The following is a 144179-nucleotide window of genomic DNA, read 5'->3' on the forward strand; positions in this document are numbered from 1 at the left end:
TGCGAGGGTTAACACGTTTAAATGTCTTACTCACGTCGGCCACGGAGAAGGAGAGCCCGCAGTCCTTGGTAGCGGGCCGCGTCAGTGGCACTGTATTTTCCTCAAAGCGGGCAAAGATGGTGTTTAAATTGTTTGGAAGCATGACGTCGGTGTCCTTGACGTGGCTGGTTTTCCGTTTGTATTCCGTGATTGTCTGTAGACCCTGCCACATACGTCTTGTGCTGAGCCGAGAGTTTCTCATAAGCAGCAGACCACATAACCTACTGAGAGAGTTTTGATATATATTATTTGAATGAGCTGTGTTCTGCCATAAGCAAACAACAAAAATGCTCACACAGAGGCAGCGCTCCTAGTAGCTGGGGACTTTAATAAAGGGACACTTAAATCAGTTTTACCACATTTCTATCAGCATGTTAAATGTGCAACCAGAGGGAAAAGAACTCTGGACCACCAATACTCCACACATAGTGTCACGACTTCCGCAGAAGTCGGTCCCTCTCCTTGTTCGAGCGACGTTCGGCGTTCGACATCACCGGTCTTCTAGCCATTGCCAATCCACCTTTCATTTTCTTTTTGTTTTGTCTTGTCTTCCCACACACCTGGTTTCAATTCCATCATTACATGTTGTGTATTTAACCCTCTGTTTCCCCCCATGTCCTTGTCTGAAATTGTTTATTGTAGTGCTTGTGCACGTTATGCTAGTGATTACGGGTTTTGTTTTACCCATTGATTTATTTGTTCTGTTTACAGTGTTTGTGTTGATTAAACTGCGCCGTTGTAAATCAGTTTTTGCTCTCCTGCGACTGACTTCTCTGCCGCCAGTACGCACCCCCTACACATAGAGATGCATACAAAGCTCTCCCTAGCCCTCCATTTGGCAAATCTGACTATAATTCCATCCTCCTGATTCTTTCTTACAAGCAAAAATTAAAGCAGAAAGCACCAGTGACTAGATCAATAAAAAAGTTGTCAGATGAAGCAGATGCTAAGTTACAGGACTGTTTTGCAAGCACAGACTGGAATATGTTCTGGGATTCCTCCAATGGCATTGAGGAGTACACCACATCTGTCATTGGCTTCATCAATAAGTGCATTGATGACGTCATCCCCACAGTGACAGTACGTACATACCCCAACCAGAAGCCAGAATTACAGGCAGCATCCGCACTGAGCTAAAGGCTAGAGCTGATGCTTTCAAGGAGCAAAACTCTAACCCGGAAGCTTATAAGAAATCCCGCTATGCCCTCCGACAAACCATCAAACAGGCAAAGCATCAATACAGGACTAAGATCGAGTCGTACTACACCGGCTCTGACGCTCGCCGGATGTGGCAGGGCCTGCAAACCATTACAGACTACAAGGGATGCACAGCCGAGAGCTGCCCAGTGACACGAGCCTACTGGACGAGCTAAACTACTTCTACGCTCACTTCGAGGCAAATAACAGTGAAACATGCATGAGAGCACCAGCTGTACCGGAAGACTGTGTGATCATGCACTCCGCAGCCGAAAAACTCTAACCCGGAAGCTTATAAGAAATCCCGCTATGCCCTCCGACAAACCATCAAACAGGCAAAGCATCAATACAGGACTAAGATCGAGTCGTACTACACCGGCTCTGACGCTCGCCGGATGTGGCAGGGCCTGCAAACCATTACAGACTACAAGGGATGCACAGCCGAGAGCTGCCCAGTGACACGAGCCTACTGGACGAGCTAAACTACTTCTACGCTCACTTCGAGGCAAATAACAGTGAAACATGCATGAGAGCACCAGCTGTACCGGAAGACTGTGTGATCATGCACTCCGCAGCCGATGTAAGTCCTTTCGACAGGTCAATATTCACAAGGCCGCAGGGCGGATTACCAGGACGTGTACTGCGAGCATAAGCTGACCAACTATCAAATGTCTTCACTGACATTTTCAATCTCTCCTTGACCGAGTCTGTAATACCAACATGTTTCAAGCAGACCACCATTGTGCCTGTGCCCAAGAACACTAAGGTAACCTGCATAAATGACTACCGACCCGTAGCACTCACGTCTGTAGCCAGGGACCCCTCAGGGGTGCATGTTCAGCCCCCTCCTGTATTCCCTGCTCACTCAAGACTGCACGGCCAGGCACCATTCCAACACCATCATTACATTTGCTGATGACACAACAATGGTAGGCCTGATCACCGACAACAACGAGACAGCCTATAAGGAGGATATCAGATACCTGGCCGTGTGGTGCCAGGACAACAACCTCTCCCTCAACGTGATCAAGACAAAGGAGATGGTGGACTACAGGAAAAAGAGGACCGAGCACGCCCCCATTCTCATCGACGGGGCTACAGTTCACCAACAAACTAACATTGTCCAAGCACACCATGACAGTTGTGAAGCGGGCACGACAAAGCCTATTCCCCCTCAGGAGACTGAAAAGATTTGGCATGGGTACTCAGATCCTCAAAAGGTTCTACAGCTGCTACATCGAGAGCATCCTGACTGGTTGCATCTCTGCCTGGTATGGCAACTGCTCAGCCTCTGACCACAAGGCACTACATAGGGCAGTGTGAATAGCCCAGTACATCACTGGGGCCAAACTTCCTGCCATCCAGGACCTCTATACCAGGCAGTGTCAGAGGACAGCTCAAATTATTGTAATAGACTCCAGCCACCCTAGTCATAGACTGTTCTCTCTGCTACCACACGGCAAGCGGTACCGGAGCGCCAAGTATAGGTCCAAGAAGATTCTAAACAGCTTCTACCCCCAAGCCATAAGACTCCTGCACATTTAGTCAAATGGCTACCCAGACTTGCATTGCATTGCCCCCCCCCCCCCTCTCCACACCACTGCCACTCTCTGTTGTCATCTATGCATAGTCACTTTAATAACTCTACCTACATGTACATACTACCTCAACTAACCAGTGCCCCCGCACATTGACTCTATACCGGCACCCCCTGTATATATTGTAATTTTATTTTTCCTGCTGCTCTTTAATTACTTGTTACTTTTATCTCTTATTCTTATCCGTATTTTTTTTAAACTGCACTGTTGTTTAGGGGCTCGTAAGTAAGCATTTCACTGTAAGGTCTACACCTGTTGTATTCGGTGCATGTGACTAATACAATTTGATTCGATTTGATTTGAGCTGTTGAATTGTTACTCCACTTTGTTTCTATACCGACATTTCGCTTGTTTGATTGCCTTGCGGAGGGAATAAATACACTGTTTGTATTCGGCCATATTCCCAATCACCTTTCCATGGTTAAATGCGGTGGTTCGCACTTTCATTTTTGCACGAATGCTGCCGTCTATCCAGAGTTTCTGATTAGGGTAGGTTTTAATAGTCACAGTAGGTACAACATCTCCAATACACTTCCTTATCAACTCACACACCAAATCAGCGTATACGTCAATATTCTTCTCTGAGGCTACCCGGAACATGTCCCACTCTGCGTGATCAAAACAATCTTGAAGCGTGGATTCCGATTGGTCAGACCAGCGTTGAATAGTCTTTAGCATGGGTACATCCTGTTTGAGTTTCTGCCTATAGGAAGGGAGGAGCAAAATGGTGTTGTGGTCAGATTTGCAGAAAGGAGGGCAGGGGAGGACCTTGTATGCATCGCGGAAGTTAGAGTAGCAATGATCCAGTGTTTTACCAGGGAGTGCTACAGTCAATATGCTGATAGAATTTAGGTAGCCTTGTTCTCAAATGTGCTTTGTTAAAATCCCCAGCTACAATAAATGCAGCCTCGGGATTTATGGTTTCCAGTTTGCATAAAGTCCAGTGGAGTTCTTTGAGGGTCGTGGTATCAGCTTGAGGGGGGATATACAGATGATTCATATATCATCGGTAGGTAGAGAACTGTGGTTTTAGATTGTTGTTCTGATTCTAGGTAAACACACTCAGATTGTCTTGAGTTCCATTAATATACCTGTTGAGAGAACAGTGTTGACCTTCAGACTAGAATGAAAAGGGCATCACCGTCACTCGTTGACAACAGCGGTTTGTGATTTCATTTTTATTTGAGATTGAAGCTTTGGACCATAGAGATGCAATATCATAGTTCTATTCAATTCTGTGCTTTCTAGTTAAACCATTGCAATGGCCTTGAGTTCCATTCATCTATATCAGACAAAAGAGTATAAATAATTGATGAATACAGTATCCAATCATATACACAGTACATTTTGCAGTTTTAAATCAGCACTTCAAGAGTTAATTTTAACACTACCCCAGAAAACAAATGGTCCCACTCCACAGTGTAAAAAGTATTCTGATTATAGTGTTACATTTCTGTTAATGTAACACTCTGTAGTGTAAGAAATTAACACTGCATTAAATTTGCTAATGTCACTCAAATGTAACACTTGGGCTGAATTAACACAGTGTCATTTCTTTTCAACACTAGGGTTAATCTAGAGTTAACACTAATAAAAAGTTTACATCTACATTTCTGGTTACTCTGTCCAGTGTAAAAACAATGCTTTCTGGAGTTATATAAGTACAAAGCATTTTTTTTTACCTTTATTTAACAAGGCAAGTCAGTTATGAACAAATTCTTATTTTCAATAACGGCCTTGGAACTGCCTTGTTCAGGGACAGAACAACAGATTTGTACCTTGTCAGCTCAGGGATTTGAACTTGCAACCTTTTGGTTACTAGTCCAACACTCTAACCACGAGGCTACCCTGCCACCCCAATCCAAACAGAACAATTTCATCATGTCCCAAACATATTTATTTAGTGCTTCAAATATCAAATTAGGATTGTATTACAATCTTAGCACATACTTTAAAAACAAAGGCATTCTGTAATGTCAAGATACATGGATTCTGGAATGTCCCACTTGAAAGTAAGTGCCCAGTGAAAATCTTACTTTTAAAAAGTTCATATTCTATTAATTAATACCCAAACAAGGATGTTGACGTGTTCGATACTGGTATCTGGCCAAAGCATGAACTGGATCATTTTGTTCTAAAATCATAAAAGATGGTTTGCTATGATGGATGGACTACCCTTGAGGATGCGTTTGAGTCAATCAGCAGTCCACTTCCATTCATATTTGGAATGAACGGTATATAGCCAATCAAAATTTCAACAAAGAAAAGCTGTTTTTAACATCCTTAATTAATTAACATTTTTTGGAGGGAAACTATTTCACTCATACTCATAGAAATCCCTAAATACTGGGCAGTTACTTTATAAACTAAACATGTTTTAATTTCTTTTTTTTTAACTAGCACTGGACATGGTTTAATATCAACAATACGCAAGGTAAGACACTGATGAATGTAAAAAAATCTAAGTTGCATACAAGTTTGACACCATGTTTACATCGATAAAGCAACCTACTCAAAGAACCACCTACCAAAAATAATTTAATCCATAAGCCATTTGTAAATCAAATGGTTTGTATTACATAATGTAATTGACATCAAATACCTTAGACAGCCCACCTCGCTTCAATAAGACTTTAAACACATGGGAATGGTCATCGAAACAACAACTTAAGGGGTGAGCCAACCAATAGAACGTGCTCATCTTTCACAACAATTTCCTTGATTTTGTAAAACAATGGCACGTCGTTGATTACTTCAACAGATACAATCAAGCCAAGGCGATAGTTAGCACCATGGTGCTTTAAACATTTCACTAGGATAACATGTGTGTGTACTGAGACATTCGATCTATTAGCAATCTCAGGACCTTCTTTCATGTCATTGAGCTGTACCATCGTCCCTGGACCTATGGCTAATTTGTCGTGGCTGAAGATTCCCATTTATATGAAATGTGATGTTGGTGATTTTAGGCTAGTGTAATGGTGATATTTTTTCATCTCTAGCTGTGTTTGAAAGAAGTTGTGTTTCCCTTTATAACGAATAGACCATGTGTAAAGAATCGGCCCACTATTCTTTATACACCGAGGATAATGTATTATGATGTGATACCTATGATGCTCAGCAATTAAGTGTTTCAGATAGTCATACCCTCGGTTAATAATACTGGAGAAAACACAATATTCACGGTCTTTAGTAGTAACGGTAGCGTTTGCCAGTATTTATCATCATTCTGAACCAGATCACCAAATAAGGGTATTTCGTGGTGAAGAAACAAATATTGGATAGTATTTAGGCCCAAAGCATTGCTTTCATCATCCAATTTGAATTGCAGGTGGACAAATCCATCTCTCCGTGTAGCCATAGTTAAATTACTATTCTTTTTTTGTATTTTATTTATAGGATTTTCAGATATAAGAACAGAAAAACAGTACAACCCCTCATTCCCCCATCCATCCCTCCCGTCATACAAGGATCATAGAAAAGTAAATACATTTAAATAGGACAGAAACGTATACAGTAATAGAAACAAACACAATGGAAAAAGTAAAATAAAAATTAAATCGATATCATAATTATAGTTGAATCTTATCAGCACAGTATATGGCCACGAGAACAGACATGTCTGCTTACCAAAATATGTAAGTTTCACTAAGTAAAAGATAGGCTCTCCACGTATTGTATTAAATTGGACCAGGTTAAGTGAAACATTTGTTGGGATCCATGCACATTATACCTAACCTTCTCCAGAGGCAGAGATGACATCACCTCCTTAACCCACTGCATCAAGCAATTGTTGCTGTCCAGTTGTTTGAACATCAACTTTGGCAGCAAAATAGGAATCATTTAGAATAAGTACAAAGACCTAGGTAGTAGAGTCATCTTAAAATAATTAATGTGACCTGCTAATGAAATGGGAAGAAACGATCACGTTATGAAATCCTGCTTAGTGTGTTCCAGGAGTGTTTTGAAGTTATGTTTAAACAGAGCCTTAAATTAGAGTGTGACCTTTATCCCCAAATAAGTAAAGACATGAAGCTCCACCTTAAATGGGAAATTGGCATACCCAATACCTTCTGCTAACTGATTAATTGGGAGGAGCACACTTTGTTTGGATTAACACATGACAAGAGAATGTCCCAAAACCTTGTAGCATGTCCAAGAGTTATGGTAAAGACTTCACAGGGTTAGAGATGTATAAAAGAAAAGTGTCTGCATATAAGGAGACCTTCGAGTTATGGCACCCTTTAGTATTCCCTTAGTCCTCTCCTCCACCTGCAGGGCAATAGCAAGAGGCTCAATAGCCATAAAAAATAGGAAAGGGGATAAATAGCAACCCTGCCTGGCCCCCCTGTGGAGAGGGAAGTAGCTGGAGGTAACTGTTGGTGCGAACAGAAGCCAATGGGGACGAGTACAAAATCTTAATCCAGGAAAGGAAAGACGGGACAAACCCAAATATCTTTAGTACTGTAAATAGATATTCCCACTCAACCCTGTCGAAAGCTTTCTCAGCATCAAGAGAGATGACGATCTCTGGCTGTTGAGTTGAGTTGAGTGGGCAGGGTGAAGAACATTAAATAGTCGGCACATGTTATAGAAAGATTGCCTGCCTGAGATAAATCCAGGTTGGTCAGAGTTAGGCATCACTGTCTCTAAACGCCGCAAGAGGACCTTAGTGAAAATGTGATAATCGCAGCACAAAAGGCTTATTGTCACATCTGCTCCCACTCTTCCCCCCCTGGTGCTTGAGGGCGCCAGGCTGCCCTGCATCACGTACTCCTATCATCCATTACGCACACCTGCCTTCCCTCGATACGCGCATCAGCGATATTGGACTCACTCATCACCTGTTATTACCTCCCCTATATTTGTCAGTTTCCCAGTTCTGTTCCTCGCTTCTGCATTGATTGTTTTTTGTCTTTGTTTTCTTAAATGCTGACGCTGTTCCTGTCTCGTTCCATGTCCGTTCCTTAATAAATGTTTGACTCCACCGTACCTGCTTCGTCTCTCCAGCTCGAACTCATGTGGCAGAATGCAGAAGCCGTTATACGAAGCATCGTGGAGTAATGGCATTGCGGTTGGTATGGTGGCATCGGCTCTGGGTCGCCACCGATGGAACCGGGGGTGCCTAGCCAGCTCGTAGGGCCTCCACGCCCTAGTTGACTCGAGAAGTTTCCTTGCCTCGGTCGGCTCGGCGGCTAACCATCCCTGCCAGTTCACTGGGCTTCCACGTCCCAATCAGCTTGCCCAGTGCCCATGTCTCGGCCGGTTTGCCCAGGTGGGACGTCGGGTGATGCCCCTAGAGTAGGGGGGGTACTGTCACGTCTGCTCCCGCTCTTCCCGCCCCTGGCGCTCTAGGGCACCAGGCTGCCCTGCATCACGCACTCCTATCATCCATCACGCACACCTGCCTTCCCTCGTCACGCGCATCAGCGATATTGGACTCACCTGGACTCACTCATCACCTGTTATTACCTCCCATATATTTGTCAGTTCCCTTGCTCTGTTGCTGCATTGATTGTTTTTTGTCTTTGTTTTCTTGTATGCTGACGCTGTTCCTGTCTCATTCCATGTCTGTTAATTATTAAATATTTGACTCCTGCTTTGTCTCTCCAGCGTCAACTCAAGTGACACTTATAGGGCAGCATGAGAAATGGTCTAAGGGATTCTTGTCCTTTAAAAAAAAAATGTTATGCCTTTCTTCTCCCCAATTTCATGGTATCCAATTGGTAGTAGTTACAGTCTTGTCTCATTGCTACAACTCCCGTAAGGTTGAGAGCCATGCGTTCTCCGAAAAACAACCCAACCAAGCCACGCTGCTTTTTGACACAATGCACATCCAACCCGGAATCCAGCCGCACCAATTTGTCAGAGGAAACACCATACACCCGGCGACCTGGTCAGCATGCACTGCGCCCAGCCCACCACAGGAGTCGCTAGTACGCAGTGAGACAAGGATATCCTTGCCGGCCAAACCCTCCCTAATCCGGACGATGCTGGGCCAATTGTGCCCCTCCTCCCTATAGGCTGTCTCGTCGTTGTTGGTGATCAGGCCTACCACTGTTGTGTCATCTGTAAACTTAATGATGGTGTTGGAGTCGTGACTTGCCTTGCAGTCGTGGGTGAACAGGAAGTACAGGAAGGGACTGAGCACGCACCCCTGAGGGGCTCCAGTGTTGAGGATCACCGTGGCAGACGTGTTGCTACCTACCCTCACCACCTGGGGGTGGCCCGTCAGGAAGTCCAGGATCCAGTTGCAGAGGGAGGTGTTTAGTCTCAGGATCCTTAGCTTAGTGATGAGCTTTGAGGGTACTATGGTGTTGAACGCTGAGCTGTAGTCAATGAATAGCACTCTCACGTAGGTGTTCCTTTTGTCCAGGTGGAAAGGGCAGTGTGGAGTGCAATAGAGATTGCATCATCTGTGGATATGTTAGGACGGTATGCAAATTAGAGTGGGTCTTGGGTTTCTGGGATAATGGTGTTGATGTGAGCCATTACCAGCCTTTCAAAGCACTTCATGGCTACGGACGTGAGTGCTACAGGTCCGTAGTCATGTAGTCAGGTTGCCTTAGTGTTCTTGGGCACAGGGACTATAGTGACCTGCTTGAAACATGTTGGTATTACAGACTCAATCAGGGACATGTTGAAAATGTCAGTGATGGCACCTGCCAGTTGGTCAGCACATGCCCGGAGCACACGTCCTGGTAATCCGTCTGTCCCCGCGGTCTTGTGATTGTTGACCTGTTTAAAGGTTTTATTCACGTCAGCTATGGAGAGCGTGATCACACAGTCGTCCGGAACAGCTGATGCTCTCATGCATGCCTAAGTGTTGCTTGCCTTGATGCAAGCATAGAAGTGATTTAGCTCGTCTGGTAGGCTCTTGTCTCTGGGCAGTTCGAGTAGCTTCATCAGCTTCGAGTAGCTTCATCATCACTTATTGAGGCGTCCATGTGCGTTTGTTCATCTCAATTGAGACGGGGGATGCCAGCTTTCTCTCAGTGCTCATAAAATGGCTACCTCGACTTAAACAGAAGCTGCTCCGTTTGTTTACTGGAAAGATTGCCAAATTCCGTTTGGTGTAGCAGTCTCCCTTTCTCGAGTTCAGAAGTCGGAGAAGAGGCATATCTGTTGTCTACATCTAGAATGAGTTGAGATAGCGCCAATAAGCGTTTAGTGTGCTGTTTGTTGTCATACGCTGTGTATGAAATAATTTGGCCCCTTGAATATGGTTTTAATGACTCCCACGCAGTAGAATGAGACACGTCAGGGGTGCAGTTGATCTGTAAAAAGATATCAATGTGAGTTGATATGTATTTTTTAAAGGCACTACATGATAGTAGTAGTGGGTCAAGTCACCACGCGCATTGTGACGCAGTTCTTTCCGGAAAGCGGATATCTAGCTGGACAGGGCTATGGTCTGAGATAATGATGCTGTGATATTGGCTATTAGTTACAAAAGGAAGAATTATATTGTCCAGCAGGAAAAAGTCAATCCCTATCATATGAGTGGTGGACCGGAGATAAAAATTAGCACTGTTTAGCAGTGGGATTGCTCCTCCTCCATGGATCAGACAAATTATAGGATTTTAGAAGTGAGTTGATTACTGCGCCTGATTTTGAAATTACATTGTTGGGCTTTGGTCTGGATCTGTCTAGACTTGGATGTAATACACAATTGAAATCTCTTCCCAGTTGATACTGATGATACTGTTGATAATGATGATAGTTCAGCTCAGAAAGTGTTCCAATGAGGTCAGAGAAAAATCATGTCAATTAGGACCATAGAGGTTAGCCAGAACAACCTGTGTGCTAAACAATTTCCCCATCACTAATATATATCTGCCATTAGTATCTGAAGTTACTTTGGAGGAGACAAACATGGTGCCTTTTCTGATCAGGATGGCTGCTCCTCTGGCCTTTGCACCAACTTTGGAGTGAAATATTTGGTCGACCCATCCTTTCTTTAGTTTGTCAAGATCACATGATGGGTCTCTGGGAGAAAAACAATGTCCGGACTTAAAGGCTTAAGATGAGCATACACTTGGCTACGCTTAGCCACATGGTTAATTCCTTTTAAGTTCCAGCTGATAAAGCAAGTGGAGCCTAGAGTATGTCAATTAGGCATAGTCATAGTAATTAGAAATGAATGTTAGTACAATCACAAGCCAGTGTGCTGAAAGTTCAGAGTAATAAAACATAAAGTCGAGTCACAAAACATTGTGACTCGACTTGAACATATGTCCACTAACTATTTGCATATTTAGGTTGCATCTTTCAAACATGGATTAATGGCACAGTGGAAATAATATATAAGTGAAAAATAAGGCCACCCAAAATTCAAATGGGTGAAGTTGACCTTTAACATCAACATTAGGATGGCTGTGATTCACATAATGATATGAAACTATATGGACAAAAACATTTGCGGAAATCCCCTTTAAGTGAAAAAATAATATTTTGCAACTACAGTGGTACAACAATTCAATTTTAATGGCCAATTTAAAAGATTACCTTCATTCAAGAAGTCACTCATCTTCAGGGTCAGTGAGTTTGACATATTTTTGTTCACCCTTCAACTTCACTGTGATCAGCTTGTTGGATCTGGGGAGAGAGAAAGAAACATTCAGTTCCGTTGATAAGATTTTGAAGATATGGTACCATTACCATATAATCCATAACCATAACTGTACAGAACTCCACAACAATATTCAAATACTGATTTGTGATTCACAAATTGGCCTCCCACCAACTTTACTGAAACAAACAAATAAGTTCAGTATTGTAAACTAATACAATTTACAATAAAATAACTCCAGTAGTCTAAACAACCCATTTCAAATTAAGCAGCAATGAGGGTGCATATACAGTGCCTTCAGGAGGTATTCAGACCCATTGAATTTTGTTGTTACACAACATGTTGTTAGGTGACAGCCTTATTGTTTTCCCTCATCAATCTACACACAATACCCCATAATAACAAAGCAAAAACAGTTTTTGAGAAAGAAAAACTGAAATATCATATTTACATAAGTAGTCAGATCCTTATTTCAGTACGTTGTTGAAGCACCTTTGGCAGAACTTACAGCCTCAAGTATTCTTGGGTATGACTCTACAAGCTTGGCACACCTATATTTGGATAGTTTCTCCCATTCTTCTCTGCAGATCCTCTCAAGCTCTGTCAGGTTGGATGGGGAGCGTTGCTGCACAGCTATTTTCAGGTCTCTCCAGAGATGTTTGATTGGGTTCAAATCCACACTCTGGTTGGGCTACTCAAGGACATTCAGAGACTTGTCCTGAAGCCACTCCTACATTGTCTTGGCTGTGTGCTTAGGGTCATTGTCCTGTTGGAACATGAACCTTCGCCCCAGTCTGAGGTCCTGAGCGCTCTGGAGCAGGTTTTCATCAAGGATCTCTGTACTTTTCTCTGTTAAGCTTTCCGTCAATCCCGACTAGTCTCCCAGTCCCTGCCACTGAAAAACATTCCCACAGCATGATGCTGCCACCACCATGCTTCACCATAGGGATGGTGCTATGTTTTCTCCAGATGTGATGCTTGGCATTCAGGTCAAATAGTTCAATCTTGGTTTCATCAGACCAGAGAATCTTGTTTCTCATGGTCTTAGAGTCTTTAAGTGCCTTTTGGCAAACTCCAAGTGGGCTGTCATATGCCTTTTACTGAGGAGTGGTTTCCATCTGGCCACTACTATAAAGGTCTGATTGATGGAGTGCTGCAGAGATAGTTGTCCTTCTAGCACAGGGGTGGGCAACTCCAGTCCTCTAGGGCTTCATTGGTGTCACACTTTTCTCCATCCCTAGCAAACACAGCTGATTAATCAAATTGCATTCTAAACTGAAGATTGATTAGGTGATTATTGGAGTCAGGTGTGTTAGCTGGGACTGGGGCAAAACTGTGACACCAATCAGGCCCCCGAGGACTGAAATTGCCCACCCCTGTTCTAGCAGTTCTCCTAGCTCCACAGAGGAACTCTAGAGCTCTGTCAGAGTGACCATCGGGTTCTTGGTCACCTTCCTGAGGCCCTTCTCCCCCGATTGCTCAGTTTGGCCGGGCGGCCAGCTCTAGGAAGAGTCTTTGTGGTTCCAAACTTCTTCCAATTAAGAATAATGAAGGCCACTGTGTTCTTGGAGACCTTCAATGCTGCAGAAATGCTTTGGTACCCTTCCCCAGATCTGTGCCTCGGCACAAACCTTTAACAAAATGTGGATAAAGTCAAGGATTTTGAATACTTTCCAAAGGCACTGTTTGTGACCTTGTTTCAAAACTCCATCCCTGGCAGAATCCATCAACCCTCCTAGGAGTTAGCCTAGGTCTACCATTCATGTCAGGCTATTACCACATCATTAGCACCCTGCTGTAGACCTATGGCTATAGAAAGTGGACGGATTAAGAATGGATGAATTAACATAACTAGATAAATCTTTAAGTCTAACACAACTTTCTATGAAGGAAGGCAGAACAGCTCTACCAAAGTCTGTTTCCATCCACGCAGCAACACGCACTGAACTACCGCAACAACGCATATGGCCTTGCATTTCCCCTCACCCATCGGTGTTGTCAACGAAAGCAGTGGAGAGCTGCCAACCCGGAGCAATACAGTAATTCGACTATGAGGGGCTGGTCAGGCAAAGAGGAGACGAGCATAGTCTTTTTCCTCTGCACAGGCCTCAAATTAGCATGTTAGAAAGAAAACTCCAATCTATTGGGACATAGCTGTGTTTCCATCCAATTGATTTCCTATCGTTTCTTCTTGGCGCTAGCTAACGTTGCAGATAACTTATAGCTTTGATTCTCTTCAAACAGTTCCAACACCCCGTGCAATCAAAACCCACGAGTTCACCACCAAAGTGTTTTCTTACTGTTGTTGAATGAACGATGAAACGCAAGCAATCTAAAATGGGAAAAACATGCATATACCCTTTGTCACTGCCCCCAACTGAATTATTAGTTGTCATTGGAAATGAACAGCCAAGTAAAATGAACCAATAGGATTTAGCAGACAAATTACCTTTAAGAAAGACTGGCAGAGAAACTGAAATTAAAGAAAATTGCCACATGGGAAAACTCACTCTGATTGCATTAGCTAGCTAGGCTAGAAAGACAGTCACAGACTTGAAATTATTGCAGAAATAATTAACCCTCCTGTTGTGTTCGTTTCATGTTAATTAATTCTGTGTTCCAGGTCCAAAATGACCGGCCCACTACAGCTGATTATAAATCCATAATAATCCATAACTTATCACCTAATGTTGTGTTAGATCTTTTTATCAACTTAAGTTCTTGTGAACATTACAAGTTTTGAACTTCTTTTTGCTATTTATGGCCTGTAGGCCTCATTGACCTGAGCTCATTCAACTAGTTTTTGAGTAAAAAAGCATAATGCGTTGATTATTTTGACTATATCAAATACTCAGATGAAACATATTGTGCTCTTTATCACAGATGTATATACCAGAGCTGCGAGAAAAGTTCTATATATTATTGAAACAATGTTACGATTGTTTGTGAGAATGCCAATAGGTGTGGTTCCCATGGGGGAAAGATTATATTTGGGAAAGGTTTTTGTGGGGATTGTCATGGAAGCCAAGAAGGGGAGTGAGCTGTGTGTGTGCTCAAACACACATGCATGTGGGGGTCTGAGAAAGGAAGTGTGCCTATCTGATGAATGGGCATGTGCCTGAACTAAATTTTATACACAAATTGTTGTCTCACCCATTCATTTCTAATGACTGGTCATTTTTGAACGGGAACACCACAGATGTACAAAAGTTAAATAAAACACCCAAAATGTAATGAACATCATTAAAATGTATTTTGTGTGTTCAGATGCCCTGTGTGGACAAAGTCATGGAACCTTATGACAATCAGATTAAATGAACTATATTTTTCAGAGATAAATCTTGTGAATCGGTTCAATTAGACCGGAACACAAGAGGAGGGTAAAATTAACTAGCCAATGCTATTATGCAAGTTGTCTATAATGACACACCTTGTTCAGATTAGTCCGCCGCATTAAAAGAGCTGGAATTTAAAGAAAAAACAATGGCATTAGAATGAGGTATTGTTGGCTAGTTAGCTAACTTGGCCAACAAAGCATAGAAACCCGTGGGTAGTCGTCAGCAGTAAGCTGCGCTAGATAAAGTGCGCTGCACGTGGTGGCAATGGCTAAAGCAAGGCGGTAGCTGGCAAAATTCACCAACACAACTCAAAATAAATTACAAATTAAATTTAAGAAGCTTTAGCTCGCTAGCTTGACTAGCTAATAATTCCCCTAACAGACATCACTGGTCTCGAAAGCTCCCCCTAAAATATTGCAAGCTAGCTAGCGATTTTCAAATACAATAAAAATTCCAAAAATGTACTCCAATGCATCTGACAATCAAATAGGAAGTGCATTTTACTAGTAAGAGCACTAAATTAAGAGACACATTTGTTTGAAACTCACCTTGCTGCAAAGTGCTAGTGCTGCCTTCTGTAATGGCGTTGATGAGAAAGGAAATATTGAAGGCATCAAATAAAATTGGTGGGCGGTGTTATGATGTTTCTTACACTAATTAGATTACAGAATTACACCTAGCGTTTAGCTACAGTTATCAACACCAACACCACAGTCCAAACATTGCATGTTGTTCGACACTGCCAATTTAACTCCATGCCTGCAGTATGATATGGGATAAAACACAATGAGACTGTGACTGTGTCATTCATGTGTAACCTACTCTCTGTCTATCTCTTGCTGGCAAAATAACAACACCAAAGAATGTCCCTGCCTTTCAAAATCCCTTTACTTTTAACGATGCAACAAAATCTTTCAAATAATTGAACAGATCACAAAACTCAAAAGCATAACTTGGTATGTCTGACAGTAACTGTCTCCCTCATGCAGAGCAGAAGAGCAGAATACACCATAGCACTATCTATACAGTAAGCATCAGTGCATACCTGACTATAGCTAATCATCTGCAAGACTGGGTTCATAGTTTCCTTAGTGTGAATCATGTTCAAGGCTAACATGTCTTTGTCTCCATTTGGCAAACGTAAAGCTAAGATTCCCTCTGATTTACGTATCTTCTGACACAATATTTTTTCAAATAATAATTAAACATTTTATTGCAGTTATATAATATTTTAACAACAGGAAATCCAATTTCTCCTAAATGAGGTAAACAGCTTTTTTGTTGTTATAATTTTAAAAGCTCTGGTGAGTAAGATATCCATTCTATTTATTACAAATAAACCTGTTTCTCTGAAGCAGTGTTCTGGCACAAATGTAAAAGTTCTCATATGCAGCATTCAATCAAAACCAGTTTTCATGGTTTCGTAAAATATACTTCCCCTCAATCAGCTAGTAACATTACCTTATTCAGTATCTATGATTAAATCTGGTCATCATTTTCCTTGGCATAATTATATTGTGTTGCCTGAACCTGTATTCAATCATGGTGTGGATTTATATTGATGATTGTAACGGACAGCATCTCTCCCTACTAAACTCCAATTGACTTGGTCTGTGACAGCAGTTTACACATTATTATTCTATACATATTCCTGTAATGAATGAACCCATTTTAACTCAAGGCAAACTATTTCCCCAGACCTTTGACACTTGTATTGATTTCATGATAGATTTTTTAATGGGGAAGATTAAAATTCAGCACCACTAATGCTCTTAATGACGGCGGCCATGTTTGTGTGTTTACCTACCGATTGATTCTCTTCTCTAAACAGGATATTTGTAAAGATCCTTTCCCCGTAATGGAGGTGATTTGATTACATCTAAATCTTGTATAACATTAATCACTTGCATGCGTAGTGTAAGGATGTGAGGTTGAAGTAGTAGCCGCTATATAATCCATCCACAGCCTTATTCACCTTTAAACTATTACTTTCACTGAAAGGAGGCTCACCTCTACTTTAAGGCTTTAAGCATTTACAGTGTTATTCATGAGTTTAAGGACCAGACATGAAATGGGTTCAGAATATTTATTGAGGATATAGAATGGACGTGAGCGGGAGGATTCCGGGGAGAAATGAGAATGGATCGGATGAAGCCAAGGGCTGCAGATGTAGAACACAGAGGGGTTGAGTCTGTAGGGTTTGGCTTGGAGTGTCAGTTAGGCTTCACCTTCAGGCTGTGGTAGTTAGGGTGCTGAAGGAAATTCCTCCCTCTGCCCAGAAGAAACCTAAGTAAAAGCAGAAAGAAAGGGAGGAGGAAGGATGTGGCACAAAACAGAAAGGAAGAATGACTTTTTGGTCAGGATTAACTAGGGTGGTAGAGGTGATAAAGGGGAGTGAGAACAGGAGTGGTGGCTGATTTGGGGTGGCAGGTAGCCTAGTGGTTAGAGTGTTGGACTAGTAACCGAGAGGTTGCAAGATTGAATCCATGAGCTGACAAGGTAAAAGGTAAAAATCTGTCGATCTGCCCCTGTCCCTAGGCCGTCATTGTAAATGAGAATTTGTTCTTAACTGACTTGCCGAGTTAAATAAAGGTAAAAATACAAAAATCCCAAAATTAGCAGTTAGTAGCAGCTGGAGCTTGCAAATAGTTAAGCGTTGCAAACAGTCATTGAGGCTGATTGGCAATGGTTAGCAGCTGGTGCTTATTGAGTTGCTAGGGAGCTGTGTTCAAGGCAACTAGTTAAGTGTTACAGCCAAGTCTGGTCCTTTCTTCTGAATTTTTGTTATTCCTTATTAACACCATTAGCCAGCGGTGGTAGAGTAGTTGTAATTACGTGAAGATACGTGTATGTGTGTGTGTGTGTGTGTGTGTCCCTGTGCAAAGTTGTACTTTTGTGATGGAGCAGAGCAAGGTCATCTTTCCTTCACCAGTGCTCTTCAAAGATATCTCTTAACAACTACAGAATTGTCCGAATCCGAATGAATCCTAACTTGAAATACACCCCCAGAGAGAACTCTATCATGTAAATGTGATTCAACGTTATTACTATGTCTGATGTAAGTGGGAGATCTCAAGGTTGGCTGGAATTCTTTTTTATCTTGACAGTAGAAAGAATTCAGACTATTCACAGGCAACGTTAAAACGTTGTAATTACTAGGGAGAAACACAAGCTTCGTGCTCGACTCTCTTTACGACTGTGGCTGTTGGGGTTGCTGTGTGTATTTGTGATGTGTGTGTGTGTATTGCACTACTGCAGCGTCATTAATTAAACAATGACACAACACGGTCTGTGCCCATCAATAACGTGAGGCGGGCTTGGATTGCCAGCTACCAGATGTTGCCGCTGTCAGCTAAAGAGAGACTGAACGGAGAAAGTGGTAGCGGAAAATAAGAAAAAATATGATTAATACTAATTAGTTGTTTCTATTTAAGGGCACTCTTCAAGTCATCATTAAGGGGAAGAAGGCTGTGTTTACATTCATTAATAACGCTTGTGTGTGCATGCGTGCATTTCTGCATGTGTTTACTCTCATAAATAACTCTGGCTGATGCCTAATTAATAGGGCGGTTAAGAGCTTTGGGCCAGTAACCGAAAGGTTGCTGGTTCGAATCCCCAAGCCGACTAGGTCTAAAATCTTTCACTGTGCCCTCGAGCAAGTTACTTAACCCTAATTGGTCCTGTAAGTTGCTCTGGATAAGAATGTAAAAAATGATTCCCATTTAATGGTGGAGGCTGCTCAGTTTCTCTCCCAAAGTCCATATCAGTCACTGCCAATGGGTTTTCATGATAAGGACTCAGTAGAATGTCAATGCATGACTTGTTGGATGATGGAATAGGAGATTCATTAATCACCCGTTGATGGTGTCTGCTTGCGCTTTCTCACCAAACATGGAGATGGGTGAGAATTGCATTTCATCGGATTAGGCCTGTTGGCTTGTGTTGACATTATATACTGTATAGGCTTATTCAAGGTTACGGACAGGTCTCTGTTGGAAAAAGTAACAAAAAAAGGTGAATGAGGAATGCACAGTGCAATTTGCCAAGGTATTGGCAGCAGCTTCAACTACAGTCCATGTCGTCTCTCATTTCTAGACTTTGCCTAATCAACTTATAAGCAAACAAGTGTGGTCTGATTCTGGTACATCAATGTATGGTTTGTGTACATACTGTATGTATAATGGACAATAGCATAATGTTCAATGGAATCCAAAGTTCTTCTCAGCATATTCCCCAACAAAATTCTATAGATACAACTTTTCTCTTCCCTCGCCAAAGTGCAAGTGCCACTGTTTTTGTTGTGTAGGGTTGTCCTTTGAAAACAGAGGAGTGAGATGGCAGGAACAGAGGGAACGAATAAGGAGTCAGGGGAGATATAGATGGAGAGTTAATGGGCCATTAAACACAGAAAAATCCTTGAGCGAGGGAAGGAGGGAGGTCGGAGAGAAGAGAGGAGAAGAGCAGATGAAAACAATACTAGAAAAGCAATCATCTCCTTGACATCTTCCAGTGTAGGATTAGTGTACATGTATTACAAAGAGTGCTGCATGAATCACTTGAAACACTGATTTGATTTTCTGAAATTTTCATCTGCCACCTGGTTTGATCTGTAGGATGAGCTTTCACTGCTAAGTCATACAGCATGTTTATTGACTTCAGTTGTACTTGAAATATGGTATTTGTTTTCATATGCCCACTGAGAAAAATGCACACTCTTAAAGATCAGACTGTAGCCTATTCATAATATGCCTCTTAGTTGCTTTCATTCAAAGATACTATACATGTGTAAAAGTATGTGATTACTGTGGCAGGCTAATGGAACCCACAACCTTGCACCATACTCTTACCAACAGAGCTACACAAGAGTTGTAAAAAGTGCATATCTATATGATATATCTACAGTATATACAGTTAGCGTGATGAGGGTATACAGGGTCGTATCACGTTGCTATAATGAGTGGTGCAACATGTTTACTTTAGGACTAAATAAATCAGTATGACAACACAACATATTTCTGATTGGCATTCTCTGCACCACCAAGTCAGTTTCTGAAACATTCTCTGCTCATCCACAGTTTTTTAAATCTTATTCCCTTTGATTTTAGAAATGAGGCAGGGAATTATACGTCACCAGTGAATTATAGATGTTGGACAGACTGCAAGGATTAATACCTGTTTGTGTTTTAAAGCCACACTCTGCAATTTGTGCATACTTTTAAAGACTGGGGCGAGCCCTGACAACGATGTCAACAATAGAGCAAATGCATCACTTGACCTTTTCACATAAATACTTGATTTCTATGTAACATCTGCTTCTCAAGGAAAGTATAGCGTTGGTTCAACGGGATGAATGAGTGCTATAGAAAGGGGTGTAAGTGAGGGTGTAGGCCTTGGTGCTCAACAATGTAATACAGAGTGGTAGTGTGGACCTCTGTCTTCCATAGATCAATGTGGTATTATTACAGCTGGTATCTAAAGACAGTGGAGCTGATCTTCAGTGCGGAGGAGGAAAACACAGGAAGGAGAGGACAAAATGAAAGGAGTAATGTGAAGAAGAAATTCTGAGAAAAGGAAAAATATTGAGAGAGGCGAGAGAGAGAGAGAGAGAGAGAGATGATATAGCGGGCAAGCGATAATGACAAATGAGAGTGTGTGTGTGTGCGAACATCGCTTTGCTGCTGTCATTTCAATGAGACAGCTGCTATAGAGGCATTTCCATCTACAAGGCCAACAATTTCTCAATTCATGTTCAATCCCCCAGGTCTGAGGTTTTCCCTGTAGGAGGAAGGAGAACAGGTCCTTGAAGATATCTTGGGTGGTACAAGAGAGGACAGAACCTCCGATCTGCCCGTCAAACCAGGGCTCTTTGACTAATATGATGACCAGTGACATAAGTGTGAACATCTCTCAACACATGTATTTTTAGCATTTTATTGGGATCTCATTAGCTGTTGCAAAAGCAGCAGCTACTCTTCCTGGGGTCCACTCAAAACATGAAACATGACATAATACAAAACATTAATAGACAACAGCTCAAGGACAGAACTACATAAATGTATATGTATCCTACATATCAATACATACACACAAACTATCAAGGTCAAATAGGGGAGAGGTGTTGTGCCGTGAGGTGTTGCTTTATCTGTTTTTTTGAAACCAGGTTTGCTGTTCACTTGAGAAATATGAGATGGAACGGAGTTCCATGCAATAATGTCTCTCTATAATACTGTATGCTTTACGATTTGGGGACTGTGAAAAGACCCCTGTGGGTATGTCTGTGTGTGTCAGAACTGTGTGTAAGTTGACTATATAAAAAATTTGGATTTTTTTAACACAATGTTGCTTATAAAAATAAGAAGGGATGCAGTCAGTCTCTCCTCAACTCTTAGCCAAGAGAGACTGGCAGCATAGTAGTATGGGAGCTGGGGCCCAGTGACGTTCCGCTTGTCGTCGATACCTGGAGGTGGTCTTGAGAAGAGCCGACCGGGCTCTCTTCCAGGTACAGCGACAGCGGCAGACAAATATCTGGGCAGAGGGTATGCCAACCTCTTCCTCTTGCTCAGGGAAGAGCGGGGCATGATACTCCAGGGAACACTGGAAAGACGAGAGCCCAGTGGCAAGGCTTGGGAGGTTGTTGCGGGCGTATTCCATCCACACGAGTTACTGGCTCCAGGTGGTGAGTTTGGCGGAGACAAGGCAGCAAAGAGTCGTCTCCAGGTCTTTATTGGCTGTTGGACTGCGGGTGGCACCCGGAGGACAGGCTGGCCGATGACCCAATAAGAGTGCAGAGCGCCTTTCAGAAACGAGACGAGAACTGAGGGCCCCGGTCAAAGACCATGTCCACCAGGTGTCCAATGATCTGGAAGACGTGCTGCACCATGAGCTGGGCCGTCTCTTTGGCAAAGGGATGCTTGGGGAGAGGAATGAAGTGGGCGGTTTTGGCAAACCGGTCCACTAATGTCAGAATGGCAGTGTTGCCTTCAGATGGGGGAAGAATGGGGACAAAGTCCAGGGATATGTGAGACCAGGGACGGTGAGGGAAAGGCAGTGGTTAAATAAGACCAGATGGAGCTTGCCGGCGATGAAAGCGGATACATCTGGGACAATGGTAGGCGTTGCTGCACAAAGGCCAGGGTCCGACGGGAGCCCGGGTGGCAGGCAAGCCTGGAGGAGTGGGCCCACTCCAGGGCCGAGGAGTGGACAGCGTCAGGCACAAACATCCGCACATCTATAGCTGCATGACAGAGCACTCTGGACGTACGCTGGGGCCAATCCACTACCGCTCTCACCTTCCCAGGATCCATCTGTACATTCCCTGCAGTGATGATGCAACCAAGAAAGGGGATATGGAGTGGTGGAATTCACATTTCTCCACTTTCACAAAAAGCTGGTTCTACAGGAGGCGCTGGAGGACCTGTCGGATGTGGAGCACATGTTCTTTGGCTGAGTGGGAGAAAACAAGGATGTCATCAAGGTAGACGAAAAGGAACCGGTTCAACATGTCGCGGAGAACATCATTAACCAGGGCCTGGAACACAGCATGGGCGTTGGTAAGTCCAAATGGCATGACTAGGTGTTCGTAGTGGCCGCTGGCCGTAGTGGCCCTGGCCGTGTCTTCCACTCGTCCCCTTCCCGTATCCGCACAGATGGTAGGAGTTCTGCAGGTCCAACTTGGAGAAAACGGTGGCCTCCTGGAGCTGCTTGAAGGCCGAGTCGATGAGTGGTAGCGGGTAGCGGTTCTTCACCGTGATGTCATTGAGTCCCCGGTAGTCGATGCACGGCCGCAGGGTTTTGTCCTTCTTCTCCACAAAGAAGAACCCTGCACCGGCAGGGGGAGGCAGAAGGATTGATACACTAGGGAGTCCTGAATGTAGGTCTCCATAGCCTTGGTCTCCGGACCCGACAGAGAGTACAGTCATCCCCAGTTTTAGGGTCGGTGCAGAGGAAGTGAAGTGGCCTGGGCCTTACTGAAAACTTCCCAGAGGTCCTGGTACTCCGTGGGAATAGCGGAGAGGTCCGGGGCAACTTCCAAGCCCACAGGAAGACTGGAGCAGGCTGTGCTGACTTCAGAAAACGGGCTCCAGCCCATAATGGCACCAGCAGTCCAGTCTATGATGGGACTGTGTCGCTGGAGCCAAGAGAATCCGAACATCATGGGAACCTGAGGAGACTTAATGCAACCTCTGTGTCAGATTTCAAAAAAACTTTACGGAAAAAGCCCACCATGCTATAATCTGAGTACAGCGCTCAGAGCCCAAACAAGCCATGAAGATATTCGCCATGTTGTGGAGTCAACAGATGTCAGAATAGCATTCTAAATATTCACTTACCTTTGATGATCTTCATCAGAATGCACTCCCAGGAATCCCGGTTCCACAATAAATGTTTCATTTGTTCCATAAAGTCCATAATTTATGTCCAAATACCTCCTTTTTGTTCGCGCGTTCAGTACACAATTCAAACTCATGACGCGCGGGCAAGTCCATGCGAAAGTTCAGACAAAAAGTCATATTACAGCTTGTAGAAACATGTCAAACGAAGTATAGAATCAATCTTTAGGATGTTTTTAACATAAATCTTCAATAATGTTCCAACCGGAGACTTCCTTTGTCTTCAGAAATGCAATGTAACGCAAGCTAACTCTCTCACGTGAACAAGCCTGGTCAGCTCATGGCACTCTGCCAGACCCATGACTCAAAGAGCCCTCATTCCCCCCTTCTTCACAGTAGCAGCATCAAACAAGGTTCTAAAGACTGTTGACATCTAGTGGAAGCCTTAGGAAGTGCAATATGACCAATATCCCACTGTATCTTCGATAGGCAATGAGTTGAAAACATACAAACCTTAGATTTCCCACTTCCTGGTTGGATTTTTTCTCAGGTTTGTGCCTGCCATATGAGTTCTGTTATACTCACAGACTTCATTCAAACAGTTTTAGAAACATCAGGGTATTTTCTATCCAAATCTACTAAGTATATGCATATTCTAGCTTTTAGGACTGAGTAGCAGGCAGTTTACTCTGGGCACCTTATTCATCCAAGCTACTCAATACTGTCCCCAGCCATAAGAAGTTAATCGGCATAAATTCGTTTGCCTCGCTGTGGTTCCCTGACACTCGTAGGTTGATGGGAGTGGTATTGTGAGTGACCCGGCCCATCCAGCGCTCCAACGTCCATGGGAATGGAGAGGGGCTGAGGTGGGGATGCCCAGCTCGGATGCCAGGGTAGCGCCCAAAATTCGATGAGTACCCAGAGAGATTTTGTCTGGTTCCCCCACAGCAGGATGGCATGGAAAGGGGTGCTCGTAAGGGGAGAGGAAAGTTATCCATATGGTCCACCAGATTACATGCCCCTTCTTGATGAGCCTGGGTTTTTAACCTGTCTTGGAACGGGGTTCCGCTAGCCAATGAAATTGCAGGGCGCCAAATTCAATCAACAGAAATAATAATTAATAATAATAATTAATAATATGCATAATAATATTATATATGCATAATATGCATAATACAATTAATAATATGCATATATTAGCAACTGGGACTGAGTAGCAGGCAGTTTACTCTGGGCATGCTTTTCATCCAAACGTGAAAATGCTGCCCCCTATCCCAAACAGGTTAATGGGCAGGTAGCTACGAAATGTCCCGTAGCTCCACAATATAGACAGCTCTTGGTGTGGAGTTGGCGTAAACCATCAATCTAGCCCTGCTCAGGTGCATGGACTCCAAAGGAGGCGAGTCGACAAACACCTCATTCCAAAATCATGTGCATTAATATGGAGTTGGTCCGCCATTTGCTGCTATAATAGCTATCACTCTTCTGGGAAGGCTTTCCACTATATGTTGGAAACTTGATGCGGGGACTTTCTTCCATTCAGCCACACGAGCGTTAATGAGGTTGGGCACTGATGTTGGACGATTAGGCCTGGCTCGCAATTGGCATTCCAATTCATCCCAAAGGTGTTAGATGGGGTTGAGGTCAGGCCTCTGTGCAGGCCTGTCAAGTTCTTCCACACCGATCTCCACAAACCATTTCTGTATGGACCTCGCTTTGTGCATGTGGGCATTGTCATGCTGAAACAGGAAAGGGCCTTCCCCAAAATGTTGCCACAAAGTTAGAAGCACAGAATCGTCTAGAATGTCATTGTATGCTGTAGCGTTAAGATTTCCCTTTACTGGAACTAAGGCGCCTAGCCTGAACCATGAAAAACAGCCCCAGACCATTATTCCTCTTCACCAAATTTTACAGCTGGCACTATGCATTTGGGCTGGTAGTGTTCTCCTGGCATTCACCAAACCCAGTTTAATCCGTTGAACTGCCAGTGTGTGAAGCGTGATTCATTTCTCCAGAGAACGTGTTTCCAATGCTCAAGAGTCCAATGGCGGTGAGCTTTACACTACTCCAGCCGACGCGTGGCATTGAGCATAGGGATCTGTGGCTTGATCTGTGTGCTCGGCCATGGAAAACCATTTCATGAAGCTCCCGAAGAACAGTTGTTGTGCTGATGTTGCTTCCAGAGGCAGTTTTGAACTTGGTAGTGAGTGTTGCAACAGAGGACAGACAATATTTACGCGTCATACGCTTCAGCACTCAGCGATCCCATTCTGTGGGCTTGTGTGGCTTACCACTTCATGGCTGAGCCGTTGTTGCTCTTAGACATTTCCACTTCACAATAACAGCACTTACAGTTGACCGGGGCAGCTCTAGCAGGGCAACAATTTGACGAATTGACTTGTAGGAAAGGTGGCATCCTATGAGCTCTTCAGTACGGGCCATTCTACTGACAATGTTTGTCTATTGAGATTGCTTGGCTGTGTGCTCGATTTTAGACAACTGTCAGCAACAGGTGTGGCTGAAATAGCCAAATCCATTAATTTGAAGGGATGTCTGAATAATTTTGGATATATAGTGTAATTGACAGTAATTTATCATTGAAAGTTGGGAATCAATAGAATTCTAGATAGCTGATCTGTAACATTCCCTATTTTTAGTCTGAAACAGGTGGTAGAGTTGCTTGTGATAGAAACATACCCAGAACATGGTTGCCATATTCTCAGAATATCAAAAATGTGTATATTTACAGTAGCATCTCTGCATTTTCTCATATTTGCCATTTAAGCAATAATAATTCCAGTTATACCAAAGGAACAGACAACAGAGATTTAATGTGGAAAAACAGACAATAGTAAAAGAATAACACAGGACAAATCACAGAACTCACAATATTTTAAAGGTGCTATGTGTAGTTGTTACATCCATTTTGGAACTTTTAAATTAATTATATGTTTGGTATGTGGCGTGGATTTCAAGAAGACAATGGAGAGACGCTCAGTTATATTGAATTAATAAATACTGAAATCTCATGAGAGGTAGTAGAAATGTGGTCATAATTCGTGCTCAAGGGGTAATACTACAGATTTCCATCATCAATGAGAAACTAATTTTAATTAGATCAGATAAGTGTGTTGTAACTGTTTCCAAATAATGACATTAAAAAATATTGCTAAGAATGTGACGTAGGGTGCCTCCCCTAGCGGGTCTCGAACATACAGTTGAAGTCGGAAGTTCACATACACTTAGGTTGGAGTCATTAAAACTCGTTTTTCAACCACTCCACAAATTTCTTGTTAACAAACTATAGTTTTTGCATGACACAAGTAATGTTTGTGATCCCCAATCAGAGACAACGATAAACAGCTGTCTCTGATTGGGAACCATATCAGGACACCATAGAAATACAATACACCTAGATGACCCACCCTATTCACTATAACGCCCCAACCAACACAGAGAAAGACAGCTTACTATGGTCAGGGCGTGAAATTACCCCCCCCCCCCCCCCAAAGGTGTGGACTCCGACCGCAATACCTGACTCAATAGGGGAGGGTCGGGGTGGGCATCTATGATGGATGACGCAGGGGGGCAGCTCCGGTGCGGGGCACATCGCTGGAAGCTCCGGACCATGGGTCGTCACCGTAGGCCCCATACCGCGGATCGTCGCCGGAGGCGCCGGACCGCGGATCGTCGCCGGAGGCGCCGGACCGCGGACCGTCGCCGGAGGCTCCGGACCGCCGACCGTCGCCGAAGGCTCCGGACCGCCGACCGTCGCCGGAGGTTCCGGACCGCCGACCGTCGCCGGAGGTTCCGGACCGCAGGCCGTCGCCGGAGGTTCCGGACCGCAGGCCGTCGCAGGAGGTTCAGGACCGCAGACCGTCGCAGGAAGTTGCGGACCGTAGACCGTCTCAGGAGGTTCCGGACCGTAGACCGTCTCAGGAGGTTCCGGACCGTAGACCGTCTCAGGAGGTTCCGGACCGTAGACCGTCTCAGGAGGTTCCGGACCGTAGACCGTCTCAGGAGGTTCCGGACCGTAGACCGTCTCAGGAGGTTCCGGACCGTAGACCGTCTCAGGAGGTTCCGGACCGTAGACCGTCTCAGGAGGTTCCGGACCGTGGCCCGTCTCAGGAGGTTCCGGACCGTGGCCCGTCTCAGGAGGTTCCGGACCGTGGCCCGTCTCAGGAGGTTCCGGACCGTGGCCCGTCTCAGGATGTTCCGGACCGTGGCCCGTCTCAGGATGTTCCGGACCGTGGCCCGTCTCAGGATGTTCCGGACTGTGGCCCGTCTCAGGATGTTCCGGACTGTGGCCCGTCGTAGGAGGTTCCGGACTGTGAAACGTTACCGGAAGCTCTGGACTGGGAACTGTCGCCGGAAGCTCTGGACTGTGGAGGCGCACTGGAGGCCTGATGCGTGGGACCGATACCGGTGGCACCGGGCTGATGTCACGCACCTCAGGGCGAGTGCGGGGAAGAGGCAGAAGATGTACAGGACTGTGGAGGCGCACTGGTGACCTGATGCATGGGACCGGTACAGGTGGCACCGGGCTGATGACACACACCTCAGGGCGAGTGCGGAGAGGAGGCATAGGATGTACTGGACTGTGAAGGCACACTGGAGACACGATGCGTGGGACCGGTACAGGTGGCACCGGGCTGACGATACGCACCTCTGGGCGAGTGCGGAGAGGAGGCACAGGACGCACTGGACTGTGGTGGCGCCCTGGAGGTCTAGAGCGCAGAGCTGGCACAATCCTTCCTGACTGGATGCTCACTCCAGCCCGGCAAATGAGGAAAGCTAGCACAGGACGCACTGGGATGTGAAGGCGCACTGGAGATACCGTGCGTAGAGCTGGTGTAGGATATCCTGGGCCGAAAAGACGCACCCGACGCCAGTAGTGCTGAGCCGGAACAATCCGTCCTGGCTGAATGCCCAATCTAGCACGGCAACTGCGTGGAGCTGGAACAGAGCGCACCGGGCTATGAATGCGTACTGGAGACACCGTGCGCATCACTACAAAACACGGTGCCTGACCAGTCACACGCTCCCCACGGTAAGCACGGTGAATTGGCTCAGGTCTAAACCCTGACTCCGCCAATCTCCCCGCTGCCTCTCGTGCTTGCTCCGTTGAGCTGTCTGCTCGTATCGTCGCCGTTCCGCTTTCGCTGCCTCTATCACCTCCTTAGAACGGCGATACTTCCTGGCCTGCGTCCAGGGTCCTTTTCCATTCAGGATCTCCTCCCAAGTCCACTCCTCCTGTACACGCTGCTTGGTCCATTTTTGGTGGGATCTTCTGTCACGATCGTCATAATGAATAGACCAAGGCGCAGCGTGAGTAGAGTTCCACATATTTTTAATAAACCGAAACTCAGCAAAACAAAATCAATGAACGAAACGTGAAGCTATACAAATAGTGCCGACAGGCAACTAAACATAGACAAGATCCCACCACTAACAATGGGGAAAATGGCTACCTAAATATGATCCCCAATCAGAGACAACGATAAACAATACACCTAGATGACCCACCCTAGTCACTATCATGCCCCAACCAACACAGAGAAAAACAGCTTAAAAAATATTCCAAAACATGGCCAGGGCGTGACATCTGGTTCATCCTTGTGAGCAATTTCCAAACGCCTGAAGGTACCACTTTCATCTGTACAAACAATAGTAAGCAAGTATAAACACCATGGGACCGCACAGCCGTCTTACCGCTCAGGAAGGAAATGCGTTCTGTCTCCTGGTACTTAGGTGCGAAAAGTGCAAAACAATCCCAGAATAACAGCAAAGGACCTTGTGAAGATGCTGGAGGAAACAGGTACAAAAGTATCTCTATCCACAGTAAAACGACTCCAATATCGACATAACCTGAAAGGCCGCTCAGCAAGGAAGAAGATACTGCTCCGAAACCGCCATAAAAAAGTCAGACTACAGTTTGCAACTGCACATGGAGAAATGTCCTCTGGTCTGATGAAACAAAAATAGAACTGTTTGGACATATTGACCATCGTTATGTTTGGAGGAAAAGGGGGAGACTTGCAAGCCGAAGAACACCATCCCAACCGTGAAGCACGGGGGTGTCAGCATTATGTTGTGGGGGTGCTTTGTGCAGGAGGGACTGGTGCACTTCACAAAATAGATGGCATCATGAGGGAGGGAAATTATGTGGATATATTTAAGCAACATCTCAAGACATCAGTCAGGAAGTTACTTCCAAAGTATACTTCCAAAGTTGTGGCAAAATGGCTTAAAAACAACAAAGTCAAGGTATTGGAGTGGCCGTCACAAAGCCCTGACCTCAATCCCATAGAAAATTTGTGGGCTGAACTGAAAAAGTGTGTGCGAGCAAAGGGGGACCTAGAAACCTGACTCAGTTACACCAGCTGTCAGGAGGAATCGGCCAAAATTCACCCAACTTATTGTGGGTAGCTTGTGGAAAGCTACCCAAAATGGTTATCCCAAGTTAAACAATTTAAAGGCAATGCTACCAAATACTAATTGAGTGTATGTAAACTTCTAACACACTGGGAATGTGACGAAAGAAATAAAAGATTAAATAAATAATTCTCTCTACTATTTTTCTGACATTTCACATTCTTAAAATACAGTGGTGATCCTAACTGACCTAAGATAGGGCATTTTTACAAGGATTAAATGTCAGGAGTTTTGAAAAACTGAGTTTAAATGTATTTGGCTAAGGTGTATGTAAACTTCTGACTTCAACTGTCTGTAGAATGTTCCCCTAACTAACGAAAAACTGGACACTCAAACATTAGGGGAACATTACAGGTAACATTACATAAATGTTCTCTCTCCCTAGAATTGTTAGCTGGGGTGCTCCTGATGCTGTTACAATAGAGGTGGGCGGCCTCTTCTGATCCACAGGAACGGTTATCAATAACTACTGTATGATTGTGCAACATTCACAGAGTGACATTACAGTATGTGTCACACCCTGATCTGTTTAATCTGTCTTTGTGCTTGTTTCCACCCCCAACCAAGTGTCTCCCATCTCCCCTCTTTATCCCCTGTGTATTTATACCCGTGTTCTCTGTATGTCTGCTGCCAGTTTGTTTTGTACATCAAGCATACCAGCGATTTCCCCCTTGTTCCTGAATTTGCTATAGTACCTGTTTTCTAGTTTCCCTGTTTTAACAATTCTGCCTGCCCTGACCCTGAGACTGCCTGCCGTTCTGTACTTTTTGAACTCTGGATTACTGACCTCTGCCTTCCCTTGACCTGTCGTTTTGCCTGCCCCCTGTTCTAGTAATACACTTTTGTTACTTTGACACTGTCTGCATCTGTGTCTTCCCTAAAACATGATAGTGTGTCAGGGTATTGCATTTTTGGTTTTTGCATAAATCATTAAAAGTCAACGATGAACTGTTTCCCAGTGGGTCAAAACTATGTTTAGAAGTCTTTCTGTAAGCAGAAGATTAAGACTAGAAATGACTAGAAGGGATGGGCCCCATGGTGGAATAAGTCCTTTGACAAACTCAGTGGGGGAAACAGAGTACACAACTTTGTTTCTGCCATTTTGTAGTCCTGCTGTGATTTACTGATTAAACAAACACCAGTGTCTAGACAGAAAATGTGCAACAGCTTTCTAGGATTGTTTTTCAGAGAACATGGGATGTTGTTTTCAGAAAGTGTTTTGATGATAATGTCATGGGATGCAATTATATTATTATTATTATCATTATTGAAAAAAAGCACCACCATGTGGTGGTCTCCAAAAGAGTTTTCGATTATAGCTGAAATTGCCTATAGTAATTACAAGCTAAACACTGTTTAATAGCAGTGTACTATGTAGTAAAAACATTGTATACAACAGTGGCCGGAAAAGGCACATATGCTTTACATAGTCAGCTAATAGAGATACGCTAATACAGCACACATAGGTATATACAGAAGCTAAAGGAATGGCTATGCTAGTAGGCTAACATGCAACATAGCAGTAATCGCAGTTTACAGCAGAGTTTGTAATTAGCAGCTAGCATGCTATACAATATATACAATCGAAGCTAGCATACTAGGCTAGTAGGCCACTGTCTGTGCGTTGGCATACAGTAACCAGTCAATAACTGGAGGCTAGCACGCTAGGCTAACAATGCTACTAAGTGATCAGTAGCCATCTTGGTAGAGGCTAGTGCCTTATGAGGAAGTGACTGGGTGTTCTGACATCAACGGTTGGACATTTTAGGTGAGTAACAAGAATGACTAGCTGGTAGCCATCTAGGGTTATATAACACCAACGAAGGGACTACTTATCATAGCCTGGATCCTGTACTGCACCCAGAACTATGGCAAGCTGGTAGATAAAGCGATATGTTACATGGGATTGTAGACAGAGGTAATGCTGACATAACAACTAATAAAGCATGTACTTTACTTTTTACACATTTACACATTTACAACCACATGTTACAACCTGCATTTAACATTGATTACATTGACATTTTTACAAATTTATAAAAAATGAAAAGCTTTGTTATGGCAAGCATAAATATGTTCAGGAGTAAAAATTGGCATAAAAATCACATAAGTTACTCTGTGTGCAATAATAGTGTTTAACATTATTTTTAAATAACTACCTCATCTCTGTACCCCACAGACAAGCAGTGATTTTAAACACAGATTTAACCACAAAGGCCAGGGAGGTTTTTCAATGTCTCAAAGAAGGGTACCTGTTGGTAGATGGGTGAAAAAAATTAAATAAACAGAAATACTGAATATCCTTTGAGCATGGTGAAGTTATTAATGACACTTTGGATGTAGTATCAATACACCCAGTCACTACAAATATACAGGCGTCCTTCCTAACTCAGTTGCCGGAGAGGAAGGAGACTGCTTAGCAATTTCACCATGAGGCTAATGGTGACTTTAAAACAGTTACAGAGTTTAATGGCTGCTATAAGGAGAAAACTGAGAATGGACCAACAACATTGTAATTCCTCCACAATACTAACCTAATTGATAGAGTGAAAAGAAGAAAGCCTGAACAGATTTTTTTTTTTTTTTTTTTAAATGTCCAGAGTTCAAAAAGTACAGAACGGCAGGCAGTCTCAGGGTCAGGGCAGGCAGAATTGTTAAAACAGGGAAACTAGAAAACAGGTACTATAGCAAATTCAGGAACAAGGGGGAAATCGCTGGTAGGCTTGATGTACAAAACAAACTGGCAACAGACATACAGAGAACACGGGTATAAATACACAGGGGATAAAGAGGGGAGATGGGAGACACTTGGTTGGGGGTGGAAACAAGCACAAAGACAGATTAAACAGATCAGGGTGTGACACATACTGTAATGTCACTCTGTGAATGTTGCACAATCATACAGTAGTTATTGATAACCGTTCCTGTGGATCAGAAGAGGCCGCCCACCTCTATTGTAACAGCATCAGGAGCACCCCAGCTTGTAACAAGGCACTAAAGTAATACTGGTAAAAATATGGCAAAGCAATTCACTTTTTGCCCTAAATAAAATAAAAATATCTTTGGAGCAAATCCAATACAACACATTACTGAGTACCACTCTCTATATTTTCAAGCATAGTGGTGGTTGCACCATGTTATGGGTATGCTTGTAATCATTAAGGACTGGGGAGTTCAAGATAAAACAATAAATGTAAAAGAGCTAAGCACAGGCAAAATCCTAGAGGATAACCTGGTTCAGTCTGCTTTCTACCAGACACTTGGAGATTAACTCACATTTCAGCAGGACAATAACCTAAAACACAAGGTCAAATCTACACTGGAGTTACTTACCAAGAAGACAGTGAATGTTCCTGAATGGCCGAGTTACAGTTTTGACTTAAATCTGCTTGAAAATCTATGGTAAGAACTGAAAATGGTTGTCTAGCAATGATCAACAACCAAGAGCTTGAAGAATAAAGGGAGTCCTGGATGGCCTCTGTTCCCTGGCAACCTGGTCCCTAACACATGCAGTGGCAAGAGCAAGTATGTGAACACTTTGGAATTACCTGGATTTCTGCATAAATTGCTCATACAATTTGATCTTCATCTAAGTAAGTCACAACAATAGACAAACACAGTCTGCTTTTGAATCTAATAACACAAACAATGATACGTTTTTATGTCTTTATTGAACACACCATGTAAACATTCACAGTGCAGGGTGGAAAAGCATGTGAACCCTATGTAATAACTGGTTGACCCTCCTTTGGCAGCAATAACCTCAACCAAGTGTTTTCTGTAGTTGAGGATCAGACCTGCACAACGGTCAGGAGAAATTTTGGACCATTCCTCTTTACAAAACTGTTTCAGTTCAAAAATATTCTTGGGATGTTTGATGTGAACCGCTCTCGAGGTCATGCCACAGCATCTCAATCAGGTTGAGGTCAGGACTCTGACTGGCCCACTCCAGAAGGCGTATTTCCTTCTGTTGAAGCCTGCTGTTGATTTCCTTCTTTGTTTTGGGTCATTGTCCTGCTGCATCACCCAACCTTTATTGAGCTTCAATTGGCAGACAGCCTAATATTCTCCTGCAAAATGTCTTGATAAACTTGGGAATACATTTTTCTGTCGATGATGGCAAGTTGTCCAGGCCTGAGGCAGCAAAGCAGCCCAAACCATGATGCTCCCTCCACCATACTTTACAGTTGGGATGAGGTTTTGATGGTGTGCTGTGCCTTTTTTTCTCCACACATAGTGTTGTGTTTCTTCCAAACAACTGAACTTTAGTTTAATCTGTCCACAGAATATTTTGCCAGTAGTGCTTTGGAACATCCAGGTGATCTTTTGCGAACTTCAGATGTGCCACAATGTTTATTTTGGACAGCAGTGGTTTCTTCCGTGGCGTCTTCCCATGAACACCATTCTTGTTTAGTGTTTTACGTATGGTAGACTTGTCAACAGTGATGTTTGCATGTTCCAGAGATTTCTGTAAGTCTTTAGCTGACACTCTAGGATTCTTCTTAGGGCTAGGCATCCCGCTAGCGTGTTAACTTCCGGTGAAACTGGAGGACGTGCAATTCAAATAAATAATCATAAAAATTAGGGATATTAAACATTTAGATAAATATAAGTGTCTTATATCGGTTGAAAGCTTAAATTCTTGTTAATCTAACTGCGCTGTCCGATTTACAGTAGCCATTACAGCGAAAGCATGCCATGAGATTGTTTGAGGATGGCGCCCCACATCAAAATATTTTTCCACCGACACAGGTTTCATAAATTCACAAATAGCGATTAAATATTGACTTGTTTTTTGAAAATTTTCCTCTGATTTGTCACCCAAAAGGTCCCAGCTATAACATGTAGTGTCGTTTTGTCAGATAAAATCCTTCTTTATATTCCAAAAAGTCAGTTTAGTTGGTGCCATCGATTTGAGTAATCCATGCAGAGAAAGGAATCCAAAAATGTACCTCTAAACTTTGTTTCAACAAGTCAAAATACCCTAAAATGTAATCAAACTATAATATTTATTTCAGAAAGAAGTATGTTCAATAGGAATCCGATTTTAGCAGGTGCGTCCTTTCTTCATGGAGCGCGCAATCACGAATTTCCAAGACTGTGTCCCTGTACTAAAACAGATTTTTCTTCTTCGTTTTTGAAGTTACAAGCCTGAAACTTTGAACATAGACTGCTGACACCCTGAAACCATAGGAATTGGATCCAGGGAGCTAATTTACAGTATGCCCTTATACCTTCCATTGCAAGTTTTTTATATTGCAGGGCAGCTCTAACCAACATTTCCACTCTCGACTCATTGATTCGATTCCAGCTTACCTTACTCCTGACTCCAATTAGCTGTTGGAGAAGTCATTAGCCTAGGGGTTCACATACTTTTCCCACCCTACACTGTGAATGTTTAAATTATGTATTCAATATAGACAAGAAAAATACAATAATTTGTGTTATTAGTTTAAGCACACTGTGCTTGTCTATTGTTGTGACTTAAAGGATGATCAGATTAAATTTTTTGACCAATTTATGTAGAAATACCGGTAATTCCTGTCATGCCTGCTCCCTCTCTTCTCCCTTGGCGCTCGAGGGCGCCAGGCTGCCCTGCATTACGCTCACCTGCCTTTCCTCGTCACGCGCTTCGGCGATATTGGAGTCACCTGGACTCACTCAATCACCTGTTTATTACCTCCCATATATTTGTCAGTTCTCCAGCTCTGTTCCCCGCTGCTGCATTGTTTGTCATATGTCTGTGTTACCCGTGTGCTGACGCTGTTCCTGTCTTGTTCTATGTCTGTTCCCTAATAAATGTCTGACTCCCCGTACCTGCTTCTACTGTCCGGCGTGGGTCCTTACAATTCCAAAGGGTTCACATACTTTTTCTTGTAACTGTAGGTGTGAATTGGCCTCTGCCACTGGACAATAGGGTCAGGCTGAGGTATGGAATGGTAACCTCTGCTGCAGCTGAAAAGTCACAGTGGGTCAATCATATATTATGTCCTAGCCAGAGAGAGATTCAGTGATTTAATGATTAACGTTATAGGATTCTGTCCAATAATTTTTATTATTATTTTGCTGGTGTGGAATCTCAGTAGTGTGAGAAGAATGGATGGAATGTACTATGGAAGATGAGACTTAAATGTTGTGCTTGTGTGTGTGTTTTCGTTTGTGTGCTTGCATGGGTGCGTGGGTGCATGTGTGTCACGTTCCTGACCTGTTTTCTGTTGTTTTGTATGTGTTTAGTTGGTCAGGGCATGAGTTGGGGTGGGTAGTCTATGTTATGTTTTTTCTATGTTGGGTTAATGTGTTGCCTGGTATGGTTCTCAATTAGAGGCAGGTGTTTGACGTTTCCTCTGATTGAGAACCATTTAAGGTAGGTTGTTCTCACTGTTTGTTGGTGGGTGATTGTTCCTGTGTCTGTGTATTCCACATGGGACTGTTTCGTTTGTTTGTTCGTTTTAGGTAGTCTGTTCCTGTTCGTGTGTTCTTCATCTATATGTAAGTTCATTTGTTTCAGGTCTGTTGCCTTCGTTTATTGTTTTGTAGTTTGTTCTAGTGTTCATTAGTGTTTCGTCTTTCATTTAATAAATCAGTATGTATTCATCACCCGCTGCGCCTTGGTCCGTTCATTCACCACAAGACGAACGTTACAGAATCACCCACCAACAAAGGATCAAGCAGCGGTGTAACGGGAGAGAGCAACAGCGCACGAAGGAGGAATGGACATGGGAGGATGTTTTGGACGGCAAGGGTTGCTACACATGGGAGGAGATCCTGGCTGGAAAGGATCGCCTCCCATGGGAACAGCTGGAGGCAGCTCGGAGAGAAGAGGCAACCGGAGAGAGGAACCGGCGTTATGAAGGTACGCGACTAGCACGGACAGAAGCCTGTGAGTCAAGCCCAAAAATGTATTGTGGGGGGGGGGGGGGGGCTAAAGGGGAGTGTGGCGAAGTCAGGTAGGAGACCTGCGTCAACTTCCCGGGCTTACCGTGGAGAGCGAGAGTACGGGCAGACACCGTGTTACGCAGTAGAGCGCATGGTGTCTCCTGTACGTGTTCATAGCCCGGTGCGGGTTATTCCACCTCCCCGCACTAGCCGGGCTAGATTGAGCATTGAGCCAAGTGGCATGAAGCCGGCTCTGCATATCTGGCCTCCAGTACGTCTCCTCGGGCCGGTGTACATGGCACCAGCCTTACGCATGGTGTCCCCGGTTCGCCAACACAGCCCATGGGCTACGGGGAGCATTCAACCAGGTAAGATTGGGCAGGCTCAGTGCTCAAGGGAGCCAGTACACCTGCACGGTCCGGTATATCCGGCGCCACCTTCCCGCCCCAGCCCAGTACCACCAGTGCCTACACCACGCACCAGGCTTCTAGTGCGTCTCCAGAGCCCTGTTCCTCCTCCACGCACTCTCCCTATGGTGCATGTCTCCAGCCCGGTACCACCAGTTCCGGCACCACACATCAAGCCTCCTGTGCGTCTCCAGAGCCCTGTACGCACTGTTCCTTCTCCCCGCACTCGCCCTAAGGTGCGTGCCCTCAGCCCGGTACCACCAGTGCCGGTACCACGCACCAGGCCTATAGTGCGCATCGAGAGTCCAGTGTGCCCTGTTTCTGCTCCCCGCACGAGCCTTGAGGTGCGTGTCTCCAGTCCGATACCACCTGTTCCGGCACCACGCACCAGGCCTACTGTGCGCCTCAGCAGGTCAGAGTCGGCCGTCTGTCCAACGCCGCCTGCACTGCTCGTCTGCCCAGCATCGTCTGAGCCATCCGTCTGCCCAGCGCCGTCTGAGTCATCCGTCTGTCCAGCGCCGTCTGAGCCATCCGTCTGCCCAGCGCCGTCTGAGCCATCCGCCTGCCCAGCGCCGTCTGAGCCATCCGCCTGCCCAGCGCCGTCTGAGCCATCCGCCTGCCCAGCGCCTTCTGAGCCATCCGTCTGCCACGAGCCATTAGAGCCGCCCGTCTGTCCCGAGCCGCTAGAGCCGCCCGTCTGTCCCGAGCCGCTAGAGCCGTCCGTCAGTCAGGAGCCGCCAGAGCCGTCAGCCAGTCAGGAGCCGCCAGAGCCGCCAGCCAGTCAGGAGCCGCCAGAGCCGCCAGCCAGTCAGGAGCTGCCCTCCAGTCATGAGCTGCCCTCCAGTCATGAGCTGCCCTCCAGTCATGAGCTGCCCTCCAGTCATGAGCTGCCCTCCAGTCATGAGCTGCCCTCCAGTCATGAGCTGCCCTCCAGTCATGAGCTGCCCTCCAGTCATGAGCTGCCCTCCAGTCATGAGCTGCCCTCCAGTCATGAGCTGCCCTCCAGTCATGAGCTGCCCTCCAGTCATGAGCTGCCTTCCAGTCATGAGCTGCCCTCCAGTCATGAGCTGCCTTCCAGTCATGAGCTGCCTTCCAGTCCGGAGCTGCCCTACAGTCCGGAGCTGCCCTACAGTCCGGAGCTGCCCTACAGTCCGGAGCTGCCCTACAGTCCGGAGCTGCCCTACAGTCCGGAGCTGCCCTACAGTCCGGAGCTGCCCTACAGTCCGGAGCTGCCCTACAGTCCGGAGCTGCCCTACAGTCCGGAGCTGCCACTCAGTCCGGAGTTGCCCCTCTGTCCGGAGTTGCCCCTCTGTCCTGAGCTGCCCCTCTGTCCTGAGCTACCTCTCTGTCCTGAGCTACCTCTCTGTCCTGAGCTACCTCTCTGTCCTGAGCTACCTCTCTGTCCTGAGCTACCTCTCTGTCCTGAGCTACCTCTCTGTCCTGAGCTACCTCTCTGTCCTGAGCTACCTCTCTGTCCTGAGCTACCTCTCTGTCCTGAGCTACCTCTATGTCCTGAGTTATCTAGGGGGGACCGGTGTTAAGGTTCCTAGACCAGGGTCGGGGGGCGAGGATCGCCACTCGGAGGACGCTAAAGAGGGGGACAAAGACAATGGTGGAGTGGTGTCCTCGTCCTGCGCCGGAGCCGCCACCGCAGACAGATGCCCACCCAGACCCTCCCCTTGAGGTTTAGGGGTGCGCCCGGAGTTCGCACCTTGAGGGGGGGGGGGGGGGGGGGGGGGGTTCTGTCACGTTCCTGACCTGATTTCTGTTGTTTTGTATGTGTTTAGTTGGTCAGGGCGTGAGTTGGGGTGGGCATTCTATGTTTTGTGTTTCTATGTTTAGGTCATTGGTAATTAGCCTTATATGGTTCTCAATCAGGGACAGGTGTTTGACGTTTCCTCTGATTGAGAACTATATAAAGGTAGGCTGTTCACACTGTTTGTTTGTGGGTGATTGTCTTCCGTGTCTGTGTCTGTGCACCACACGGGACTGTTTCGTTTGTTCGTTCGTTTGTGTCGTCTGTACCTGTTCATGCGTTCTTCGTGTATATGTAAGTTCATTTGTTCAGGTCTGTTGACTTCGTTTATTATTTTGTAAATTCTCAAGTGTGTTTAGTTTTCGTCTTGTTTAATAAATATCATGTCATATCACAACGCTGCGCTTTGGTCCAATCCCTACTCCTCCTCTTCGGACCCGTTACAATGTGTGCATGGGAGGGTTAGAGTAATGGCATGTAGAGAAAACAAAAAATATCCATAGACTGCAAAGCCATAAAATAAAAAAATAAAAAAATATTCTGAATCTGAACTTATTTAGCATTCTTCACACATCATCATCCAAGATAAAACACTGATCTGTTTGTCCATTGAATCACAAACCACAACCCTCCAAATACAGAATGCAAATCAGTATAAGTGGTGGGGAGCAGTTCATTATCTCTAATCCGCCATCTTATTTTGGAGGAAATCATGATTGCAGAACAATGAAATGCTGATTAGCTGTTCAGACAAAGGGATGCAGTGATAGACAGGATTGTTTTTGAACAAAGCCCGAGACTAATTGTAGGTGTTTGTGAGTGTGTGTGTGTGTGTTAATCGCTACTCTCCGCACGAGGGCACAGAGACGGGTATTTGTTCTCTAACGCTAATTAAGTAGAATTACATCCAATAACACAGTGTTAGCGCTCGGGTGTGTTCTTCCCTCTTGTTCCTAAATACTAACTACTGAGTAATTAAGGGGGACATGAGAGGAAGGAGGAAGATGAGGAGGGAAAGTTGAACAACAGTCGTGTGACTTATCATGTGATCCTCAGTCAACATGCTCTTTAAAGACTTGATATACCTTTGTTTTGTTTTACTGTAGGAAGTGGCAGAAAATAACAGCAAGAGAGATTTTTGTTCTTTTCTAACACAGTTTTTGTTCTCTTCCATAAGGCCTCAACATTGCCTTAGGATGTACTGTATTGTTTCGGACATGGCCTATAATGAATATAATAGTAATTTATGCATATAGAAATGACAGGATATGCATTCCATGCATTTTTTTAACACCTTAGGCATGCACGAAAGAAAGATCTTGTTTTTTTTGCAAAGAAACAAATGCATAGGATCAAGATCAGGATGATTTTGCAAAACAATTATGGATAAACATAATGTGAAAAATGTCATCATACACAATTTGTGTGGCTTCATGGTGTCTATAAATATTGACTTTGTGTTGTATATGTTGGTGGGCCATCATGCATTTATCATCAACTCCTATCCTCATCCATCCACAGTCTACCCTGCTGTAAAAAGACCATCCCCAGAATAGGCCAGACATAGGTAGACTTATACAGATTGAAGAAAATTAAACAGAGAAAAATAACGCATCCACAAAGATATACACAGGATGTTCAGAGCAATATTGTGTAGTGAAAATCAGTTGTCTGGAGGAGTTTATTTGAATGGCTGTCATTTATTTGTTTGGCCGACTGGCAGGCCGACACATCCAATAAATTTCTCCACGGCCGTCAAAGCGGCTGAAAAACTAAACATAAACGTTTACTTTGAAATGCCGTTTTGAATGGGTGTTGTCTATAAACCTTGTCTCTACACCTGTTGCTCATCTCTTCTAATGCGTTAGAAAAAGCTCCACCGTGTGCTCCCTATACCCTGCAGGCTCTGCGTCAAAGCCTAAGGGTTCTGGTAGCAGCCTCAGGCCAGGTCCTGAATATCTGATGTTATATCAAATATATCAGATGTATATCAATATCAAATTGTATACCTCTATTTATCTATTTCCTATTTGACCATTTTTTGGGGATCATAGATCAGAATTTCCTTGCAGTGGTTGAAAAATAAAAACCACTAAATCAAACCTACGTCATACGTGTTTTTCCTCAACATAAATTGTAAAATAACTGTCAAAAATATCTTACAGGACTTTCATGCTCTATGTAGTCAGAACAAAGAGCAGTGTAGGAAGAGACCACCCTGTATGTCCTGACAGGGTCGCGACTTTGGTTTTAGAAGTGGGGCGGACATAGCCTGGTGGGAGGTCTGGGGGTCCTACAGTGGTTCTTCCTTTAAAAGTTGCAGCACACCTTGCTGAACACCGCAGGATTCTATGGCACGTTATTTAACTTCTACCGACTCAGAAACCCGGATCCGGGAGCACCCCCACCTCCCCCACCAGTAAAAAAGCTGAATAGCATAGCTAGCATAGCGTCACAAGTAAATAGTAGCATCTAAATATCATTCAATCACAAGTCCAAGATACCAGATGAAAGATTCACTTCTTGTGAATCTAGCAATCATTTCTGATTTGTAAAATGTTTTACAGGGAAGACACAATATGTAAATCTATTAGCTAACCACGTTAGCAAAAGACACCATTTTTCTTTGTCCACCATTTTTTCTCTCCACCAGTAGCTATCACCAATTCGGCCAAATAAAGATATTGATAGCCACTAACCAAGAAAAGACCTCATCAGATGACAGTCTGATAACATATTTATTGTATAGGATAGGTTTTGTTAGAAAAATGTGCATATTTCAGGTATAAATCATAGTTTACAATTGCACCCACCATCACAACTCGACTAGAATAAATAGAGAGCAACGTGTATTACCTAATTACTAATCATAAAACATTTCTTAAAAATACACAGCGTACAGTAATTGAAAGACACAGATCCTGTGAATCCAGACAATATTTCAGATTTTCTAAGTGTCTTACAGCGAAAACACAATAAATCGTTATATTAGCATACCACATGTGCAAACATTACCCCAGCATTGATTCACGGCAAAAAGAGCGATAGCATTATCACCACCAAAATGTATTAATTGTTTCACTAACCTTCTCAGAATTCTTCAGATGACACTCCTGTAACATCATATTACAACATACATATAGAGTTTGTTCGAAAATGTGCATATTTAGCCACCAAAATCGTGGTTATACAATGAGAAAAGTAGCCGAGCTGGTCAGAAAATGTCGGGCGCCATATTAGACAGTGATCTAGTCTTATACATAAATACTCATAAACTTGACTAAAAAATACAGGGTGGACAGCGATTGATAGACAATTTAGTTCTTAATGCAATCGCTGAATTACATTTTTTAAATTATCCTTACTTTTCAATACAGTTTGCGCCAAACGAAGCTACACCAAACAAAATGGCGGCATAAGCGTTTAACATTTTTCGACAGAAACACGATTTATCATAATAAATAGTTATTACTATGAGCTGTTCTTCCATCAGAATCTTGGGCAATGAATCCTTTCTCCGGTCTAATCGTCTTTTGGTCGAAAGATGTCTTCTAGTCCCGTCAATGGCCACTAACGTTCACCATGCACTCAAAGTGTCCAGCTCCTCAAAGTACATCACACAGGAATGCCATAAAATCGCCCTAAACGGATATAAATTGCTATAAAACGGTTCAAATGAACTACCTTATGATGTTTTTAACTCCTATAACGAGTAAAAACATGACCAGAGAAATATTACTGGCTAAACAACAGGTTGGAAGGAGGCAAGTCCGACGACCATCGTGCGTAAGGCGCAGAGACGAAAAGAACGGTACTTCCGGTCATTGGTGTTTTATACAGGACCTGATTGCGCAATCGACTCCATTTAAAGCGTCACCCCTTACTGACATCTAGAGGAAGAGGTAGGCAGTGTTTGTATCCTCATAGCATTTACAGGGACTTTACAACTGACTTGGGAACAGGGGCCAAGATTTCTGGAATCTCACTCCATGTCAGGGAAAGTGCTGTAGAATGAGTTCTGTTTCACTCAGAGACAAAATTCCAATGGCTATAGAAACTAGAGAGTGTTTTCTATCCAATAATAATAATAATATGCATATTGTACGAGCAAGAATTGAGTAGGAAGCCGTTTAAAAAGGACACGTTTTCCAGAAAAAGTGACAACAGCACCCCCTGTCCTCATCAGGATTTATACAACCCACATTTAGATTGACAGGCTTCAGTGCTCCCACATTGAGTCTATCACTCATTTACAGGCACAGTTGACCACCCCTTCCTTCTCCGCACTCTTCTACTGGGGTTTCTTCATGTTCTGCGTCAGAAAGTGCTTCAGTTCGTCCTTCAAATGTTACGTGTTCAAAGTGGATGGCCATTGATAATGTTTCTCATCTAACTGTGCTTTACAGTCCATTATGTCTTGTCCATTTTCCTACCAGTACACCAGCAGCATGAAATACGTTTTGGACGGGATCTCTCTCCATGCTCACTCCATGTGGACCCATGTCGCACTCCTGATAGAAAAGACATCAGAGAAAAGGCTTCGACTGTATGCTGTGTACATGTTCTAGGTCTCACGGTAGAAGTGGTGCAGGACAGGCCCTTAGTGAACGCCATTTTCAGCATTACTTCATCCGGTAAGGGGAGGGGGGGGGTTGAGGTTCACACTGTTCTTCTTCACATTATCCCTTCAATGCATCGAGACACCATCTGTGGTCACCTTCGCCATAACCTCAAGAGAGGACAGACCAGAACAGCAATTTAGTTTCGGGCATTTTTGATTCAGGAAATCCAGACAAATGATTTACTGTTAATTATTATTACCACCAATATTCTTAATACAGATTTCTAAAACAAATATCAAAGAAAATAACAATACACAGTCTAAAACACTTTTCCCTTTCCCAAATTGGCTTACTCCTCTATCATCTTTGTGATCTCACTGCAAAGTTACAGGGTCAGGGTGTTAGGGGGCCAATCCTTAGGGAGACATCTCGACCATACAGCAAACACAATCTGGTGAGATTTGTTATCGAAGCAAGACAACAACAAACAAACAACACAACAACAGCAATACACTTCTTCATATAGTAAACTAGAGGTGGGGAAAACAATATGCGTATGACTTGAGGTGGGAAAAACTTCAATACATTTGGAGAAACTGTCAACCATTACCAACATATATTTCCAGCATATATGTATTCCTTTTATAGGCAGACGTGTATAGAAAACATATTTGCATACTTACCAAAGACCCCAGGGGGCCGGTGATTAAAAAAATCAACAACACTGTTAAACCCAAAAATAAACTAATTAGAATAACAAATCAAATTATAATGACAACTCTTGATAACTCCATAAGGAAATAATTGTATCCAATAAGGTAATGGTAAAATAGCCTAGACACAGGTGCCCCTCATTAAGGGGCAGCGCTCTTTCTCTCCTTCTCGTGTTCCCAAAACACACATAGGACTATTGCTAAATTAGAAACTTCTTCCTAATTATTAGTGTTCACATATGATACTTAAATCTTACCAATATCTCTAGTCATTCTAGTGAGGGTAATCAGTCCTCACCAGGAAGTCAGAACAGAGGCCAGAGGTTAGAGGTCAGTCAGCCATATTAAGTATTGTCTTTCCCTTTTCTTTCCCTGTACTTCCGAAACCATTTATAAACATTTAAACGTTGCCATCATTCTGCTTACCCAGTTTACAACTAAATTAAAAAAGACCCCACGCAATAATTAAAAAGACCCTACATAATAAATCAAACATGGTATTAACACCACCTAACAAATATTCATTACTGGTGGGTTGTGTGTGCATGTGCTTGTGTGTGTGGTAAAATGTAGGGCACAAACAAACAAACCAATGGCCAGGCCTTACTTATTTGGGAGCTCCCATTACAGCCAAATTCGGATACCTTTATACTTTAGAAAACTGCAGAATGTCACTAACTTCTGTCCCAATGCAACAACCTCAGGAAACATTAGAACGGGAGAGAGATACAGAATCATTGATAAATAGAATATAGAATTATACTTCAGATGACACATCATATGATACTGTCCCGTCAAGCTGAATAGGCACCTTCTAAAGTAAAAATCCCTCTCTTGTAATCAAACTGTTCCTGGGACATAAACTACTCAAAATATTATACCTGTTGTTTAACTTCTTGACGCTAGGGGTCAGATTTTTATTTTTATTTTTTTAAATAATGTTCCCAAGGTAAACGGACTATTTCTCAGGTCCAGATCGTAGAATATGCATATAATTTACAGATTAGGATAGAAAACACTCCAAAGTTTCCAAAACTGTCAAAATATTGTCTGTGAGCATAACAAAACTGATTCTGCAGGCGAAAACCTGAGAAAATATAACTCACCCATCTATCTTGTTTCGCTCTCGGAGCGCATACTTGACGCTCTGGCCGATGATTGTTTTACCTCTGGATAACATGAAAACAGCCTAACCAGTTCTGCTGGCAACAATTTCATGACGCTTTTTTGCAGACTTTACTGACACCGGCCATATTCAACGTGTGTTGTACACACGTCACGTAATGTTAGCTAACGAGCCAGCCAGCTAACGTTAGCTAGTTAAACAACAGTTAACAAAGTGCCACAATGAACAAAGTGCCAACAATGCTTAACATTAGACTTTAACTAGAAAAGCAAACAGCTCTGGGAAACAAATAATAACGTCCACTAGGGAGCCAGCCAGCTGACGTTAGCTAGCTAACAGTACACTTTAGCTTAAGACATATAGCTAGCTAGGTAAACAATGAACCTTGCTAGGTAAACAACGTTTAAGATCACACATGACACATAATGTTAGCTAACGAGCCAGCCAGCTAACGTTAGCTAGTTAAACAACAATGAACAAAGTGCCAACAATGAACAAAGTGCCAACAATGCCTAACAGGCTCTAACTAGAAAATTGGATAACTTTTGGATGCTGACAGCAGTCGCACCAATGGAAGACACAGCTTGGACTGTAGCCTACAAAAGCCTATTCCTGCTCTTTTCCTGCGGTCCATCAAACACATTTGGTGTGTCATCATAGTGGTCTCTGACTTATCATCAGACTCGCTCAGGTGGAACAAACGTAAACTTGCGTCTTATTTCAATGCTGATTTTAATGCCATTGAGGAAACAGAAGTGTCAAAGATTTTTTTCGCAAACATCCTTTCTGAATTTAATAGTAATGTCCCGTTCTTTCAAAATCGAACCCAGAAGCAGACCAGGACAAGGAGCGTAGGAAGAAGGTGAGTATTTATTTACAAGTGAATGTGAATGGGTAGATATATCCAGGTGGCGTAGCGGGCAGCGGTGGTGAGTTGATGGGAGTAAATAGGTGAATCCAATGGGGTAGCGGAATCCTCCGTCGACCAGGCGGGAATGGGGTAAATGATCCGGGTGAGTAACTGAAGACAAAACAAACGGAGGTAAGTTTAAGGCAAGCAATACGTAAAAAACAACAAAACAAATTCTATCCAACTTGAGGCTGATACTATGGCACAACATACTGTTCATGGCTAACGATCCGGCAGGGAATGGATGTCAGGTCCGGGCTTATGAAGAGGAGAGATGATGATCAGGACCAGGTGTGCAGATAGCTGATGGGATACAGGTGCGGGTAATCAGAACTCCCAACTGGCTACATTGCCCGGCAACCAGACAGGGTGCGTTCCAGGACGCCGGAAAAAACACTCCAGGACAGAACACAGGCAAAAAACGACTCAGAAAACAGGATTCGTGACAAGTAATCCTCTAAGTAATCATGTAGTTTTTCAAAAGTATCTGTAATCTGATTACAATGCTTTTGCCGGTAACGTAACGTACAGTTTCCGTTTTTTTGTAATCCATTACTCCCCAACCCTGGAGTATAGGGAAAATTTGAGTATCATGTAGTAGCCTAAACCTATCACTGTTACATTGAACAGGATGAATGGAATATGAATGAGAGTCATCCAACATGCTCTAATAGAAATAAGGCCATGGTCATGAAAAAAAATTGTCCTCCCTCATCTTATAGCACTGACCGCCACTGGTCTCACAGCGTGTAAATGTTCCCAGTTTAATAATTGCACCTGCGTCTCTTTATGTGGATGGCTGAGCTCGTGCGGATGTTTCCCTCACACACTCCCTCGCCCTTGATTTAGCTATCTAACCAACAAAAAAAGATGTGCACTGCCATTCAAATAAGTAGCGCCCAAGTCTTTGCAATCTCAAAAAATCTCTTTTCACATCAACCATCAGCATTTTGAGGCGCGAGTCTGGGTATTTATACACTGTCCTCAAGGGTCAACAAGCTTCTGATTGGTCAGTGTCAATATTCCTGGCCACCATTGATTGGCAGGTGTGAAGCTAATGCGCATGCCCACAGAATACTTTTTCGAGGTCAAGGGAGAGTGGGAGGGTGAGAGGGAGACAGCCACATGACATCAGCCATCCACATAAAGAGATGCGCGAGCAATTATTGGACTAGGAACATTTTCACGCTGTGAGAAATTTACAAATGTATAATATTCAGCAAAATTCACCTGAGCAGCATAGACTGGTCTTCCCTGGCTGTCTGACCCTGCTGGGAAACCTGTCACCATCTGATCAGAATAGTGATGTGTACTGACTGTGCACCATGACAGTGAAGCCTGTAGAGCTGTTCATACTGTGTCAGTGTGAAAATTAGGGAATTACCTAGGGAAACTGACAGATCAATAACGTTATATTGCTATACTGACTCTAATAAAAACTCACAATATGCTGTCAAAAAAGTATTTGGTCGCTGGTTTCATTGTTTGATTCAGGTCTAGTGTAATTGAGGCAAAAATAATATCTAAAGTTAGTGCACTAGCTAGCTAATATTAACTAACTTTTGGCTAGCTCTAATGGTAGGTACATCAACTGGTAAAAACTAGCCAAGTTAATTTACTTATTTTGAAATGGGACAAAACAAAGGCTACAAAACATTTCCCTACATACAGTACAACAGTTGTTAGATACTGGTACCTGACAAATAGCTAGAGGCTAGAGCTGAAATGGCTGTGGTAGCTACTAGCCAGCTAACGTTAGCTAGCTAGTTCATTCACATTAGACAGAACTTCAGTCGAGAGGGGATAAAATAATAGCTCACTTACATGTCAGTTACACTACTAGCTCAACACAGGGAATAAATCTAAAAATGTTTCTGTTAAGTTAAACAGCAGTTACCTTGCCAGCTAAATCAATAAAATAAAGAGTAGCCAGTTTCTGCTCTGCTTGATTTTACATCTTGGAGAAAAAGCACAACACACACAGACAAAAGCTGCCTCTGTTCACATGCTCTGTGGTGTCCACAGGGTCCTAAATCCAGCTGGCTGAAACTGCCATACAGCCCACCCGACCACTCTGAGAAGTCTGCATGGTCCTAAAGCACACCGTTGCAGCTTTTTGTATCACAGTGCAATGATAAAACTGGGTGGGGGGGAATTTAATTTCTGAATGTGTATGTGTGGGGGGGGGGGGGGGGGGGGTCATGTCCACAACTTCCCAGTGAAAGTTGCATCTTGAAGTAGTGTTGAGATCATGAGTTATGAGCCAAGCATGAATATAGGAGGAGAGACTAATGACATAAAATGATAGCAGTCGCCTCATATCAAAGAAGATCAAAACCATGGAAGGAGAAGAACAGAGGTGGAGAGAGAGGGAGAGAAAGCGAGAGAAGGGGGAGGGAGATAGGAGAGGGAGATAGGGAGAGAGAGACGGAGAGAGGATAGGCACAGAGACAGAGAGAGGGAAAGAGAGGATAGGCACAGAGACAGAGAGAGGATAGGCACAGAGAGAAAGAGTGAAACAAGTTTCAGCAGAGAGAGGGAGAGAGAAACAATGGAGCGACACACAAACGTCCCCACCACCGTGTTGCTCCTATGATAAGCATCTCAAGGAAAGCTGGCGTTCCCTCCAATTTACCACAACATTAGCTTCATTACAATACAAAGGAAAGTAATGACTTTGATAATTACATTGTTTAGATCCTGCAAAGTGGGCTGCCAGAGCCAGAGGCGATGTTTTGAGAGACCGGTTGTGTGCTGCAGTGCCATTGTAAAGGAAGAGGTAACATGACGTGTGATGTGTGTGTGTGTGCCTGTGCGTGACTGCGTGTGTGTAAGCCAGTGAGCGTGGCTGTGATGGCTAGGTGACAACCCAGGGCACCTCCAGCCCAGACACAACGAGCAAAGAGAGACAGCTCTGCCAGATTGTTGTCACTGCTTGTCGCTCAAGGAGACCACTGTCTCTCTGGGAGACTATGCTGCCAATCTGTCAACAATAGGCATGATCAGTGGCGATTTTAGCATGTAAATCTTGGTGGGGCAAAAAATGTAAATATTGTGAAGATACATGCCAGCAAAGCCACAACACAATACATTAATTGCACTATAACGGTGACAAACAGTGCCCACAAGGGGCCTACATAAAGCTGTCCCAACAGCAGAGCTTTCTTTTCAGCACCATGGAGTGAATCCTTACCACCGCTACACCGGGCTATCAGAGGAGCCTTGTCTGGCAAGCGAAACAGGTAATTCAGCCTCATTTGCTGCCTTTAAAAAAAAACATAGCTGATATGGTGACTTGCTTAAACAAATGTGACCGACCAGCTCGATTCAGTCTTGTTTAGCAAAATTTGAAATTGTGTTTTTTACGTTGGATAAAAGTAGAGACTCAGAGCTAGAAAATGGTATGTCAAACACTGCAGTAGAGGAACAACGAGAAAGTTATTCTGCTTTGAAAGTTGATAAACTTGTAAGGTGCTATTGGACCAGGTCTCTCTTGGAAAAGAGATGTTATCTCAATGAGAAAAACCTGTATAAATAAAGGTCAAATAAATAAAAAGGGGGAAAAAAGGCACTTTTGAGAAAATGGCCCTTGAATATTTTGGTACCTACTAGAGAGCTCTTCTTTGTCTACACCCATTCTGCATCGTTCACACCCTTTTAAGATTTAGTGTGTTCGTGAACTCAGAGCATTTCACTCTTGGAGTGTTCCGAGCGCACACTGGACGCTCTGGCCAAAAGATATGGTTGATCCAAGCGTTCTGACCTAACAGCAGTCAATAACCCAAGCTAACTGGCTAATGTTGGCTAGCTTGCTAGCAACTTCCAGACACAAATGAGAGAACAGCTCACTCTGAACATTTTACTCGCCCTAGCAGAGCTGGTTAGGCTGTTTTTATGTTATCCAGAACATTGGTGACTGCAACGTGCTGCAAGCAACAATTTAATTACGCTTTTTTGCCAACGTTTACTGACACCAATCATATTCAATGGGTGTTGAGCATTCGTAAAGATGTCAGTTATTCTGCGCTCTGGCACACTCAGACTGCTCTGAAATTGGAGTAGATAGCCAGAGCGAATGTACCAGCTACGTCTTTCGACAGTTGTTGTAGTGACACCATAAACATTCTATCAAAATAGTTACTTGCATTGTGGAGTTTTTTGTTTAGACATGTAGCTAGCTAAACAATGAACCATAATCGCAACTCATAACATTATTACACTGCATGAATCTGCAGGTAGCTAACCAACCAGGTTCAGTGTTAGCTAGCTTACCTTAAGATATACTCTAGCTAAAGTTATCTAGCTAACAGTACACATTAACTTGAAATGAAAACAACTTTCTGACAAAATTAGAAACGTGTAATATCTGAAAATGTAGCTAGCTAGACTCTCTTACCGGTATACATGGATGGACGCTTTTCCCTCTCTGTCACGGATGCCATGGTTGCCCTGAGTTTGAAGATGTAATCAGGTTGTAACGGCTGTTATAATCCTCCTCCTCCTCGGTCGAGGAGAAGGAGTAGGGATCGGACCAATACGCAGCATTGTATTTATTTAACCAAGACGAAAATACGAAGAACACTTGAATAGATTACAAAACAACAAAACGACGTAGACAGACCTGAACTTGAGAACTTACAATATAACACGAAGAACGCACGAACAGGAACAGACTAACCAAACGAACGAACACGAAATAGTCCTCGGTCGAGGAGAAGGAGTAGGGATCGGACCAATACGCAGCGTTGTATGCAGACATAAAGAATTTATTTAAACAAGACGAAAATACGAAGAACACTTGAATAGATTACAAAACAACAAAAGGACAGAGACAGACCTGAACTTGAGAACTTAAAATATAACACGAAGAACACACGAACAGGAACAGACTAACCAAACGAACAAACACGAAACAGTCCCGTGTGGTGTGACAGACACAGACACAGGAACAATCACCCACAAACAAACAATGAGAACAGCCTACTTTAATATGGTTCTCAATCAGAGGAAACGTCAAACACCTGCTCCTAATTGAGAACCATATTAGGCAACACATTTAACCCCACATAGAAACACATAACATAGACTACCCACCCAGCTCACGTCCTGACCAACTAAACACATACAAAAACAAGGAAAACAGGTCAGTAACGTGACACAGGTGTTTTATGTCAACAGCCTTTTGTGTTCTCTTTTCAACTCCGTCTGCATATTTGCAAGCAAACGGCAGAATTTTCTCCTTAGCTAGCGTACTCTAATTTCACTGATTTCAAAACTCGGTCCTCCAGAAAGTGGAGAGCAACACTTCTACTACATGATATCTTTCAAAAAGCTGCGTTAGAAAGGATTACCTACACATACTGACCAGCTAATTTTATAGAAAGAAGTGAGCTACACGGCAGCCCAATCCGAACTCATCTCTCAGCATGTCCAGCCCACTCATTATCTCAGCCAAACAAGGCTAGCTGGAAGGTTCCTGACTTTTTCCATGGCTAAACCAACTAGGCTCATAATTGAACCATGTTATGCAGATTTACAGATGGTATACACGTTTGTTATTAAGGCACATGAAAGTTCACATGTTCCAGAAGGCATTTCTGCCCCCAAAAACTCATTTTGATTTAAAAAAAGTTTACGTTCAAATTGCGCTCCTGTGAAGTAGTGACGTGCGATATACACCTAGTTTTCAGAGTCACAAATCCTGACAATTAAGATGTACAAACTATGATGTAAGGGGACGACGAGTGGATACGAGGCAATCCATAATTTCTATTAAGACGTTATTTCACGTTCGTCATAAGAATGAGTGGACCAAGGCGCAGCGTGAGTATAGTTCCACATATTTATTATAATGAAACTTACAAAACAACAACAAAGATTTAACGAGCGTGCAAATACGTAGCGCACATAGGCACTCATACAAACAATATCCCACATCACAGGTGGGAATAAGGACAAACTAAGTATGATCCCCAATTAGAGGCAACGACAATCAGCTGCCTCCAATTGGGAACCATACTCACACACCAACATAGAAACACAATACGTAGAACCCCCCTAGTCACGCCCTGACTTAAAACAGAGGGCTCTCCATGGTCAGGGCGTGACACATTAATAAGCGTGCTAGGACTGATGTAGTAAATATAACTATTTGTTTACCACTTAAGAAATATTCAGCAAGAGAATTCAGAACATGGGCCATTCTTACAGTATTCTCACTGTACACCAAGTCAGAACCGTAGGATAAATAAAGGGGGCATATTAGCAGACAATGAAAGCTCTTACAATATCCGGTGATAACATTTCTATAAAACAGGCTATAGGCTACTGTACTGATCCTCCACCAAATTTCACAGTGGGTGCGAGACCTGGAGAGACCTACAAGCTACAGTTTCTTACACCCACTGTGACATTTGGTGGAGAATTGCTGATGATCTGGGGGTGCTTCAACAAGGCTGGAATCGGGCAGATTTGTCTTTGTGAAGGACACATTAATCAAGCCATGTACAAGGTTGTCCTGGAAGAAAACTTGCTTCCTTCTGATCTATGTTCCCCAACTCTGAGGATTGTTTTTTTCAGCAGGACAATGCTCCATGCCACACAGCCAGGTCAATCAAGGTGTGGATGAAGGACCACCAGATCAAGAACCTGTCGTGGCCAGCCCAATCTCCAGATCTGTACCCCATTGAAAACCTCTGGAATGTGATCAAGAGGAAGAAGGATGTCACAAGCGATCAAACAAAGCCGAGTTGCTTGAATTTTTGCGCCAGGAGTGGCATAAAGTCACCCAACATCAATGTGAAAGACTGGTGGCGAGCATGCCAAGACGCATGAGAGCTGTGATTGTGTCACGTTCTGACCATAGTTCTTTTGTGTCTTCTTTGTTTTAGTGTTGGTCAGGACGTGAGCTGAGTGGGCATTCTGTGTTGTGTGTCTAGTTTTCCTGTTTCTATGTTTGGCCTGATATGGTTCTCAATCAGAGGCAGGTGTTAGTCATTGTCTCTGATTGGGAACCATATTTAGGTAGTCTGTTTTGTGTTGGAGTTTTGTGGGTGGTTGTCTTCTGTCTTTGTGTCTATGCACCAGATAGGACTGTTTCGGTTTTTCACATTTGTTGTTTTCGTATTTAGTAGTGTTCACGTTTATTGTCTTAATTAAAGTCATGATGAACACTAACCACGCTGCGCTTTGGTCCGATCCCTGCTACACCTCCTCTGCCGTTACAGATTGAAAATCAGGGTTATACCACCAAATATTGATATCTGAACTCTTCCTAAGTTAAAACATTAATATTGTGTTGTTTAAAAATGAATATTAACTTTTTTCTTTGCATTATTCGAGGTCTGACAACACTGCATTTTTTTTGTTATTTTGACCAGTTGTCATTTTCTGCAAATAAATGCTCTAAATGACAATATTTTTATTTGGAATTTGCGAGATGTCACGCCCTGACCTTAGAGAGCTTTTTTATGTCTCTATTTGGTTTGGTTAGGGTGTGATTTTAGAGTGGGCATTCTATGTTTTGTTTTCTATGTTTCTTTATTTCTATGTTTTGGCCGGGTATGGTTCTCAATCAGGGACAGCTGTCTATCGTTGTCTCTGATTGGGAACCATACTTAGGTAGCCCTTTTCCCTCCTTTCAGTGTGGGAAGTTAACTTTGTTAGAGGCTTCATAGTCCTGTTAAGCTTCACGGTCGTTTTGTATTGTTTATTGTTTTGTTGGCGACATTCAAATAAAAAGGAATATGTATGCTCACCATGCTGCAACTTGGTCTTCTTCCAGCATCGGGCGTGACAGAACTACCCACCACAAAAGGACCAACCAGCGTGGTTAAAAGGAGGACTGGACATGGGATGACATCCTGGACGGCAAAGGATCCTGGACATGGGAGGATATCCTGGCCGGAAGGGATTGCCTTCCATGGGAACAGGTGGAAGCAGCCAGGAAGGCGGAGGCAGCTGGTAAAGGGGCCCATCATTACGAGGGAACACGGCTGGCAAGGTAGCCCGAGAGGCAGCCCCCCCAAAAATATTTGGGGGGCACACGGGGAGATTGGCGGAGTCGGATTATAGACCTGAGCCAACTCCCCGTGCTTACCGTGGCGAGCGTCGTACTGGTCAGGCACCGTGTTATGCGGTGAAACAAACATTTTCATTTCAGCCAAACACATACTGTACCTATAAATAGTAAAACCAGAAAAATCTGATAATTTTGCATACCCCCAAATCACTCATTGTTGAATTTGCTATTTCCAACCTGTTGTGTGATGTTTATGTCCAATGGCCGATGAGCACTGATACCTTTCATCTATATTTTCTCTTCATAATTTCTCTGTATATGACAAGGATTGAACAGGATTTGCCAGTAGATTGTCGACTTGATTCATAATGACTGCTAGCTTGCTAGCTGAGATCATGAAAGTATGATGTTGACATGATCAGTCCAATCAAAGCTACAGTCGGTATAACGTGATTTGACATTGTTTTATCTGTGGCCAATGAACTTGATCCTTCTTGGACGGGCACTTCTAATGTAACTCTATGGCAGCACCCAAGGGGCTAGAATCTTTGAGCTCTCCCCGTGAGTAACAGAACACTGAGCATAATCACGTTAAAACTACAGAACATTACCAACCTCTACGCTCTGTATTTTCCACTGGCTGACCCACCACCACAGAAAGCAGTGAGCTAGGCAGATACACCTGAATTTTGGAGCTGCCTTACTCAAGAACGTTTGTATGCGGCGTTATTAAGTCAAAATATATATATATTTTTTTTACATTGTTTGCAAACTGATATGTGACACGTATTAATTTCAAAATAACATTCAAAACAGCCCGCCCCCAAAAAATACAAATCTATTTTAAAATTGTATTTATTATCTAAACAGGTGGGGCTCAAAACAGGTGGGGCAGTCTCCTCAGCAAGGCATTCAGTATGCAAAATATGATTTAACATTCTACTGACATCATCAGTAGCTATTCGACAGCCTCTGCATGTTTTCCATTTCCAAATGTCCTCCCATTTTGTGAGAAATTATTAACGTAAGATTTTTTTTTATTGATTGCGGAAACAAATTGCTGAGCAGCAGCATGACGCATGCCGTGGCAATCAACACAACAAATATTTTCTCTCCGTCCTTTTCAATGTTCTGTATGGTTAGCCCCAGTCTCATCTCTTTTATCAAGGCTGAGTCTGAGGATGCCTATGGACTCTGGTCAAAAGTAGTGCATTATATAGGGAATAGGGTGCCATTTGGGACGTAGACTGAATCTGTTTAGCCAGCCAGCTCTGATCATTGTCCTCTCTACCATGCTGACAACGTAAAGATGCGGAGTGTGTGTGTGTGTGTGTGTGTTTGTGTGCATGTGTGCAGACCCTCTCTGTCCTCTCTCCCATGCTGAAATGCCCAGATGTACACTGAGTGTATAAAACTTTATGAACCCCTGCTCTTTCCATGTCAGACTGACCAGGTGAAAGCTATGATCCCTTATTGATGTCACTTGTTAAATCCACTTCAGTCAGTGTAGATGAAGGGGAGGAGACAGGTTAAAGACAGATTTTTAAGCCTTGAGACATGGATTGTGTATGTGTGCCATTCCGAGGGTGAATGGGCAAGACAAAAGATTTAAGTGACAGAGTGGTAGTAGCTGCCAGGCGCACTGGGTTGAGTGTGTAAAGAACTGCAACGTTGCTGGGTTTTTCATGCTCAACAGTTTCCCGTGTGTATCAGGAATGGTCCACCATCCAAAGGACATGTAGCCGACTTGACACAACTGTGGAAGCATTGGAGTCATCATGGGCCAGCATCCTTGTGGAATGCTTTCAACACCTTGTAGAGTCTATTCCCCATGAATTGAGGCTGTTCTGAGGGAAAAAGGGCGGTGCAACTCAATATTAGGAAGGTGTTCTTAATGTCTTGTACACTCCGTGTAGATCGGCCAAATGGACTATGATGGGAGTGATGAGCCAACAGCTAGTGCTGAGAAGGCAACAACAGACTGGGTCCTGGGGGACTGACTGTGCATTAGGACATCCTAAACAGTCAAAGTGTTTATACCAACAAAGTTACCCATTTTGTGACTCTGAAATTTTCGCTTCAGTTGAAGAATAAATAAGATTTTATTCCATTCTCCTATACTGTACTCAATTTCTTTGGAGAGTGAAAATGTGTGTTTCATCCAATCCAGATGGCACTTCTTAATTTACCGTATAAAATATATAAAACAAATATTTGTACTCCTGCGGTTTGTGCTAATAATAGAGAGTCTCCTACATGGAAATGTGTTTTTCTCCCTAGGTTGGAACTCATACTTTTTGCATTAAGATGTTGATTGACGGGGTCTGGTTTGATTCATCATCCTTATCTGCATACCATACTTTTAGATATTAACCAATTCTCTTTGAGACATACTGGAGAGGTTTCTATACCGTTGCTGTGGTTTCAAGGGGCTACCTGAAACACAGGAACAATACAACAACAGTTTATGACTTTCTGACTTTCAAATAACAGATTTTAATACTCAATTACACAACAATGTCTCTGAAAATGACTCGTGAAATACGTTAATAAACCTGAAACAACTTAAAGAATGTATCATTCAAATACTGGATACCTAAATGTTCTTCAACATGGGTGAAATTATATTTTTCAAGGTTTGAAAGGAAAAGCACAAACATCTGAGATTATAACAAAGCACTTGTTAAACCCTTTAGAGACATATCAGCAGAGAAAAAAACAGAACATTTTAACAAGTTTTGTTTCCCTGAAATGGCTATTGATTTCCTTCTCGTGTGAAATAAGTATAGAGGGTGATGATTACTTCATATCCAACCTTTAGATGTAATCAAGTGAAACAGACAGCAGATCAATACATTTTCATCTCCATCATCTCACCGCTGTATAATGTCTACTCTCATGTCAAACACACTTCATTTCACCTAAATTTTAAAGGGGACAGTTCATCCAAATTATAAAATAGTATTGGTTTCCTTACACTGTAAGCAGTCTATGGACAAGAACACAATCCATGTATTGGTTTTGCTTACCTGGCCATTGTCTCCAAATGCTTACTTTTTAGCATCCAATGCAATTGAGTCAACATCCCAATATTAGCATTTTATGTAATACGGGTGTACTATCCCTTTTCTCTTGGGAGATTTCCTCACTGTATAGGCTGACAACAGGGTTTTAAACCACTTTTCTCTCAGGATATTTCCTCACTGTATAGGCTGACAACAGGGATTTCAACCACTTTTCTCTCAGGATATTTCCTCACTGTATAGGCTGACAACAGGGATTTCAACCACTTTTCTCTCAGGATATTTCCTCACTGTATAGGCTGACAACAGGGATTTAAACACTTTTCTCTCAGGATATTTCCTCACTGTATAGGCTGACAACAGGGGTTTTAAACCACTTTTCTCTCAGGATATTTCCTCACTGTATAGGCTGACAACAGGGGTTTTAAACCACTTTTCTCTCAGGATATTTCCTCACTGTATAGGCTGACAACAGGGATTTCAACCACTTTTCTCTCAGGATATTTCCTCACTGTATAGGCTGACAACAGGGGTTTTAAACCACTTTTCTCTTGGGAGAATCTATATCATCATGTAGGTCTACATCAGTTGCTGTTATTCTTTTTCTTCCACTAATGGACCACAGAATAAGAATAAATACAGTCCCCCTCTATATTATTCCCAGTTATTTATTATGACATGATGGAAACAAACTTTCCAAACACGGTGCCACCTTCAGGCTTCCTTCTCCACTCAACATTCATTCGGTCGGTCAGCAGGTAGCCTGGCAGTTAATGATGTTGGGTCAGTAACTGAAAAGTCGCTGGTTTGAATCCTGAGCCGACTAGGTGAAAAATCTGATGATACGCCCTTGAGCAAAGCACTTAAACAGAAATGCTACTGTAAGTCACTTTGGATAAAATCGCCTGCTAAATGACTAAAAATAATCTCTGATCACTCCCTCCTCTCCCATTCAGTCTGTGACTGCCTTGTCTGTTGCCTGTGGGAGTTGACTGACAGATACTGAGATGAATGGACAAGGCAGTGTGTGACTGCAGTCAACCTGCTGCCTGCTGAGGGATTTCCCTCCAGTATTTACCCACCATGTGTACAGGCTCCATGATGGAATGGGGGTGGTCTGGTCTCGAGACCACATTTTGAGTGTCTCTTGTCGGAAACATTTGTACTTGGTCTTGACTCGGTCTCGGACAGTGAGGACTCATAACCAACCGAGACCAGGGGAGTAAAACACGTATCAGCTTCCATTTAGTAACCTCATAAAACCGCTTCGCTAGGCCAAATATACGCACTCCTTTCTTGAAACATTAATACCTGAACAGTCTTTATACAGTATCTATTATAGACATGTTTGCGCAGTGGCAAACCTATTGGACCTAAACCTTCAGTATGTGACAGGTTTGTGATGCTGAAAAAACAGCAATGGTAATACCAAATCAATTCAAATTTTATTTGTCACATGCGCCGAATACAACAGCTGTAGACCTTACAATGAAGTGCTTACTTAGAAGCCCTTAACCAACGATGCAGTTTTAAGAAAATATCCTCCCCCAAAATAAGTTTTTAAAAAGTAAGCGATAAGAAAAACAAATAATTAAAGAGCAGCAGTAAACAATAGCGGGGCTATATACTGTACAGGGGGTACCGGAACAGAGTCAATGTGTCAATGTGCGGGGGCACCAGCGCACTCATGTAGGAGAGTGCACTTTTTGTAAAACACAAAGGAGCAGGGGCGATGGGAAGACAGCAGTCACACACAGAATGATGTTAAAGGATTCACTCACACTTAATAAGCCAGTAGGTTCCAATAATAAGAATACAAAAACACAACCATTAGGCTAAGCATTTGCAAATCAATATTCCCCAATCGAAATGATTACTTCCCATTGCAAAAAACATTTCAGGTTTAGCACACAAAGTAACCTGTAACCTACCTTTAAAATGGAACAATGATTCACACACTACATTATTTTCAACGAGATGGCTAACAACAGCAAGCAAGCTCCAATAAAAAAAATGTTTAGGAAGAAAATCTGTTTTTTCAATGTCAAACAGTTTTGTTTATATTTCTATCTTCTGTGATGTAAAGTGTAATATTGGGATGAAAAGTCATATATCTGACATGGTACAGGTGTCTTTTTTAAAGCCCATAACCATGTGCGTGTGAGGTGTATAGTTTGTTTCAAAGTAGATTGTTTAAGACTACCAAGAAGCACTCTGTGTGACCCTGATTTAGCCCACTGCAGTAAAAAGTTAACTTCTTGTTGAAAGTTATTCTTGAAAAGGGAGAAGCTAATAAATTAGCATCAACATCCTTTTCAATAACACCTGCTGCAGCCACTAAAACCTAGCCTACAACAAAAAATAGCTAGCTATGTCACGCCCTGATCTGTTTCACCTGTGTTTTGTGATTGTCTCCACCCACATACTAAGGTGTCACCAATTTTCCCTGTCAGTCCCCAGTGTATTTATCCCTGTGTTTCCTGTCTCTCTGTGCCAGTTCGTCTTGTTTTGCCAAGTCAACCAGCGTTTCTCCTGGCTCCTATTTTTCCCAGTCTCTGTTTTTTCCTAGCCCTCCTTGTTTTTGACCCTTGCCTGTCCTGACGCCGAATCCACTTGCCTGACCACTCTTTCTGTTCTGACCTCGAGCCTGCCTATCCCCTTGTACTGTTTGGACTCGAACCTGATCATTGAACCCCTGCCTGTCCTGACCTCGAGGCTGCCTATCGCCTGGTACTGTCTGGACTTTGACCTGGTTTATGAACTCTCGCCTACCCCTTCTGTTATAAAAAATATCAGAGCTCAACCATCTGCCTCCTGTGTCTGCATTTGGGTCTCGCCTTGTGCCCTTACAGTACGAACTGGCCATGACAGACCCAGCAGACTTGGACCAGCTCTGTCACGCTGTCTCCCTGCAGGGAGCCACCATTGGGAGGCATGAGGAGCTACGGCTGGACCTTTTGGAAGGGCTTTGTTCCCTGGTGGAACGCCACGACCAAGGGGTCAAGGCTATTATGGAGCAAATCATTGAGTTAGCTCATAGGCAGCCTGCCACCTCTGAGACCTCCCAACCACCCAGTAAACTTTCTACTACTAGTGGATTTGTTCAACCTACCCCGGGTCCTCGAGAACCCCTCTTACCACCTCCAGAGCGTTATTCAGGCGATCCTGGTATCTGCCGGGCGTTCCTATTCCAGTGCTCCCTCATTTTTGAACTCCAGCCCTCTTCGTTCCCGTCGGACCGATCGAAGATAGCATATTTAATCACGCTAGTTCTCCTGTGCAATGGCTGTGTGGAAGCAGCAATCCGCTGTGTGCCATAGCCTGGAGGAATTCATGGCAGAAGTGAGGAAGGTTTTCGAATCTCCAGTGCCTGGCAGGGAGGCGGCTCAAACTACTGCAGGTACATCAGAACTCCCAAAGTGTGGTAGACAATGCAGTAGATTTTCGCACATTGGACGCCGAGAGTTTCTGGAATCCGGAGGTACTGTTTGACACCTTCCTCCACGGACTGTCAGAGGGGATGAAGGATGAGCTCGCAGCTTGGGAAATACCACGGGACCTCAATTCTCTCATTGCCTTGGCGATTAGGATTGATGGGCGCCTACGAGAACGCCGGTGTTCTCGGGAACACTTGTTCATCTGCTGATGCTGGCGCCCGTCCGAAGGAATCCAGAAATCCCCTAAGTTTGTATTTCCGCGGAGAGCCGAAAACACTCGAGATTCACAGAAAATCATCGGCGAAGGGTGAGTTGGAAACTCCTGAGCCCATGCAACTCGGAGAGCTAGGTTATCGGTTGGGAAAAGCTCACGTAGGCTGAATTATAACTATTTTCTGTACTGTGGAGGGGCGGGACATTATATAGCCACTTGCCCAGTTAAAAAAAACTTTTTTTTAGTGGGTACAAGTACTCTGGTGAGCCAGACTGGGAGTCTAACTTCCATCACCCGTCCACCGTTTTTAGTGATTCTGCTGTGGGGAGACTAGCCTAAGTCTCTCCGGGTGCTCACTGACTCTGGGGCCGATGAAAGTTTTATGGATGCTACCATGGTTTCTGAATGAGGTATTCCCACTCAACTTCTCTGTCCCCATGGATGCAAGGGCACTGGACGACCACTCTATTGGAAGAGTCACCCATAGCACAATGCCTGTTCATATACGGGTATCAGGAAACCACAGTGAGACCATTCAGTTCCTTCTCATCAATTTTTTTGTAAAAAATTAATAAATAAATATTTTTCCCCCCATGTTCCTGTGGTTTTGGGATTTTCTTGGCTCCAGAAACACAATCCTGTTATCCACGAGCTCCATCCTGAGTTGGAGCCCGTTTTGTCATTCTCATGGCCTAAAAGCAGCACAGCCATCCTTGAGACGTTCCCCTCAGAACGTAAGCAAAGCCATGGATGTCTCTGCCATCCCCACTGAGTGCCATGACCTCCTTGAGGTCTTCAGTAAGGCACGGGCTACTTCTCTTCTCCCGCACCGTCCTTATGATTGTGCCATTGATCTCCTCCCAGGCACCACACCACCTCGTGGTCGGCTATATTCTCTATCCGGCCCGGAGACCAAGGCCATTGAGGGGCACATTGAGGATTCTCTGGCTGCTGGAGGCAACTGTCCATCTGTATCTCCTGCCGGCGCAGGGTTTTTCTTCATGGAGAAGAAGGACAAGACGCTGCGTCCGTACATTGACTACCGGGGTCTGAATGAGATAACGATCAAGAATCATTACCCCCTACCACTCCTCTCCTCGGCTTTCAAAACTCTCCAGGGGGCCAACATTTTTTACAAACTGGACCTTCGTAATGCCTACCACCTGGTTCAGATACGCGAAGGAGATGAGTGGAAGACAGCCTTTAACACAGCCAGCGGACATAATGAGTACCAGGTCATGCCGTTTGGACTCACCAATGTCCCCGCTGTCTTCCAGGCTCTGGTAAACGATGTGCTCCGGGACATGCTAAACCGGTTTGTGTTCGTCTACCTTGACTAAATCCATTTTTTTCCCGGTCTGCCCAAGAACACGTTCTTCATGTCATAAAAAAATTCTAGCCTCCTGGAGAACCAATTGTTCATGAAAGCCGAGAAGGGTGAGTACCAACGCTCTACAATCTCCTTTTTGGGATATGTCATAGCTTATGGAAATATCCAAATGGATCCTGAAAGGTAAAAGCAGTGGTAGAGTGGCCTCAACCTATGTCCAGGGTGCAGTTACAACGGTTCCTGGGCTTCACGAACTTCTACCACTGTTTCATTTCGGGGCTACAGCACCCTGGTGGCCCTCCTCTCTGCACTCACCTCTCCCAAAGTCCCGTTTGCATGGTCTCCAGCAGTTGACAGAGCCTTCGTGAAACTGAAGCATTGGTTCACCACAGCACCCATCATCGTCCATCCGGATCTGTCCCATCAATTTGTGGTAGAGGTTGATGCTTCTGATGTTGGAGTGGGGGCCATCCTGTCCCAACGATCTGCCCAGGACCAAAAGCTCCTTCCCTGTGCCTTCCTGTCCCATCATCTCAATGCTGCAGAGGATCTACGACGTAGGCAACCGAGAACTCCTGGAGGTTAAGATGGTACTGGAAGAGTGGGGGCACTGGCTGGAAGGAGCAGACCAGTCATTCTTGGTTTGGACTGACCATAAAATGTGGAAAATCTCCATACAGCCAAGCGCCTCAACTCCAGGCATCCCCGGTGGGCTTTGTTGTTTACAAGATTAAACTTCACCATTTCCTACCGCCCAGGGTCCAAAAATGTGAAGCCTTACGCCCTCTACAGTTTCTCTGCCACACCCTCAGTCTCTGAAACCACTCTCCATACCTCATGCCTTGCGGCTTCAGTGGATTGGGGTGTTGAAACCTTGGTTCACAAGGCACAACGTTCCCAGCCTGAACCTGAAGGGGGCCCGGCTAACTGCTTGTTTGTCCCTAACTCAGTCCAGTCTCGTGTCCTAGAATGGGCTCATTCCTCCAGGCTGACCTGTCATCCAGGTCCTGTTGTACCCTAGCCTTCCTCCGACAACGTTTCTGTTGACCCACAATGGTTCTTGGCGTCTCTGCCTTCGTCCCCGCGTGCACAGTTAGTTCTTAGAACAAGTATCCACGGCAAGCTCCAAATGGCCTTCTTCAGCAACTACCTGTGCCTCATCGTCCCTGGTCCCATATCTCTCTGGACTTTGTCACTGGGCTCCCTCCGTCTGATGGCAACACTGTCATTCTGACGGTAGTGGACCGGTTCTCCAAGGCCGCCCATTTCATCCCTCTCCGCAAACTACCCTCATCCAAGGAGACGGCCCAGCTTATGTTGCAGCACGTCTTCTGGATCCATGGGCTCCCGGTGGACATGGTGTTCGACCGGGGTCCTCAGTTCTCGTCTCAGTTCTGGAGGGCACTCTGCACCCTTATTTGGTCATCGGCCAGCCTGTCCTCTGGATTCCATCCCCAATCTAACGGCCATTCGGAGCAAGCTAACCAGGACCTAGAAACCACCTTAAGATCCCTGGTCCCACCAACCCGACTACCTGGAGCCGACAACTGGTCTGGGTGGAGTATGCCCGGAACACCCTTCCCTGTTCCGCCACGGTTCTCTCCCCTTTTGAGTGCTCTATGGGGTATCAGCCTCCACTATTCCCAGAACAAGAGCAGGAGGTCCACGTACCCTTGGCCCAGATGCTTGTCCACCTCTGTCGACGTACCTGGAGAAGAGCTCGGGAGGCACTTCTAGAGACCAACTCCAGGTATCGTCGATAAGCGGACCGCCACCGGACTCCAGCTCCCCGCTACTGCATTGTGTGGAGGGTATGGCTTTCCACTCGGGACCTGCCCCTTCGGGTGGAATCCCTCAAACTGTCCCCCCGTTTCTTTGGTCCTTTTCCCATCTCTGGAGTCTTTAGTTCTACTGCTGTCTGTCTTGTGTTACCCCGTACTCTCTGTATTCACCCTACTTTCCATGTGTCTAGGATTAAGCCCGTGTCTCACAACTCTTTGTCTTCTGTCTCCAGGCCCACCCCCCCCATGTCATCGATGGCCATCCAGCACACACAGTGAAATGCCTCCTGCGTGTTTGGCCATGGGGCAGGGTTTCCAGTACCTGGTTGACTGGGAGAGGTGCTGGGTTCCCGCTAGAGACATCCTGGACCCGGCCCTCATCAGCCAGGAATGCGCCCAGGTAGGGTGCCAGGTGGTGTCCCTAGAGGGGGGTGTACTGTCATGCCCTGATCTGTTTACCTGTCTTTGTGATTGTCTCCACCCACCTCCAGGTGTCACCTGTTTTAGCCATTAGTCCCTGGTGTATTTATCCCTGTGTTTCCTGTCTCTGTGCCAGTTTGTCTTGTTTTGCCAAGTCAACCAGCGTTTCTCCTCGCTCCTATTTTTCCCAGTCTCTGTTTTTTCCTAGTCCTCCTGGTTTTTGACCCTTGCCTGTCCTGATGCCGAATCCGCCTGCCTGACCACTCTGCCTGTTCTGCACTCGAGCCTGCCTATCCCCTTGTACTGTGTGGAATCGGACCTGATCATTGAACCCCTACCTGTCCTGACCTCGAGCCTGCCTATCGCCTGGACTGTTTGGACTTGCGCTGGTTTTTGAACTCTCGCCTGTCCCGATCGGCCTTTTGCCTACCCATTTTGTTATAATAAATATCGGAGCTCAACCATCTGCCTCCCTCTACCAACCCACCCTCCCGGATCCGGGATCCTCCTCATCAGAAACGCTGACTAGCATAGCCTAGCCTAGCGCCACAGGGAATATCATATAATATAATTTCATGAAATCACAAGTCCAATACAGCAGATGAAAGATAAACATCTTGTGAATCCCGCCAACATGTCCGATTTTTTAAATGTTTTACAGCGAAAACACAACATATATTTATGTTAGCTCACCACAATAGCGCAACACACAACGCCATTTTTTCACCGCAAAGATAGCTTTCACAGGCCGGCTCATAGCCTGTGACAAAAATGAGGGGACACGAACAACAGGTATAGGCCAATTAAAAGTGTTCTTTATTATAAACAAAACTATTAACTTTAAACTAAGAAAAAGGAATGAAGTGTGGAAGTATCATAATGTAAGGTGTATGTAAAGTGCATGGATGCGTGAATATGTGTGTGTGAACATGACTGAGTGAAAACTATGCAAAACTACAAAGGAACAAACAAAACATGATCATACCTGGAGGAGCAGAGAGAGAGGTGATTAGTGAAGCAGTTTTATACCCTGAGCCCAGGTGGCTCCAATCACTAACGACCCTCCTCTGTCTGCAGGAGGAACCGCCCCCTGCACTGCAGAGGAGGAGCTGTGACAAAACCCACAAATAAAGATAAAATTAATCACTAACCTTTGAATAACTTCATCAGATGACAGTTTTATAACATCATGTTATACAATACATTTATGTTTTGTTCGAAAATTAGCATATTTATAGCTACAAATCCTGGTTTTACATTGGTGCCATGATCATAAATGGCACCAAAACAGGCAGAATAATTACAGAGAGCAACGTGAAATACATAAATACTCATCATAAAACATTTATGAAAAACACATGTTGTACAGCAAATGTGTGTCCTAAGTGTCCTAAGTTTTCATAACTGTGACTTTAATTGCCTACCATCTGTAAGCTGTTAGTGTCTTAAAACTTCTTATGGCTGCAATCCCGGTAACGGGATCGATATGACAACAGCCAGTGAAAGTGCAGGGAGCCAAATTCAAACAACAGAAATCTCATAATTAAAGTTCCTCAAACATACATGTGTCTTATACCGTTTTAAAGGTCATCTTGTTGTTAATCCCACCAAAGTGTCCGATTTCAAATAGGATTTTCAGTGAAAGCACCACAAACGATTATGTTAGGTCACCACCAAATCACAGACAAACACAGTCATTTTTCCATTCAAAGATAGGAGTCACAAAAAGCACAAATAGAGATAAAATTAATCACTAATCTTTGATGATCTTCATCAGATGACACTCATAGAACTTCATGTTACACAATACATGTATGTATTGTTTGATAAAGTTCATATTTCTATAAAAAAATCTGAGTTTACATTGGCGTGTTACGTTCACTAGTTCCAAAAACATCCAGTGAATTTGCATAGCCACATCGATTCAACAGAAATACTCATCATAAATGTAGATGATAATACAAGTTATACACATGGAATTATAGATATACCTCTCCTTAATGCAACCGCTGTGTCAGATTTCCAGAAAACTTTACGGAAAAAGTAAACCATGCAATAATCTGAGACGGCGCTCAGAACAATAGTCAAATCAGCCGCCATGTTGGAGTCAACAGAAACCAGAAATTACATAAGAATATTCCCTTACCTTTGATGATCTTCATCAGAATGCACTCCCAGGAATTCCAGGTCCACAATAAATGCTTGATTTGTTCGATAATGTCCGTTATTTATGTCCAATTAGCTACTTTTGTTACCGCGTTTGGTAAACAATTCCAAAGTCAAGAAGCGTGTTCCCTAAAAGCTGACAAAAGTTCAGTAACAGTCAGTAGAAACATGTCAAACGATGTATTGAATCAATCTTTAGAATGTTGTTAACATAAATCTTGAATAACGTTCCAACCGGAGAATTACATTGACTTCAAATGAGCGATGGAACAGAGCTCCCTCTTATGTGAACGCGCATGGTCAAAGAATGGTCAGGGCCATGGCAGACCTGACTAATTCTCCTCTCATTCGGCCCCCCCTTCACAGTAGAGGCATCAGACAAAGTTCTACAGACCGTTGACATCTAGTGGAAGCCGTAGGAAGTGCAACTCATTCATCTCTCGCTGGGATTTCAATGGGATCTTGGTTGAAAATCTACCAGCCTCAGAATTTCCACTTCCTGTTGGATTTTTTCTCAGGTTTTTGCCTGCCATATGAGTTCTGTTATACTCACAGACATAATTCAAATAGTAATACTAATACTAATAATAATATGCATATATTAGCAACTATGACTGAGGAGCAGGCCATTTACTCTGGGCACCTCTGTGCACCTTTTATCCAAGCTACTCAATACTGCCCCTGCAGCCACAAGAAGATAACGACCGTTCCACAGGTGCATGTTCATTAATTGTTTATAGTTCATTGAACAAGCATGGGAAACAGTGTTTAAACCCTATACAATGAAGATCTGTGAAGTTATTTGGATTTTTACGAATTATCTTTGAAAGACAGGGTCCTGAAAAAGGGACGTTTCTTTTTTTGCTGAGTTTATAACTATATCCATCCAATTCCAGGCCCAGCCGTCCAAGGGCCCTTGACCATAGTGTTGACGAGTCATCTCCACCAACCATAAAGGGGGTCCAGCGCACTCCATTCTATTCCTTCTCACCCAGGAAAGGAAAGGCTTCGCAGGCAGGCAACTCGGCTACCTGTCAATTAGGATTATTAATCTTGTAAGATCCTTCCCCCCCAAATCTATCCACCCGCTTGTCACTCCCTAAATCACATTACCAAAGAATAAGTGATGGTGTGTCTTGATCCATTTCTCCAGTGACCAGAAGCTGTGTGTGTGTGTGTGTGCGTGTGTGTGTGTGTGTTCAGGACCCCATCACTTCAATCCTCCCTGCTGTTGGCTCAGCTAGAAAAAGGAGCGATGGAGGAATGAAAAGGAGGGATATTTGAATTGATGAGCGGGCACATTGGTTCTGACAGGACCAGTATTGGTTTGGGAGAGAGAGATGACTACCCCTTATCGATTGCTTCGTGCTTTGCTTGGTGCTGTAAGGGTTGAAATGGATGCCATTGTTTTTAAGGCCACACACTGCCTCCATATACACTGTTAGGACCACCTAAGGAGGACAGGGTCTTTAAAAAAAAAAATTTGTATTCCAAAACCACTGACATGCAATCATGCTGTCAATTGCTGAAAAAGTTTACAGCAATGTAGACTGTGACTTTTTCAGAAGAATGTTGCTTACAGAGAGTAAAACTGAGATCACACGTTGGGATGTGGAGCTAAAAGTGGAAGGGTAGGTGTCTAAGTAGGTGCCTAAGTAGGTGTCTACATAGCTGTCTACGTAGCTGTCTACGTAGCTATCTAAGTAGGTGTCTAAGTAGCTATCTACACTAAAGTCACAGGGAAACGTCTGTGGGATGAAGCTACTAGTACTGCTGTGACGTTTCGGACACACTGAGGAGAACTCTGGTTTTGTAGCTGTTCTAACTGTCAATGTCAACCACACTTTCTCTACTTAACACAGTCTCTATCCCCATATCTGTTATCTCTCTCCTCTCACACACTCTCCCTCCCCCATATATCTATCCTCTTCCCGACAATCGCTCTTTTCCACTATCTGTACCCCATATCGTCGTCTCTCACTACCACACTCTCTCTTCCTCACCCCCGCATTCTCCCTCTCTCCCCCCAATATAACTCCTCTCTCTTTAGACGTTCTCTACTCCCTTATTAAAGCTGGGAGATGAGGGGGAAGAGGGGGAAGTTAGGCTAAAGAGATGTACTGTATGTCTACCAAGGAAAACAAAGTGAAAAAGCTTGTAGGAGTTTTGTATTGTATTTTTTTTCTCCATTCCATCTTGCTGCGTCAGATTAATTTATGATCTGACAGGAGGTGATAACAGCAGAAATCTTCCTGGCTTCCAATGCAGGGCAGAACAATATCCACAGTAAGGAATATATGAGAGAATATATGAATATGCCTGAGAATATATGAATATGTCTGAGCCAATCTATTAATAGATGTCTATCTGCTTACCTGTCATCCGATCAGTGTCTTTCTGTCTTTGTTTCCTCTCTGTTTGATTTGCTCTGTCGCCCTGTTTCTGCCTGACCATCAATCTTATTATGTAATCGGTAAATAGAAGAGAAAAAACACATGCCTGGTCTGCATATCTCTGACAGCGTGTCATACAGTATGAAGATACTGGAGGTCTGAAGGAGGCTGTCTGGGCTGTTTTGTTTTGTCAGTGCTGGGTCTTGGTCTATCTCGTCTCCGGTAGAGTGCAGAAAAATACCTTTTTGCCATGTTGGTGGTTTTTGTTGGACACAATCAAAAGTCTCTGTGATATAGAATTTCAGAATGAAAATAAAGAAGATTGATTTATTCCAGGCACAATATTGCCAATAACAACAACCTCATGTCACACTTTCCCATTTGAATTAAAGAAGTGACACATAATGAGTGTCAGACTAAAGTTGTCCTGAATAGAGGGAGGTGACAATGAGAGCGGATCTGGCAGATCCTGGTCATAGGAAACACAGGGAAAAATACTCCCACATCCTGAATAATCTTTATTTTTATCCTCTGCTTTTAATCCTCCAGCATACACTGTGTGTGTGTGTGTGTGTGTGTGTGTGTGTGTGTGTGTGTGTGTGTGTGTGTGTGTGTGTGTGTGTGTGTGTGTGTGTGTGTGTGTGTGTGTGTGTGTGTGTGTGTGTGTGTGTGTGTGTGTAAATTACAGGGTTTTTATCCTCTTCCACTGTTAATCCAGATGTAACACTACTTCATTATAACAGTGCATGATTTAAACAAAGCTTAATGATACTCTCACCACATCAATTAGCCTGTGTTTGGGCTAGTTAAACTTCTTCTCTTAAAGGACCTGTGGATGTCGGAGAAATGTGTGTGTCGGCTAGCCAGTCTTCTGCAGGACCTGCAGGGTGTTACAGAAGAGATCTGCAATAGAACAATCCAGAATAATCATAAAAAAGGGCAACAATTATACAGAACATTGTTCAGCTGGTCTACGTGTTCATCTGCTGTGCATTACTTCAGGAATACTAAGGAGCTGGTTTTATCAAAGGAGGAGACCTTTTTTCAAAACATCTCATATGATGACACACGCATACAAATGCGAACACACAAACACACAACACTCTGTGTCCAGCCATCGAACCAGACCAAACAAACAAACTCTCCTTTGATGTGGACGCTGGAGTCACCGAGGAAAGATAAAAAGAAAGGAAGAAAGAAAGAGAAAGAAGAGAAGGAAATAGCTAACATACAAGAAAAGGCTCAGACTCCAGTGGCGATCATAGGAAAATGGCTCCACTTTTCTTACAGATAATAGGGTTGTAATGCACTTACGTCATTCATTTCATTGTGCTAGCTTGCTATAGCCGACTCTCTGGATATGTCCCAATGACACCCTATTCCCTATTTCTTGCACTACTTTTGACGAAAGACCTATAGGGCCTGGTGAAAAGTAGTGCACTGAATAAGGAATAAGGTGCCATTTTGGACACAGCCTCCATGGTCAATGGTCTGAATGCGCTTTGCAATTGGCCATAGTGAATGAAATGACAACGCAGTTCAGCTGGAAGCTTTAAGGATGGTACTTTCAAGGTTCTTGCCTTGTTGGAGTCCTCCAACATCAATTAAGAAAAGCGTTGCCAGTATGTCCTTGGAGTGGTCACCTCATCTTAAACAAAATTAAATGAGAAGCAAGGCATTGTTGTTTTCCTGGAGACCAAACCAAGGACCTTCTGTGGTCGTTATCATGTAGTAAGTATTAATGTGGTTCAGCGTTCGCGTCGGTGTAGTTTTGTGTTGAGGTTTCAGGGTGGCCACATTGAGAACAAGCCTGGAGACCATCAAGCCTCCAAACCAAAACAACTCTTCCACATATCCAATAAATCAGGGCAAACCTCAGGCAATGAACCAAAATGAATATTTATCTAAGTGTTGAGGGGGAAATGATGTAACTACAAGAAAAATAGCTTGGTTAAAGCTGGAATCCATAGCAGTAAAACTGACTTGTCTGTTTGCGATATTGCATCAACAAAGAAGTCACTTCAAACAACAAACACTGTATTTTTCCCCTCTGACATCATTGCATAGAACAGAACGATAGAACAGCAGAGTATGTACTACGATTGTTTTTACCATGATGGTGGATGCTCATTTCCTTAAAACAAAAACAGGGCGGCCAGTGGCGCTGTTTCACCTAAACCGTGGATCTCAGCTTTAAAAGCTTATAGCTCTACCACCAGGGTCGGGGAGAAACTGATTACGTGTAATCTGTTACATGTAATCTGATTACAAATAAACCGTGACTGTAATCAGTTGTCATCAGAAAAAACATTGTACATGATTACTTTTAAATTCTGAAAATATGTTTGCGAAAAAATACATTACGACACCTTTCTTTTCTAAATGACATTCAATTCAGCATTGAAAAAAGGCAGAAGGTTAAGTTTGCTTCACCTGACCACAAGTCAGAGATCACTATGATGACACAATTAATGCGTTTGATGGATAATTATTTTCTTCTGCTAATACCTCTTAAGGGGAAAGTAATACAAAAGTAACTGAAAGGTTACATTACTGAGTTTGGGTTATTCAAAAGTTACGTTACTGATTACAATTTTGGACAGATAACTATTAACTGTAACGTATTACATTTAGAAAGTACCCTAACCAACCATGTCCAGATTTTGTTCTAAATTGTTCATTTGCCAGAGTGAGAATACGGGAGTCATTGCATAAGGGTATGATTTGAGGCTGAGCTGATTCTGTTCCATTGATTTAATAACTGGACAAACGTTTGTTAGCGTGCAAGTCTGAGAGGAGGGTTGGATGGGACCAGCTGATCTCAATTGGAAGCCTGTGCTCCTTCTGAGTTCCATGATAGAATGTTGGAAAATCATAGGCAAACACTCTGAGTGACCGTTATGAATTAGCTAGCCTGCAGTGAATCATTCCTATCCCATCTCAACCACCCCCAGTACCTAGCTATCTCCAACTAGTTCCCACCCACTCAACTGTCCCTTGTCATCTCGTTCCACTGAGGACATGGCCTTCTCCCTGTTGTTTTGATGAGCAACAAGCTGCTCCCCTGGGGGTTCTGACACACACACACACACACACACACACACACACACACACACACACACACACACACACACACACACACACACACACACACACACACACACACACACACACACACACACACACACACACACACACACACATTGGAGTTTTCAGAGTGGGCCCATTTCAATGGGACAGGATACAATAACAATTAAGACCGAAATATACAGTAAAATATACAGTTGTGTGTGTGTGTGTGTGTGTGTGTGTGTGTGTGTGTGTGTGTGTGTGTATGTGTGGATCCTGCATCCTGTCACTCACCAAAACACACAGTTGGGGTGGCCGAGAGGGCGAGGTAACAATGGTGTGTGTGTGTCTGTGGCCTCCTGAGGTTTAAGCGTGAGCCTTAGACCCTGCTCAGTGACAGAAGAGAAGACAGCCAGTGGGAAACAGGGCAGAGGCAAACAACAGGAGGAGTGATTAGCTGTAGAATTATTCTGCACACAGCAGCATCTCTTTAGGACTGATGGACTGCTTGTGCAGCCTGCTGATAGGAGAGAAGTGTGTGTGTCTGTCTGTCTGTGTGTGTGTGTGTGTGAACGTGTGTTTGTGTGTGTGTGTGTGTGTGTGTGTGTGTGTGTGTGTGTGTGTGTGTGTGTGTGTGTGTGTGTGTGTGTGTGTGTGTGTGTGTGTGAGGTGTGTATAAGATGGCTGTCAAGACACAGTGGATTGTTTGACTGGGCAAAGCTGGCCATTCATAGTGGGGGTTTGAATAAGGAGTCATTATGACTGAACAAGAGATAGAGGCCCTGTTGCACAGCAGAGTCTCCTACAAGGTGCTGATTCCTTCTCCAAGTGTGGGATTATGTGTTTATAGATACACCATTTCGCACAACTCTTTTGACAACATGGGAGAACATCACATCAGAGCATGGGGAGTTAGTGTATCTAGAAAGCACGTTATATGCTTAGAAGGACTGTCTTATTTATATTAGCAATGATCTTAAGGAGCAATATAAAAAAATATACTTTTCTGTTTCTTTGTAATGTGAACCCCGTCTACTATCTCATCACATCTGGGCAAGTTCCACATTTACGCTGTGGTGGTTATCGCTCTTTTCTTTAGATCATTAGCCACCCCCTCCTTCTCCATCTCCATCTCCATCTCCACACACACACGCGCACACACACACATACACACACACACACACACACACACACACACACACACACACACACACACACACACACACACACACACACACACACACACACACACACACACACACACACACACACACACACACACACACACACACACACACACACACACACACACACACACACACCTCACCTCCTCAATAGTCTAATGAAATGGCCACTGGTAGCTGTTCCCTGTGTTCTCTTGGGAGTATTTAACATAAAACAGCTTGAGTCCGTGGAGAGTGCCGTTCGTCGAGGTCTTTTAATCTGTCGGCTGTAATGGCTTTGCCAAACATTATCAGTCCTCTCTGAATTTCAATCTTCAAGCGTCATTCATTTTCATGCTCTGTGACGACTGTCGAGCCACCCATCGCAGTGCCAGTCCCTTCCGCATGATGTGTCGAGGCTGTCCTCCCTCGCTCACACAAACAAGTATTTCGCACAACACCACAGCTACTGCCTGTAGCCTAGATACCTATGCCTGCTCATCCAGAGCCTATAGCAAGCAGAAGCTGCATCAAGTCACAAACACGTATTATCACACAGCTACTGCAATTATACACCTGTAGGCCTACCTCCTTATCCAGTACCTAGGAGCATAGCTAGCCTATATCAAAGCTGTGTCCGAAATGGCCCTGCTCAAAGTAGTGCACTATAGGCCTATATGGAATTAGGTGCCATTTGAGATACAGCCCATAACTTATTACTTTCTCACTGCACTCTGTGGAACTGTGGAGATGTACTCAACATGCACAAGGTGAAGGGAGGTGCAACATATGTCAATTGATTTAGCTATAATTACCTAGAGGTGTAGAGATGGGCTCTGAGCGACTTGGACTCGGCTGAGATGACAGAACAGGAGCTCTGAGAATTGAAATAGCCCTTTACACTTGCACAGACTAAAAAGATAAGTCGTTAGGAAATAATTGACACAGAATTAATTGAAATGCATTTAAATGGGGTTCCTTTTTTGGGGTGCGACCTCTACGTCTCTGATCTTTGACTGTGAGTGAGACTATTCTGCATCCCAAACGGCACACTATTCTGTATATAGTGTACTACTTTTGCCCAGAGCCCTATGGACCCTGGTCAAAAGTAGTGCACTATATAGGGAATAGATTGCCATTAGGAACCGAGTCTGTGACTGACCTTCAGAAATAGCTCCCAATAACGATAAGGAGCTAACGTTTCTTCCCTAATGACTAAAACTTAAAATTCCTTTGCACTTTGCTAAAAGCAGTAACCCTGCCTTGCCTTACCACATGGTTCGCTCAATAGTAGCAACCTACCACCGCTACAAAGGGCTAGTGAAGCCGCTAGAAAAAAACATCAAACATCAGAGAAGTGAAATAATCTCTACCATCACGGCTGAAAAATGCAGGCTGCCAAATCTGCCTCTCCGCAGGTGTGCCTATTTAACCAGCCCCAAATCAGCCCCCACTCAGCCCCCACACCATAGTGAGTTGGAAGGAACTGGGAGTGGATGTCAGAAGAAATCTGCCAAATGAATCATAACTGCTTTATGTGCCAGGTTTCCTGTCATGTGAGTGCAGTGGCAAGCCATGCTCACATCAATAGTTTGTAAATTGGGTATTATTCAGATGTTATTCTGGCATTTAAGAGCGATATGATTTGGTGGGAAATTAATGGCATATTGCAGGAAGGCAGCGGAGCCGGGATCAGAGAGGAATGTACTGGTATGTTAGAGGAGAGGGGAAGTAGCTAGGCACAGCTATGTTATTGTCCTCTATCAAAGCCTATTCAGGGAAAGGCACCAGCATGTTTCTCATCTTGTAGCTATAATGTCGGCATGCCATATGATTTATTGTACTTAACACAGTCATTCCAGAGTTCCATCTCCATCTCCTGTGCCCACCTTTACTGACATAGAAAAGCAACTGAACTCTGCAGGTGTCTCCTCATCATAGACTTTTGTTCTCATTGCTAAGTTTCTAGATTTATCTGACATTGGCAATTTCATAAAATAACAGAACCTCTATTTTAAATCAATGAATGGAGTCATCACTCATCTGTTATTGGGAGCACACAATAATCCTCTAATACTCCATTTATCTTACACCCATTTGCCTGGGCACATCTCCAGTAGAAAAGGTTGGATTTGTTTTTAACAGTTGGTGTGGTGATGTGCTTTCTTGTCCTAAAGCCATATGTTAAAATGCAGCAATAATGAACCACAGATGGTAATGCTTGCCAATAAAAAAGAATGACATCTCAGGCCATCAGACTGTTTTCATTAAATACATTATATGTGTATATACACAATCTATTAAATAAGATAAACACTACGTGTAAGCTTATACCATAAATAATATTTTCTGTCCATTACATATTGCTTCTTCTGAGTGCTAAGGGTGGCTATCAGTGACCCAATTCATAATATGAATAATACAAGAGACAGAAAAACAAAAATACTGTCCAGCCAACCTGATGCATCCAACTCTAATTCTATTGTCCAAAACCATTTAATCATTATGTTCCTTCAAACTGGCAAAGCTATGGGTGCCATGGATGCAAAGTACACACAAAAGGAAGGAAATTAGGTGTGAGGAGAAACGTTGACATAGAAACTAGCATAGAATAACTATGGAGAAACTGCCAAACTATACCGAACACCTAACGTAAGTGTAGCTAGCGCACTGTAGCGCAACACTCGTTCTTCTGAAGCATTCTAAACAACAAAAAACACTCGTTCTTCTGAAGCATTCTAAACAACAAAAAACACTCGTTCTTCTGAAGCATTCTAAACAACAAAAAACACTCGTTCTTCTGAAGCATTCTAAACAACAAAAAACACTCGTTCTTCTGAAGCATTCTAAACAACAAAAAACACTTGTTCTTCTGAAGCATTCTAAACAACAAAAAACACTCGTTCTTCTGAAGCATTCTAAACAACAAAAAACACTCGTTCTTCTGAAGCATTCTAAACAACAAAAAACACTCGTTCTTCTGAAGCATTCTAAACAACAAAAAAGGGCATTTTGCTGTTGCTTGCTACCTCTGTTAGCTGCTTCTGGTGTAACGTGCCGAACACAATGTTTACGGACAGGGGTGGAAAAAGTACCCAGTTGTCATACTTGAGTAAACGTAAAGATGCCTTAATAGAAAATGACTCAAGTAAAAGTGAAAGTCACCCTTGTAAAATCCTACTTGAGTAAACGTGTAAAAGTATTTGGTTTTAAATATACTTAAGTATCAAAAGAAAAAAGTAAACTGCATTTCAAATTCCTTATATTAAGCAAAACAAGCAGGACCTTTTTATTTTATTTATTTTTTATTTACAGATAGCGAGGGGCACACTTCAACACAGATATCATTTACAAACGAAGCATGTGTTTACTGAGTCCGCCAGATCAGAGGCAGTAGGGATGACCAGGAATGTTCTCTTGATAAGTATGTGACTTAGACCATTTTCCTGTCATGCTAAGCATTCAAAATGTAACGAGTACTTTTGGGTGTCAAGGAAATGTATGAAGTAAAAAAATACATCATTTTCTTTAGGAATGCAGTGAAGTAAAATTAAAAGTTTAAAAATATATAAATAGTAAAGTAAAGTACAGATACCTCAAAAAATTACTTAAGTAAAAATACTTGCTAGCACCTCTTAAGTACTTTACACCACAGCTTACGGAATGCTTGCTTTATGCTTGCATTGTAGTTTCCCAGTAAGGATCCAGTCGTCAGTTTTGGACCGTGTGTGGATCCACCCTGCAGCCTGCAGCTACCGTGGGGACTCTTTACATGTCTTATCATTCCAGTCCCCTGAGTCATCATACTAATTAACTCTGAAATATACATCAGAGTCCTACTTTACACATGAATTAAAAGTTGATGCCATTTCATCAGCCATCTAGAGATAGGACACTTCTTTATCCTCTAGGGTTATGAAGGAGGAGAGAATATAAAACGTCAAGCATTTCAGAGATATTTCCATAATGTGTTCCTAAAAAATACATATATGGAAACATGTAACCCTACAATATCTGAGTTATAAGGGACGCATCAATATTTACAGAACAAGTATATGGAGGAAAATGGGGGAGGGTCATGCTTATTCAATTTCAGTCAACGTGGGGGTTTAGTATTTTCAAATCAAATCTTTATTGGTCACATACACATGGTTAGCAGATGGTATTCAGAGTGTGGTGAAATGCTTGTGTTTCTAGTTCCGACAGTGTAGCAATATCTAACAAGTAATCTAACAATTCCACAACAACTACCTAATACGTACAAATCTAAATAAAGGGATGGGCAATGCAAATAGCCTGGGTAGCCATTTGATTAGCTGTTCAGGAGTCTTATGGCTTGGGCGTAGTAGCTATTTAAGAGTCTAGACTTGGCGCTCCGGTACCGCTTGCCGTGCAGTAGCAGAGAGAACAGTGTATGATTAGGGTGGCTGGAGTCTTTTACACTTTTTAGGGTCTTCATCTAACACCGCCTGGAATAGAGGGCATGAATGGCAGGAAGTTTGGCCCCGGTGACATACTGGGCCGTACACACTACCTTCTGTAGTGCCTTGTGTTTGGAGGCCGGGCAGTTGCCGTACCAGGCAATGATGCAACCAGTCAGGATGCTCTCGATGGTGCAGCTGTAGAACCTTTTGAGGTTCTGAGGACCCATGCCAAATCTTTTCAGTCTCCTGAGGGGGATAGGTTTTGTCGTGCCCTCTTCAGGACTGTCTTGGTGTGCTTGAACCATGTTAGTTTGTTGGTGATGTGGACACCAAGGAACTTGAAGCTCTCAACCTGCTCCACTACAGCCCCATTGATGAGAATGGGGATGTGCTCTGTCCTCCTTTCCTGTAGTCCACGATCAGCTCCTTTGTTTTGCTCACATTGAGGGAGAGGTTGTTGTCCTGGCACCCTATGGCCAGCTCTCTGACCTCCCTATGGGCTGTCTCGTCGTTGTCGGTGATCAGGCCTACCACTGTTGTGTCATCTGCAAAGTTAATGATGGTGTTGGAGTCGTGCCTGGTTGTGCAGTCATGAGTGAACAGGGAGTACATAAGGGGACTGAGCACGCACCCCTGAGGGGCCCCTTTGTTGAGGATCAGCGTGGCGGATGTGTTGTTATCTACTCTTTCCACCTATGGGCAGCCCGTCTAGAATTCCAAGACCCACTCTTTTTCTATCCATATTCTCTTCATGCAAATGACATGGATTTGGGCCTGTTCCCGGGAAAGCAGTTTGTCATGTCGGGCTCATCGAACTCGTTAACTTCTCTGCGCTACGGATCCCTTTAGCGGGATCATTTTCCTAAACAACCGCTGAATTGCAGGGCGCAAAATATTACTAAAAATATTTATAATCATGCAATCACAAGTGAAATATACCAAAACACAGCTTAGCTTGTTGTTAACCTGTTTGGGCTGCAGGGGCAGTATTGAGTAGCCAGATAAAAGGGGCCCATTTCAAACGGCCTCGTACTCAATTCTTGCTCGTACAATATGCATATTATTATTACTATTGGATAGAAAACACTCTCTAGTTTCTAAAACCGTTTGAATTATATCTGTGAGTCAAACAGAACTCATTTGGCACAAACTTCCTGACCAGGAAGTGGAAAGTCTGAAATCGAGGCTCTGTTCTAGTTCCTGCCTATAAATGGGCATGATACGTATTAGTATACATGCACTTCATAGACCTTCCCCTGGATGTCAAGAGGCGGTGAGAGAAGAAATTGAGTGTTTATCTTGGTCTGAAGTGGAATACAAGCTCTTTGTATGACGTGTCCCCCATTTCCTGTTTTCTGGAGAGCGCGAGGAGGTACCTGGATTTGCCTTCTGTTTAGCTGCCGTTATAGGCGACTACTATCTCCGTCTTTGATTTTATTTGATACATGTGACCATATCATCGTAAAGTATGTTTTTTCAATATAGTTTAATCAGATTATTTAAATTTTTTCGGGAGTTTTGCCGTCTTCCGTTCTCTGACTTTGTTGACGATGGAGAGATTCGCGCCACTTGGCAAGTGTGCTTGCTAATTCAAGAGGGAAAGAGGCCGTTCTAAATCCAAACAACAATTGTTCCCGACAAAGGACCCCTTGTCCAACATTCTGATGAAAGATCAGCAAAAGTAAGAAACATTTTATGATGCTATTTCATATATCTGTCGTACATGTGAACTAATCGTCGGCGCCCAACTTTTGGGTACTCTAGCTATACCGAAGCTGCATGTCGTAATGAAGTTATTTTTTAGAATTCTAACACGGCGATTTCATTAAGAACTAATGGATCTATCATTTCCTATACAACATGTATTTTTTAGTTATGTTTATGAATAGCTATTTGTGTCAGAATATGTGTGTCAGAAAAATTGTCAGAAAAATATCCGAACGTTGTGGGAAATAGTAGCTACGTTAGCACAATGTATAACCACTGATTTCAGCTCTAAATATGTATAACATGATGTTATAGGACTGTCATCTGATGAAGAATATCAAGGTTAGTCAAAAATTATATATCTTTTACTGGTTTGTTACGATCGCTAACCTTTTGCTACTGGGAAATGGCTTGTGTTTCTGGCTATTGTGGTAAGCTAATATAACGCTATATTGTGTTTTCGCTGTAAAACACTTAATAAATCGGAAATATTGGCTGGAATCACAAGATGCCTGTCTTTCATTTGCTGTACACTATGTATTTTTCAGAAATGTGTTATGATGAGTAATTAGGTATTTGACGTTGGTGTCTGTAATTATTATGGCTGCTTTCGGTGCAATTACCGCTGCTGTTCTGGGATTGATTTGCACTTTTCACACCAAAGTGCGTTCATCTCTAGGAAACAGAATGCATCTCTAGGAGACAGAATGCGTCTCTTTCCTGAGCGCTGCGTGGTCCCATGGTGTTTATACTTGCAATCTATTGTTTATACACATGAACGTGGTACTTTCATTCATTTGGAAATTGCTCCCAAGGATTAACCAGACTTGTGGAGGTCTACAATTATTTTTCTGAGGTCTTGGCTGATTTCTTTTGATTTGATGATGTCAAGCAAAGAGGCACTGAGTTTGAAGGTAGGCCTTGAAATACATCCACAGGTACACCTCCAATTGACTCAAATTATGTACTTTAGCCTGTCAGAAGCTTCTAAAGCCATGACATCATTTTCTGGGATTTTCCAAGCTGATCCTCATCCTCATCCTGACATGACCCTCCAGCATGACAATGCCACCAGCCATACTGCTCGTTCTGTGCATGATTTCCTGCAAGACAGGAATGTCAGTGTTACCCAGCGAAGAGCCCGGATCTCAATCCCATTCAGCACTTCTGGGACCTGTTGGATCGGAGGGTGAGGGCTAAGGCCATTCCCCCCAGAAATGTCCAGGAACTTGCAGGTGCCCTGTTGGAAGAGTGGGGTAACATCTCACAGCAAGAACTGGCAAATCTGGTGCAGTCCATGAGGAGGAGATGCACTGCAGAACTTAATGCAGCTGGTGGCCACACCAGATACTGACTTTTACTTTTGATTTTGCCCCCCTTTTGTTCAGGGACACATTATTCAATTTCTGTTCGTCAAATGTCTGTGAAACTTGTTCAGTTTATGTCGCAGTTGTTGAATCTTGTTATGTTCATACAAATATTTACACATGTTAATTTTGCTGAAAATTAACTAAGTTGACAGTGAGATTACGTTTTTTTTTTGCTGAGTTTAGCAGTTAAAGAAAGTACACTGAAACACCTATTTTCTCTTTAAAGTAAGTTACTAAGTGTGTGTTTGTAAATTCACTCTGGCTATCTACTCCGATTTCAGAGCATTCTCATCTGAGTGTGCCAGAGAGCAGAATAACTGATGAATTTACGAACGCTCAACACCCGTTGAATCTGGCCGGTGTCAGTAAACCTTGGCAAAAATGCTGAATTAAATTGTTGACTGCAGCACAGTTACAGTCACCAACGCTCTGGATAACATGAAAACACCCTAACCAGCTCTGCTAGGGCGAGGAAAATGGTCAGAGTGGTGTGTTCTCTCATTTATGTCTGGAAGTAGCAGCTTGCAGCTTGCTGCCACACTGGGCGCACGTGGACCAGTTGTTGTGGGGGATTAAGTGCCTTGCCATAGGGCACATTGGCAGGCAACGGCATCCAGGATTTGTGTCACTCCCTTCCTTATTATCCCTACTGCATGGCAAAAATGGCAAATGTGTAGGCTCTATTGATGTGAGAAATAATGACTCTCAAATGTCAAACCATTGATGTTAGGATAATGCATATTTCCATGTTAGACCTCTATTCAATCTGTATCACAGAAGAGTTGTATCACAGATTGCCCGCTAGAAATGTAAAGGTCATTTCCATTTGAGCCTACATATGCAGTGTTTACCATGAATGCAGTCACCGCTAACGCGGTACATTGCCGAATAACTCTGAATTTCTGTGATATGGACTTAAAAGAGCCCTAAATTTGGATAGGGAGATTTAGGCCTCTCAGTCTAATTCGAGTGTTTGAGTTTCTTCTATCGCGGCTGCATGTGATTACAGTCGGGTGTGGTTTCGTTGCATCCAATGGTAGTGTCCACAATAAGGTGCTGCTGTATTAATAATACACACGCACGCTCGGACCCACACACGCACACGCACACGCACACACACACACACACACACACACACACACACACACACACACACACACACACACACACACACACACACACACACACACACACACACACACACACACACACACACACACACACACACACACACACACACACACACAGCCCAAGATTAGAGTCTGGGTGATTTGATGCTCAGTAAAAGAGATCGATGGTAAACAACGGCTGTTGGTGATGCTCAATTAGGTTTTTTGAAACGTTCCCTGGGACACATTTTAACTTTATTGAAACTGTCTCTGGGCAACATATTTAATTCACAATCTTGACATTGCTAGCGCCAGGCTATCACCAACTAAGACACATAACCTAGACTGAATTCAGACCTAGCCTGAATTCTGCCTTCACAATTGTATTCAAAGCACTCAGTCTGGTTTAACCAGGACTCACAGACAGAAAGCCTTGCTATCTGTCATCAGTGTTGTTTATAACTGTTAGATGTTTCCTGACTTCATATCAAAACACCTTGTCTAAAAATACAGCACTGGGATAGAGGGATTTGTGTAAATCACATTTACATTTGTCTAAAGTCTGCCGTTGATCTGCAATTTTGTCAAACAAGTGAGAGAATATCACTTGAGGAAGAAAACAAAATTACGTCAGAAGAAAAAGGGGTTTTAAAGAAAAATAGAGGGAAGAATGAAACTGAGAGCTCTCAAGATGCAAGAAGACATCAAATGATTTCCTCATTGTTTGAGAGTTGCTTTTATCCAAACCCTCAACACATGTATTGTTTTTCATAGTGGGATTTAAGTGGGGTTGCAGGCAGCTGTGCAGCGCTGGTGTGAACTCTACATAACCTCATGCTCCTTAACATTAGCAGTATTCTCTAAGAGTTAGGGAAATTACACAGTACTAAAATTCATATAACCAATTTTAAATCCAGTAATAGTGATAATACAGTAACCTAACCTACCATTTCTCAGACGCAATTATTCAATTTTCCACATAAGTGGTTTCAAGGGACTCTTTATGTATCCATTTTGTTCTGTTTCAGAAACTATTTCACTGTACAGCTTGAGCACATTCTAATTAGGGTTAAAAAAAAAGCAAATTACGTTATCAAACAATCTTCATATTCATCACATGTTCATACACTTTTGCCCCTCTAACATATTCATGTTATGAATATTCCTCAGCCTTTCATTAAAATTCAACGCTGGCTAGCAGTGGGCAGGAAGGAACATTTTGACACGCGTAGGACGTCCGTGTCCTTCAATAATTGATATGGAGTGAGTGAAGTAGTGTAGGGAATAGAACTCGCCCTCAGGGTCTCTTAGGGTCAATAGTTTAATTTACTGCTTTGGGCATGGCAACCGCATTTCCTTCAAAATGTTCTCTTGGAGTTTCTCTCTCTTTCTTTCTTACGCACACGATCACACACACACACGATCACACACACACACACACACACACACACACACACACACACACACACACACACACACACACACACACACACACACACACACACACACACACACACACACACACACACACACACACACACACACACACACACACACACACACACACACACACACACACACACACACACACACACACAGAGAGAATATCTTTCAGCTGGACTGAGCTAGCAAGGCCGGGTATCGCTTGAAGAAACTCTTGGAGAGAATATTATGGAGTGTTGTGGTTGGGGGATCCAATGCCATATTCAGCTGGCCAAGAAGTCTCAGCTGATCTATCCAGTATAGCCATAGAGTGTGAATAAACCGGATTGTTATTGCTGATGCGTAGGTGAGAGAGGCAGAAGCAAAAAAGAGAGCGACAGAGTGAGGGAGAGAGCAGAGAGTGAGAGAAAAGAGAAGAGAGAGATGGGGAGAGAGAGACAGCAGAGCTTGTTGCTGTTCTGTTATAATGGCCTCAAGGCTGACATCTTATTGTAAATATTCATCGCGTAACCAGCGTTCATGAATACGGTACATGTGCTGTTATATTAAGATTATGCAAACATGCCAGTGGATTAACATAGGCTACACTCCCGTGGACAAGAATACCATAGTTTCCCTCACAAGAAGGTTCTTATGGAAATAAAGGATAATACATTACAGTAAAATGCCTTCATTTTGCTGGACTCCAGGAAGAGTAGCTTTGGCAGCAACTAATGGGGATCCATAATAAATACAAATACTGTCACGAGTGCTCCCTCTCCGGCCTCTAGGTCACCAGGCTGCTCATTAGGGCACCTGTCACCAGTGTTACGCGCATAATGACACTCACCTGGACTCCATCACCTCCTTGATTACCTGCCCTTTATATGTCACTCCCTTTGGTTTCTTCCCCACTCGTCATTGTTCCTGTTTCTGTATCATGCTGGTGTGCTGTTCATGTTTCTTGATGTGTTCCTTTATTTATTAAATGTGTTCACTCCCTGAACTGGCTCCCTGACTCTCAGCGTACATCGTTACAAATACAAAAGTTGGTCGGCACTTAACAATTTTCCACATATGGAAAAACACTTCTGATTTTTCTGTGGTGTTCCGTGGCATTTTAATATAAAATAGACTAAATACCAGATGATTATGGAGAGTTAAGAGCCTTGAGAGAATGTTTAGAATTGTCTCAGTCCTACCAATACAGTGCCTTGCAAAAGTATTCATCCCCCTTGGTGTTTTTCCTATTTTGTTGCATTACAACCTGTAATTTAAATGGATTTTTGGGGAGTTTGTATCATTTGATTTACATAACATGCCAAGGGGGGTGAATACTTTTGCAAGCCACTGTACAGGCATGCAGATATATTCCTCCACAACTCTGTCCGTAAGACTATAGGGACTAGATAATGGACAGCACATTTCACACATATTACTTCAACCTCTCACTCTGCAGTCCAAAAGACACTCCTGGAGATGGAGGTAAAGAAACTGATACTGACAAAAACAAGAGCAGAAAAAGCTAGAGGAATGTTTATGTATTATTATAAAGGTGCCTCTGCTAAAAATGGATGAAGAAGAGATACATCATAAGATAACTATTATAGACTCCTCTCCTCTCTTATCCCCTCGAATTGTTCTGATAAACACACCACAGCTCTGACACCATTCCATATCACCATTGCAGTGGAAGGAGGACCAGTACCTGTGTGACGCCCTAACCACCCACTGCAATTATTAATAGAGGTCGACCGATTATGACATTTCAATGCCAATACCGATTATTGGAGGACCAGCAAAAAGCCGATACCGATTAATCGGACGATTTACATATTCTATATTATTTACATATTCTATATACATATTTGTAATAATGACAATTACAACAATACTGAATGAACACTTATTTTAACTTAATATAATACATAAATAAAATCTATTTAGTCTCAAATAAATAATGAAACATGTTCAATTTGGTTTAAATAATGCAAAAACACCGTGTCGGAGAAGAAAGTAAAAGTGCAATATGTGCCATGTAAGAAAGCTAACGTTTAAGTTCCTTGCTCAGAACATGAGGGCATATGAAAGCTGGTAGTTCCTTTTAACATGAGTCTTCAATATTCCCAGTTAAGAAGTTTTTGGTTGTAGTTATTTTAGGAATTATAGGACTATTTCTCTCTCTACCATTTGTATTTCATATACCTTTGACTATTGGATGTTCTTATAGGCACTTTAGTATTGCCAGGCTAATCTCAGGAGTTGATAGGCTTGAAGTCATACACAGCGCTGTGCTTCAAGCATTGCTAAGAGCTGCTGGCAAACGCAGGAAAGTGCTGTTTGAATGAATGCTTATGAGCCTGTTGCTTCCTACCATCGCTCAGTCAGACTGCTCTATCAAATATCAAATCATAGACTTAATTATAATATAATAAACAAGCAGAATTACGAGCCTTATGTCATTAATATGGTAAAATCCGGAAACTATCATTTCGAAAACAAAACGTTTATTCTTTCATTGAAATACGGAAATGTTCCAAATTTTAATGAACGGGTGGCAACCCTAAGTCTAAATATTGCTGTTACATTGCACAACCTTCAAAATTCTGGGAAATTAATTACAGTCTTTGTTAGGAAGAAATGGTCTTCACACAGTTCGCAACGAGCCAGGCGGCCCAAACTGCTGCATATACCCTGACACTGAACGCAAGACAAGTGACACAATTAAGTTAATATTGCCTGCTAACATCAATTTCTATTTACTAAATATGCATGTTTAAAAATATATACTTGTGTATGGATTTTAAGAAAGGCATTGATGTTTATGGTTAGCTACATTGGTGCAAACGAATGCGCTTTTGCTAAATCATCACCCGTTTGGTGAAGATGAAGTAGGCTGTGATTCGATGATAAATTAAGAGGCACCGCATTGATTATATGCAACGCAGGACAAGCTAGTTAAACTAGTAACATCATCAACCATGTATAGTTAACTAGGGATTATGTTAAGATTTATTGATTTTTATAAGATAAGTTTAATGCTAGCTAGCACCTTACCTTGGCTCCTTTCTGCACTCGCATCACAGGTAGTCAGCCTGCCACGTAGTCTCCTGGATTGCAATGTAATCAGTTACAGATTGTTTTGAAAACTTGAAATCGGCCCTAATTAGTTGGCCATGCCGATTAATCCATCGACTTCTAATTATTACCTCATAACAATTAATTCAACTAGGCCCATTGTTTTGTGAAATTGTGCTGTAATGAACTTGCAGTGGCTTACATTTACATTTACATTTACATTTAAGTCATTTAGCAGACGCTCTTATCCAGAGCGACTTACAAATTGGTGCATTCACCTTATGACATCCAGTGGAACAGCCACTTTACAATAGTGCATCTAGATCTTTTAAGGGGGGGTGGGGGGGGGGGGTGGGGCAGAAGGATTGCTTTATCCTAGGTATTCCTTGAAGAGGTGGGGTTTCAGGTGTCTCCGGAAGGTGGTGATTGACTCCGCTGTCCTGGCGTCGTGAGGGAGTTTGTTCCACCATTGGGGTGCCAGAGCAGCGAACAGTTTTGACTGGGCTGAGCGGGAACTGTACTTCCTCAGTGGTAGGGAGGCGAGCAGGCCAGAGGTGGATGAACGCAGTGCCCTTGTTTGGGTGTAGGGCCTGATCAGAAAGGAAAGGCTTGAAAGGAATGTACTGGCATGTCCTGCTATAGTCCCTGTGTGCATTCCAAACCCTATATGTTTTGACCAGAGCCCTATAGACTGGTCAAAAGTAATGCACTATATAGGGATTAGGGTTCCACCTGGGATGCAGACGTAGTGTTTCTCAGGCACCACTGATGATGTTCAATGATTGTTTGGGCACTGTGAGGCGATTCATGGCTGATTTACATTTTGAGACGCACAGCGAGAGAGTTAGGCTCCTTTGTTTGCTAGAACGGCAAGGTTTGCTTCAACAAGATCTTTGTAAATATTGGCAAGAAGAGGCTACATTTGGTTAATTGTATTTACGTTAGCTGGTTGGAGCCGGAAACAATCTGAATGAAACAGTACCGACTGTTGTTGTGTGGTGTGTGTGCGTGCGTGCTTGCCTGCTTGTGTAAGTGCTGGTGTGCGTGCGTGCTTGCCTGCTTGTGTAAGTGCTGGTGTGCGTGGGTGGAAAACTGTTCATCAATGACATGCAAAACAGATAAAGCACACTGTCATTCCATGACTACACTATTTGTAGTGAGAAATCCTGCCTGTCCTATCACATAACAAGTAGACAGAGTTCACAGACACTCACTGATACATGTCACTTCAAACATCAACGGAGACAATGCGCCACTTCTGATGCCTTCTGCATGTACCTGTATCGTATTATCAGATAGGCTTCAACACACACACACACACACACACACACACACACTTTGACTGTCAGTAACAAGATGTCTTATTCAGCACTGCAGAGCCACAAGGGAACAGGACTCATATTGTAGACACACGTTAGATGTCTTTGTAACATATTGACAAGTCATCAGATCTGATTCTGAACACCATTATGTTGACGACTGCCCCTTGGTGTTATTACTGTAATACCGACAACACATCAGCCCAACAAGTATTTCCCATCTTCAGGTTTCATTCTTCACTGCTAAACTTTGCATTTGCAGTCCTTGATGTAGCTACTATAAAAGCTTTATCTTTGTCCACATGCTTAAGAGATTGATGTTTTTAAACATTACAGGTGACAATACATTTTGGAAGACATGAAATACTCAATTAATGTTCCATTCTAATCCACTCGGCCACTTTGTGCTTAGCAATAAAGTAGTTGTTTGTTAGTTTACCGTTAGTATCATAATCCTCCTGCAGGTTCAATTCCCCAACAACACTGCTGATGATGGTAGTGCCAGGAAGGAAATATGTCAAATTCAACAGCTCCAACACGAGACATATGTGGCAAGACAATCACGGAATATATAGAGGGAAAGCCAGCCATGTCGTGAACATCGATGCCTCGCTCCCAGGCGAGCTAAACAGCTTCTTCACCCGCGTCGAGGAAAACAACATCGAACCGCCGACGTGGGCCCCAGCGCTCACAAGGACTGTGTGCTCTAGTACTTCATGGCCGACGTGAGTAAGCAATTTAAGTATGGCTGCTGGCCCAGACTACATCTCAAGCTGCCTCATCAGAGAAGGTGCAGACCAGCTGGCTGAAGTGTTCATGGACATATTCAATCTCTTCATATTCAGGTTTGTTGTCCTCACTTGCTTCAAGATGTCCTGTACCCAAGAAAGGTAATTTAACAAAATGACTATCACCCAGTAGCACTCACCGCTGTCATCATGAAGTGCTTTGAGAGGCTAGTTAACCTGTCTAGGATCAGCGTGGCGCTAGCGGCACTCCCCCCCCCCCCCCACTGAAAAACCAGTGCCGCGAAATTCAAAAAAAATATTTTTTTAAATATTTAACTTTCACACATTAAAGTCCAATACAGCTAATGAAAGACACAGATCTTATGAATCCAGTCAACATTTCCGATTTTTAAAATGTTTTACAGGGAAGACACAATATGTAAAGATGTACATCTATTACCTAAAAACACATTAGCATATTCCACCATCTTTTATTTGTCCACCAACACCAGTAGCCATCACCAATTCGGCTAAACTAAGATATTTATAGCCCCTAACCAATAAAAAAACTCATTAGATGACAGTCTGATAACATATTTATGGTATGGGATAGGTTTTGTTAGAAAAAAGTGCATATTTCAGGTATATGGCATAGTTTACAATTGCACCCACCATCACAAATGGACTAGAATAATTACAATGAGCAACGTGTTTACCTAACTACTAATCATCAAACATTTCGTAAAAATACACAGCATACACGAATCGAAAGACACAGATCCTGTGAATACAGACAATATTTCAGATTTTCTAAGTGTCTTACAGCGAAAACACAATAAATCGTTATATTAGCTTAGCACATAGCAATTAGCAGCCCAGCATTGATTCTAGCCAAAGTGAGCGATAAAAGTCAACATCGCCAAAAGATATTAATTTTTTCACTAACCTTCTCAGAATTCTTCCGATGACACTCCTGTAACATCACATTACAACATGCATATACAGTTTGATCGAAAATGTTTATATTTAGCCACCAAAATCATGGTTAGACAATGTGAAATGTAGACAAGCTGGTAAAGAAAACGTCCTTGCGCCACTTAGACAGTGATCTACTCTTATACATAAATACTCATAAACGTGACTAAAAAATATAGGGTGGACAGGGATTGATAGACAATTTAATTCTTAATACAATTGCGTTATTACATTTTTTAATTTATCCTTACTTTTCAATACAGTTTGCGCCAAGCGAAGCTACGTCAAAAAACATGGCGTCCTAAGCCACTAAAATGTTTCGACAGAAACACGATTTATCATAATAAAAATGTCCTACCTTGAGCTGTTCTTCCATCAGTATCTTGGGCAAAGGATCCTTTCTTGGGAGAAATCGTCTTTTGGTGGAAAGCTGTCCTCTTGCCATGTGGAAATGTCAACTACGTTCGGGATGAACTGAAAATTGTGTCCAACTTTTCACATCGTTGCAAAAATAAATGTCCCAAAATCGCACTAAACGGATATAAATTGCTATAAAACGCTTTAAATTAACTACTTTGTGATGTTTGTAACTCCTATAACGAGTGAAAAGATGACCGGAGAAATATAACAGGCTAAACTAACGCTTGGAACAGGAGAGGGTCGGTGTCTTCCACGCGCGTTACGCAGCAAGAAAAGACTTGCTAGCTAAAGGTTTTTTTCATTTGTAGGGCCTGTGAACGAGCAATCGAGCCCGTTGGAATCGTCATCACGTAAAGGCATCCAGGGGAAGACGTAAGAAGTGTCCGTATAGTCATAGCAACGACAGAGCCCTTTTAAATGACTTCAGAAAAGTGGCCAACGTTTCTCAAATCTGACTCCATGTCAGGGAAATTGCTGTAGAATGGGCTCTGTTCCACTTAGAGACAAAATTTCAACTCCTATAGAAACTATAGACTGTTTTCTATCCAATAATAATAATAATATGCATATTGTACGATCAAGGATTTTGTGGGAAGCCGTTTAAAAAATTAGCCACATTAGCATAAACAGTCTAAACAGCGCCCCCATCCCCAACAGGTTAAGGACCATATCACCTCCACCTTACCAGACACCGTAGACCTACTACAATTCGCATATCGTCCCAACAGATCCACGGACGACACAATCACCATTGCAATACTTATGTAAGAAATAACTATGTAAGAATGCTGTTCATCGACTACAGCTCAACCTTCAACACCATAGTGCCCTCCAAGCTCATCACTGAGCTCAGCGCCATGGGTCTGAAACCCCTACCTGTGCAACTGGGCCTGAACTTCCGGACGGGCTGACATGGAATGGTGAAGATAGGCAACAACACTGATCCTCAACACGGGGGCCCCACAGGGGTGCATGTTCAGCACCCTCCTGTACTTCCTGTTCACTCATAACTGCTTGGCCACACACGTCTCCAACTCAATCATCAAGTTTGCTGATGATACAACAGTGGTAGGCCTGATTACCAATAACAATGAGACAGCCTACAGGGAAGAGGTGAGATCCCTGACGGAGTGGAGCCAGGAAAAGAACCTCTCCCTCTATGTAAACAAAACAAAGGAGATGATTGTGGCCTACAGGAGACAGCAGAGAGAGCATGCCCCCATTCACATCAACAGGGTTGCAGTGGCGAGGGTAAAAAGCTTCAAGTTCCTCTGCGTGCTGTCATGGAAATTCAGTACTGAGAGAGACTTGGTCATTTCCTCAAACAATCATCTTTATTTAATATCGAGCCTAACCTTTACAGACAATGCACAGTTTATATAGCTGATACCCAGAATGCTTGGTTCCACCACTCCCATATAGATTGGAGGGCACCATAAGCCACTTTGGGTTCATCCTGTGGTCATCTGCCTCTGGTGCTGTCTCCCAGATGCCAAGATAATTAGGAGTACTGAGGCCTTTGTTCTGTTCCTCCAGGCTCTCTCTATCTCAGTGACACCCACCACATCTTATCTATGGAATGCCAGCTGTAGGTTTTTTGCCTAGCCATCACTTAATCAGTTGCCAGCCCAAGCTTCAAAAGACTCCTCTCAGGAAGCTACAGAAAGGGAGACAGAGAATCCTAAGAACCTTACTCTATTTCATAATACAACCATTTGGTGCATAAATCTAACAATCTTGTAATCCTGCTACCACAGTGTACATCACTGACAACCTGAAATGGTCCCTTCACAAAGACAGCATGTTGAAAAAGGTGCAACAGCACCTCTTCAACCTTAGGATTTTTCCTGTGCATAACTTGCCTCCATTTTTTTTTTTACTGGAGAGTGGAACTCAATAATGTGTTGTATTGGTTTTACCCCAAACATAACACTTTGTATTCAGGACTAAAAGTTAATTGCTTTGCCACATTTTTTTGCAGTATTACTTCAGTGCCTTGTCACAAACAGGTTGCATGTTTTGGTATATATTTATTCTGTACAGGTTTCCTTCTTTTCACTCTGTCCATTAGGTTAGTATTGTGGAGTATCTACAATGTCAATCCATCCTCAGTTTTCTTCCATCACAGCCATTATACTCTGTAACTGTTTTAAAGTCACCATTGGCCTAATGCTGAAATCCCTGAGTGGTTTCCTTCCTCTTCAGAAACTGAGTTAGGAAGGACACCTGTCTCTTTGTAGTGACTGGGTGTATTGATACGCCATCCAAAGCCTAATTAATAACTTCATCATGCTCAAAGGGATATTCAATGTCTGCTTTATAAACTTAATCCATCTATCAATAGGTGCCTTTTTATACGAGGCATTGGAAAACTTCCCTGGTCGTTGTGCTTGGATCTGTGTTTGAAATTCTCTGCTTGAGTGAGGAACCTTACAGATAATTGTATGTGTTTTATATATTTTTATTTATCCTTTTTAGCTGAAAAGTCAGCTAAGAACAAATTCTTATTTACAAAGACAACCTACCCCGGCCAAACCCTAATGACGTTGGGCCAATTGTGTGCCGCCCTATGGGACTCCCAATCATGACCGGTTGTGATACAGCCTGGATTCGAACCAGGTTCTGTAGTGACACCTCTAGCACTGAGATGCAGTGCCTTAGACCCCTGTGCCACTCATGAGCCCCGTGTGGGTACAGAGATGGGTTAGCCATTCAAAAATCATGTTAAACATTATTATTGGTTGAATACTTCTTGACTCAAGACATTTGAGCTTTTCATTTTGTTTTAATTTGTAAAAATTACAAATGACATAATTCCACTTGGACATTATAAGGTATTGTGTGTAGGCCTTTGACACCAAAAAAATCTACATTTAACCCATTTTTAATTCAGGCTGTAACACAACAAAATGTGGAAAAAGTCATGGGGTGTGAATACTTTCAAAAAACCAAACATCAGTGTGTGTGTGTGTGTGTGTGTGTGTGTGTGTGTGTGTGTGTGTGTGTGTGTGTGTGTGTGTGTGTGTGTGTGTGTGTGTGTGTGTGTGTGTGTGTGTGTGTGTGTGTGTGTGTGTGTGTGTGTGTGTGTGTGTGTGTGTGTGTGTGTGTGTGTGTGTTTGTGTGTGTGTGTGTATGTTATAAGGCAATACAACTCCTTCTTACAATTCATCAGGTTTGCCTTCAGGTGAAATTGTCCCTGCATTCCTCAAGAGCGGTTCTTGATTGTCCTTCTGCTTTTGTTTTCAGAACATTATGCCAACATAATGCTGTTTTATGACACATTGACGGAAAGCTTAAACAGATAGTCATCGAGCCGCAGGCAAATCAACACACAGCTTTGAATTGAAGATGTGTAATGCAGTGTGAGACATTAAAGGCATAGTGCAGTCAAAAGCAAGTCCACTATGAGGATGGAAAAAATCTGTGAAAATAATGATAATGCCCTCTTAGTGTAAGAGCTACTGAAAAAGACCGCCTGAAATGTCAGGCTGTTTTGGTGGGTTGTTTTTTTTTCCTGCCTGGTGAAATCACCAGGCGGGATATTAGTTATTAGACCAATAAGAAAGAGACTTCCAAACCTCTCTGCCAATAACAGCAAATTTCCATTTAGACCACTCCCAGACAGTCTTAACAAAATTCTTGCTTGAGAAATTGCTATTTGCTAAGAAACGTCTTTTTTTTAAACTAATTTAGTTGAAAGTATTCACTGTAAGGTACTTTAAACTTCTTAGGGATCAAATGCCGTTAACGAGATCGATTTGACAACATCCGGTGAAATGGCAGAGTGACAAATTCAATTTAAATTACTATAAATATTAAACTTTCATGAAATCTCACATGCAATACACCAAATTAAAGCTACACGTGTTGTTAATCCAGCCAACGTGTCAGATTTCAAAAAGGCTTTACGGCAAAAGCAAACCATGCTATTATCTGAGGACAGCACCCCATCAAACAAACACAGACAATCATAATTCAACCTGCCAGGCGCGATACGAAACTCAGAAATAACGATATAATTCATGCCTTACCTTTGACGAGCTTCTTCTGTTGGCACTCCAATATGTCCCATAAACATCACAAATGGTCCTTTTGTTTGATTAATTCTGTTGTTATATATCCAAAATGTCCATTTATTTGGTGTGTTTGATCCAGAAAAACACCGGTTCCAACTCGCACAACATGACTACAAAATATCTAATAAGTTACCTGTAATCTTTGTCCAAACATTTAAAAAAACTTTAGGTATTTTTTACGTAAATAATCAATAAAATTTAAGATGGGTCAAACTGCGTTCAATAGCGGATAAAAACAAAGTGGAGCGAGCTTTCAGGTCACGTGCCTCTAACAAACAGTACACTTCACTCGACCCTCATTCTGAACTGCCCTACTTCTTCATTCCCCTAACAAAAAACATCAACCAATTTCTAAAGACTGTTGACATCCAGTGGAAGCGATAGGAACTGCAAGCAAGTACCTTAGCAATCTAGATCCCCATAGAAAACCCATTGAAAAGAGAGTGACCTCAAAGAAATTCCTGGATGGTTTGTCCTTGGGATTTCACCTGCCAAATAAGTTCTGGTATACTCACAGACATCATTCAAACAGTTTTAGAAACTTCAGAGTGTTTTCTATCCAAATCTACTAACAATATGCATATCCTAGCTTCTGGGCCTGAGTAGCAGGCAGTTTACTTTGAGCACGCTGTTCATCCGGACGTGAAAATACTGCCCCCTAGCCTAGAGAGGTTTTAATTGTTAACCAGAAATGATTTGATATTGAGATAAAACGACTGCATCGAACCTTTAACACAACCCCTGCAAATGAAATACAGCTCCTGTCATGACGTTTCGTGATTGCTTTGGTTTGTAAATGTGCCTGTGTTTGTGTGTGTGTGTGTGTGTGTGTGTGTGCGCGCGCGCATACGTGTGTGTATGTGCAGATGCATGTGCGCATGCGCTTGGGTGCTTTGTATGAACAAAAGAGAGAGAGACACTTTAGATTTCATATTCACTGTAAGAAAGTAAGGGGAGGGAGTTCAGCTATACTAATAACAAAACAGAGAGAGGGAGAAAGGGAGTGTCTGAGCGTTATGGAGTGGCTGCCAACATGATTAAGCAGAACCAAACTATCCTTAACTGCAGTGTCCCACTCAGAACAGGTCCCAAAGGGCATAGTATTTAAATGATATATTGTGTCCTCTTATTTTGACCTCCTCCCTTCCTCCCTTTTCTCCTCCCTTTTCCCCCTTTTCAGCTTCGCTGCCTGGCTCCCTCTCACACCCTCTTTATTTCTCTTGTCTTCTTGTTCCCTCAGTTTTCTCTCTTTTTCTCTGGCTAGGAGCTTATCGGTCGGGCTCAGCTGCTAGTGGACTGACGCTGAGAACCTCCAGGGCAACGCTGGATTTACTCTCTCTGGCAAACAACCACACTATTTACCCCCTTCTTCAGTTTATTTACGCAAAGTAAGCCTACAAAAGACTTATCCCCAAATTTGAAATTAGGAATAAGTAGGGTTTCCTGCACTGTGGTGTTGGGTTCATATTTGATGGTTGAAAGAACAATGTTCAATGGATGAGAATAAAGGCAGAAGCTTAAAAAGTTTTGCTCACTCCCCAGTGTTAACATTGCTTTATTATTTCCACCTGTGGAGGTGTGGTGGTATTACTGTGTTTAGGACAGTAGAGGTTTAGTAGCTGAAGCATTTTGAACTTTGTTATGAAGAGAAACTTCGCGGTGTCACGCCCTGACCTTAGAGATCCTTTTTATGTCTCTATTTTGGTTTGGTCAGGGCGTGAGTTGAGATGGGCATTCTATGTTTTGTGTTCTATGTTTTGTCTTTCGTAGTTGTTTTGCCGGGCGTGGTTCTCAATCAGAGGCAGCTGTCTAGCGTTGTCTCTGATTGAGAACCATACTTAGGTAGCTCTTGCCCACATGGGTTTTGTGGGTAGTTGTTTTCTGTTTTGTGTGAGTGCGTGACAGAACTGTTGCGTTTTGTTCCACTTTTGTTTTTTGTTTCAGTGTTCAGGTTATAATAAACATGATGAACACGTACCACGCTGCGCTTTGGTCTACTCCTTCTTCCTCAGACGAACATCGTTACACACGGAGGGTTGAGCTGCAACTCTTGACCGTTTATAATAAAGTCTGCTGTTTTGTCTGTCAAGACCTTCATCTTGCACATTCTTATAAAGACATTCAAATGAAGGACGTCAATACTGTTATATACTACAAATATAAAGAAAACAAAAAAACAAGAACCAAATGAGAAGGAGTGAAGGGTGCCACTTGACATATCCCTTTGATTTTAGACAGATTTCCTGCCCACCGACTAAATGTTGGGACAAAATGGTGCATTAACCATTCAAATAAGAAATAAAAGGGCAACAACAACACTGCTTCACATAACAGAGAGAATAGATGTCACAATAATGACCGTGCGTCTCTTGACCTTGCAATTTCAATCTCGCTCTCAGCAAGCGTCATTCCAATCAATGCTCATTCTGGTTGCAACAAATAACTTGGTTCCAGAAAGTCAATAGTAGAGCTGGGATCACTTATCGCAGGCATTCTTCTGATATCACTCATCACGATAAGTAGCCTATACTAGAGAAATGTGAAGTTTGAAATGAAATACAATAAGTTTGCTAATATGGGTTAATGGGACCAATGATGGCTACAACCATAAAACTAGTAGTAGGTTAAATTACCATAAAAATAAAAAAAAACGGTGGTGTAATAAACATATGTATTTTTGTCCACATTGCCCACCTCTAGTCAATAGCCTTATTTGACATTCTGAGAAAACATCGAACCGTTCTGAACATGTCATTTTAGTGTAGGCTGTTGACCCCTTCACAGTAGACATGCTATAGGCCAGGGTGATCATGTTCAAGCTTATACCTATTTTTTTGCAGTCATCACTAGTGTCCCTGAGTTTTCCATGTCAGACTAGATCGACTACCCAAGGCGACTGTCTCTTAAATTCTCACATTAACGATTCCAAGTGATCTCAACATTTCCTCAGGTGCACTGCAGCATTTTTGATTAGACAAATCACAACCTACTTATTCTTCAGCTACCTGTCAAAAAGCATTGATGTCCTCTGGTATCTAGGTGTTTAGTGTTCTAGAACATTACTCCCAGATGATTCAGCCTGCAGTATGGTTCCAGCCATCATTACAGCCAACATTACAGCCTCTCAGAGACAGTTATGCCACTTCAGTTTCCATGTTAAACAGCTCCACTTCACTCTTTATAGCCACAGACTGGAGTTGAGATTTTTTGGTGTGCTTGTCCTTAACGTCACACACTTTATATGTATTCATATCTCTGTAATGTTTTTTCCCCTCTGCATATCCTTTGCTTCACCTATGGAAGAAATAACCCACACACAATGTTTGACCTGCATGTGTGTTCACTGCAAGAGATAAGCTGTAGTTATGGGCCCACACGAAGTTGACCTCAACAGAATATAATTTCAGTGAGAACAGCCATGTCTCTACAAGTCATGTCTCTACAAGTCATGTCTCTACCAGAGGGGAGGAGGAACTATGTGTTGGAGCAGTTGAGTGTTCGGTCCAACTTTACAAGATTTATTCAGCCCAGCACCCCATGAAAAGCCGTGTGCATTTAAATATAAATATAAGCATTCTGTGTTGTTAGGAGTAAAACAGTTGACTCTTAGGCTGTAGAGCAGGCGGCAGACGACAGTCAAAGCGTGTGTGTGTTCAAACAAAGCGTGTTTACCGTGTATCAAATGAAGTCAAATTGTATTTGTCACATGCACCGAATACAAGGCCAGCATCCCGGAGTCGTCTCTTCACTGTTGACGTTGAGACTGTTTTTTTGAGGGTACTATTTAATGAAGCTGCCAGTTGAGGACTTGTGAGGTGTCTGTTTCTCAAACTAGACACTCTAATGTACTCAAAACGGGTGCTTTAAAAAAAAAAAACAAGGACATTTCTAAGTGACCCCAAACTTTTGAACGATAGTGTACATATGAAATGAGTGATGGAAGATATGTAAACAGTATCAAAGTGACTTGTGATCCATTTATTAAAGTGGCCAATGATATCTAGTCTGTATGTAGGCAGCAGCCTGTCTGTGTTTGTGATAGCTGTTTAACAGTCTGAAGGCCTTGAGATAGAAGCTGTTTTTCAGTCTCTCGGTCCCAGCTTTGATGTACCTGTACTGACCTCGCCTTCTGGATGGTAGAGGGGTGAACAGGCAGTAGCTCGGATGGTTGTTGTCCTTGATGACCATTTTGGCCTTCCTGAGACATCAGGTGCTGTAGGTGTCCTGTTGGTTTCCTGTAGGTGTCCAATCATCTCCTTTGTCTTGATCACGTTGAGGGAGAGGTTGTTATTACCACCTTGGGACTGCTTAGAACAGGTGCTGGTAGGAACATTGCCAGATAGAATGAGACACAATTCTAATGGTGCATGCTTGTAAGAATACAGTATGTTTCAGTATATGGGGTTCAACAAGGGCTGGTAAAACACAGAACTAGCCGAGACCTTCTTTTACGATGTATTTCCTCCTAACTCTGAACTCACTGTTGAATCAGCTATGCTCATTACGAAAACATGTACGGTATCTTATGTTGGTTACGGTTAAGGTTAGGTAACAGGCAGGCAAAAACATCAAATTTGGACTTAGACACTATCTGTTGAAGCTTACCAATACGTATAGTCCACGTTGAATTACAGCATGCATAGAAAACAAAATGCTTTTTGGGTAAAAGACCAGAATCAAGGGGTGATGACAATCTAGCTTCCTGCTCTTACTATTAGTAGTCCAAAGAGTTTAATTTCATTTTTTTTCCTCTTTAGAAAAGCCCACCGTCAGCTAATCCAGAGAAAGCCACCAAATTTATGGTTACACAACAGCTGATAAAGAATAACACCCCAGCTTGCGGCTTTTGTGTGTTTCTAAAAAGCTGGTCCATTAACCTGTCTAGGATCAGCGTGCCGCTAGCGGCACTCCCCCCCCCCCCCCACTGAAAAACCAGTGCCGCGAAATTCAAAAAAAATATTTTTTTAAAATATTTAACTTTCACACATTAAAGTCCAATACAGCTAATGAAAGACACAGATCTTATGAATCCAGTCAACATTTCCGATTTTTAAAATGTTTTACAGGGAAGACACAATATGTAAAGATGTACATCTATTACCTAAAAACACATTAGCATATTCCACCATCTTTTATTTGTCCACCAACACCAGTAGCCATCACCAATTCGGCTAAACTAAGATATTTATAGCCCCTAACCAACAAAAAAACTCATTAGATGACAGTCTGATAACATATTTATGGTATGGGATAGGTTTTGTTAGAAAAAAGTGCATATTTCAGGTAGATGGCATAGTTTACAATTGCACCCACCATCACAAATGGACTAGAATAATTACAATGAGCAACGTGTTTACCTAACTACTAATCATCAAACATTTCGTAAAAATACACAGCATACACGAATCGAAAGACACAGATCCTGTGAATACAGACAATATTTCAGATTTTCTAAGTGTCTTACAGCGAAAACACAATAAATCGTTATATTAGCTTAGCACATAGCAATTAGCAGCCCAGCATTGATTCTAGCCAAAGTGAGCGATAAAAGTCAACATCGCCAAAAGATATTAATTTTTTCACTAACCTTCTCAGAATTCTTCCGATGACACTCCTGTAACATCACATTACAACATGCATATACAGTTTGATCGAAAATGTTTATATTTAGCCACCAAAATCATGGTTAGACAATGTGAAATGTAGACAAGCTGGTAAAGAAAACGTCCTTGCGCCACTTAGACAGTGATCTACTCTTATACATAAATACTCATAAACGTGACTAAAAAATATAGGGTGGACAGGGATTGATAGACAATTTAATTCTTAATACAATTGCGTTATTACATTTTTTAATTTATCCTTACTTTTCAATACAGTTTGCGCCAAGCGAAGCTACGTCAAAAAACATGGCGTCCTAAGCCACTAAAATGTTTCGACAGAAACACGATTTATCATAATAAAAATGTCCTACCTTGAGCTGTTCTTCCATCAGTATCTTGGGCAAAGGATCCTTTCTTGGGAGAAATCGTCTTTTGGTGGAAAGCTGTCCTCTTGCCATGTGGAAATGTCAACTACGTTCGGGATGAACTGAAAAGCGTGACCAACTTTTCACATCGTTGCAAAAATAAATGTCCCAAAATCGCACTAAACGGATATAAATTGCTATAAAACGCTTTAAATTAACTACTTTGTGATGTTTGTAACTCCTATAACGAGTGAAAAGATGACCGGAGAAATATAACAGGCTAAACTAATGCTTGGAACAGGAGAGGGTCGGTGTCTTCCACGCGCGTTACGCAGCAAGAAAAGACTTGCTAGCTAAAGGTTTTTTTCATTTGTAGGGCCTGTGAACGAGCAATCGAGCCCGTTGGAATCGTCATCACGTAAAGGCATCCAGGGGAAGACGTAAGAAGTGTCCGTATAGTCATAGCAACGACAGTGCCCGTTTAAATGACTTCAGAAAAGTGGCCAACGTTTCTCAAATCTGACTCCATGTCAGGGAAATTGCTGTAGAATGGGCTCTGTTCCACTTAGAGACAAAATTTCAACTCCTATAGAAACTATAGACTGTTTTCTATCCAATAATAATAATAATATGCATATTGTACGATCAAGGATTTTGTGGGAAGCCGTTTAAAAAATTAGCCACATTAGCATAAATAGTCTAAACAGCGCCCCCATCCCCAACAGGTTAAAAGGAATTGCAGGAGCTATTGATTGTTGTGCCCAAAGCCGGCAACAAAGGGATGTTTAAAAACTCACTGAACCACACAAAATGGAAATATCCCCTTATTTGGTCTGACTTTGATTGTAACAATAACACTGTCCTGAAGGTGTTACTGTGTTGTTTGGAGGAGAAAGGACATAATGGTCTTAGCCCTGTGGTAATAGAAAGAGAGAGCCACCTTGGTAGCTTTTGGTTAACATATCATAGGTACTCTAATTCAGTTACATGATATGCTAACTATGGACTGAATCCTGAATCATGAGTCATCTTGTCTTCAATGCCAAATTGCCTGTTTCTAGTTCCATATTTTATGTTCTCTCCTTGTGCAGTAAACAGCGTTATTTCCTCATCATTCCTATTCCCGACAGGAAAGATGGAGGTGAGAGGGAGAGCGAGAGCGAGAGGGAGAGAGAGAGTGAGAAAGATTTCAGAGTGCATTACCATTCAAAGCGACAGACAGCTTCAGAAGCCATAAGACGTTCTGCACTGGGCATTCCTGATCACCTGCATCAGTGCATGGCCCTGTGTTTGTTAGACAGCCACACACAGAGAGAACATAAAAGGGAACACCTGGCTGCATAGGATGCTACAATAACAGATACCACCTACCTGTGAGGGTACAAGTAGGAATTATTGGGATGGTTTGTTAAAGAGTACATCCATATCCCCATTCTCAGATCTGAAAACTCTAACAGACTGCTTAAATCCTCTACGGTGTTGAAGATTAATGCATATTTTTCATCATAGAAAACATTTAGCAAGGCTCAAGCCTCACCCACCTGAGAATACACCTCTCTAAGCCATCATTTGGCTATGTTTGAGAAGTGGATCATCTATTTATCAACAAATTGCCATTTCACAGATTGCTAAAGAAATAGAAACTGACAATAGGGTCATTCCACTTCAATTCAATCTCTTTTTGACTGCACCCACTTTGACCTGAACAAAACATTCCATACATACTATATTTACCCACGATAGAAGTGGTCAGACCTTACTTTTTGGACCTGAATGTCAAAACATCCAGGAGATGTTGAGCCATTTTGCATACCCCACCATATTATGAGATTTCATAATAGTCTTCATCACTGGAAAAGATTAATGGTTGAGTTTGATATGATTTAGAAGCTTACAAACAGGGTTGTAAAACCATTATTTTCTTCATTGTTTTACCTTTAATGTTAATTATCTAAAAATGTGCAAACTCCGATTTTTACATCATCTGAGGTTTTTGTGTTGTGCCCGCCATAGGTTGAGACAGCATGCTCTTGAATTCAAGGTGGGTATAATATATGTAGAAATGCAAAATAGGTCAAAATAGGTCAACTTTGAGCACCTCTACCTCCTGAATGTTTTGGCATTTAGGTCCAAAAAGTCACTTTCCGACCACTTCTATCATGGGAAAATATCGATGTAAAGTTTTGTTTAAATCAAAATGGGTGCGGTAAAAAAGTGGTAGAAATAAAACGGAACGAGACGATATTCATACTATTACCAGCGCAAACTGCCTTTTCTCCTGGACCTAACTATCTGGAAAAAGTGTGAAACAATGTCTCAAAAGGTTGGGGGATGTCATTGGATATTATAGAAATGGGACAAAAAAAAGTTGTATATATTGATGGAGATTAAGTGCACTGACACGTCCAATACATTACAAGAGAAAAGAGAAAACTTCAAAAATTGTTGATGTTTGATTAGATGGTAATGTAAACAAAGTCGCCACTCAGAAAAGAGCCGACAAGAAAAATCCACACATCTTAAACAATTGTGCAATTTTTTGATCTTTCACCTTTTGTCAAATAAATATGGATTGGTTAATTCTAGAGAAATATACTGTATGTTGTTGTTCATATCAGGTGGGTTCCATTTTGGTACAAAATATTTCCGCCTTGTGTTTAATATTCTAGATGACACCAGTCATGAAAAAGTAATGTTGCACATCTTTGGGTAAAAGCCATGGTGAAAGTTGACAGGACATTGTGAGGGGGCAGTTACAAATTCTCTTTGGGACAGTACCTTAGAAAGAGCTGGTTTGAGAGATAGTAATTTCACGCTAATTTGTTACATTATAACAATATGTATATTATATGCAAATTAGTTATTTTAAAATTATATTATTCTAACAACATTCAACTAAAACATAAAAAAGGGCCATTTGTGATTTAAAAACGTTGGTATGAATAATTTCAAAGAAGAAAAAATATATATTTGGCATTCAATTAAATGCCTGGAGTCCCACAAAAAATGTCTGGATTCCATCGATTTTCTGTCTCTCACTATTCAATTGTTTATGTGTTTTAATACAGTCCATATTTGTTTGATTTTTTTAAGTAAACATATTTTTTTAGGTATCTTACTCCGTTATGCAGCTTTTACATTTATCAGAACTGTATTTTTGAAAATGTATTAATTTTGACGAACGTTGCTATGCAATCAAAGGTTTAGTAGTAGGCCTATTCATGCACACTCTGCCAACCTGGATGTCCTAGCCGTGTCTGAATCCTGGCTTAGGAAGGCCACAAAAAAATCCAGAAATGTCTATCCCTAACTATAACATTTTCCGACAAGATAGAACTGCCAAAGGGGGCGGAGTTGCAATCGACTGCAGAGATAGTCTGTCATACTATCCAGGTCTGTCTGCAAACAATTCAAGCTTCTACTTTATAAAATACACCTTTCCAGAAACAAGTCTCTCACCATTGCCGCTTGCTATAGACCACCTTCAGCCCCCAGCTGTGCCCTGGACACCATATGTGAATTGATTGTCCCCCATCTATCTTCAGAGCTTGTACTGTTAGGTGACCTAAACTGGGACATGCTTAACACCCCGGCCGTCCTACAATCTAAGCTAGATGCCCTCAATCTCACACAAATTATCAATGAACCTACCAGATACAACCCCAAATCCGTTTACACGGGCACCCACATAGATATCATCCTGACCAACCTGCCCCCCAAATACACCTCTGCTGTCTTCAACCAGGATCTCAGCGATCACTGCCTCATTGCCTGCGTCCGTAATGGGTCTGCGGTCAAACGACCACCCCTCATCACTGTCAAACGCTCCCTAAAACACTTCAGCGAGCAGGCCTTTCTAATCGACCTGGCCCGCGTATCCTGGAAGGATATTGACCTCATTCTGTCAGTAGAGGATGCCTGGTTATTCTTTAAAAGTACTTTCCTCACCATCTTAAATAAGCATGGAACAGATATAGCCCTTGGTTCACTCCAGACCTAACTGCCCTTGACCAGCACAAAAACATCCTGTGGCGTACTGCATTAGCATCGAATAGCCCCCGCGATATGCAACTTTTCAGCGAAGTTAGGAACCAAAATACACAGGCAGTTAGGAAAGCAAAGGCTAGCTTTTTCAAACAGAAATTTGCATCCTGTAGCACAAACTCCAAAAAGGTCTAGGACACTGTAAAGTCCATGGAGAATAAGAGCACCTCCTCCCAGCTGCCCACTGCACTGAGGCTAGGAAACACTGTCACCACCGATAAATCCACTATAATTGAGAATTTCAATAAGCATTTTTCGACGGCTGTTCATGCTTTCCACCTGGCTACCCCTATCCTGGTCAACAGCACTTCACACCCCACAGCAACTTGCCCAAGCCTCCCCATTTCTCCTTCACCCAAATCCAGATAGCTGATGTTCTGAAAGAGATGCAAAATCTGGACCCCTACAAATCAGCTGGGCTAGACAATCTGGACCCTCTCTTTCTAAAATTATCTGCCCCAATTGTTGCAACCCCTATTACTAGCCTGTTCAACTTCTCTTTCGTGTCGTCTGAGATCCCCAAAGATTGGAAAGCTGGCACGGTCATCCCCCTCTTCAAAGGGGAAGACACTCTAAACCCAAACTGTAACAAACCTATATCTATCCTACCTTGCCTTTCGAAGGTCTTCGAAAGCTACGTTAACAAGCAGATCATCGACCATTTCGAATTCCACCGTACATTCTCCACTATGCAATCTGGTTTCCATGCTGGTCATGGGTACACCTCAGCCACGCTCAAGGTCCTAAACAATATCACAACCGCCACCGATAAAAGACAATACTGTGCAGCCGTATTCATCGATCTGACCAAGGCTTTCGACTCCGTCAATCACCACATTCTTATCGGCAGACTCAACAGCCTTGGTTTCTCAAATGACTGCCTCGCCTGGTTTACCAACTACATCTCAGACGGAGTTCAGTGTGTCAAATCGGAGGGCCTATTGTCCGGACCTCTGGCAGTCTCTATGGGGGTGCCACAAGGTTCAATTCACGGGCTAAGTCTTTTCTCTGTATACATCAATGATGTCACTCTTGCTGCTTGTGATTCTCTGATCCACCTCTACGCAGACGACACCATTCTGTATACTTCTGACCCTTCTTTGGACACCATGTTAGCTAACCTCCAGAATAGCTTCAATGCCATACAACTCTCCTTCCGTGGCCTCCAACTGCTCTTAAATGCAAGTAAAACTAATTGCATGCTCTCCAACCGATCGCTGCCCGCATCTGCCCACCCGTCCAGCATCACTACTCTGGACGGTTCTGACTTAAAATATGTGGACAACTACAAATACCTAGGTGTCTGGTTAGACTGTAAACTCTCCTTCCAGACTCACATTAAGCATCTTAAACAAAATAAATCTAGAATTGGCTTCCTATTTCGCAAAACAAGGCATCCTTCACTCATGCTGCCAAACAAATTCCTCGTAAAACTGACTATCCTACCAATCCTTGACTTCGGCGATGTCATTTACAAAATTTACAAAATAGCCTCCAACACTCTACTCAGCAAATTGGATGCAGTCTATCACAGTGCCATCCGTTTTGCCACCAAAGCCCCATATACTACCCACCACTACGACCTGTATGCTCTCGTTGGCTGGCCCTCGCTTCATATTCGTTGCCAAACCCACTGCCTCCAAGTCATCTATAAGTCTTTGCTAGGTAATGCCCCGCCTTATCTCAGCTCACTGGTCACCAAAGCAGCACCCACCTGTAGCACGTGCTCCAGCAGGTATATTTCACTGGTCACCCCCAAAGCCAATTCCTTCTTTGGCCGCCTTTCCTTCCAGTTCTCTGCTGCCAATGACTGGAACGAATTGCAAAAATCCCTGAAGCTGGAGACTCATATCTCCCTCACTAACTTTAAGCACAAGCTGTCAGAGCAGCTCACAGATCATTGCACCTGTACATAGCCCATCTGTAAATAACCCATCCAACTACCTCATCCTCATATTGTTATTAATTGTTTTGCTCCTTTGCACCCCAGTAACTCTAATTGCACATTCGTCTTCTGCACATCTATCACTCCAGTGTTTAACTGCTAAATTGTAAATACTTTGCCAATGTGGCCTATTTATGGCCGTACCTCCCTAATCTTACCTCATTTGTACACACTGTACATAGACTTTTCTATTGTGTTATGGACTGTATGTTTGTTTATTCCATGTGTAACTCTGTGTTGTTGTTTGTGTCACACTGTGTCACAACTTCCACTGGAGTCGGTCCCTCTCCTTGTTCGAGCGACGTTCGGCGGTCGACGTCGCCGGCCTTCTAGCTATCGCCGATCCACTTTTTATTTTCCATTTGTTTTGTCTTTGTTTTCTACACACCTGGTTTCAATTACCCAATTACATGTTCATTAGTTAACCCTCTGGTTTCCCCCATGTTTGTGTGCGTGTTTGTTTTATTGCTCAAGCTGTTACTGACGGCTGGTATTTTGTTGCCGGGTTTTGTTTATATGCCCGTTTATTTCGTGGTACCGGTATTTTTTTGTTTTGTTTTGTGTTTCTACTGGTGTTATCTAAGCTCTCCTGCACCTGACTTCTTTCACCAGTTACCCACAACCTTGACACACTGCGTTGCTTTATCTCTGCCACGTCGCAGTTGTAAATGAGAACTTGTTCTCATCTGGCCTACCTGATTAAATAAAAGTGAAACAATTTTTCAAAAAAATAAAATGTGTGATGCTGTACATCCTGTGAGTGGATTCAATTGACTCTATTGGGGACTCTGGAAGCCATTTTTCTGACTAAGAAAAAGTCTCACCTTCACAGGAGTTTTTAGTTTTGTAGTCTTCCATGTGGCTCTATTCACTCTTTCCCCTGAGGCCTTGTGTCAGCACTAGGGTTTAATATTTTCCTGGTATTTTACAAAATGTTCCATCCTGAGAATTAATCACTTTTCTATTGGGTAACCCAGTGTTTCCCGACAAAACCGGAAGTGTCATTCAAAAACAATGTCAAGCATATAAATGTCTGGATTTGATTAGAGCTTTGATCAGCATGAAAATTCATACCTCATGCTACCTGAGCCTGATGAGCCCTACATTAACAACATTTAATTATCCCAAGCCCAAAAAAGACCAAATGATTGTTCCATTATCAAACACATATATGGTCTACTGCACATTACGCACAACAGAAAAACATAAAAGCCTGATAGATGTAGCTAGCTACAGTGGCAAGAAAAAGTATGTGAACCCTTTGGAAATACCTGGATTTTTGCATAAAATGGTCATCAAATTTGATCTGATTTTCATCTAGGTCACAACAATAGACAAACATAGTCTGCTTAAACTAATACACACAAACAATTATACGTTTTCATGTTTTTATTTGTTTTTATTGAACACCTTGTAAACATTCACAGTGCAGGGTGGAAAAAGTATGTGAACCCTTGGATTTAATAACTGGTTGACCCTCCTTTGGCAGCAATAACTTCACCCAAACGTTTCTGTAATTGACCTGCATTGACCAACGGTCAAGAGGAATTTTGGACCATTCCTATTTACAAAACTGTTTTAGTTCAGCAATATATTTGGAATGTCTGTTGTGAACTGCTCTCTTGAGGTCATGCCACAGCATCTCAATCGGGTTGAGGTCAGGACTCTGACTGGGCCACTCCAGAAGGCGTATTTTCTTCTGTTGATGGCATTCTGTTGATTTCCTTCTGTGTTTTGGGTCGTTGTCCTGTTGCATCACCCAACTTCTGTTGAGCTTCAATTGGCGGATAGATAGCCTAACATTCTCCTGCAAAATGTCTTGATAAACATGGGAATTCATTTATCCGTCGACGATAGCAAGCTGTCCAGGCCCTGAGGCAGCAAAGCAGCCCCAAATCATGATGCTCCCTCCACCATACCTTACAGTTGGGATGAGGTTTTGATGTTGGTGTGCTGTACCTCTTCTTCTCCACACATAGTGTTGTGTGTTCCTTCCAATCAGCTCAACTGTAGTTGAATCTGTCCACCGAATATTTTGCGAGTAGCGCTGTGGAACATCCAGGTTCACGTTTGCAAACTTCAGACATGCAGCAATGGTTTTTTTGGACAACAGTGGCTTCTTCTGTGGTTTCCTCCCATTAACATCATACTTGTTTAGTGTTTTACGTATCGTAGACTCGTCAATAGAGATGTTGGCACGGTACAGAGATTTCTGTAAGTCTTTAGCTGATACTCTAGGATTCTTATGATTCTTCTTAACCTCATTGAGCATTCTGCGCTGTGCTCTTGCAGTCATCTTTGCAGGACGGCCACTCCTAAGGTGAGTAGCAATAGTGCTGAACTTTCTCCATTTATAGAAAATTTGTCTTACCGTGGAATGATGAACATCAAGGCTTTTAGAGATATTTTTATAACCCTTTCCAGCTCTATACAAGTAAACAATTCTTATTCTTAGGTCTTCTGATATCTTTTGATCGAGGATGGTTCACATCAAGCAATGCTTCTTGTGAATAGCAAACTCAAATTTTGAGAATGTTTTTTATAAGGCAAGGCAGCTCTAACCAACATCTCCAATCTCGTCTCATTGATTGGACTCCAGGTTAGCTGACTCTTGTCTCAAATTATCTTTTGGAGATGTCATTAGTCTCTTAGTTCACGTAGTTTTTCCCACCTACACTGTGAATGTTTAAATGATGTATTCAATATAGACAAGAAAAAATCTATAATTTGTGTGTTATTAGATTAAGCACACTATGTTGGTCTATTGTTGTGACTTAGATGAAGAAATTTGATGACCAATTTATGCAGAAGTCCAGGTAATTCAAAAGGGTTCACATACTTTTTCTTACTTTTTCTTGCCAGTGTATATGTTGAAGAGGGTACATAAATGAGACTAGCTCCAGTAGGCTAATCTTTTTTATTGTGAGCTGTATTACTGTACTGGATTGTATTATACTGTATTATATGGACTGGAATTATGCACATCGTTCAAACGATGATAAAGAAGAAGAGAACATGAGATTATGACGCATGTTACACACATGTGGCCTACAAAGTTACAAGTATAGATTAGGAAATTTGATTTAAATTGTGAAATATACTAGGGCCTATTTGTATATTTAGTAGGCTGTATATCTGTATACCTTTCATCATATTTCCCTTAATGTCATGAGCCTACCTCCTCTTTCTTTCTCCATTGTTGTTTCATTCCTTCCTCGCTTTTCAATTTAAATATGTTTCGTTGTCCTCGTCTTCATTCTGTATTTTTTTGACTGTATCATAGGCTATGCTGCAGCAAATGGAGCCCTACCTGTCACAAGAAAAAAAGCTACCATGATGAGATAATAGGTCTACATGCATTGTGAACTGCGTTCCATTCTGCAATGGGCTGTCTGTCCCACACCCTGAGCGTTGATTCATCATGCAGAGGCCGTAGAGAAGCCAGATGTAGACATTGTATGTCATTCAACATTTCCATTTCACATCATGTTGTTCATATAAATAAGTTGAGGACAACATTTCTGCTTCAAAGTGGAAATGCATCCCGGTGCGTTTTGCTCTGAAAAATGGATAAGAGAGCTTCAAACTCAGATATATCTAGAAACTCGAAGCAAATGAGAAAACAAAACACATTAAAAGTACAATCTTCTAAAACGGCTTCTAAAATCAGGTCAAAACCCAGTGCATTTGTTCTCTGCTGTTCTCAGTTGTGCCTTGAGTTCACATAAACAATGTGTATTGACTGAAAAGTCTAGGGTTTTGTCCAAAATGGTATCCTATTCCCTTTGTAATGCACTACTTTTGACAAGAGCCCTAGGGTAGTGCACAAAAGTAGTGTACTATATTGACAATAGGGTGGCATTTGGGGACATGACAGAGGGTGTCGCCTGGACTCATAACAGGCTGCTGGTAGATTGGTCATTGTAGCAGCCACAGGCATAGCTCCATGCTGCCTCCTAATCACCCTCTCTCTCCACCGTGACACTTACTGCCTGCAGGACAACATGCTGGTCTTACTATAGGTTGTTATCAATAACGTCATTTTCAAACATTCCATTCCCAGTTGGGGGGCAAGCAGAGCCCGCCCCAATGCATTACAGTGCAGAAACACAGCTGGATTACACTCAACCTTTCAATATTGGCCATCATTTAATTGGATATTGGATATAAAATAAAACTGTACTTTACCTGACATCCATTGTGTGCACTTTGTCAAGCAGCAGAAGGGCAACATTTGCCCATGTAGCTAGAAGTAGTGTTTGACAGCTAGAAACTTTTTTTTAAATCGCCTGAACATTATGATAAGGTACAGTGCATTTGGAAAGTATTCAGACCCCTTGACTTTTTCCACATTTTGCTATGTTACTGTCTTATTCTAAAATGTATACAATTGTCTTTTTCCCTCATCAACCTACACACAAAACCCCATAATGACAAAGCAAAAACAAGCCTTATTGATGGAGTGCTACAGAGATGGTTGTCCTTCTGGAAGGTTCTCCAATCTCCACAGAGGAACCCTGGAGCTCTGTCAGAGTGACCATCGGGCTCTTGGTCACCTCCGCCAAGGCCCTTCTCCCCCGATTGCTCAGTTTGGCCGGGAGGCCAGGAAGAGTCTTGGTGGTTCCAAACTTCTTCCATTTAAGAATGATGGATGCCACTGTGTTCTTGGAGACCTTCAATGCTACAGAAATGTTTTGGTATTCTTCCCCAGATCTGTGCCTCGACACAATCCTGTCTTGGAGCTCTACGGACAATTCCTTCGACCTCATGGCTTGGTTTCGCTCTTACATGCACTGTCAACCTTATATAGACAGGTTTCCTTTCCAAATCATGTCCAATCAATTGAATTTACCACAGGTGGACTCCAATCAAGTTGTAGAAATATCTCAAGGATGATCAATGGAAACAGGATGCACCTGAGCTTAATTTTGAGTCTCATAGCAACGGGTCTGAATACTTATGTAAAAAAATATATATATTTTTTGTATACATACAGTATATACATTTGCAAAAATTCCTAAAAACCTGGTCTTACTTGGTCATTATGGGGTATTGTGTGTAGATTGATGAGGGGAAAAAAATATTTCATCAATTTTGGAATAAAGCTGTAACATAAAATATGGAAAATGTCAAGGGTCTCAATACTTTCCAAAGGCACTATATGCACTTTTTTTTCTCCAACCAACATACTTTAGCTAGCTAATATGAAACCATTTTCAACATTGAGTTTAAGACTGTGTAATCATGACTGCTCCTGGAAAGCAAATTACAGACATTTATTGATGAACCACTTCAAATTGACTAGCTAGCCAATGTCAGATCAATTCAATTTGGCTAGCTAACAGCTAGCCTTCATCTCCAAATATTGTTTGATTTGCTTGCCAGCTTTACCAGGCTGTGTGTCCCTTAGAGTTGATATCTGCGCCCCATTGAAATCGAATTAGCATAATACAAAAATACCCATCAATATCTGTTTACTTAACTTCTCTGGGATAGGTGAGACGGTAGCGTCCCACTTGGCCAAAATCCAGAAAAAATGTAGCGCGCCAAATTCAAATATATTACTATAAAAATCTATCTTTCATGAACTCACACATGAAAGACACCAAATTAAACATGTTGAATCCAGCCAACATGTCTAATTTCAAAAATGATTTACGGGGAAAGCACACCAAACAATTATGTTAGCTCAGTACATAGCTACAGAAAAACACAGCCATTTTCCCAGCAAAAGAGAGTAGTCACAAAAGCAGAAATAGAGATAAAATTAATCACTAACCTTTGATGATCTTCATCAGATGACACTCATAGGACATCATGTTACACAATACATTTATGTTTAGTTCGATAATGTGCATATTTTATATCCACTAATCTCGGTTTACATTGGCGCCATGTTCAGAAATGCCTACAAAATATCTGGAGAAATTGCAGAGAGCCACGTCAAATAACAGAAATAGTCATCATAAACTTTGATGAAAGATACATGTTTTACACATACTTGAAGATACACTTGTTCTTAATGCAACCGCTGTGTCCGATTTTTTAAAAACTTTACGTAAAAAGCACACCATGCAATAATCTGAGACGGAGCTCAGATTTAACAACCTTTCTCCGCCATGTAGGAGTCAACAGAAATTACATCATAAATATTCCCTTACCTTTGATTATGTTCATCAGAATGCACTGCCAGGAATCCTAGTACCACAATAAATAATTGTTTTGTTCGATAATGTCCATTACTTATGTCCAATTAGCTACTTTTGCTAGCATGTGTAGTACACGTGTCCAAACGCTCGTGCAGATGCAGGCAAACGTCGGACGAAAACTTCAAAAAGTTATATTACAAGTCGAATAAACTGGTCAAACTTAGTAGAGAATCAATCTTCAGGATGTTGTTATCATTTATATCCAATAAGGTTCCAACCGGAGAATTATTTTCAGTCTCTATAAGTAATGGAACGCATGGCGAAATCATGAGGAAAGCGCATGACCAAGAACTGGCAATCTGCTAGACCAATGACTGAAACACCTTCCATCCGGCCCCACGTCACACTAGAGACTTCATTCAGCGTTCTACAGACTGTTGACATCTAGTGGAAGGCATAGGAAGTGCAAGATCCATATATTACAGGGATTTGAATAGGCGATGACTTTAACATCGACCAGTCTCAGAATTTCCACTTCCGGTTTGGATTTCTTCTCAGGTTTTTGCCTGCCATATGAGTTCTGTTATACTCACATACATCATTCAATCAGCTTTAGAAACTTCAGAGTGTTTCCTATCCAATAGTAATAATAATATGCATATATTAGCATCTGGGACAGAGTAGGAGGCAGTTCACTATGGGCATGCACTTCGTCCAAAAGTGAAAATGCTGCCCCCTATATAAAATAAGTTAAGCTAGAGACAATTGTGTTTTTTGCATGGGCTGCGTTCAACCCAACGCATCCTCTGATGTTGGCATTCCACGTCTGTGGTGGAAAGTGGCAGACCTACAGGAGTGTTTGTCAGACCAGAAGACATCCGGAAAATCGGTCTTCTCATGAAAACGAATTTGAACCCCTCTATGGAAAGATAAGACTCTCATGAAGACGATGTTGTTCTCCATTTTGCTCTATGACCCCACAAGCGTCACGGGACTCGTCTGATGTCGGTCCCGCCGATCTGCCAATTTCTGTGTGTAGTGTCCAAACATTTGGGTTACACAGTCATGTGACCCAACCATCGAAAGGTGAGACTTTCACGAACACGTACATGTTGGTTGTTTTGCTCACAAGCCAGCGGAGCTGGAGGTCTCCTTGTCCCCCAAAAGGCAAGTTGAACACTCTGCACCTTATTGTGACGTTTATTGATAACAACTATACCTAGCTTCCAGTCAGAGCTTTACTGTAGAATCACTGGGAAGAAAACCTTGGAGGAGGGAGGGTGGAGGATGGGATGGAAGGAGGGGGGTAAGACGAGTGGGAGAGATGAAAAACATCTTGGGGATATCCCTAGACAAGCAGAGACATTCTTTACCAGAATCTCATCCCTCTCAGCTCTCAGCGTCCAGTAATTGTTTGTCACACCTCACAGACACTCCAAACTGAAAATCTGTTTTTGTTTCTGTTGGGGAAAGACGTGAGGGAAAATCCCTTCTCTCCAACGGCTAAACTATGACATATCACGTTTTGTCATGAACACCATCTGTACAGTTATTGATAGACTGACTGACATTTCTGAGGCCTTAATCTCACTGAAACAGAACCCCAAAAAAGCGTGTTCTGAAATGGCGTACCTTCTCCCTATCCTCAGCACACCCATTTTCATCTTTCTGTCTCTACGTTTTTCAAGGGATATTTTTTATATTTTTAATTTCCAATTTGTTGTTATTGTGCAATTTCATATCTGTAAAAAAAGTCAGGGCTTTACTTGCGCAGACTTGAGTTATCATAGTCATGTATTTATACTTAATCTCTGACATGCCTTTTCCCATGCTTAAAAACAGCAAAGAAATCAATCTGAAATCTCCCATCTCGCAGCACAGCAGGTGAGAACCTGCCATCTCCCAACCACAATGGAAGAATTTAGTCAGCTCAGAAATCTCACCCTGCCAGCTCCATACAATTCCACTAAATGACCCCCAATGACATTTGATGGCAAAGGGGCCGGAAGCTCTTTGCTTCAACAGCGGAAGAGAAGGAAATAAGATATTGATTGAACTCTGAGCTTCAGGTTTTCATTGCAATCACACAGAGAAAGGGATGAGCGGAGAACAAATCATTGGTATTATGAAGCCCTGCTGTAATGAGTGGAGAGTTTAGCTGTTGAGTGCCCTCTAAACCTCTATCTATTCAACAGTCATCCGAGGGCACTCATCTCTCTCTACATTTAGCAGACATTTAGCAGACACTATCCAGAGTGTCTTACAGGAGCAATTAGGGTTAAGTGCCTTGCTCAAGGGCACATCACCAGATTTTTCATGTAGTCAGCTCGGGGATTTGAACAAGCGACCTTTTAGCTACTGGCCCAACACTCTTAACCGCTAGGCTACCTGCCGCCCCCCTACCTCTCTCTTTCCTTCCAGTTCTCTGCTGCCAATGACTGGAACGAATTGCAAAAATCTCTGAAGCTGGAGTCATATTTCCCTCTCTAATTTTAAGCATCAGCTGTCTGAGCAGCTTACCGATCACTGTACCTGTACACAGCCAATCTGTAAATAGCACACCCAACTACCTCATCTCCATATTATTACTTACCCTCTTGCTCTTTTACACCCCAGTATCTCTACTTGCACAACATCATCTGCACATCTATCACTCCAGTATTAATGATAAAATGTAATTATTTTCACCTCTAAGGCCTATTTATTGCCTACCTCCCTACTCTTCCTCATTTGCACACACTGTACATAGATTTTTCTATTTTTCTATTGTGTTATTGACTGTACGTTTGTTTATGTGTAACTCTGTGTTGTTTTTTTTGTTTCAATGCGTTGCTTTATCTTGGCCAGGTCACAGTTGTAAATGAGAACTTGTTCTCAACTGGCCTAACTGGTTAAATAAAGGTTAAATATTTTTATAATAAAGGTTAAATATTATACCTGCCCTCTCCTTGACTCTTTCTAGCTTTCTTTTTTCTCTCTCTACCTCTCTTAGACTTCTGAGGACACTCACCCCTCAAGATTGGTTTGTCATGATGTGGTGATGATATCTATCAGGACTGTCTCATCTCGTATTCATTGGCCACCATCGTCATCTACAACTCACTCAACCAGCCTTATACAACTCACTAAATCAAATCAAATTTGAATTGGTCACATATACATGGTTAGCAGATGTTAATGCGAGTGTAGCGAAATGCTTGTGCTTCTAGTTCCGACAGTGCAGTAATATCTAACATAATCTAACAATTCCCCAACAAGTACCTAATAAACACAAATCTAAAGGGGTGAATGTGAATGTGTACATATAAGTATATGGATGAGCGATGGCCGAGCGGCATAGGCAAGGTGCAGTGGATGGTATAAAATACAGCATATACAAGTGATATGAGTAATGTAAGATATGTTAACAATATTAAAGTGGCTTTATTTAAAGTGGCATTGTTTAATGTGACTGATCCATTTATTCAAGTGTCCAGTGATTGGGTCTCAATGTAGGCAGCAGCCTCTCTGAGTTAGTGACTGCTGTTTAGTAATCTGATGGCCTTGAGATAGGAGCTGTTTTTCAATCGCTCGGTCCCAGCTTTGATGCACCTGTACTGACACTTGTCCTTGATGATCTTTTTGGCCTTCCTGTGACATTGGGTGCTGTAGGTGTCCTGGAGGGCAGGTAGTTTGCCCCCGGTGATGCGTTGAGCAGACCGCACCACTCTCTGGAGAGCCTTGCGGTTGAGGGCGGAGCAGTTGCCATACCAGGCTGTGATGCAGCCCGACAGGATGCTCTCGATTGTGCATCTGTAAAGGTTTGTCAGGGTTTTGGGTGACAAGCCAAATTTCTTCAGTCTTCTGATCTTGAAGAGACGTTGTTGCGCTTCTTCACCACGCTGTCTGTGTGGGTGGACCATTTCAGTTTGTCTGTGATGTGTACGCCCAGTAACTTAAAACTTTCCACCTTCTCCACTGCTGTCCCTTCGATGTGGATGGGGGGTGCTCCATCTGCAGTTTCCTGAAGTCCACAATCATCTCCTTTGTTTTGTTGACATTGAGTGAGAGGTTGTTTTCCTGACACCACACTCTGAGGCCCCTAACCGCCTCCCTTTAGGCTGTCTCGTCATTGTTGGTGATCAAGCCCACTACTGTTCTGTCATCTGCAAACTTGATGTAAGAGTTGGAGGCGTGCATGACCATGCAGTTGTGGGTGAACCAGGAGTACAGGAGAGGGCTGAGCACACCCTTGTGGTGAAGATGTTGTTTCCTACCTTCACCCCCTGGGAGCTGCCCATCAGAAAGTCCAGGACCCAGTTGCACAGGGAGGGGTTGAGACCCAGGGCCTCCAGCTTGATGATGAGCTTGGAGGGTACTATGGTGTTGAATGCTGAGCTGTAGTCAATGAATTTCATTTTGTTTTGTTTATGTAGTTGATGACACTAGAATGATGTTTGTTTCACACACCTCAGACATGGACAATATATCCATCCTGAATTCATCTTATCTCCTTCTACTGAGACACCTCGTTCCATGACAACACAAGCAGCTGTTCCACACCCCAGAGGCAGAGTGAGACACTTTGTACTGTTTTACTAAAGGGAGAGAGAGTGAGAGAAAAAGGGGGGGTCAGAGAGAGGGGAACGAGAGAGAGAGATGAGAGTGAGAGCGAAAGAGAGAGAGGGGGGGAGAGAGGGGGGGTGGGGTGAGTGCCCTCTGAAGATAGATAGAAGGACAGAGAGAGGAAACATCCTTCTAGAACATTAGACAAGAGACAGAAATCCAGGTGCCGGATTAATGGATGTTGAGGTCTTAGCTCTGAATGTTCCATTGTTGCCTCACTAAAACTTTTGTCAGGGACACGGTGTGAACTGAAAACATAACTCACCTGTAACAATAGCCCCATGTGAAGGACGGCACCTGAACTTATCCAACCCCATGGGTTTGTATGCTAGCCTGCTGGCTTTGGTACAGTCTGACAGGGATCATCATCTGGGTGTCACTGATATCCTGACTGTCTGTGCACCAAACCCTTCTCAACACCCAGCCTTCAGTTATCTTTAACCTTTTAGGTAAACAGACATGCGCCTCTCCGGTCCGCTAAACTCTCCCTTTGTCTGCCGCTCCGTTTTCATTTCATACACGAAGATACAGATGTCTCAATGAACAATAAAGGGCAATTAAACTGTCATAAATTCCTCTTGTTTCTGTGCTTGCTACAATCACCTTGGTTGAACTCATCAAAGCACCTAAGAAGAGAAAGCGATTTCATTGCGTCTCCCCAATGCCCCTTACCACATTAAATCTAAAAATGAGAACATAGGGTTCTCTCTGTATGGTTTACATTACAGTAATGAGTCTTTTTAAATTGCCTTGCATAATCTCACAACTATCAAGTCATTCAGAAGATGGCAGACAGCCATTTATTGTAGTTCAATCAGACAAATTGAAAGAGTCATTAATTCTCTGTCTCTTACCTCCACACTGGAGGTGAAAGACACTCGCTGTACTACTTCGCTGCATCCCAAATGGCACTCTATTCCCTATGTAGTGCAGTACTTTTGACCATAGGTCTCAGGTCAGAAGTAGTGCACTATATAGGGTAGGGAAGGGCAACATTGATGGGAGTGGGGGCCACAAAAACCTGAACTCATCCTGAGCACCCCTCTCGACAGTGGAGAAAAGTCTTAGAGTTAATTTTGTGCAATTCTAGACATTTTGCCATGGCCATTCAAAAGATTTACAGATTGTAGCTTGAACTCCCTTAGAACAGCTTCTTGTACCGGTAGGCTAATACATCTTCAGTCTCTTGACATGGTCCTGGAGATAAGTAGCAGATAAAATGCAAGAAGTAGCAGAAAAATCAAATCAAATCAAGAAGAATCTTCTCATAACATATTTTAGGGCAGCAAATGGCTATTCAGCTACAAGCCTGGGTGGGACAAAATACTGCTGGTTTTCTTTTCTACCTGGTAATGGATAAAATGCAAGAAGTAGCAGAAATATGGAAGAATCTTCTCATAACATATTTTAGGGCAGCAAATGGCTATTCAGCTACAAACCTGGAAGGGACAAAATACTGATGGTTTTCTTTTCTACCTGGTAATGAATGAATTGGTCAGAGTACACTCACTATGGCTGGGTTGACAAAGATCAGCTCAATTCTGACCTTGTTTTCACTAATTGGTCTTTTGACCAATCAAATCACCTCTGAAAAAAATCTTATGTGAAAAGATCTGGTCAAAAGACTAATTAGTGGAAAAAATGTCAGAATTGGGCTGCCTGTGTAAACTCAGCCCGGAGGTGTATACTATGATTGAAGCTAGATCTACTCAGGTTTTTCTGAAGCTAGCCAGCTTCAGTTAGCTTCATATTCCAGCTCAGGCTTCATCCGTACTACGACAGTGGATATTTCTCGTCAACCTGCCGCTTACTCTGGCAGGATAGTAACTGCGCGTGCACGTCACACGTGGCTCGTCGAACGCCAAACTCTTCATTGAGACAATTCGGAAACATCAATCCATGGTCGAGTCAGTGACACATTTTCATTTGTGACGAAATCAAAATGAAAGAAGAGTTATCTTGGACTTTATTACTTATCGTTAATGCTGTCTTTGGTGTGCTTGTCAATGCATGAGCACCTTGTTTCCCACTCCAATCAATAAAATAGTCATACAAAAGTTGTACTTTGTGTGAAGTTTTAAATGTGTTCTGTCATTACTAAATGTGTAATGTGATAGCTATTTTACTTAAAATATGTAAACACACAAAAACATTGGATTAACTTCTTGTCAATATGGGGGCGCTGTTTCACCATTGGGAAAAATAGTGCCCAAATTAAACTGCCTCGTACTCAATTCTTGCTCGTACAATATGCATATTATTATTACTATTGCATAGAAAACACTCTCTAGTTTCTAAAACCGTTTGAATTATTTCTCTGAGTGAAACAGAACTCTTTCTGCAGCACATTTCCTGTCAGGGAGTGAGATTTCAGAAATCGAGGTCCCTGTTCTAAGGTCAGTTTATAAGTCCCCATGTAAGCTACGAGGGTACATGCACTGCATACGCCTTCCTCTAGATGTCAGTAAGCGGTGAGAATTTGAATGGAGTCGATTGCGCAATCTGGGACCTTATATTAGACCGTGGAACAGGAAGTACCGTCCTTTTCAACGGTGCGCCCGGACCAAGAAGACATCACAATGACGTCCTGCAAACGCTTTCTTTTTAGCAGTTTTATATCTCCGGTCATGTTTTTATTCGTTATAGGTGTTAAAGACATCATAAGGTAGTTAATTTAAACCGACTTATAGCAGTTTATAGCAGTTTATTGCGATTTTCCTGGATTTCTTTGTGACGCGCTTCCACTAGTTGGGCACCTCTCCAGTGGGTGGCTAACGTTTAGCGGCTAATTCGACTGGACAAGAGAACATCTTTCAGCCAAAAGACGATTGTTTTGAAGAAAGGACACCTTGCCCAAGATTCTGATTGAAGCTCAGCTAATAGTAAGCAGTCTTTATGCTGTTAATTAATTGTTCTGTTGAAAAAAGTAAAATGCATGAGACGCCATTTCTTGCAGTATAGCATTGCGTTATCGCAGCCTGTATTGCGCAGTAACGATAATTAAAAAAATGTAATTCAGCGATTGCATTAAGAACTAATTTGTCTTTCAATTGCTGTCCAACCTATATTTTTTTAGTCAAGTTTATGAATAGTTTTCGATAAGAGTAGATGGCTTTCCAAGATGGCGCCGGACAGATTGCTTGAGCTCTTGGCTACTTTTCTCATTGTACAAGCACAATTTGTGCCACTAAATATGCACATTTTCGAACAAACTCTATATGCATTGTCTAAAATGATGTTACAGGACTGTCATCTGAAGAATTCTGAGAAGGTTAGTGAAGAAATTAATATATTTTGGTGGTTTATACGTTATAGCTATTTTTGCCTTGAATCAATGCTGGTGTGATGTTCGCTATTGTGCTAAGCTAATATAACGCTATATTGTGTTTTCGCTGTACAACACTTAGAAAATCTGAAATATTGTCTTGATTCACAAGATCTGTGTCTTTCATCTGCTGCACGCTGTGTATTTTTAAGAAATGTTTTATGATGAGTAATTAGCTAATACACGATGGTCTCTGTAGTTATTTAGTGGCTTTGGTGGGAGTTGTAATGGTGGCTGCAATGGTAAACTCTGATTTATACCTGAAACATGCAAATTTTTCTAACAAAACCTATGCTATACAAGAAATATGTTATCAGACTGTCATCTGATGAGGTTGTTTCTTGGTTAGTGGCTATTTATATCTTTATTTGGTCGAATTTGTGATAGCTGGTGATGGAGTAAAAAATGGTGGAGTATGGGAGTGGTGTCTTTTGCTAACGTGGTTAGCTAATAGATTTACATAATTTGTCTTCCCTGTAAAACATTTTAAAAATCAGAAATTATGGCTTTATTCACAAGATGTGTATCTTTCATTTGGTGTCTTGGACTTGTGATTTCATGAACATTTTATTATATGATATCCCTGTGGCTTTAGGCTAGGCTATGCTAGTCAGCTTTTGTGATGGGGGTGCTCCCGGATCCGGGTTTGGTAGGCGTTAGAGGTTAATTCAAAATTTAAATCAGATGTCTTTCTCAAATGAAGGTGATAATGCGAGAGGGAGGGAATCGTTGGTCCTCAACTTTAGGCTCAGACACGGCTCAGCCCTGAGTTAGCCTGTCCGGGAGCAGGTTAGTTCTGAAGGATTTGTTGCCATAGAAATTGACATGGCTAAAAGCTGAGACACTTTTGTGGTAACAGGTATCCCTAGTTGAACTCAGAGTTGACCAAAGTTACCTTGCTAACTCCTCCAACCACGTACGTTAGTAGAGGGCTCTAGCGTCCCACGTTGGAATCTGTCCCTGATTGGAAACGAATGAATGAACATATTTTTTTCGCCCTTCAGCCTGGATTTAATACCCCATGTTTTAATGTCCCACTCAAGCAATTTTTTATGTTTCCCATTGCAAAACAATATTCCAAGGATAAATACAGTAAAGCACACGTACTTAAGGGTAGAGACAATGCGAAATTCAAGGATTTGGAAATTCAAGGGATTGGACTTGATGGTGCACTCTGATGTCATCAGATTCTCCCCTTGCTTGCTGGAACAAAAGAGAAGCAATTGAGGACAAAAGAGGAACGGCCCACCCCCCACTTTTGCCATGTCAAAGGACACCTGGACGACCTATTGAGATGTGCCTTGTGTTAAGTAAATCGGGGGGTAAAAGTTCCAGGGAGGCTGGAGTTGGTATTGAAGTAATAATTTACTAGCGTCAAATGCAGCATTCCCCAAACTCAGTCCTGCGGACACCAAGATGTGCACATTTTGGTTTTTGCTCTAGTACTATACAGCTGATTCAAATAATCCCCAGGTCTGAGTTTGGGAAACGCTGGTCAAATGTATGGCTTTCCCCCATTTTGGGAGAAGCTACATACAGTACAGTACAGTACATGTTAGTCTGGAGATTATGTAGCGGATATAAATACCACTTGTTGGCAGCAATAATGTGATGACAATCCATTTCCAAAGCACTAATTGTGAAGTGCCAAAATAACTATAAGCAAGCACTGGGTTTGATAAGCAGAGAAAAGCTGTCACTTTCATTTAAAGTTAGATGCTTAGAATAACTTCATATATCATCTGTCACCAGTCAGACAATCTCATGTTGTACAGTTAAAAATACTGCAACGCTCCCAGTGAAAACTGAGGAATTAATTCAGATTAAAAAACTCCCAGATGTCTTGATACTTCTGAGACGTGGCACAGAGACATGGCACAGAGACATGGCACAGAGACATGGCACAGAGACATGGCACAGCAAAGTCCTAATTTTCAAGGACAAGTGGATAACGATACATGGCAGAGACATGGCAAAGCAAAGTGCCTTTTCGGTTTCAGCCCAGGGACAAATATACTAAAACTCTGTTGCATTACAAATCAAGGTGAATAACATGGTACTGTAACTACTTATGTCAAAGTTGTAACTGACTCTCCTCACACGGGGTGTGATTTATGTAAGTGATTGTCCCTTTTGCAAGGATGTGTCATAACACATCATAACAGAAAGTATTTTATATGCCTGTAGCAGAATAATCCTTTATATCCCATGCAATGTAAAACATCATAAAATGTAAAGTATTTTCAGATAAACTTGTCCCTTTCCTCCAGGGGGAAAACAAGGCTGTTATTATACAAACTGTCTCAGTCCATGTCCCTTCCCTGTCCTCATTCTACAGCTCTTAGTGTGAAGTGTCCCCGGTTTCAACTTAGGAAACAACTCTCAGTGTGCCTCCCCTTTACAGAATGGCACCGGAGAGGATGGCTGCCATTTTACGCTTTCCTAACCAATTGTGCTGTTTTGTTTGTAATTTATTTTGTACATAATGTTTCTGCCACTATCTCTTATGACCGAAAAGAGCTCCTAGATATCAGAACAGCGATTTCTCACCTTGAACTGGATAAAGATTTTTTCTTTATTGAGTCGGACGCAAATCATTTACTGCTGCTACTGGACCAGGCCCAAATACACATCATTTGCATGAAGAGGAGATGCCGATACAGGGGACACAGATCCGGGTGCCTTGTGAGAATTCGTTGGCAAGTGGGTAACCTCCTCTACCATCCGTTCAATCATTGGAAAATAAATTGGATGAGCTCTGTTCGAGACTATCTTACCAACGGGACATTAAAAACTGTAATATCTTATGTTTCACAGAGTCGAGGCTGAACATCGACATGGATAATATACAGTTGGCTGGGTTTTCCACGCATTGGCAAGACAGAACAGCTACCTCCGGTAAGATGGTGCGCGAAATCTGATCGCCTGACGTGGAGTACCTCATTACATTTAAGTCATTTAGCAGACGCTCTTATCCAGAGCGACTTACAAGTACATACATTCATACTTTTATTTTTATTTATTTATTTATTTATTTATTTTTTGTACTGGTCCCCCGTGGGAATCGAACCCACAACCCTGGCGTTGCAAGCGCCATGCTCTACCAACTGAGCCACACGGGATAATGATAAGAAGTAGACAACAGTACTTACCAAGAGAGTTTAAATCTATATATTTCGTGGCTGTTGTCGTGACTTTCCCTCCTGGGTGAGGACCAGAGAGAGCCCCCCCTCCCACCAGAGAGGAAGTGGGGGAATTGGGCCAGTTTTATGATGGTTGTAAATACCTTGCAGGAACTCTCTCTCCCACTCTGCAGAAATGGAAGTTATATATCCCTTTATTACAACAGAGAGAGATTTTGCAGTACTGTAAAATCAAAAGGTTGGACGTTGAAACAATATTTCTGAAGTAAATAATGTGGGAAATGGTTGGTGAGACTTATACAATAATCATATAAAATCTGTTGTTGGTTTGTAATATCGTTAAGAACCAAATAACTGTAACTCTACAAATGGATACGTCCCCGTTATCAGATGTATGTCTAAATGTTGTCGAACTTAAATGACTAAATATGAAACTATTTGTTAGAAAATGAAATGGGATTTTAGCCTTCTAAATTAGATCATGGTTTTTCATATAGGCTTCAGGACCGCACCCATGTGAGAACAGACATTGTGTCAACGGGATGGAACGGCACCCTTTTGCCAGAATGCTTATAATGGACTACTAAATAATTAACATATCAGACCAAACATGCCGGGTTACTGCTGGTGTAGACAGTGGTCTTAGCTGTACCCTGAATAATCAACCATTTAGACTAGTATACAGACGGTAAGCCAGAAGTCACAAAAGGTTTAAAGCTAAAGACTCGTATACGTGCAGCGCGAGCTGAATACGTTACTAAATGGTTTAATGACTACAATACCAGAAAAGGGTAAGACCCTCTGAAATTCGAAGAAGAAGAAGACTACACAGGAACATTCAGTCTGCACCTGTTTATGCACTGTTAGCTTAGGACACTCGAAGACGAGAGACAAAGAAGAATTTCCTCTCACCACCACAGGTATCTCTAGAGTATCTATTCTAAACAAACAGAGCGAAGGAAGAGGCCCGCTGAACACTGTGTGGTACACCTCTGGAAGATTCGTTCTATCAGACACTCCGAGACCAAGATGCTACAAAGGACATGGTGATCTCTGGTGGACAACCAGAGACTTACACAACCAGAGACTTTCTGTCGACTGACTCCACAGACTGATCGGACGTTTTCAACAGAGCAAGACGACAAAGACATACATAAATGCGTAAATATGTGCTTTCATTTCTAAATCCAAATGAGAGGTTGTTACAAATTTTTCCGAATATTTTTCAACTGTATGTATGATAGTTGAATTCCTCTGTCTCTCCTTCTCCCAATCCCCTCCCCCCTTTCATTGTGTACCAAGCCGTCATATCGTGTTAGTCCAATAAGGACTTTTCATTGCAGTATGTCGTAATCAATGTATAATCTATCCTGTGTGTGTGTTTATGTAATTCTGTGTGATTATTTAGTTCATTTGTAAATAAATAATTAAGCCAATTTGTGTAAACTGATTCACCATGGAAACTAGGGTTCGTGCAGATTTGTAGGATATTATGACGTTCAGAATGAGACTGAAATAAGAGCAAATGATTGATAGATGACAGATAGTATATCGATAAATTCTGATATGATGAATAAATAAATTCTGGGTGAATAAATTCTGGGTGATGAATACATAACTATTTATTTCAAAACAGATGAAACACTGACAAAACACTAGAACAAACTACAAAACAATAAACGAAGGCAACAGACCTGAAACAAACGAACTTACATATAGACGAAGGACGCAAGAACAGGAACAGACTACCTAAAACGAACGAACAAACGAAACAGTCCCATGTGGATTACACAGACACAGGAACAATCACCCACAAACAAACAGTGAGAACAACCTACCTTAGTATGACTCTCAATCAGAGGAAATGAAAACCACCTGCCTCTAATTGAGAGCCATACCAGGCAACCCATTAACCCAACATAGAAAACACATAACATAGACTACCCACCCAAACTCACGCCCTGACCAATTAAACACATACCAAACAACAAAAAATATCTTTTGAATTTCGCGCCCTGCACTTGAAGTGGCTGTTGTCATAAGTGTACCGACGCCGGGCTGCAGCCATAAGAAGTTAAAGCGAGGCTGCACTGAAATTAATGGCGGCTTATGCAATTTACATTTTTCAACAGAACAGTGAATTATCATCATAAATAGTTCTTACTTTTTGATGAACTCCCATCAGAATCTTGGGAAAGGTGTCCTTTGTCCAAAAGAATCGTTGCTCGGTTGTAGAATGTCCTCTTCAACGTTGCAATTAGCAGTAAACATTAGCCATGTGGGCCAGACATACCCAACCCCCTAGAACGTAACACAAATAAATACCCGAAAATCGCAATATACTGACATAAACTGATATAATTCGGTTTTATAATAACAACATTATGATGTCTTTAACACCTATATCGATTAAAAACACAGCCAGATATTTCTAAGAGCTATAACCGAAGGTTCTAGTACGATATGCCAAGCTCCTTCCTGCGTCAGAGCGAAGAGGGAAAAGACCAGTACTTTTCTTCCCAAGCCATTTATAACCTTTCAGATCTGCCTAGAGACTCCATTTCAAGTCTCACTATTCGCTAACAACCAGGGGAAGGCGTATGCAGTGCATCTCAACCAATAGAAGACAGGCAGATTTATAAACAGATCTGAGAACAGCCAGCAAAATTTTGCATTCTCACATCCACATAGGAAAATTGCTCTAAGTCCAATTCTGTTTCACTCACAGATATAATTCAAACGGTTTTAGAAACTAGAGTGTTTTCTATCCAATAGTAATAATAATATGCATATTGTACGAGCAAGAGTTGAGTACGAGGCAGTTTAATTTGGGAACGTAATTATTACAAAGTGCCAACAGCACCCCCTATTGAGAAAAGGTTAACTTCTTTGTGAGACCTCCCCCCCCCTTCTCTCAATTTCCGCCTGAAGACATACCCAAATCTAACTGTCTGTAGCTTAGGCCCAGAAGCAAGGATATGCATATGCTTGGTATCATTTGAAAGGAAACACTCTGGAATTTGTGGAAATGTGAATTGAATGTAGGAGAATATAACACCATATATCTGATAGAAGAAAATACAAGGAAAAAAACATACGTTTTCTGTTTTTTATTGTTGTTGCATCATCTTTCAATCTGAACAAGAACAGCCAAACATTCAGATATGATGCTGGGGATAATTTCGATGCAGGACATAACAAGGCAGCAGTATTTGAAAAAAGTTTCAGAAAGATATCTTCAGGATCGAGTGAGCTACATGACATTGAGCGTGTAGTCACCCAGGTGTCCCACACAAGTTGCCCAAATGTACCCAAGTGGCCAAATTGGTACAGTGATACATTTTGAAGTAAATTACTTTATACAAAATACTAAAATGCTATTCTAACACACACCCCCCACAAAAAAAAATACAAAAAAATATATCAAAATTTGAAAAAATTAAAAATAACAAAGGTAACTATTTACACACATTCAATGTATAATATACAATATTGTGAAGACCCTCAGTCCTCTACGCAATATTGTTCTGCTGATGCCATGCCCAATAGCAGTCTATTTCTGCTGTAAAGCAGAGGGTTACTGAAAAAGTGGTGCAGGTGATGGGGCATTTCCTGTGACAAAGCGCACATCGACGCCTCCCCACTGTGCCCTTTTTGCCCTGAGGCACATTCATGCCTGCAGAGATGGATCTGGGCAGTTGAACAGCACTGGTTGGAGCAGAAGGGACAGAGGTAGAGGGGGCAGAGGTAGAGGGGACAGAAGGTGCTGCAGTAGACTTGCTGTAGCAAGCAAGCTCCTGGATGAGCAGCTCTCGGAAGGCTAGCTGTGAGATGTGGGGCTGTCCACATTTTATAATTTTATTGCTATTTCTGACTTTTGTGACGCTACTGCTTGGCTGGAAAATGCTAGTTATACTTGTGTGTGCGGCGTGCTGTCGTCAGATTATCGTAAGGTATGCTTTCGCCGAAAAGCATTTTTGAAATCTGACACAGCGGTTGGATTAAGAAGAAGTTAAGCTTTTAAATGATGTTAGATACATGTATTTACAAGAACGTTTAATACTACGAATGGTGTATTTAGAATCTTTGCGCTCTGCTATTTCATTTCTAACGTCCCACCTAGCCTAGAGAAGTTAATTACTAATAAACTTTTCCAAACAAGTCAAACAACATTTATAATCAAACCTTAGGTACCCTAATATGTAAATAAACTATAAAATATAAGACGGAGAATCGTTATTATCTTACCAGAGAAAAATACCAAAGAATGCGTTCTCTTGTTGCTCAATGATTGTCTATATTGTAATTGTTTAGAATAACCTGCCCAGGGACTGCGTTTGAAAATAAGGCAGCCGGTTAAAACCGGCACTTTTACTGAAACGTTGATTAACGTGCACTGTCCCTGTGAAAAGAAAAGAAACTCAAACTCAAACTCTTCCACTTGCTTGGAAACACTACAGTCAAAATGGGGAAATACTGTCCCACTTACTGTCCCAAATGGGAAAGTGCCCTTTCCCACTTGGACAAAAGGAACACCTAGTTGAGAATGTTGATCATTGACTATAGCTCAGTGTTCAACACCATAGTGCCCTCAAAGCTCATCCCTAAGCTAATGACTGGAACTAAACACCTAAACACCTAAACACTCTGCAACTGGATCCTGGACTTCCTGACGGGCCGCCCCCAGGTGGTTAGTGTAGGCAACAACACATCTGCCACGCTGATCCTCAACACGGAGACCCCTCAGGAGTGTGTGCTTAGTCCCCTCCTGTACTCCCTGTTCACCCAAGCACAACTCCAACACCATCACTGACAGTTTGGTGCCAGGACAACAACAACTCCAGCCACCCTTGTCATAGACTGTCTCTCTGCTACCGCCCGGCAAGCGGTATCGGAGAGCTAAGTCTAGGTCTAAAAGGCTCCCTTTTCAGCTTCTACAACCAAGCCATAAGACTGTTGAACAGCTAATCGAATGGCATACTGACTATTTGTGCTGCTGCTACTCGCTGTTTTTTATTTTTTTTTATTTTTTTATTTTTGGGGTGGTGGATCAGCTTAATATTGCGGAAAGAATGTTGCTTCCAATGTAATTGTCTGCATCATTTCCAATCCCCCATATTTTTTGGGGTAAATATATATATCCATTCACGTATGCATACATATACACATATATACATACACATACCTACATAGACAAACATACTTTTTTTAAAGAGTATACCTTTATTATTATTCCCCGCAAACCCTACCACCGATCCCCCAATTGGAGTAAACTGATAAACATTTCTGTTTTTACCTTCAATTTATACATCTTATACACATTTTACAGACACAGTCTACTTTATAATAGTTCTCTCTTGTTTGTTCTTAGTCCTTCCTCTATTTCTGTTGTCCATCAAGTTTGATTTCCACTTGTAACTGTGCTATTTCACAATAGCTCCGCACCTATACACATTTCACAGATCCCGTATGCCCTACATTGTTTATCTTGTTATTAGTCCCACCCTTCAGCTCCACTCAACCTTTCCCATCTATCTTCCAACATCATCCATTTCGGATTTTTATTTGCCATATATTTTTCAACTGTGCTGTGATGCTTCACAAAAGATTTGAATCTTCCTATTCTCATAGCTTCCACGGATTGTAAATTAAAAATAAACATTTTTGCTAAAATAATTATTATATTATTGATTGATTGACTATGGCTTTTCAAATCCCCCAGTATTGCTATCTGTAGCGTTAGTTCTACGCAAATGTTGCAATTCTTCAACCATTCCTGGACCTGTGACCAAAAACGAGCTACATGCGGACAATACCAAAATAAATGGTCTAATGACTCTGCCTCCTCACAGCAGAATCTACAGAGCTGGGAAGATTGTATCCCCCATATATATAACATTCTATTAGTTGCAAGAATTTTGTACAATAATTTAAATTGAAAAATTTGAAGTTTTGAATCCGGCGTTGTTTTGCGTATCAATTCATAAACCATGTGCCATGGAATGGGTACATCGAAAATCTCTTCCCAACTATTTTGCAATTTATATGGCACAGCTGTAAGTTTTTTGGTCCTTAAATGAAATTGGTATATGTTTTTATTTATCACACTTTTCTTTAACCATTTATGTTCTTTAATATAAGGCCGACATACAAGTTCCTTACTTTTATCCCCTTCCACCTGCCTCTTCCATTTTTGTGGTAATGCCGCAATTAATTGGTTGTAATTTTGGGTAGAGCAGACATTTCCATATGTCTGTGTTAGCTGCATGTGTGACATTACTCCACCAGTCCTATTTATGATATCATTCACAAAAATTATACCTTTTTTAAACATTTCATTGATGAATACAGTTTTTTTATCAATTACTATATTTGAATTTAACCACAAGATTTGTTGTACTATTTGTTCCGTCCTTTCAGGTGGATTAAACTGAAATTGCAACCAACTTTCTAAGGCTTGTTTAAAAAATAAAGATATTTTGGAAATTATTTCCTTTTCAAGCAACCGAAAGTGAGCAGGTGTAATCTGAATAAAGGGAAAAAGGCCCTTCTTGAACATAGGATGAGACATTCGTACCAATCTACTAGAGAACCAGTTTGGATTTAAGTATAACTTTTGTATGACTGATGCCTTTAGTGAGAGGTCTAATGCTTTAATATTTAATAATTTCTGCCCTCCGAATTCATATTCGTTATATAAATAGGCCCTTTTAATTTTATCTGGCTTGCCGTTCCAAATAAAATTGAATATTTTTTGTTCATATAATTTAAAAAGCAGGTCACTAGGTGTAGGCAAAACCATAAGCAAATAGGTAAACTGTGATATGATTAAAGAGTTAATCAGGGTGATTTTCCCACAAATAGACAGGTATTTTCCTTTCCATGGTAGCTGTTTATTATCTATGAATAGTCATATGTCTCCCGGGTGGCGCAGTGGTCTAGGGCACTGCATCGCAGTGCTAGCTGCGCCACCAGAGTCTCTGGGTTCGCGCTCTGTCGCAGCCGGCCGCAGCCGGGAGGTCCGTGGGGAGACGCACAATTGGCATAGCGTCGTTAGGGAGGGTTTGGCCGGTAGGGATATCCTTGTCTCAGTATGTAAAATGTAATAAAATGTATGCAGTCTACTGTAAGTCGCTCTGGATAAGAGCGTCTGCTAAATGACTTAAATGTAATATGTACAGATTATCGAAAATTACCTTCACTTACCTGTATTCGAGCACATTGACTCACTACCGGTACCCGCTGTATATAGCCTCATTATTTTATTGTTTTATTTTGTTTATTTAGTAAATGTTTTCTTAACTCTTCTTTTTCTTAAAACTGCATTGTTGGTTAAGGGCTTGTAAGTAAGCATTTCCCTGTAAGCTCTACACCTGTTGTATTGGGCACATGTGACACATAAAATGTGATTTGATTTGAAATGGCACCCTATTTCCTTTATAGTGCACTACTTTTGACTACAAAGTAGTTCACTATATAGGGAAAAGGGTGCCATTTCAAATCAAATCACATTTCCTATTTCCTTTATAGTGCACTACTTTTGACTACAAAGTAGTTCACTATATAGGGAAAAGGGTGCCATTTGGAATGTACACTTGGCCAATCAAATCAAATTGTATTTGTCACATGCGCCGAATACAACAGGTGTAGTAGACCTTACCGTGAAATGCTTACTTACAAGCCCTTAATTAACCAACAATGCAGTTTTAATAAAATACCCAGAAAAAGTAAGAAATAAGAATAACAAATAATGAAAGAGCAGAAGTAAATAACAATAGCAGGGCTATATACAGGGGGTACCGGTACAGAGTCAATGTGCGGGGGCACCGGTGTCGAGGTATTGAGGTAATATGTACTGTACATGTAGGTAGCGTTATTAAAGTGACTATGCATAGATAATAACAGAGTAGCAGCAGCGTAGAAGGGGTGGGTGGGGGGGGGGAGGCAGGGGGGGTAAGGCAAATAGTCTTGGTGGCCATTTTATTAGATGTTGAGGAGTCTTACATGAACAACCCAGTCTCATCCTCTCCTCATCCATGTTGTCTACACGGTGCTCTGTTCTCTGCTCACCATTTCAACTTGATAATGTCACGCCTGCACATGGAAATCATTCAGAACAGTTGGATGAGGTCAGTGTTGTTGTGCTTTCTGAATCTCAAGGACATTGGTGTCAGAAAGAGAGAGAGAGAGAGAGAGAGAGAGCAAACACGATACAGACTCAAACTTAAAATTGGGTCTGTGCAGAGTAGCGAATTGGGGCCAGGACAGAGAGCCACTTCTGTACCCTGAGCTGCTCTCTATTCTCCTCCAGTCCCGAGCTCATCGGACTGAACCTGTCATCACCACGCTCAGACACCATCTCCTTGATGACTTGTCGTCATGGCAATTTGTTTGTTTGTTTATGAACCATGCAATCCCAGGTGAGATTCATCTACACGAGGGAGACACAGAGAAGGTTATATGCACACAGACTATTGTTGTTGTTTTTTGTTGCTTTATACTCTATACACTATATTCGCCCACGCCATTTGCATTACAGATTAATCAGTCAAGGATTGCTGATCAACTTGTGTCATACTGCTGCTGGATTGGCTGTGAGAGGCAGACAGAGAGACACAGAGAGAGAGAGAGAGAGAGAGAGAGAGAGAGAGAGAGAGAGAGAGAGAGAGAGAGAGAGAGAGAGAGAGAGAGAGAGACAGAAGCGGAGAGAGACATGGAGACACAGGGCAAACCAAAAAGAGACAGTGAAAAGGCAACCCAAGAGAGAGACAGAGAGAGAGAGGGCAACCCAAAGAGAGAGAGAGCCATAGGCAGACAGAGAGAGACAGAGAGTAAGAGAGAGAGAGAGAGAGAGAGAGAGAGAGAGAGAGAGAGAGAGAGAGTAAGAGAGAGAGAGAGGACTCAGCCTCTCTCATCATATGTGACAATCTCAAACTCTCACATTGTTTGGTAATCTTTCATCTGTTCAGGGATCTTCTCTCTTTGGTTGCTAGCCTTCAATCTTAGCCAAAAAAGAGGTTGATAGCCTGGAATGTAATTTTAGACTGATTGGCTTTTAACAGTCCTCCTGGCATGCTGCACTGTTCAAGGGTTCCCTTTGTCAGGCTGGTTATATTCAGCATATGATGTGAGTCGTTTTAGTGAGTTTTCCTCAGTTTGCTATCAGCTTTTCTCAGCCACCATGCTGTCGCCATCATTTCTAGTCTCTGCTAGCTGCTTGTCCAGATTGATTGAGTTGGAGCAATTGTCAATACTACCCACAGCAGGGGAAAGAGACAAGCCCAGGAAATCATGCCAATCCCGTTTGAATCACAATGAACTGTACATCACCTGATATAACTCATCACTCATGAGGGGAATAAATGAGTTTGATGAGTAGAGAGGAAAACAGCAGAGGTCTAGAAAGAAGAAAGAAAGAGGAGGGGGAAGTGAATGAGATTCCATTAGAATGATAACCTAGCCTGGTTCCAGATCTGTTTTTGCTGTCATGCCATCTACTACGGTCACTGACTTAGCATAAATAATGTATCATAGTGCTGGCAAGACAGCACAAACAGATCTGCAACCAGGCTAGCAATAACCCATTTTAGCATTGGGAGAGGGTATGGTGAGGCGGTTCCAATCCTCTCCAAATGGAATCAACATTGAAGCACTTTTGTATTTCAGCAAAATGGGGATGGTTGCCATGACATGGAATCAAGGGATAGAATGAATAAGATGAAGAAATTACATCTCAGCTGTCACTACACAGTTGAAGTACAAAGATAATTACATCTATATCCATGGAGTCTTGTAGTGTCAGTGTGTGATTTCAATTTACTAGGAGACCCTATTGTATATTTCCAATGAGGTGTGGAATTAGAAAGTTCGGATTATTGGTGTACAGTAGGAAATCCGTATTAAAAAACCCACCAAAAAGTGATATTTTCACTTAATTAGAGTTGACACAAAACAATGACAAGTAATTTTACACTTGTTTTAAATTAGAAAAAGTCTGAATTCACAACACGAATGTAACGGTTTTCCTCCTCCTCTTCATCTGAAGAGGAGGAGCAGGGATTAAACCAAAATGCAGCGTCTTGAGTTGACATATTTATTTACAGAAAAGACGAAAACACGAACTTGACTATAAACTAACAAAACAACAAAACGGAGTAGACAAACCTGGACATGCGAACTCACATACAACGCAGAACTCACAAACAGGAAAATAGACTACACAAAAGAACGATATACAAAACAAACCGAACAGTCCCGTATGGTGCGACAAACACTGACACAGGAGACAACCACCCACAACGAACACTGTGAAACAACCTACCTAAATATGACTCTCAATTAGAGGAACGCCAAACACCTGCCTCTAATTAAGAGCCATACCAGGCAACCCTTAAACCAACATAGAAACAGAAAACATAGAATGCCCACCCAAACTCACGTCCTGACCAACTAACACATACAACAAACTAACAGAAATAGGTCAGGAACGTGACAACGAATCCCGTCTTAGTTTAATTGAAAGGCAATGAGAGAAATGATTGGTGACCACAGGGATTATAATTATGTGAAATTAGTTGTCATTGAAAATAAGCATTGGGTTTAAATTATTTCTAGATATAAATGTAAATGTGAAACTATAGCAAGGCAATTATGAATGAGACTGTTTCACAGGTTGTCAAAATGATTGAGCTGGTTAGGATGAACAAACTCACGCACAAAGACACTTTTATGTGAAATATGGGGACATCAGACAAGAAATACAAATTGTTCTCTCTCTCTCTCTCTCTCTCTCTCTCTCTCTCTCTCTCTCTCTCTCTCTCTCTCTCTCTCTCTCTCTCTCTCTCTCTCTCTCTCTCTCCTCTCTCTCTCTCTCTCTCTCTCTCTCTCTCTCTCTCTCTCTCTCTCTCTCTCTCTCTCTCTCTCTCTCTCTCTCTCTCTCTCTCTCTCTCTCTCTCTCTCTCTCTCTCTCTCTCTCTCTCTCTCTCTCTCTCTCTCTCTCTCTCTCTCTCTCTCTCTCTCTCTCTCTCTCTCTCTCTCTCTCTCTCTCTCTCTGATTTATTTGTTGTGTACAAACTGTATCAAACCATGTCTATATTAAAGCTCCTGAAAAGATATATACACTTGGTATAGGCCTGTGAAATGTTCAATCTTTCCACAGAAATAACAAATCTTTGATCTTTTGTGCCAGCGATCCTTTACAACTGATTTAAAAGGTGTCGTTCTCATCTTCAGCCGATCACTTTGTAGCTGATGAGACATAATTTGAAAGGTTTAGCCCGCTGAATAGGAGTCTGAAAAGCCAATCTATCTCCCTTTGATTAGCATTGCTCTTGTTTAGAGCATCAAAATGAGTTTCGAGCCAGATGAAAATAAATTGCATTCTAATTTGTCAAAAGCTTGTTTGAAACCTGATAATGATGTTCTGTCTGCACATTCACCAAACACTTTAATAAATCACAGACAAGGAGAAAAATGAGAAAACGAGAGGGCACAGATGGGTGAAAACATCTCCTTATTTCTCATGCCAGTCAGTGGGATTGTATATTACACCCATCTGCCCTATATGAAGTGTTAGTTTGTGTTGGATGACTTTGAGAGTTAAAGGTTTAGTAGAGTACGCTAGGCAAACTCATCAACTGCAGGGTTGAAACTCTCAAGCATCAATATCTCAGCGTTCACCAACTGCTGTTGTGCCCTTTAGCAATGCACTTAACCCTCTAACCTGCTTCAAGTCAATGCTCTGCAGCTGACCTTGTCCGGCTCCCAGCCTGTCATGTGTGTGTGGTGTGTTGGGGGGTTGGGTAATGTCAACAACAAAATATTCTAAACATACAGTATATTCTTCTTCATTTTAAACACATTCAACCATTGATTTGAGGTCAGAATATATGTTTCAACAATCTGTGTTTGTGGTAACCATGGTGCCAAGTATAGGTGTACAATAGAATGAACAAAATCCATATAATTGGTTCATTAAGCGATTTGAAAGGGACACTGAATCTTTTGTAGACCTACGCTGTAATCAATAATTCTGCATTCCTTCCCTTCAGCATTCTCAACCTTTCAGAACTTGAAAAACAGTGTCCAACTTTTAAAGCATGTTTTCTCTAGCCTTTCTCTAGCGAAGGCTATGGATTTCTGCCTCCATGGGTGACTGCTGCCTGTCATTGTTGTATCTTCACCAAGGTAAGAGTAGAGTGAGGCCGAGAGACAGAGAGAGAAAGAGAGTGAGCGAGAGAGAGAGAGAGAGTGAGAGAGCAAGAGTGCAGATGTGCTGGTCAGGTAATAGGGCCAGAGCTTGTCAAAACGTGGGTCTTTCAATGTGTTCTTTATATCTTTGAAGGTTCTTTAGACACCACTTAATCAGTCGTGAAGAAGTGTTCATTTCTGTGTTCCACAGCCGGAAACCCAGGCTACCAAATTCAAGGTATCTGAACAGTATACAGCCAGCATTGTGGGCTCTATGGAGTGAACATGATTTGTGTTGTGCTTTGTCACCATAGTATTCTCACCTCACCTTTACCTTCCTGAGAATGGAGCTAAAGGTTGTTGTGAAGAAACAGAGAGAAAGATTGAACAATGGGATTTCTTGTAAAGTAATTGCATACATATTTTAAGGTTAAATATCTTCTAGGAGTGTTATACTTAAACTATGAAAACATGGGCCTCCCGGGTGGCGCAGTGGTCTAGGGCACTGCATCGCAGTGCTAACTGCGCCACCAGAGTCTCTGGGTTCGCGCCCAGGCTCTGTCGCAGCCGGCCGCGACCGGGAGGTCCGTGGGGCGACGCACAATTGGCAGAGCGTCGTCCGGGGTAGGGAGGGTTTGGCCGGTAGGGATATCCTTGTCTCATCGCGCTCCAGCGACTCCTGTGGCGGGCCGGGCGCAGTGCACGCCAGCCAAGGGGGCCAGGTACACGGTGTTTCCTCCGACACATTGGTGCGGCTGGCTTCCGGGTTGGAGGCGCGCTGTGTTAAGAAGCAGTACGGCTGTTTGGGTTGTGCTTCGGAGGACACATGGCTTTCGACCTTCGTCTCTCCCGAGCCCGTACGGGTGTTGTAGCAATGAGACAAGGTTGTAATTACTAGCGATTGGATACCACTAAAATTGGGGAGAAAATGGGATAAAAAAAAAAATAAAAAAATATGAAAACATGTAGTGTAACAAAATCTACAAAAGTTATAGAAGTGCCCCTCGCTTGTAAGACATACTTATCATTCTAGATATTTGCTGATTTAGAGTTGTGACCTCATTATCAAAGAAAACTTTCAGCAATTTTACTATCAAATCTAAACTTTCTGCAATTTGAAGTTGTAAGTTCATGTGCCATCTACAATGGAGGGAATAGCGGACGTTTTTCGGGCTCCGGAACAATTGTGGTATTTTGTGTATTGTTTGTTGATGCTCATATTCTCTTTTTTTGTACATAATGTTTCCGCCATCATTTCCTATGACCTGAAAAAAGCTTATGGACATCAGAACAGATAGCACTAACCTCGATTTGGACGAGGACTTCGGAGGCGAAAGTCATATTGATTATCCGGGACCAGTCCAAAAGCGCCAACACTCGAAGAAGGTGGAGACGGTGCTATAGAGGCCGGTGTGCCGGATACCTGACGAGATATGATTTGATTTATTAGGATCCCCATTAGCCTTACTAGGGTCTGACACATAACACATAACGAAAAATACATTACAGGCAAAATACTTTTCAATTTACATACATATCCCAACCAGAAGGCATGGATTACAGGCAACATCCGCATTGAGGCTAGAGCTGCCGCTTTCAAGGAGTGGTGCACTAATCCGGACGCTTATAAGAAATCCCACTATTTTTTTATTATATATTTTTTCACCTTTATTTAACTTTATTTAACTATGCTAACCATCAAACAGGCAAGGTGTCAATACAAGACCGAGATCAAATCCTACTACACTGGCTTTGACGCTCGCAGGAAGTGGCAGGGCGTGCAAACTATCACAGATTACAAAGGGAAACCCAGCCGCGATCTGTCCATTAATGTGAGCCCATCAGATGAGCTAAATATCTTCTATGCTCGCTTCGAGGCTAGTAACACTGAAAAATGCATGAGAGTACCAGCTGTTACAGATGATTGTGTGATCACACTCTCTGTAGCCGATGTGAGTAAGACCTAGAAACAGGTCAACATTATAAAAGGTCGCACGTCCAGGAAGCCATTACCAGAACGTGTACTCAGAGCATGTGCTGACCAACTGACCAGTGTCTTCACTGACATTTTCAAACTCTCCCTGACCCAGTCTGTAATACCTACATGTTTCAAGCAGACCACCATAGTCTCTGTGCCCAAGCATGCCAAGTCAACCTGTCTAAATAACTATCGTCCCGTAGCACTCACATCTGTGTTCAAAATGCTTTGAATGGCTGGTCATGCCTCACATCAAAACTATCATCCCAGACCCACTCCAATTCGCATTCCACCCCAACAGATCCACAGATGACCCAATCTCTATTGCACTCCACACTCCCTTCCCCAAGGAACACCTATGTGAGAATGCTGTTCATTGACTACAGCTTAGCGTCCAACCCCATAGTGCTCTCCAAGCTCATCACTAAGCTAAGGACCCTGGGACTATAGACATCCGTCTACAACTGGATCCTGGACTTCGTGATGGGACGCCCCCCAGGTGATGAGGGTAGGCAACAACACATCTGCCACTCTGACCCTCAACACTGGGCCCCCTCAAGGGTGCGTGCTTAGTCCCCTCCAATATTCCCTGTTTATCCATGACTGCGTGGCCGCACACAACCCCAACACAATCATTAAGTTTGTAGACGACACGACGGTGCTAGGCCTGATCACCGACGATGATGAGGAGGCCTACAGGGAGGAGGTCAGAGAGCTGGAATTGTGGTGCCAGGACAACAACCTTTCCTTCAACGTAAGCAAGACAAAGGAGCTGATCGTTGACTACAGGAAACGGAGGGCTAAGGAGGCCAAGAGCTTCAAGTTCTTGAATGTCCAAATCACTAAGGAATTACCATGGTCTACACACACCAAGATGGCACGGCAATGCTTCTTCCCCCTCAGGAGGCTGAAAAGATTTGTCATGAAGCCTCAGATCCTCAAAAGTTTCTACAGCTGCACCATTGAGCGCTTCTTGACTTGACTTGGCTGCATCACTGCTTGGCATCCGATCACATGGCCCTGCCATACCAAACTTCCTACCATCCAGGACCTCTATACCAGGTGGTGTCAGAGGAAGGCCCTGAAAATGATCAATGACTCCAGCCACCAAAGTCATAGACTGTTCTCTCTGCTACTGCACGGCAAACGATACCGATGTACCATGTCTGGAACCAACAGGTACCTGAACAGCTTCTACCCCCAAGCCATGACTGCTACGTAGTTTGTTAAATAGTTAACCAATACCTACCCAGACTATCCGCATTGGCCCTTTTTGCACTAACTTTTTTTGACTCATCACATACGCTGTGGTTACTGTTCATTAGCTATACTGTTGCTTTGTTACTTTATTCCCACCTATACAGTACATTCGGAAAGTATTCAGACCTCTTCCCCTTTTCCAGATTAAATAAATGTTTTCCTCATCAATCTACACACAATACACCTGTCTATATAAGGTCCCACAGTTGACAGTGCATGTCAGAGCAAAAACCAAGCCATGAGGTCGAAGGAATTGTCCGTAGAGCTCCAAGACAGGATTGTGTCGAGGGCACAGATCTGGGGAAGGGTATCAAAACATTTCTGCACCATTGAAGGTCTCCAAGAACACAGTGGCCTCCATCATTCCTAAATGGAAGAAGTTTGGAACCACCAAGACTCTTCCTAGAGCTGGCCACCCAGCCAAATTGAGCAATCGGGGTAGAAGGGCCTTGTTCAGGGAGGTGACCAAGAACCCGATGTTCACTCTGACAGAGCTCCAGAGTTCCTCTGTGGAGATGGGATAACCTTCCAGAAGTACAACCATCTCTGCAACACCACCAATCAGGCCTTCATGGTAGAGTGGCCAGACAGAAGCCACTAATCAGTTAAAAGCACATGACAGCCTGCTTGGAGTTTGCCAAAAGGCACCTAAAGGACTCTCAGACCATGAGAAACAAGATTCTCTGGTCTGATGAAACCAAGATTCAACTTTTTGGCCTGAATGCCAAGGCTAAGCACACAGCCAAGACAACGCAGGAGTGGCTTTGGGAAAAGTCTCGGAATGTCCTTGAGTAGCCCAGTCAGAGCCCAGACTTGAACCTGATCGAACATCTCTGGAGAAACCTGAAAATAGCTGTGCAGCGAAACTCCCAATCCAACCTGGCAGAGCTTGAGAGGATCTGCAGAGAAGAATGGGAAAAACTCACCAAATACAGGTGTGCCAAGCTTGTAGTGTCATACCTAAGAAGACTGGAGGATGTAATCGCTGCCAAAGGTGCTTCAACAAAGTACTGAGTAAAAGGTCTGAATAGTTATGTAAATGTGATATTTCAGTTTTTTTTGTTATTAATAAATTTGCTAACATTTCCTAAAACCAATTTTTGCTTTGTCTCACTCTCTATCCATCTCTGCATTGTTGTGAAGGGCCCGTAAGTAAGCATTTCACTGTTAGTCTACAGCTGTTGTTTACTAAGGATGTGACAAATACAATTGTATATTATTTGATCTACAGTCAAGTAAATTACCTAATGTACGATTCCACGAGTAATCATAAAATAAATTCTCAAAATATTGTTGTGCTAAAACTTTATTTTAGATCCCTCAACACATTAATTTGATGTTGATATATCAAAGTTGATCCTCACTCAAATTTATGGATTGTGTATTGTTTACTAGCATCAGTTTTATAATCTGTAAAATATGTTGCCGGTGTTCAAATGTGTGACACCAGTAATTCTTTACGGGGCTTCTAAATCCTCTTGCAGACAGACACACAGCAGACAGGGTTGCAAAATATAGCAAATATAAATCCTATAAACATGACAAGGGATTAGTCTGGGAGAGTTAGAAGAAGAGTTGTCACGAGTGTGTTTGTGTGTCCATGCGTGTGTTAGTTCAATAACACCACATAAAAACAAACTTTTTCATACATCTTCACATTTCAGGGCACCGTTTTCTACTACGTTCTTCCATCAGGCCATCAGCAAACAATATTCTGCGCTGTAGCTAGAATCGTCTGATCTGTTTCGATACATTTTCAGGGACAGATGTTTTAGCCTTTTCTTTATCTCTGAAACAGCCCAAACAGCCATGCCTCTAGATATATATTACCGAGGTAAACTGATTTTTATGAGCACCAATATTATTTTATGAACATAGTCTGTTTTCCTTTTCTCATTTTTTGACGGTAATAGCTCAAAGGGTCCATGATCCTTAACGGGAGTAACTGTGAGACATGTGAGGTGTGTGTGTGTGTGTGTGTGTGTGTGTGTGTGTGTGTGTGTGTGTGTGTGTGTGTGTGTGTGTGTGTGTGTGTGTGTGTGTGTGTGTGTGTGTGTGTGTGTGTGTGTGTGTGTGTGTGTGTGTGTGTGTGTGTGTGTGTGTGTGTGTGTGCGTGTGTGCATGCCTGCGTGCGTGCGAGCGTTTGTGTCTGCGTGCTTTCATGCATGTGTGTGTGTCTGCGTGCTTTCATGTGTGTGTTTGTGTCTGCGTGCGTGCGTGCGTGCGTGCGTGCATGATTGTTGTTGATCAATGTGGCCAAATTGATTAGCTAACGGGCCTAATCCCCACACGTGTCTGAAAACAGACTGATATACTGGGGCAGAACTAGCGGAGTGGAGCATCTTGGTAATGTAATTGGATACTGGGGGAATGAAGCCTAAAACACATTAAATCCAGCACTCTGACACAGATAGCATTATCCAATTTCTATTCCAGTCAGATTTTATTGGAGGTTTGTCCCGGGTGAAACTCAGGGCCGGGGCTTTTTGGTCTTTTTAGCTTTGGGGATGAGAAGAGTTACGGTTTCACCCAATCGTAAACAACTACATTTTGTCACCAGAACAGGTTTTTATGGATCATTCTGAATGAGTCGCTGAGTTGCAATACATCAACAAGTTGACCTATGTTGCTTTAGGAACTTTTGATGGAAAGGCTTTTTGTTTTGTGAACCACGATGTCATTTTGATCAGTAATACATTCAGAGAGCAATTCCTTGAGATGGATTTGGAAATACTGGGCCTATCAGTGATTACATTTTGGAGAGAAGGTTGATGCCAGAGCCAAAACCAGAATACGTCAAAGGAAAAATTATTTTAAAAAGCAAATTGCAGACAACTTCTAAAAAGCGTCTTATCTTGTCAGCTTATGTGAAAGATAAAAGCAAGCAAATAAAGATTTCTATCAGAAAAATCTCCCTCCCTGCCATTTCACTTTAATTACAATACATTTTCAACAGGAAAATAATGAATAGATTGTTTTGTGATGTGCTGGACTAACAGCCCCTCAGGCTATTGACACCCTCTGTGTTCCAAATTGCACCCTGTTCCCTATATAGTGTACTACTTTTGACCAGAGCCCATAGGGCTCCGGTTAAAAGTGGTGCACTATATAAGGGGATAGCGTACCTTCTATGGGGTCAGCCCAGTGTCTAGTGTCAATCGGAAATATTGACAAGGACAGATTGATGCAGATTCAGCCTGCCTGTTAAAACCCTCCTCACCACAAGCTCTGCAGAAAAGCTGTAGGGAGTAGGTGGAAACAATGACTGTTTTGGGGGGGGGGGGGGGGGGGGGTGCAATCGAATGTGCGTGTGTTATAAGGGGAATATATGTTGGTGTAGCGTGGTTCGTTCTGCGTTGTGTAATTCTTAATGAAGACGCTGCCACAACTGATGGTCTGCTCGTTGAAATCTTTTTATTTGCCCTGCACACGAAGAGACAACACACACGTTACCCTTGGTGCAGTCACAGCTCTCCGGCACCTTGCTAGCCGAGGGTCAGGCAAAAGAGAGCGCCAAAAGGAATTAACAGGTGCTGCGTGCACACTCGCTGCACAACAGCATATACAAGTAAAACTATACAGAACATAATTCTGACAAAATAAAAGACATACCTGCACACGAAGAGACAACACACACGTTACCCTTGGTGCAGTCACAGCTCTCCGGCACCTGCGCGAGCACATGTACACTCACTCAACCACTGTCACAAGTACTTAGAAGTTACAACAGATACCCCAGTCAGTGAGCTCTGTGAAACTTGTTAACATAAATTCCTACACTGTCCACACTATAACAAACGTATGGTTGCAAAACAGTACATTGTATAACCTTATGACGGTTCCATATTAAACAGTTTCGGAGCCAAGGACAACATACCTTGCTAGCCGAGGGTCAGGCAAAAGAGAACGATAAAGTGGTATGGGGATACAGATAACCCGCGATGGGCCAAACCAAAGTATACAAAACTTTTACAATCACTTGTATGTACAATATTGGTATGAAAAAGTGTTTGTACACCAAATAAAAACATTAGCTATGCAGCTGTAATTAAATAAAAAAATACACTGAATTATTATTATTATTATCAGATTATTAACATCCCCTCTTGACCTGGCCTATTTGAATTGGTCCTTGTGTGCAATTTGGTGCGTAATCTAGGGGAACAACATCACACTGCTACATTGGCGACTGTGATTTTTTAGTTCACAAAATATATTTTGATCTTAACTGGAGATTCTAACAGAGCATTTACAAATATTCTTGTATTGGTGTCATTGGGTTTGTTAGGTTGGTCTTTGAAGGCCCAATCAGTGATTCATTCTGTGGCCTTGGTCCATCAGATCTTACACTGCAGGCATCCCGAATGGCACCCTACTCCCTATATAGTGCACTACTTTTGACAAGGGCCCATAGTGTGCCCTTTAGAATGCAGACACTGTTGTTGTTCTTCAGCCCTCGGGGCCAGTCTTTGTGTGTCAGAGAGCACAGAGCCTGTCTGTGACACCCTGCTGTCTCTAACCCCCAATGATTACATTCTACGCTGACTTCACACCCAAGGTCAAAACTCCTGACATCTATAAAAATAATGAAAAATATGACAGAAAAAGCATTAGTGTTTTTCAGTACAGAAAACCACAAACACAGTCACATTTTGATTTGTTGTACTGTGTGTGCTGAACTACTGGGATTCCATTGTACCAGCGTTCAAATGAAATTCTACATTGATAGGGAAACTATCAACTATTCACATTGTAAGGTATGGGAACCATTCAAAGCCATTCATGTCTGACAGCAGATATAATCAGTCCTATATGGTTATGACAAATGTCAGTGATGTCACAGTCTCGTTGTTAACTCAGACTTCGAACAAGCCTACCCACACGATAGCTTGCTGGTTACCTGGCAACAGTCGGGCACAAGAAAAAAATTATGAAGTTGTTTATTTTGATGATATATTGAGAAATATTTTGTAATATTGGATACCATCTGGAAGTCACCATGACATGCCAATTAGTTAACCTTACTGCTCTTGGGAAGCATGACAACAAGCTGAATCACATGCTGAATCACAAGCTGATTCACAAGCTGAATCACATACTGAATCACATGCTGAATCACATGCTGAATCACATGCTGAATCACAAGCTGAATCACAAGCTGAATCACAAGCTGAATCACATGTCACTGGCGGTAGCTAGCATTGCCAACTTTTTTCCTCCCAAGACTTATTTATTTTGAGTAGGATAGCAGTCTATACGGGAAATTATTTGTTATATTGGTAACCATCTGGATGCCACCATGATATAGTCTTAATATTTATTGATGGGGAGAGGTGAGCATGAACGGCAAGCCGGGAGCAAACACTCTGTCCTTCGCTCCCTCTTGTCGACTGCTGTCGAGAAGAGAAGTAGCTAAATAGCTAGCCAATATCAGGGTGAAGCTGATTTCCAGCTTCTTCCAGGAATTGCGATAATTGTGATTGTAACAGTGCCCACATGTAAATGTCTAGCAGAACTGGGTCTGGCTTCTCTGAGTGAATGTTATTTGACAGAGAGGAAAAAGCAAGGAGACAGATTGTGTGGAATTCAAAATGTTTGTGTACTCTTTTGCATCCACAGCATCGTCTGGCCTTCAAAACCCTTTAGAGTGCTCTCTCTCTCTCTCGCGCGCGTACAGAGCGGGTCAACAATCAGTGCCCCTGAGCTACAGGGAGAGGAGTGGAGGGGAGAGACCTTAATGATGTCTCTCTTTCACAAACCATTAAAGGCAATCATCAGACACACAAGGTACCCTGCCAGCAGAGCTGGAGGCCAAGGGGAACTGGTGATAAGGAAAGTGTTTCAACCGCTTTGAAAGATGCTGAAGAAGTGTGCTTGTTTTGGAAAACAAGGCCATGAGGGAAGGGCAATGGATGCAACCCTTTCCTGTCGGTGGTAGTGGGTAGAACCTCTTAGTTTATCCAAGGAGAGAAAGCAGTGCTTCTATTGCCGACAGTGACGAATATAGGAAATGAGGAAATTCCTTGCTGTGTCATTTACTCACAACAAACGTCTTAAAAGCCTTGAGATA

Source organism: Salvelinus fontinalis, chromosome 22 (genome assembly GCF_029448725.1).
Source record: "Salvelinus fontinalis isolate EN_2023a chromosome 22, ASM2944872v1, whole genome shotgun sequence".
Classification (NCBI taxonomy): Eukaryota; Metazoa; Chordata; class Actinopteri; order Salmoniformes; family Salmonidae; genus Salvelinus; species Salvelinus fontinalis.